Consider the following 130,313-nt stretch of genomic DNA (forward strand, 5'->3'; position numbering starts at 1 on the left):
AACATTATCTGTCACCCAGTATTAGCTTTTGATCAAATCAGCTAGGAAATATATTTTAAATGATCATTTTCTTATATGTCTTGCTACCAAAAACTGCCTGTTCTGTAAACAACCATCCTCCTGCTGAATGAGGCGACTCTTAAAGTTAATTCAGCATTTAGAAGTGTGGCCAACATGGACGGAACGACTTTGTTCACTTTCTTCACTATGATTACTAAAACTACAGCAGACAACAATTCTAAAACAGCGTAGAAATCAACGTCATCCTTCTCCTTCTGTTCACTGATTGGTCTGGTAGAAATTCTCGAGGAATTCAAGTGAATGAGAAAAAAACCAAGCTGTGCTGTGCAGTGAGATTTGAATGCAGCAGAATAGTGCAGGAAGGCAGTGGCCGAGCTAGCTTAGCACCTTAACAGGGATAATTATGCTCCCCAGTGTAGCGTTGTCGCCGAACAAAGTGGATAAAGAAAATGATGTGTCAGATGAACGGTATAAGAAGAAAACAAAACTTGTTTTAAAGAAATCCAGGTACTATTTCTCTTTTGTGAAACCTATTAAGCAGTGATTTTAATTTGGACGAGCACTTACTTAAATTACTTAAGCCTGTCTGGACATCGTCACACCTCCTGATCCTTGTTTATTACCCTTAGTGGTAATGGATAAAGTCAAGATGCACTGATTGGATCTTGTTTTTGTGAAATACCTCTCTGCTGTTTTCCCTGTGTGGATAAGTTAACTCTTTAGAACAAAAAAGATACAAACTCTAATTTAATGTATAGTGAGAAATTTCTATTCTTTCATTTTTTATTTTTTTTTACTCTTCTCTTCTGAGTAAATTGCGTCTAACCCAGTGCATTACTGCTCCCTATTAGGCTGTAGAGATCACAGTAAGCTATACATTGTGTTTATTTGGATGACCTGTTATAACTTGAGAGGATATTGGGAGTGACATTACTCCAATGAGGTGTAGTTTAAACTGAAAAAGGAGCTACAAAGGATCTGTACAGTCATCTTCTGACATGACATTATATACAAACAAGATTTATTTATTTTAAATATGTTTATGTTGCTGGCTGTTTGCGAACTCAGCATGTAAAAAAGAAAAAAACAATCATAAATTGATAGGTATTCCTGTAAAGTTTAACTGTGTGTAAAAGTTGCTATGTATGCACCCAAGCAAATGGTGGACACTTCTGGGTCAATTGTAATTTGAATCTGTTCCCTCAATGTACAATTAAAGCACTACTGAGGAGCGGTGTGCTCCAATTACATTTTCCCTAATGTTCAAGCATTTCAACAGTGTGTACTTCGCTCCCACTCAACATCTAGAGTTGGGTGACAGGCCTTCGGAATACTTCATCTGTAGAGCCTTTCAGAGTGCCCCAGATCTATCATCGCAGGGCCATTGAGGCTCATTGTGTGCATCCATTAACTGTATCTGTGGCAGACCTTTACAAAGGGCCAATCTGAAGGGGGTCACTGGTGCATGGGCCCCAGCCATCATAAATCTGGTGCAGACCAGAGATGAACCTCCCCTGTGTTCAACTGTGAGTGGTCTAATCAGTGCTACCACTTCTTGGGTGGGATGGTGGGGATTAAGTAGTTGATGGGAACTCGGGGCACAGAAGGGGACAGGGTCCATAAAGCATCACTCTTTTTTTTTTTCAAAGTTCATAGAGTAATGACTCCATACTAATCATTCAGCATGTGTGTACTGCTTGAAGGTCAATTAGATTTCAGTTCTGCTGGGCAGTCCCAGTGCCCACACAGTCTTAATGTACACATTAATACAAGAAAGGCTGTTGGGAACTATTGCAAAATTTCCATTATCTTTGCTTTCCACATATTTTAATAGAGTGTCGCAATTTGATGTACCATAAAGTAGAACATGGTACAGAATGTTTTGCACATGACAACCAGAATCTTATTTGATGCTTCCATATGCAGCCCCTTTTAATTTGATAACCCCGAATAAAATGAGATAACCTAATTCCCTTTATATGTCATCTGATAAGTAAACATATTCCCCTTGTGTGTAATTTAATCTCAATACAATTTCAGCTGTTCTGTAAAGGCTTCAGAGGGAGAGAGCATCATCAAGAAACACATCAGAAAGGTCATTGATAAAGTTGCAAAAAAGTTTAAAGCGAGGTTAGGTTAGAAAACAATATCCTGAGCTTGTTTTGTGCACTGTCCCATCAATCATCTGAAAATGGAAAAAGTACTGCACAACTGAAAACCTTCTAAAGTACGGTCCTCCACCAAAACTGACTGACTGGGTAAGGTGAACATTAATCAGAGAGGCCAAGAGGCTCTCTGTAACTCTGGAGCTTTACAGCTCAGGTGGGGAAATTGGTTGACAGGACAACTATTTCTCATGCACTCCACAAATGTGGTCTTCAATGAAGAGTGGTAAGAAGAAAAACACTTTGAAAGAAAACCAAATAAAGTACTTTTTGTAATGTCTGACAGGTCATGTATTGGATATGAATAACATGTGGGAGAATGTGCTCTGATCACAACCAAAATGTAACTTTTGGAAAAAAGCAATATGTGATAGAAAACTAACACTGCAAATGGCCTTGAATAAACCATCAGTGGTAAAACAAGATAGTGAAAGCCTGAAGCTCATGTGGGGAGAAAAGCTGGTCAGAGTTGATAGGAAGAAGAAAGTGGAGCTAAAAAGAAAAATAAAGTAGTTTGCTTTATTTTATTTCTATTATGTTTTATTAAAGCTCTGTCAAATTAAAAAGACTTGTGCCAAAAACCACAGCCACCATTTGTAAAATTGGCATACACAGTTGCCTTGCTAGATTTGCTTTCCTGCTCTTTGAATGCTAAGCAGTATTCCAGAATGCTTTGGCATGCTTATAAAAGTGTCCCACTAATTTGCATACAAGGCCCTGGGAATAGCTAATTTCTACATGCAATAGATCATTGTTTGAGTTCAGTTGTTCTAAGGAAAATCAGCAGGATGGATTTTCCTTAACACCCGCTATCTAACAGTTTGAGGCCAATAATTTACATTTTATGGCTTTGCCTTTCTTTCTGCTCTCTACCTCCAGATTTGTAGGCATCTCAGTCAGCATATCTCCCACTGGAGTCTGTGGGTGTCCTCTTAAGCGAAATGAGCTCCTATTGGTCTTCCAACTGCCTTCTACCCACACACATCAAAACGCTCCCCTCTCATCTCCAATCGGTTCCTTGTAAATCCTGGCAGTCATTACAGTGTCTGATACACAAAAGAAACGTTTCTACCTTAATACTGTCCCCGGGTGCACAGAGATGAAGAGCGGGTATTGGCAAAAAGAGGAGAGTGCCTCTGCAGAAGTCCCTGTCCTCCTCTTTTTTCACATTGTGACTGATAAAGCCTCAGAGGAAGATTCGAGTCAAGTGTTTGGAAGTCAGTGGCTTCTTTAGCTTCCAAACACTGCGGGGTTATTGATGAAGCACCCAGTGAATTTCTCACATCAGTTACACAATTCATCATGTTTGGTGGTTGATGTCAAAGAATGGTTTAAATAAAGCTCTAATGAGATCGGTGATAAACAAATGAACAAGATCAGGACTCTATAAGTATTGATGCTAAATTCAGGTTAACGGAATGTGGTCACCAAACCGAATCTCCTTCCCAACATATGTGCTCCAACAAGCATGTTTTATCACTGTTTTAAATCAGTCTTCAATTTGAAATTTGTAGATGCAGAACAAGAAGCAGTTTACCAACAGATCATTCTGGGTGACACTGTGTGTTGCATGCAATTTTATAAGACATTTTCAAAATGAGCTATTTCTTTCTTTTCTATAACCCAAGTCCTTTTGATGAGTCAGAACATGTTGCAATTTCTGCTGTGCATTGCAATGGATGAATTATGAAACAGTAAGCCTCAAGCCACAAATATGTAAAAACAAACAAGACCCCGCCTCTTGTCCCCCAATACACTTGACCAAGATGGAGGCAAACAATAACCACCATGCATGCAGAACTTTTATGTGGTATTTTCTTATTTCCAGGAGTATCTTGCAGCATTTTTTTGTTCAGATTCTTCATTCTTAAATCTTGATGTTTTTTTGGGATTTTTTTTTACATTTTGAGTCATTGTTTTGTGTCTTTTTTCCTAATTACTTTACTGAGATATTTTATGTAGTTTTTAATCCTGCCTAAAAAAATAGAGAGAAAAAAAGACACATGATAATATGTTTTGTTTCATTTGAATTACAAATCCACTGTCTGGAAACTGCAGGTATTTTTGGATGTTGTAGAAAAATCCCACATTTAGACAAGACCACAAAGATACTTTTATCTGCTGTAGTTGTCATGGTACTGTGATTTTAGCTTCTTTCTCACAAGTTTCCAATAACCCATCTCAGTCTCCAATGAAGCTCTTACGTAACACATATGTGCTAGACTGAACAGATTAAGCAGGGCACACTTCAAACCGGTGAACTGAAGTAGTTTATTTGAATGGAAGTCTATTCTAATTTTCAAAGCAGTCTACTGGTTACCATAGGGATTTTATCCAGGGTCAAATAGTGAAATAGACTAATGAAGCTCCAAATTTTATTGTCATCGCAATAAATGCCAGTGTGATAATTCTGTATTGGCCATATGTAGTGCTACACACTTAAGCATTGTTGAAGAGCACGTACGCTTTCATGGGAACTGTATTTTTTGATAACTGTCACATCTTTTAGCATGATAATCTGCCCTATGGCAAAGCTAAACTGGTTTAGGAATTATTTGAGGAGCACAAGAACAAGTTTGAGGTCCCAGCTTGGCCTCCAAATTACCTAGGAGTGAATATAATGGTGGATCTTCGGGACTTGCAGGATAAAAAGACTGACACATGGATGCCCCACTTATCAAGTAACAGGACCTAAATGATCTGCTGCTAACATCTTGGTGCCAGATATCACAGCAGTGTCCATGACCTAAAAACAAGAGTAATCAAACCACTGCTAAAAGACAAAACAATCTAGACTCATCACTACTGAAAATTGCAAGCCAGTCTGCAATATTCCATATCTTCTTAACAATGACCAACCATTTCTATGTCTTTCATCCTGGTTTTTCCAGACTGAACACAAGATGCTCAATCTTGTGTTCAGTCTTGTCAAAGAGTTAATTGACATTTGCATAAGTACAAGCTGTTACTGTGTGATTTCAGTGCAACATTTGATGCTATTGATGGCATATTATTGAAGTGACTGGAGTGCTGGATTAAACTCTATGGTAAAGTATTTTACTGTTCAAGTTTTACCTGAAGAGAGATTTATTTTGTGTTTTTGTGGAAAACATTCCATTGCAACTTACAAAAATCACAATCAGAGTATCTCAAGGTTCCATCCTAGGGTCTCACTTTTTTAATTGTAATTGCAAAGAACATTTTCTTTGCAAAAGAAAGGAAAAGCAGGAAAAGCTGGCCTGGGGTTATTCACCCCAGTTCTGGTGATGCGGAGCATACGTTGGACAAAATATGATCTGTCTGGTATAGACGACTATATTAAAGGATCAATGTCTCAACAACATCTTGAGAAACTCATCCATATATTTGTCTTTAGTTCAATTGATTAATGTAACACTGTCTTCACAGTTCTGCCTAAAATATTAATCAGTTGATCCAGAAAAATGCTGCTTGTGTCCTCACTAAAACTAGGAAATAGAGCAAATTACCCCAGTTGCAGAGTCTTCAGATTGTCTGTCACTCAGAGAATGGACCTTAAAATACCTTTTTTTTAGTCAATAAATCACTGCATGGCTGAGCTCCAAAATACATTAAACATTTGTTGTGATTGCATCAACTTTCCACCAGACCTCTCAAGTCTTCTGGCTCAAGTATTCTCTGCTTCAACCAGTGGTGGAGAAAGTACTCAAAAAATTTACTTAAGTAAAAGTAAAACTACCACATTAACATTTGTACTTAAGTAAAAGTAAAAAAAGTACTGGCTTTTAAAAATACTTAAGTATTAAAAGTAAAAGCACTTGCTGAATGGATTACCTATCATTAAGTGTACCGATCGTATTTAATTTTAATACATTAAAAATGTCCCATTTTAAAGAACAATCCCACAGATAAAGCATGTTGTGTTTACTCTCTGTAACATAGTTTAGACTTAGATATGTGATTCTATGCATCATAATTTCAGGGATGGAAACATCTGGTCTCCTGTCCAAACATAACATGAACTTCACTTTTCTTTTTTGCCACTAGTGACATTTATTTTTAAAGAAATAAAAATTGGTTGGGGGCGCTGATCTATGTTTTTGCATCCACCTGAATAATGTGTAGTTGTGCCACTGCATCTACTCAACCTGTCAGGACGGTTTGGCAGTAGAGGGATACCAGCACACTGTCAGGCAGGTGATCATATTATGTTTATTTGATCTAATGAAGCACCACTTTGATTAAACAAAAACAAAAAACAAAAAAAAGAAGCAGATACTTATGAGAAGGTCATTACCAATGTGCAAATATGAATATCGTCCTTGGTGATGCTGCTCAGTAGACTGCTTCAGTGAGTGGGGTATTCTCTGCTGCTGATGGGGAGACAACTGGGTCTGTGTTCCAAAGCCCAAGATGGAGGGGGTCCAGAACTTGACCCTCACAGTACCACATTATGGTCAAGAATATTGTTTTTAGTCATAAAGATACTGTTTTAAAACCTCAGCTATAATAGGAAGATTTGTAACTCAAATCTAAAGAAAAAAAAAACAACAAAAAAAACAATGTATACAGCAGGTAGGAGAAAGGTAAGGGAGAAAATTAATCATGTTTTTAAATGGTAAATATTAATGAATTTTCTAATCCTTCCAGAATGCTGTGGGTGTGGGGGGTCAATCTGACATTCGACCACAAAGCAGTCAGCTGGCCTAGGATTATTCATCCCAGTTCCACAGCAGCCAGATTTTACCTTCTGGTGATGCGGAGCATAAATTGGATAAAATATGATCTGTTTGTATAGACGACTATAGTTTTCCCATTATTCATTTTTTGTGTTTGTAACATTTATGACTTAATAGGAAGAGGCACAGGACATAACCTGCACAGAAATGAAGCAGACATTATGTTTCTGTGTAAATCAAAAAACATATATAAAGACAAACCTAACATGGCTTCCTGTTTGTGATTGTTTGGTATAAAATTTAGCTTCACTCATGCATAACAATGTGTTTTATTAAATGGCAGTCATATCTGGTGTAGTTTAAGGAATTTCCTTGTGTGCATTCAGTTGGCGATAAGATTATCCCTACTGATGTACAATGGCTCATTTTACAGCTAGTAGAGATATTGTCAAAAGAGATTATACATGTAATCCCTTTTCAGACTCTCTTCTGTAAGATCCACAGAATATACATTGTGCGCTGAAAAAAATTAGCAAACAGATTCAATTTTTTTTAGGCTTAGCAACTTAAATTTGAATTACACTGCTTGCTTACATGCTATTGTCAGTGATATTTGCAATCTTCATAAAAAAGCTGAAGTGATTCTCTCCCTCTCTCTCGTTCTTTGTGTATCTTCTTGGCTTTTTTTTTTTTCCAAATAAAAATGCTGAGTGACATCTTTTCCCTCAGGCTTTTACTTAAAATGGACCCGCTATGAAGCTACACTGGGCTTCAAAAGCTGTACAGTGACAGGTCTGGGTCTCCAAAATGACACCAGCTACAGCGGAGAAGCACTGTTTGCAAAAAAAAAAAAACGTAGAGTAAAACAAAGCAACTGTAAGAGTTGTAGTGCATGTCGGAAAGCAGGCAGATAAACAGCAGAGATGTCTCAAAGAGGGAGAGCCAATCATCCAGTTTTGTTTTTTTGTTGTTTTGTTCTCTGCTGTGCTGGTTCGCAATGCCGTGCCATTTGCGATGTTGGAGCTTAGATCTAGAAATCCAGCAAAACAAGGTCATTCTGCAGCACTCCCACGCGACTCTGCTCCATGACAAGTTGGGGACATACAGCGTCGAGAAGAAATATTGCCTTCTTTTCTTTTTTCCTTTTCTGTCACACTTTTAAATTTTAGTCATCAAAATAATTGTAAGAGGATAACCTGTGTAATTACGAAAGGTTGTTTTTAAATGACTATTTCATTTATTTTTAAGAGAAAACACTTTAAACTAACCCGGTGTGAAAAAGTATTTGCCCCTCAGCTTACTGCTGTGCGCTGGGTTAACCGGTATGTTCATATAAAACAATAGTCTGTTCAGGGATTTACAATTAGCTCCCTCTGGAAGGTGAGAGATCACTGGATAGCAGCCTGGGTTGAGAGCGCTGCTAAGATAGACTGACAGCCACTTTCTTTAAATGGAACTCTGGTTTCTAAATGTAGTTTCTACATAATCTATGCATCTGTGCTGACGGGTAGACACATTTAATGATGAGTAGATTTAAAACACCAATTAATTTGGTGCGAACCACTTCAACAACTCACTAAACAGAACTACAGACTTAAAAGCACAACAACATTAAGTAAGCAAATTACATATTAAGAAAACATAACACTAAATGAGCACAATTACAAATTAGGAAAACATAACATTTGCATCACCGGTAGCATTCATATTTTCAACAAACACGCTAAAGCCTTACATTTTGTTCATGTTAATGTAATTAATTTGTGGTTGTGTTAACGTGGTGGTTTTTTTTAATTTGTAATTGTGCTTAGTTAATGTTATGTTTTCAAATAAGTTGCTGTGTTTTTAAATTTGCTGCTGTGTTTAGTTAACTCTTGAAGTGGTTCACACTTCAGGCCCACTGTAAAATAATCTGAAGAGATGCTTGTTTTTGTTGTACTGTGCACAGGTGAAAACCAGGCCCCACTGCAAGAGTGCAAGACGGTGTGACTGACATCACTGTCTGTAAATATTTCTGGTTTGTATTAATATGGAGATGATTGCAATCTAAAAGGTTTCACTTGAAACCCGGGTCAAAATGCCATTGCCATGTAAATGAGAGGACAAAACATAACGAAATGTTTCTTTCTTTCACCGTCCTGGCTTTGTTGAGTAAACAGGGTCTGAGCTGTGAAGATTGTTTTACCCTACTCCATGTTGTCCGGGTCGGCTTGGATACCTTTATTCCTTTAAGAAATTTGAGCCACTTCTTGGCTTCCAATTTAATGATAATGAACTTTACTTGAACAGGGACAATGTACAACTCAAACATGAATGTCACCATTTGACACACTTTACTAGATTACAGCTAAAGCTAATTCACATCTGCAGTCTTCTGACTAGTCATGAAAACGGATACTCAGTACAGTAAAAACAAGACAGAACACACACCACTACAAAATCATTTCCAATCACAAACGCATACACGCACACACACACCCCCACACCCCCGCACACACACATTCACACACGTGCACAGTCATGCAGTTAATATTTGCACTTTCCAATTTATGCTGTTATAAAGCAGACATGCATGTTTAACTGTCACCGTACACTAAGAAATTAATTGGCATTGCTCATCCAATTATTGATTAATTTGTCCTAATGATGTCTCACAGTTTTCTACTTAAGGTACTAATGGACAGCAACAGAACCCAAACTTAGCATGTTGATTTTATCATTTCAATACCAGAGAAATTGCAGAAAAAAATAATAAATATCACTCTTAAAAAGTAGCCTAAAAATCCAAAAACAGACAAGCATTTTCAAATAATTAGGGCTAAAATTGAAATTAATTAAATCAAAATCTTTTATTCAATGTTGAGCATCTCTTGGTGTTGATAGGTGTAAAAACATGAACTAAAATTCTTGTGCACTCCATAGCTGGATGCCATATTTTCCTCCTCATCAGAATATATATGTGTTGTTTAGTCTGTATAATTGAACAAAAAAATTGTAGACATGAAGGCCTTCATGAGGCCGAGCAGCTTCTCATGACATTTGTAGTTTAGCATTAAACTGATGACTGCCTGAATAAACAGCCACCTCTTTTCATTTAACGCTTTCGCTTCCCACTCAGGAGCTGACCCAGTTGGCACGTCTGCAGTCACTGCACTTCATCACTGTGCATGTTCACACTATAGAGACAACAGGCACTGAAAATGATTGGGCACACTGCAGGCACGGTCTCTTCTTTGACGTGTTCTATTGTTCTTGTTTGTGTCCATGACCGCTTCCCGTATGCAGAGAACACCGATAATAAAGTCGCTTTGGATGTCTGAGCTCTGTGTTTGGGGCTTTGAAAGCATGAAGATGAATTATTCTTGTTGGCAGGCCTGCATTTCTGCTTGCTTATAAACTGAAGCGTTTATAGGTTTCTTAGTTTCGGCACCTCTATCCTCATCTGTCTTTTTTTGTTCTGCTTTTCTTTTCGCAGACGAAGTGATGCTTATTAGAAGGGAAACATCATAACATAACGCCAGGGTATTCAGGGGAAAATGTTTGTATGCCCTTATCTTAGAGCAGGTGAAACCAGTTTTTCTGTCTGGTCCTAACCAAGCAACATAGAGCAAGACAAAAAGAATATATGACTTTTAGGCAATGGAAAATATGCTTTCAGCTGCAAATCTCTGTGCACAGAAGCACACTAGTGTGACATAGGAGTCGTAGACAGGTCTGCAAAACAAAGCTCTCGTGACATATTTTGCTGTCATGCCTCCTGCCTCTTATGGATGTTGTTAGTTGCTCACAAGACACCATTTGCTCTGGCATCAAATGTTGCTGTAGTCAGTGAATCACAGTTTTTGCACCGAAGGACACCTTGTACATACCTCAGAGACGGTACCAGCTGTGAGAGAACAGCAGTATTTATGCCCTTGGGAATGAGAACAAGTTGGCCTTTAAATGTCTTGAAAAATATGTGAAAACAACGCCGCGGCTTTAGAAGCTTCTGACAGGCTCATCAGCATCATTTGAGTCAACCTAACTTGACCTACATAAGTCTGGTTCAACTTTGAAAACAGTTTACAAATGTCTCGGGGTACTACGTTTATCTTTGCGCGTACCACAGAACTGTCAATTTCAAACACATCTTGATGAAATATGTGAATAAATCACAAATACTATAAAGGAGTATTTGAATGGATTGTATGTCTGCTCAAACCCAAAAGCAGTTAAACAATATACTGGAGCTCTGCAGTTAAAAAAATAAAATAAAAATCTACATTTGTATACATCGTTGCCAATGATTGCAAAATAATCTAATTCACTTGTGTCAAACTCAAGGTCTGTGGGCCAAATGTGGCCCACCGTAGCTTTTAATGTTACCATTTAGACTCCAAATTACATGAATAAGTCCCTTCAGTTTTTCAACAAATCTGCAAAATTCACTCAAAGTTCACACAAAATCTACAGATTCCCACATTTTCTTTCTGATTTTTACCACAATCTTTTCTCAAAATTGGCTAAGAACATTGGGTTTACGTGACTGTTGCCTCAGCCTTCCTTGATGTCAAGTTATAGTCTGTGATTCATACAGCAATTAATAAAAAGTCACGTTTAAGATCATACAAATATAAAAATAACACAACCGGCCCTTTAAGAATATTCTGATTATTGATATGGCCCAAAAATAAAGTGAGTGTGACACCCTTGTCTAATTGTTTTGGTATTTGTCTTAGACATTTTCCTGTTAACCCTCTGATGCGTAAGTGGGTTCTTTTTGACCCGGTGAGGTCAAAAAGAACCCACCCATATCTTTGTAATGAAAAGTTTTCATCACTTCATATTCCAGGTATTCCTCAAGATACATGTTATTGATATCATGCGATTAAAATTTTTTATTTACCTTTTATACATTTTAAGAAATAGCATGTTTTATGTTACTACCCCATTCTTCCGTGGGTGGGTCCAAAATGACCCGCATTCATTTCCTATGGAATTTAATGGAAATCTTTGTTTCTTACCAATTGTTACTGTCAGGAAAACATTTTTTTGTGAACCAAACACACTAAGACCTAAGTGTCACCCTTGAATAATATTATTTTACACAGTAAGAACTCTTACATATAAGTATTATCTTTATTTTTCATCTCACAAATGTGTCTGTGTGTGTCAATCATGAGTACTGTGACAACATTATTGTCACGAATCAACATATTAGCCTTCTTCAAAGTTAGCCAACACTAGTTATCTAACCAACTAGCTAACATTACCACCTATACTTTATTGTGCTTGTGTATTATTTGTGTGTGTGTCTGTGTGTCTCTGTGTGTGTCTGACACCCTGGATGAGAAAACCAAGAGAGAGAGTGTGTTGAATGACATACAAAACCTGTTTATCAATGTGTTCAAGGTTCTTTCTTTTATCATCTCAATAAATAAAATAAAAATTCATAGCTATAAAAAAAATGCATAAATAACTGAGCCAGAAAAGTATAGAGTGCCTTCTCTGGGTCGGGGAGGATGTCCTGCTCCATGTGGATCTTGTATCTCAGGATCTTGTTCACCAATGAGGGAAAAATGGAGCAGGAGATCGACGAGCAGATTGGTGCAGCGTCTGCAGTGAAGAGGGCTCTGTACCGGTCTGTCATGGTGAAGAGAGAGCTGAGCCAAAAAGTGAAGCTCTTGATTTACCAGTTGAACAAAGTTCCTATCCTCATCTATGGTCATGAGCTTTGGGCCATGTCCGAAAGAACAAGGTCACAGATACCCTGTAGGGTGTCTGGGCTCTCCCTTAGAGATAGGGTGAGAAGGTAAGATATCCTGGAGGAACTCAGAGTAGAGCCGCTGCTCCTTCATGTCGAGAGGAGCCCGTTGAGGTGGCTCTGCATCTGGTTAGGATGCCTCCTGGACGCCTCCTTGGTGTTCCTGGCACGTCCCACCCGCAGGAGGCCCTGGGGGAAGACCCAGGACACACGTTGGAGGGACTATGTTTCCCAGCTGGTCTGGGAATGGCATGGGTTCCCCCAGAGGAGCTGGAACAAGTGGCTGGAGAGAGAGAACTCTGAGCCTCCTTACTTAGGCTGCTGACCCCACGACCCGACCCCGGATAAACGGAAGATGGATGGATGGATGGATGGATGGATGGATGGATGGATGGATGGATGGATGGATGGATGGATGGATGGATGGATGGATGGATGGATGGATGGATGGATGGATGGATGGATGGATGGATGGATGGATGGATGGATGGATGGATGGATGGATGGATCACACACATACACAAACTCACATGCGTGATACATATAGCATAATAGAATAGAGACAGTAATGTTAGCTAGCTTGGTTAGCTAGCTAGTTTCAAGAAACGTGCTCTTTTGCAGCCTCCCCCATACCCACATATTAAAATCATCTATACATATTAGTCATGTATAGGTGATTTTGTGTGAACCTTGAGTGAGTTTTGCAGATTTGTTGGAAAACACACACACCCACACACATATAATGGATGTTGACATTGACATTCCAATATTGCTGTTGTAAAATTGCTGCTGCTGTCATTTTGTTTTAAAAATGTTCTACAAATTGTCAGAAATGTTCTACAAATTGTTCCAAAAACGTTTAAAAAAGTGAAAAATGAAAGTATTTCAAACATGAAATAATTCTTGTGTGAAATAAAACACAGTAGAAAGTATTATACAAAACATTATTTTGAATCAAAATGACAAAAGTAGCATAAAAACACATTGTGTAACCCGGGTCAAAAAGGATCCACTCACGGAAGACTGTATCGTCAGTCACTCACGCATCAGAGGGTTAAAAGATGAAACACTAAATCAAATCAGTGAAATAAAATGCATTTTGTCATTGTATTTATTCAAAAGGCTAAAACAGCGTTTTGAAGACTCTCACAGAGGATGCCCAAGAGGGTAATATACATCTCAGACCTACCTGCAGAACCAGTTTGAACCAATTTCTGCAGCAACTTATACAGAAAAAAACCTGTCTGTTTTCACTTCCTCTTTCTGTGAGCACAAAGGTCTTTTTTTCCTAAGTCAAAACAGAAAATATTCACACCTCTAAGGTCAATTATTGCAGGAATAATTATTAGTTATGCATAGATGTAAGTTCTTGAGACACCACCCCACAAGTTGGCACTCATGAAAGTGGCTTTAACATACAGTATAATGACTCCTTGTACACTGTCAAAGTTGTTGCAACAAAAGCTGAAGATACCATGGTCAAGTTACTGAATGTGACATTTTAAAGCCCCGACTCCAATTCAAATTCAAATTTCTGGTTGCGCTTTGAAAAAAAGGACCTGAGACTGAAGATGTCCTGCATCCATTCTGGCTGAAAGAATTGATCCAGCAAAGATGCTGTTGGAATACTGACCCAAATGTCTCATCCACATATGGGTTAGCAAAAAATTAGCTTTTCATTCTTAGACTTTATTTTTTCCATTCTAGACATCAAGATACATAGGAACTTAATTCAGTATTTGTATTATGTCGTCATGTCACTGTTTTTATTAAATTAATAGAATTTTAATGTTCATACACCAACTTTCATAATCTAAACCCATGCAGCAAGTCTGGTTGCTTTAATTTTACAGCTAAATAGAATAAGTGAAGTATTAATACATTTATATGTATCTACTAGTTTGGACTTCTTTGAACTTGTTAAGACAATTGTGGTTCCTAATTCTCAACTGAATAGTAGACACAATAAAGTTCTGCTACATTAACTATATTATTTTCTCATTTTTTTGTGTATTTGTTTATGGGGGAGAAAGCTATAGAAACTAAAATGTTTCAGATGACCAGTAGGAAAACATTATGGTCAGGCAAAGATAGCTATAGTAAAAACAAAACAAAGTTTTCATGACATGGTTTCATTTATTGATAATAAAAGGGATCCACAACAACCTGATTTCATCTAAAAATACAATTCTTGTTAAGCCATGAATTAACTCATCACTGGAAAGCTTAGTTAAATTATACACTGCCAACTATGATTACTGATAGATATGCAGAATCAAGAAATCACTTCAATAGTACCTGCATGGCAACATGAAGCAGGCTAAAAGATTTTGGAAAGGAACACATCATGCGTTGATCTAATGAAATGCAAAAACAGATGACAACCCTGACATCTCCCAATCGGGAAAATTTCACAAACCTGTTTCTATGAGTTTGGGACTCCAGTGAACCACAGTGAAAGGTTTTATCCACAAATAGAGAAAACATGGAACAGCAGTGAACCCTCCCAGGTGAGGTCGTAAAAGATCCCAGAAAAACACCCAAAGCACTGCAGGCTTCACTTCCCTCAGTTAAGCTCAGTGTTCATGGTTGAACAACGTAAAATAAACTTTTCAAAAAGTGGCATTCATCTCAGATTTCCAAGATGAAAACCACTGCTGACCAAAGAGAACAAAGGTTTGATTCATATTTGATGAAAAAAAAGAAAGACATCTAGATGATCCTGAAAAAAAATATTCTGAGGACAAAAGTGGAAAAGTTTTGCCTCTCATTTCCCATTTTATCAGACCAACTTGGTGGTCAACATGCAGATGTCATAGAACTGGCCATTGGGTGCTTTGGTGCTTTAGGACTTGAGCAGTGTGTGGGAATGTAACAATGAATGCTGCTCTCTTCCACACAATTCTGTCAGAGAATGCCCAGTCACCAGTTTGTGACCTTAAGCTCAAGCACACTGATGCAGTGTAGTAATTTTTGGAAACACCCTCTGAATGCAATTTCATGCCATTTCAATTCAGTTACACGTACATTCCAATCTTCACAAAGAACTTTATCTATTGCAAATATGTAGTAAAACATGTTTACAATATTAAATATAGTTACGTGTTTACAGCACTCAGAAGCTCTGAAAGACTGTTTTTTTTTTAGGTTTGGTACTAATACTATTCAATGCTGAGCAGCAGTCCTGTCTCCCAGCTTTGTGAAATGGCAGCTATTTCAAATGTATTTGTGTTGTCGATGAGCAAGCAGCATCATTCCTGAAGTTCCTTCAAGGGCAGGTGTGTTGACAGTTTTAACCGCAGCTTAGCTGCAATTTTGACCTGCTGAAACTTTATTTAAATCCCCTGCTCTCTCAGCTTATGTTTCCTTAACTAATTCTGCTTTAATTGGAGAATGCTTTAATTCATAATATTCCTGAAATAAACCTGAGGTAAACTTCACCCGTTTCATTTTTATTCCATTTACAGCTACAGAAACTCCCTGGTTCAGCTAACCTTCACGATGCAATGGAGATGAATTGGAAAATAATAAGCCAGCATGTTTTTCAAGTTTTTTACCTTTTTTTCTTTTTATTGAAAGCTGAAGTTATTCTGTTGTCTGTTGTAGAGTACTTCAGAGCTGTTATTGATTTTTTTTATTTTTATGTAAAGTTTTATCTTCCAGCAAATGTATATTGGACATAGATTTGTCAAAAACCTTAAAGTCATCCAGAAACCTAAAAGTTTTGTAAACTTCAATTGGCAAATTGTTATTCACTGCTTTGTAGCATGTCCAATAAATTAAGCAGAATATTTTATTTTATTTTTTTGGACTAACTACAAGCTTGATTTGTTTAAGAAACCAAATTGCTGCAGTTAATAGAAAGGACCCAACTGTAAAATGTGTCCTGTAATTTCCATTGTCTGTGTATATTGTTTTTATTTTTTCCTATGAATAAATTTCTTTAACGTCATGCATTTTTGGGGGTTTGCATAAATTCAGCTGCAGCAACATGCAACAAACCTGCATCAGCCAGCCCTGTCGTACGGAGCACCAGCTGGTCTCTGTGTCTCCCTGTGAGTATTTGTTTGCCCATAATAACATTTTTCCATGGAATAAACAAGTTGAGCAGAGAGTCCTCTCACTGTTTCAGGAGAACATTCTCCTTTGTGCTGTAAGCCACTTTTACTCTTTGTTCTTTGGGCTAAAAATACTTGCTTGGACAAAAACGGGGAAGGAAAAAGAAAAAAAAAAAAAACAGGCATTAAAATTATTCTGGTAAAAGACATGAATGTTGTATGGAAAAGTTATTGAATATTTATTATAGCTTTAAAAAAAACAAAAAGTGTGTTTGACTTTTAACTTTAAAAGATTTTAAGTATAATAATAATAAGCTTCCAGTAACATTTCTTACAAGAAAAAAGCTGGAAATTAGCATTGTATAAGCATCTTTTAGTGGAACAACTATACTTGAAATAATATGGGTCATTAATAGAAATGTAGTCAGTTCAGCAGTCAGGGGCTACTGTGGATCTCCGTATGCTCGTGTGCTTTGATGAAGGAGTTCAAAAGGACACTAAACCAGGAGTAAAACTAGCCCCACTGTAAGCCGCCCTGCTTTTGAAGCTTGTCTCTACTAGGCACCGAGGGCAAAGAGTGAAATCAAAAAGAAGCAGGCATTTGTGAAAATGTTGATCTGAGGAGGAATTAGCCCGTACAGGGTAAAAACTAATTTAACATCATCCAGTCACGGTACAAATCTGCCTTACACCTTCTGAGAGCCTTGGAGTCAACTTCAGCAGAGGGAGAAAAAAAAACAGTTAAAGCTATTTATAAATTAAGGAATTTGTCGAATTAAATTTTAAAGTCAAGCAGACAAAAGGAATCTTTTAATTACCAGTTTATGACTGCTTACTGTTACCAGCTGACATTTGTCAGAGCTGACTGATGATTCGTAGTTGCTGCTTTACAGTAAAGAGCTGTTATTCACTCAATGACAGACATTTTACAGATGTCAAACTAATAATAGGGTGATTAATGCCCAGTAAAATTGATGCATACCCTGCAGTATTTATGACAATCTGAAAGTGAAAACTGATGTTCTTTGAACTGACTAAGCTCTAGAGTTTTGTTCCCCACTTGGCTGATGGCTCGTCACTCCGGCTCTGAGCCATCCGCATAAATGGCTGACTACAATGGAGTCAGCAGACGGGAAAGTCAGGACAACCTAGTGCCCTCTTTTCTCCTCCGTACAGACAGTTATGTCGCCAACACCCTGTGTAATCAGCTGCACATTGATCTGAGAACCATCTCCCCATCAGCGCATTTATAAACCACCGATCACGGAAGTCCTTGCACTGCAGTCGGCACAAGACACCGTAGCCAATTTGTTACCGGTTGCGAAAAATGATCCGGCTATTGTGAGAATTTGGCCAGGAGGGACTCAAAGCCATAACGACAGCAGGGTGATGGGATGTCAAGTGTTTAAAAGCATGAATAAATCTCGAGGCTCTCACTTGTTTCCCCACTGTGGCCTCCCTGCTTTGACTTGCCTTTTTGCATATTCAATTTCACAGGAGAATAGAGATATCAAAAGTATTTCTTAGGAGCGAGCAGCTGCTAAATGCGAATGCTTTGCTTAGCCGTTTTCAGCTGTGATAAAGAAAAGTTGGTGAGTTTGTGTGCGAGTAAAATTAAATGAGGAAAATAGATGGTCTGGGTGTCTTTTAATGCGTTTCCATGGTTTATGATTACACATCCTTTTGTGGAGCAGCTCAGCCATTCATGCAAGAGAAACCACAGCGAGATGAGAAATGCCTCGTGAGCACTCACAGGCGGCAGAAAATGACATTGAACATTGGCGTACAAGCTGAAAATCCCCCGCCTCGCTGATATGCATCTTTTGAGAGAAAAGGCGATCATTTTTTTCTTCTTTTCTTTTTTTTTTTTTTTGTCTCAGAGTTTCTCGCACCATCAACCTGTGCCCTCTCTGCTAGCTGTGTGACCACACCGACAGGGGCTGTGTATGCACGGAGAGTAATAGCGGGAATGGGTGGGCCCTGATAAACGAGAGCTGATGAATCAGAGAGAGAACAATATCAGCTGGAACGGAGGGTGAGCTGCTGGGGAGATACACGGCTGAAACCTACAACAAAACAAGGCGACGGGAGGCAGCACAATGCCCTGAAAAAGCATTTGTGCTCCAATGATTTATGTTTTTTTCCTTTTTTAGTTACTCTTAAATGTTCCAGGTGATCAAACAAAGATAATAGGATTAAATCCACAAAGTAGTTTTCAAATGATGATTTCATTTACACAGTAAATAAAGCTGCCCAAGCCGTCTTGGTCCGCCTAAAAAATGATTTGCCCGTATACCATATATCTGGTTATGTGATAAAATTGCTGGATGCTTTCCGGTGGAATTTTTATGCAGAGATCAGAATTCATGGTTTCATCAATTATGACATTTTGCCCAGGTTCTGACATAGAAATGCAGCCTCAAACCATCATACCACACCACCATCATATTGTGATCTATCTTATCTATCTTAGCATTGCGGCAGATGTAAAAAGAAGCATTTCTTCCACAAATGTTCAGCTTATGTTTGGACAATCCATGGATGCCACTGACTTCCTGGATGAGTTGCTGATATACAGTTGTTTGTAGACCATCCACTCATTAAAAGCTTTTCCTCTGTCCCGTGTTTTCTACATTTGTAGATAATGTCTCACGCTGTAGTTCTCTGTACTTGCAAAAAAAAAAAAACAATTATCAAGTCCAGAGGACCCCAAAGTCATCTGGACTCATCAATCCCTCATCAAAGGCATCATCAAAGAATTGTTGCTTTGATTCTTTCATGCATGTTTGAAGAATCCTTGAGTCTCCCATGTCAGACATTCAGAGGTGCCTAAGCATTTGCTCATACAAAGCACCTTTTTCTACAAGGCTCCTCCTTGGAGCTGCATCCTCCAGTCGAGCTCCCACTCCACACGACACCCCTCCCCTGATCTGCACTCAGATCCACCAGTGGCAGCAGCAATTAAGAAACACCTGGTGGAACTGTGCTTGCTGAGCTCAGCATACAAACTACTTCTCGGTCCAATGCTCCTAAAGACGGTTTAATGAGAAGCATTGTTGTGATGACACGCTGAAAGGTGGGGTGTCTCAAAGAGTTGGCACTTCTTAAAGAGATGGAGGCCCAATATCACGGCGTCAAATTTCAAGGTCAAAATTTTTTTAAGTCACTTCTGATATCATTTTATAACAACTGAAATTTAACATAGTTATTTTATTGTGCAATAAATGGCACTATCCGCATGAAAAATGTATAATAATATGGCCCCTTTAAAAATGGCCTTCTAGACTGATAATCTCAGTGACTTTGTCATCAGTTCCTGAATTTTTAGATACATTTAAGTCTTCAAAAGTGGCTTCACCTACAGACAAGCTGCTTTACATAGATTTTTTCCCCTCAATAAGTAAAATCCTCATTTGAACTCAGACAATTTTTGTGTGGTATTAATACTGAAACATTTTAGTGTGACAAAAAATATATAAATATCTTTAAGGACCAAAATGCTTATTGACAGCATAGTCGATCAAGGCTGGACGGTTAAAAGCTTGATTGAAGAATAGGCCTCCTTTCACTCCTTGTGCAGAGGAAATGCAAACACTCTGATCTAATATTACACTTGGAGGACAGCTGTGTAGAAATCAAATTGATTGATTTTACACAAGTGACTGGGTCCATGCACAAATGCATTAAAGAGTGCATGTGCCCTGGTAAGCACTCGCTGTCATCCAGACTACTTACTTATTCATTCAAAGGTAGCATGCAGGGGCTGAGAATTCATATGAAATATGTTCTCACTGCTCAGGGCCAGAAATTTCTATCGATGGCCTGGGCGGCATCCATCTTTTCAAAGTCCACCAAAGGTCACAGGCAGCATAACTCAGAAGCTGGTTTGCATTGGACTCTGGTTTGTATTCTGCATGTTTACCGACACCTCCCCCACCCCCCCTCACCCACCGAGGCTGGGTGGCTCTCTCTGTTGTACTTGCTCAGCCTTCCACGCACTCACACTTCCTCACAGACACGCAGGCCGGGGAGCCGAGGATGGCTGTCTTGTAAATCTGCTGCGGTGAGGAGTCGCCGGTGGAAGCATTGTTTCACAGTCAATAAAAGCAGCCCTGGGGTGCTTGTAAGAACAGGCAATCTGCAGCCATTTTCCCCTGGAGAACATCCCCGGAGTGCTCCGAGCATTACGAGCCCACTTTTTCCTCGCATTTGAAGTTAATATTTTGAATAAAACCTGGAAAAATAATAAAAAAGAAATATCTACCAGCACATATTGCAGCATCTAATGAAAAGATAGAGGAGTGAGCACCAGAGCCAAGTTTCACTCTAGGAGAGACAACAAAGCACAGAGAGAGAGCCAGCAGCTGATAACACATTTATTATTTATTCATCGTTTTGTATTACTGAGGTGTTCGCTTTCTTCTTCTTTTTTTTTTCCCCTTTTTTATTATTGTGCAGTTTGTATGTAGAAGGTATTCACAGATTTTGGCAGAGCAAAATGGTGTCATTCCTACCCGACTTAATTAGCTTGGCAAATAATTTTCTGCCTATTTAAACATGCTTGCCGTTTACTATTTTTATCCATTCTTCAGCGAGCTGAAATGTGCAAATGAGACACCGTTTTGTGCAATTATATCACCCGACCTCACTGCACCATCTTGCAAATACACAACGAAAACATGCCTCTCACACAATGGTCATTAATTATGGCTCAGGCTGTCAATTTCAATGATTATTATCCTCAAAACATTCCACATTGTTCCTTAATTTCCTATGTAATGCTTTCAAGCAGCACTCCTGACTGAAGCAGTTTCCACTCTTGCATTATTACAGACTCTCCCAGCACATATCTGTAAAAGGTAGAGAGCTGTATGTTTTCAGTGCGGATATCGGGGGAGGTGTGCAGTATTCGCCTTTATGTCCTGGACTCTCTTAGATTGCCAGCGTACCTTCGGGGATAATCCATGTTGTGAAATTGAAGTGGGGTGCAGGAATATCAATTCTTTTTCTTCTTTTTCTCCACCCTCAGCAGGTGGAGAAAAAGAAGAAGAAAGAAACCAGACCTGACTGCCTGGTGGATTTGAACCAGTTGGGGCAATCTCAACATCATGATGACAATACAGCAGGGCAGGAGATCTTAGAGGCGAGTTACAGCAGATGGAGTTTCAACCAAGCTGCATTTCTTTGCATTTCCACAAAAAAGTTGAGCGTTTAACACTGACATCAACAAAAAAAGATTCTCACATGCAATTTTTTTTTTTCATTAAACCATCTCATTGGTCAGCGTTTGTTTCCAGTTTTTTTTTTTTTTTTTTTAGGTGTAAACTGTTTTTTCAGCCGGTGTAACACCTTTTGTGAGATTATCTTTTCAGTTATCATGTTCTGGGCTGTAACACATTTCGCATTGAACCTATTTGGTATGGGACTGCTGGATAATAATCACAAACCTCTCTGTAACCCGAAGAAAGTGACAGCGATAGGAACAGTCACAAAGCGGACTTTGCACAAGCTCGATGCCATTTTAAAATGAGCAGCAATTTGACAAATGTTTTCTTCAGAAACCGAAGCCTATCAAATCCTATCAAATCCTTTTCAACACAGGCCTGCAATTTTTCTTGTCCTCCTCCAAGTTAGGCAGGATGGATCTCCTCGTCCTCCAAGGCAGCATGAGGAGCTGAAGGTAGCTCCCACTGTAAGCCAACAGGGAATTTAGAAGTGGTGAGTTTGGTGCCACGTTATATCCACAGACAGCAGTGTTGATGTCATTTGTGTAAACACGAACATTTGGGGCATGTGGGTGATGCAAGTAATTGGCTTGTAAAAGAGGGGCATATCTTTACCGCCATTCTGTTGTAGAAAGTCACTGAGTAATGTTCTCTGCAGGAAAAATAACGCAGGGGATGGGCTTCGTGACCAGGTGCATTATCCTTCTGCAGGTAACCATCAGAAAACGGATACACTGACACCATAAAGGTATGAAACTGGCAAGCCTCAATACCTCGGAAGGCTGTGCATTTATAGATGTTAGATCAGTACTGGGACCCAATATGTGGCAAGAAAATATCCCTACTGCACTGAAACCCCAGCTACAACCTAATAACATCCTGCATGATACAAGGCAGGATGGATCAATACTGATGGATCATTACGTTTACATCAAATTCTAACTATGCAATCTGAAAGTCACAGTGAGTGTTCGAGTCATGCCTTTGTACTCAAATATTTTGCAGTTTTGGTGAGCTTGTGTGAATCAAAGGCCCAGTTTCCAACTCTTAGCTGTACTTCAATGTTCTGTTGCTGTTGTTTATCTCCTGTTCATGAATATTGCAGAAGATCAACAGTTTCTGAAATACTCGGGAAAGCCTGTCTGGCAGCAGCAACCACTTATTGTTAAAAGTCATTGCGCCCCATGTCTGAGAGTTGCTTTAAACGTCAGCAAGTTTTCCTTTCCAGACCTGGATTTGGAAGTGCATTAGGTTGCTGCATTGGATAGGCTGATCTGCTATTTGAGTTATCAAGCAATTAAACAGGAGGCAGGTGTCTATATGTTCAAATATAATGGCATGCCTCTTCTCTGGAGGATATTAAGTATATATTGGGTGATCAACGGGGCTGCACAGTGGTGCAGTTGGTAGAGCTGTTGCCTTGCAGCAAGAAGGTTCTGGGCTCGATTCCCGGTCCCGGTCTTTCTGCATGGAGTTTGCATGTTCTCCCTGTGCATGCGTGGGTTTTCTCCGGGTACTCCGGTTTCCTCCCACAGTCCAAAAACATGACTGTCAGGTTGATTGGTCTGTCTAAATTGCCCCTAGGTGTGAGTGTGTGTGTGTGCATGGTTGTGTGTCCTGTGTGTCTCTGTGTTGCCCTGTGACAGACTGGCGACCTGTCCAGGGTCCCCCTGGACTCCACCTCTCGCCCGGCACGCTAGCTGGAGATAGGCACCAGCAACCCTCCCGACCCCACTGAGGGACAAGGGTGAAAGAAAATGGATGGATGGATGGATGGATGGATGGATGGATGGATGGATGGATGGATGGATGGATGGGGGATCAAACTACAGGTATTGACACTTTGCAATTACATCATTTAATCACTCGAGCAATCATGACTGACATTGGAAGTGAGTATTGAACAGAACAACTGAGATTGTTTTCCCCAAGTTGTTGGTAGCCTTGGTGTCTACTTGTTGAAGTCAAGCTAATTTGTCTGTGAACGTAACGCTCCTAGTTAGGGCCCATAGATGGTGGAATTTACAAAAGTTTGAGATTGCTAGCTTAGAAAAGGACTCATACCTCCTCCCTCCTGATATGTTAATCAAATTGCCAACTTTGTCTGAATTCACACCATGATTTATGTCACTATGTCATAAACAGTGCTAAGATGACACGATAACCAGTTTTTTGTTTTGTACATGAAGGGCATTTTCTCTATGGTTACTAATGGTTAGGCATGTACCTTCTCCATAATGCAGTATTTGATATCTTTGTACACTTACTTATAAAGTAGGCGAACATTAATCTTCATACATTGTAAAGTGTTCACTGCAAACCCTCGATTACACTGAGAGCTGTCAGCCATTATGATTGACTACTGCTATCTATCACCCCCATCTCTTTCCTCATTAAAAGTTATACAACAAAATGACAAGTTTGGTTTGGATCCTTATCTATTTGAGGAGCCAATGGCACAGCAAACTATGACCATTTTAAAAAGGGAAATCAACTAAATAAAAGCGACATTAGGCTACCAGATGTCTGTCTTTTGACAGGCTTTACAGGAGTGCATATGTTGTTTTGACGTATGTCATGGCGAAGTGGGCAGAGTTCTGAAGAGTGAGGCGTCACATGCAAAGGGTCAGAGAGTAGAAGTACCTGCCACTGCCTTTGATGCCCAATGAGTAGGGTGTATCGGATTAGCTATAAAATTGACTCCTTGGTCAGCATTGTCTCTATCAATCTTAGTGGTAGTGGACAGCTATGCTGGCTAGTTCATGGCGATAGGTCCTACCCCCTTACATGTTGGCTGTAAGGGGATGTAAGGAAGGATGGTAATTGCTAATACTGCCAGTATGTCCACCTGCATTCAGAAAAAGCTGCAGTGAACTCAGTCAAAAACAATGTCTATCTTGACATACTATGTGTCGGATGTGTAAGTAATCAATTTTATTGACCAAGGGACTAACATCAGCATTGAAAACTGTCTACATCCAGTGTCCTCCTGAAGTCAGCTGAGCATGATCTCAGACGTTTCTTCTTGATATCATCCTGTATCATTTTCCACATATTAGTAAAGGTCCTCCTAACCTCCACTTCAAGATAGAATAAATCCCCTTTAAAATGCAATAAATGCAACGTTTTATTTCCGGAGCAAAAGAGGCTGCTGTGAACAAGAATGTACCATGAGAAGATACTGGTAAACTAATAACTCCAGGTTAAATAATTTTAGATATGACTTCAGGGTGTTAGAAATGTGATCCACATTTATTTTCTTTTCCATTTCCACGTTTTGTGTGTTCTCCAGCTGCTGCCTATTGTTCTACAATGGACAGATGTGTGTAATTTAATAGGCCCCATCTAGGCCTCACAAAGCAAACAAGCAGATGTCTAAAAATGTCAAACTACTTCTTTAATGGTGCACAATCTACTCAAAGTATGTGCTGCTTCAGTGCACACGTTGGAAACTTCATTAAAATGTTGAATCACTAAACACATGTCTGCTGGCTCAAGATCAAAGCCAGCAAAAGAGGTTAGTCAAAAGTTAACCCCTTCCATTAAGTGAGTGGAGGCAAAAGGAAAGACGAAGGGAATTGCTTCTGTTTGAAAACCTCAAGGTAAAATGGAAGTGGCTCGATTGAGCAAATGTGAATCAGCTGCAGTTGAAACAGAACCTGCAGGTCAGACAGTTTGTTTTTTCAACATTAAATCTCGCTCTGCAGTGTAACATTTTGTGTCAACTATAGGAAATGGAGTGCAGAGCTGTGCACACTCAAGAGATAAGCTCTGCACACCACAAGGTCACTTGGAAACAAGGGTTCAGTGGCTCTCGAAGGAGTCGGATGAGGATCTTTAACAAAAAAACAGCAGCATTTGCTCAGTCTCATTTTACTTAGTCTTTCACAATTGAACATGACTAAATGTAAGAGAACCTAAAGCCCGAAAAGGAAAGAGGAAGCAGGGGATTTTCATCATCCAACTGAAACAATTTCTCCAAGTGATTGTTTTCTACCGAAAGAAAATATAAATGGAAGTCTTAAGAAGTGGCGTTGGGATTATCAGACAATCTTCATCTCGAGGTCAAGTTTAATCTGACAGTGCCCAACAGAACAAATCCCATATAGCAGATAGGTTCAGGGTGAGTTTGTTTTCCTCAAGTTTCTGCCCTTGACTGGGGGACACGCTGTTACATCTTGAATTTACCGCTTAGTTTATAGCCCCAAAGCAACAAAACTTCCATGCAAAAGTTTTATTTTTTTCAGTTTTGTATAATCTCTGCAAACAAGAAAAAAAAGGTATGATTTATCGGCGCCTTTGGCAAAATGTCTTGCGGAGAGCCATTTTTATGGAAAGGCTATTGTTCTCAGACACAACTCAAAAAGTAATTAAGCCTCTGAAAGCTGTGTACAAGAAATAAAGAAACAGGGGCTCTTGGCTCCAAAATCAGCATTTTATTTGGATGATTGGGGGTCAGAGATGTATAATTTGTGTTCCAGTACACACCACTATCCACAAGGCTCAAGTCCAAAACCTTTTCCAGTCTTAAAGCTGAATCATTAGTCAGTGCTCATTAGCATGTTACCCAGCCCACTCTCCCTTTTTTGGTACAAATTCAAATGTTGTGCTGACAAGATCACTACTTTGATTTTTTTTTTTTTTTTGTCATTTTATTTTTTTTTTATTTCTTTTTTTATACAAAAAAAAAGATACAACAAAAAACGTTAACTTCTACACATGTAATGTCACCCAGAATTGCATTTTTTTTTTCCACTTTTAAATAAATTTGGGAAACATTTTTTTTTTCTCAAATTTGTGTTGTCATGAAAAGATAAAAACATGCAAAAAACCTTAATTTGTTATCAAATTATACATTTACAAGTTTGGAACTTTTGCACCGCTTCATAATACTACATCCAAAGGAAAAAAAAAAGAAAAAAAAAGAAAGTAAAACAAAACGGTATGTACACACACACACAACTTTTTACAGTGAAGTAAATGTTGAAAATATCAGATCATGACTAAGGCAAATTAAGTGTACATTGATCAGACCAAAACAGTTTTTGTTGCATTTGTAAAGTACTACATCACCTCAAAAAGAAAAGAAAAGAAAAAAACTTGAAAAGGAAAAAAAATGCTACAAATAGTGTGATTTATAACTCCCTTTATTTGCAACCAGCTGCATGATTTAAATTTTTTAGTGAGAAACTCTAAAGGTCTAGCATACTGTACAGTGCTGCTCAATCATTTTCCTTCCAACTGAGATTTATTTAAATATTCTTCAAAACAGGAGCATTGGGTAATCAAAAAAGAAAAAAAGCACGTAGAAGCATACCAGAGTGTAACATACTTTGTCTGAAATCACTCCAAAAGTCAGTACCATTAAAGCCTTGAACATAAAACTAATCATTTAGATCCAAAAAAATGTACAAAAAGGCACATTATATCCCAGTGCTTCTGTACTGTGAAATTCAAGTTTAACTGAGCGCATTCAATACCGACAATCCGAGTGGCGACAGTCCACCGAGCGTTATCTCCTCGCATCCTTCACACTTGGAGCACAGGCTATGCCTAAGCTTTCGACAAGCATATGTATGCGTAGACTACAACAATAAGCCTAGGTTGTTTTTTTTTTGTTTGTTTTTTGTGTGTGTGTGTGTGTGTTTCGTTTTTAGAAAAAAATTCTGAATCAATGTTTATTATTTGTATCTTTTCAGTCACAGTTCTCTATCACTCATGGAAATATTAGAAGCTGTATGTGTCCTTCAATGAGAAATCTTTCCTTCTCTTCGTTAAAAAAAAAAAAAAAAATTGTAACTTTTTATCCGACAAGGTGAGCCTGCGTCTCCTAATCGTCGCTTCCGCCGTACATGTCTGCCAGTTTTCTGAAGCGAGGGCCCCAGTCGTTCAGATAATCGTAGTCCTGGTCGCCCCCGCTGCTGGAGGAGTTGAGCGAGCTTAGGGAGCCGGCCGTGGAGCCGCTGCCCTCGTAGTCGAACACTAGCAGGGAGTCGTAGGGAGGAGCAGTGGGGTCGTTGTCAGCTGCCTTCAGTCCCTTTGCGGAAAAAACAAAAAAAAAAAACCCATCAAGATTTATATTTAACATACAATGTATGAAAAAGACTTTCCTTATCACAGCCTGATATCGCAACTAAATAATTCCTGTTAACATAGCCAAAATTATTTTTATTTGCTAAATGTCAAGACAAAATCGCTGAGGCATTTTATTCCAGTACACTCACAAGCTTATGTACATTTCCGTAATATTTGATACATCTGCTTTAAAACTGTATGACTTGGGTTAAATTGTTTGGTTATGTCTCCAAAAGCAATTTCAAATGTTTCTTAAATACAGGTCCTTCTCAGAAAATTAGCATATTGTGATAAAGTTCATTATTTTCCACAATGTAATGATAAAAATTAAACTGTCATATATTTTAGATTCATTGCACACCAGCTGAAATATTTCAGGTCTTTTATTGTTTTAATACTGATGATTTTGGCAAACAGCTCATGAAAACCCAAAATCCCTGTCTCAAAAAATTAGCATATCATGAAAAGGTTCTCTGAACGAGCAGTTAACCTCATCATTTGAATCAACAAAGTAACTCTAAACACCTGCAAAAGATTCCCGAGGCTTTTAAAAACTCCCAGCCTGGTTCATTACTCAAAACCGCAATCATGGGTAAGACTGCTGACCTGACTGCTGTCCAGAAGGCCATCATTGACACCCTCAAGCAAGAGGGTGAGACACAGAAAGACATTTCTGAACGAATAGGCTGTTCGCAGAGTGCTGTATCAAGGCACCTCTGTGGGAAGAAAAAAGTGTGGCAGAAAACGCTGCACAACGAGAAGAGGTGACCGGACCCTGAGGAAGATAGTAGAGAAAAGCCGATTCCAGACCTTGGGGGACCTGTGGTAGCAGTGGACTGAGTCTGGAGTAGAAACATCCAGAGCCACCGTGCACAGGCGTGTGCAGGAAATGGGCTACAGGTGCTCCATTCCCCAGGTCAAGACACTGTTGAACCAGAAACAGCGGCAGAAGCGTCTGACCTGGGCTACAGAGAAGCAGCACTGGACTGTTGCTCAGTGGTACAAACTACTTTTTTCGGATGAAAGCAAATTTTGCATGTCATTCGGAAATCAAGGTGCCAGAGTCTGGAGGAAGACTGGGGAGCAGGAAATGCCAAAAGGCCAGAAGTCCAGTGTCAAGTACCCACAGTCAGTGATGGTCTGGGTAACCATGTCAGCTGCTGGTGTTGGTCCACTGTGTTTTATCAAGGGCACGGTCAATGCAGCAGCTATCAGGAGATTTTGGAGAACTTCATGCTTCCATCTGCTGAAAAGCTTTATGGAGATGAAGATTTTATTTTTCAGCTCAACCTGGCACCTGCTCACAGTGACAAAACCACTGGTATTACTGACCATGGTGTTACTGTGCTCAGTTGGCCTGCCAACTCTCCTGACCTGAACCCCATAGAGAATCTGTGGGATATTGTGAAGAGAAAGTTGAGAGATGCAAGACCCAAAACTCTGGATGAGCTTAAGGCCATTGAAGCATCCTGGGCCTCCATAACACCTCAGCAGTGCCACAGGCTGATTGCTTCCATGCCACGCCACATTGAAGGCTGCAAAAGGATTCCTGACCAAGTATTGAGTGCATAACTGAACATGATTATTTGAAGGTCGAGTTTTTTGGTATTAAAACACATTTCTTTTATTGGTCGGATGAAATATGCTAATTTTTTGAGACAAGGATTTTGGGTTTTCATGAGCTGTTTGCCAAAATCATCAGTATTAAAACAATAAAAGACCTGAAATATTTCAGTTGGTGTGCAATGAATCTAAAATATATGACAGTTTAATTTTTATCATTACATTATGGAAAATAATGAACTTTATCACAATATGCTGTAATTTTTTGAGAAGGACCTGTATTTCCACACATCTTTCCTGTCATATTATCACAGCACTAGTCCATCCAGCACAAACAAACACACACACACACGACATAATGTAAATACATCAACAGATCAATTATTATGCTGTTCTTAGTCTTCAACCTTGTCACATTTTTCTTCCAAATGTTATGAAAATCATTACAATTCAACACTTCCAATTTCCTTTCGTCATACCACGAGACATGTCTCATTTACTTCAATTAATGGATTCTTCCTCTTAGAGTGGCCTTGAAGCTCATATTGGTGTGGAAATCATTTCACTGTAGATGACAACAGTGTTCTTGCTGCTCAGCTTTTGATTTGTGCAACACTAAACCATTCATCCCAGCACTATAATTGCTGGAGAATTCTCCCCTGGGTTTTTATTTTTGCATAAAACTGTGCCATCTTTAGGCATCTGGAAATCAGGCATTTGTTAAATTCTGATCAGTAGGGCATTTTAACTTCTAACGTACAGTAATACAGTTTTAGAGGCAGACTAGATAGCTTGGATTTGATTTTCAAAAATGCTTATTTGAATCACATGCGCCTTAAGTTGGCCTTGTGGACATCTCCAGCTGCTGGATGTGAAGATAAGACCACAGAACCGCCTGCACCAAGGATTGAGGCCACGTAAACATTGCTCTCTCTCTCTCTCAAGTGCTACTTCTCACAAACAAGCCAATTTACCGTAAAACCTTTCAGCGGGTCTCCCTCCACTTGTTTAGGAAATGAGGTTCTTGCCAAGATTCATCAGACTTGCCTGCTCCTTTGAGAGCCCTCTGCTTTTACTCAGATCATCCTGATGTTTCTAGGATGTAGAAAAATCTGCTTCTTGATCAAAAGCATGACTGGCAGCGTCAGATGCCTGGTAGAATTTTTCTCTCTCTCAATAACCCATGTGACTGAGCCCCTTGCCCTCCTCTGCCATGTCAGTACAGCTCTGATAGGATGTCATCTGCCGTCTAGCTCAAAACATCTTTAATATTTTATAGATACCCAGCTCTATAAACCATAGACCCAAGCAGAGACGAGGGCAAGTGGGTTGTTTGCACACGCATGCGCATATCCAGTGTCATCTCGAGGCTTTCGGTGCTAGTTGGGAGTGGTCTCCGTTTTGAAGATTGTACTTGACATTCCCAGAAATCCTCATAGCAGCACCAGAGGTCCTTATGGATTGTTATTGATTTCCAGCCTCATTCACTAACAGGACTCTGGAGACTTGATGGATTGCTAATCTAGGAGTTGAGATGTGCTTTGGCCATGAATCACTTTTGGATGCAAGCCTGGTTTCTCCCTCTTACCACTGGAACCGAGGACACTCGACAAATAATATGTGAATTAAAAGAAGTACATGAACATAACAGAGAAACGAGGCCTCAGCTCATTGGGCCTTGTCAAAGATTTATGGTTTCCGCTATACAGCCACTATAGTGCTGAAATGCCCTCAAATAAAAAGATGGAGTGTATTAAAGTGCCTGGGCACTTAGCCATTATTTTCCACTTGTTAGCTTTGGTTAAGTATTTGCTCAGGGCTGCGATGCTTATCATTTTGTGAAAAAATATGACAGATGGATAGTTCATTTCAATTACAACCGTAATAGCTCTGCGGGATATAGCCCTCTCCATCTAAAAGTGGCAGTTTCATAAAGTTAGTCAATAACTGAACTCAGCATTCTAATAAAAGATTTCATTATAACAGAGTTATTCCCTGTTGTAGAAACAATCACAGCCCGTAAGTGTGAAATCATGAACTGCCCTCACATTTTGGAGCAGCTCCGTCCTGCAGATAAAGAGAAGTGCAATCAAACCCACTTCTGCCACAGAAAACCTTGTGAGGGCTGAAATGAGCCACTGTGTAAAAAAAAAAAAAGAAAAAAAAAGAAGAACAAAAAACTGAGTGCAATCACTTCAACTTCTCTGCCTGTGTACACCTGTGTACAAAGATGTGAGCAAGTTTGCGCTTAATGTTTTTAATTTTGCTCTCCTCTGTGAGACCAGGCCAAAAGTTGACTAATGGAGTACTGTTTACCGTTTGTCCAGCTAAGGAGTTAACATCCTTATGGTAAACATATGCTTTATGTTTTTCCCTGTCCTTCTAATTTAATTAAGAGGCCCGAGCTCTGAGGGAATGTGCACAATTCAGGATTGAGATGAGACACTCTCCCCTTCCCTCTCTTACTCCCTCCCTTCCTGACTCCTCTTCTTCTCCCCTTTCTCTTGGCAGGCGGCCCCATCAGTTAGGTCATTCCAGCTCAATGAGTGTACCGCAGCTACCATGACTTAGCTTTAGGAGCTGTCAATTTTGAGACTCTAAATCGACCAACGCTGGCTGGTTCAAGTGAACGCTTCGTACACCTGAATATGCTGTGATCTAAACTGGCTCATTATTGCTCTGGCTGTGTGCTTTGGGCTGCTGTCCACCCCATGAGGTAAACATTCCCCAGTCTCGGGCTTTTCCAGCATTGATATGCATTTAGTGCCATCAATCATCTTGCATCAGCTCCAATCACCTTCCCTTTCCCTGCTAAAGAACTACAACTCCACAGTATGATGATGCCACTACCATACGTTACGGTGGGCACTGTATTTTGGCATCAACAGTTTTCATAAAGGGTCACAAATAATGCTTGACCTGTAAAGAGATCATCTTTACATGAGATCTTTGCAGCTCCTCCAGAGTCAACTTGTTCTGATTAGACTTGTAGTTTTGCAGCTGTGCCATACACCTTCTATTTTCAGGTGATGAATAAAACAGTGCTCTGTGAAATACTCAAAGTGTAGGATGTCGTCTTATAATCTAAGCCTGGTTTAAAGTTATCTAAGGGTGGACTCTACAGTTTTTACTAATTGAGTGAATATAAAAAAAAATGTCATTCTGGATTTAGAGGAAATAGGGGGCAGAATATATAAGCTTTCTGCACTTCTGATTTTTATTTGTAAAAAAAAATAAAACCAACATTTACCTCTCCCTTCACAAGGATTCACAACTTTGTGTTGACCCATCACATTATACAATACCGAAAAGTTTCCTGTTGATAAATTAGATCTTTGGGCCAAGTAAAAATTGCTTTTCTCTTTATATGAGCTGTTAGGACAAGTTTATAGCTTGTTTTCATGACTCACAACCGGATTGGGGGGGAGGGCGAATGGCGCCCGGTTAAAGGGAACCGAGAGATAAATGGTTAGGCAGCAGAGCCGAAAAGAACGAGCTCTAATCTAAAAACATGGGTGCCATCCAAAAACTAGGAGCGAACTTCATTTGTAATGCAGTGAAACTCTTGTCTGTTGGAGCTTGTGAAAAATATATAACTCCTCTTTTCATTTTACATTCTCCCTTCATGCCGGAGTCAATGATGGCCTCAGGCAAACGAGGGCACTCTGAGCTGTGCACGCCGATAGAAAGCCGATGCACTGCTGCTCTCATCTTCCATTACTATGCTGATACATCTCTATCTCCACTTTTCAGAAGGAGGAAAACAATTATATCCAAGTGTGTTAGTATCATATACATTTTGGGGTTTATAAGCGGAGCAGCGGTGACAAAATTAGAAAGGTTTTTTGGTCTCTGCTGGGAAAACAAACAAAAAAAAAACCCAGCTCTAATAACTGAATTCAAAATATCTGCTTTCCAGCTAAAAGGCAGCCATTTATGCTCACTCATAAAAAAAAAAAGTCTGACTGTTTACCTAGGAAGAAATGTCATAGGAAACTCATTCAACTCGAAAATGAAATTCAAGCTTTTCGACTACATTGCCATCTTTGGTCTCTTCCTCGGATTTAATTCCACCTCAGAGAGACCAGTTAGTAACTGTATTCAGCTAATGTGTTTTTACCTCATTGATGAAGTCTCCGATGTCTCCTGGATGGGGTGCTGCTGACCTCATTGGATACTGCGGCTCGGGGTGGAGGGGTCTCTCGTCTAGACGGCGGATTCCCACCGGCTTGATGGCATCGGGCTCTAACGTGTCTGGCTGCTGGAGCTGACTCAGGTCATAATCCTGGGGAACACGCAAACAGATGGAGCTTAGCTGAGCTGTGCGACAAGACCCTGAACTGAGTGAGATTATTTAAACAGATAAACACATCCTGTGCTGCAAAGAGCGTGAAGAAGTTCAACTCGGGGGAGGAAAGATTTTAAAGTTAAATTGCAGCATGGAGAGTTGAGAGAACATGAGGGGGGACTTTAATCTTCTTTTCTGTAAAGGAACACGCCAAGGAACGACTTGACACATAAGAGCAGCCAGCACTGAAGGGGTTCAAGCTGAGGAGCACATCATACGCCGCAAACTCTCTGTACTCGTGCGCGGTGCAGCAGGAAGGATGTGCAGGCAACTATTTCGCTCTAATCAATGCCCAGACACGGGATGGTGGATATGCATAAGCCACTGCTAATCCTATTAACATTACCAAGGCAACCTGAATGGCTCGCAGTTTGTGCAAAGTCATGGGCAGCAAGACAGGATGAGAACAGAGGGAGGTGGGGGGTGGGGGGAGTTGGAGAAAGAAGCTGTGAAGGAGAGCAGAGCGACTGAGCTGAATGACGGCTGGATGGTATGAGGGTGACGGCAGATATGATAAAGATAATACCATTTGAGAGGCAGTGTGTGCCTAATAGGCGTGCATGATGGATTGTCCCTCTTTAAGAGATTTTCAGTAATCCATCCATCTCTAATATCCCACTTCAAAATGATCTTTGCTCAGTTGCAGATGTACATTCTCAGTCACTCCCAACGGAAACAGGGATGTTAAAATAAACATGAGTGCTGATAAACCTTATGCAGAGGAAACAAACATTGCGAAGTAAGTATGCACATTGACCGTTATATTCATACATGAGGTTCACTAAATTATTGGACGAAAAGCTATTCCCTTTATAAAAAAAAAGAAAAAAAAGTGATTGTTAATACTGTTTGGTTTGTCTCTTGGATGTGTTACCAGCGTGACAGATTTGTGGATTACTTAACTTGTAGACAAAGGTTAGCATATACTCAGCCAAAATAAAACTGGGATTTATGCCTGAAGCATTTTAATAGGTGTCTGTTTATTCAGAACTATCAGTTTGGTAGATAAACAGGGACAGCATCCTTCTAACCCTCTTAAGAACCTAAAGCTTATAAACGATTCTCTTTTATGAGAAATTGAGATAGAACCTGTAGCGACATATCCTCATGAGTATGATGGTAAACAAGTCAGCAATGGTACAGTTTAAGCACTTCTGCACATTTCTGCTCGGATATGTTTAAATGTTTGGCGAGTTGTCTTATTGGATGATGTAATAGTTCTGTTAAGATGGGGTTTTGCATGCCAACAACCCTGCTCTTTTAACCTGGAACATGAAATGGACACTTCTTGTGAACGAACCCTAGACCTCAGAGATTGAAATATCATGATCTTTCTTTCAAAAAGACCATTGTACCCCATAGGTTAAACGCCAACCAATAAATAACACATGATCTCAGGTGCAACATGACATACCCTCTCCGCCATCTTGTAATACATCCTTTGTTTCAGCTGCAGCTGCCATGTTGTGAGAAAACTAGGGTGGTCACATGGATATGAGACACATTTGGAAAAATCCTGTTTCACACACACCCTTATGCCCCCACAGGTTCTCACTGAGCTGATCATTTGTGTACATCTTGTAAAAGAAAATGTAGTTAGTCTTTGTTGCTCTACATTCTCTTCTGCTTTTTAAAGAAGTAGTTATAACGTGTATATCCCTGCTGTGTTGTCTATTTTTAAAAAGTCCTTGAGTTCAAACCTCAATTAATCTACCTATAGATGTCGGGTCTGTTCAGAATGTCACCCACAGGCCAATAGACATGCATTACTTTCTAATAGCTAGACTTGATCCTTTGCTGCACAGCATTAACGCTGCTCTATAAGAAGCATACATATGTTAGATCTGAAGTACCATAGCTTCAGCATTTTATTCACTCATAAAAAACTGAATTAATGCAATTGTTCTGTGACATTTAATATAGGGCAGTTGTCAAATGTGTTCAAATTATAATTCCCTGCTTGCAAAAACAACCTCAATACTATTGATGAGTGGTGAGTAATGCCCCGCAGACAGAAATTAGGCAGTTACTATGGGTGTGACGAGATCTTTTGGCACAAGATCTCACAATATGACATGGGTTTTACTGCAAAGCTCCATTTACTTGGTGTCAGCATGTAACTTCCTCTGGTGAATTAAGTAAGTAATTATCATGAGCTCAAGTTATTTCAAAGTAAGAGAGAGTAGTTACAGCTTTGCCCCCATTGTGTGGATAGATCAATGTCACACAGTCCAAGCAGACTGCAAGGAAACAGGGACTGACCAACCATTAGCTGCCAACACTAAATTTGGAATGTGGTTCAGAAATTATCATCTGAACTGAAGTGTTGATTCCTTTTTTTAAATAAGAAAACTGCTTACTGCTCTGGTTTGTAATTTTAAAAAATAGACATTCAATAAGTCTACAAGGAAAAGCAATTCCAAAAATTGGACACAACAATAAACTCTGCATCATATTTCTTACATCAATCATAAACATTTATCTATGTAATGATGATGGAAAACTGAGTAGACATACTACAAGAAACTATAACTTGTTTTAGTACAAAACAGTGACTGTCCAGTCATACTGTAATTTCATTTCATAATCATGTTTTTAATAGTTGCGTTCCAGTTTTCAAAGTCCTTATGATATTTCTATGAAACGGTAACATTATTTTAACCAACCAATTTGAATTACTGCCATCTTCTGCATCTTTCTTATGCTATTTTACAGCAACTGAAGTAAACATCATAACTGTACATTTGAAGGTGCTAATTTCTAATATCCAAGTTCCATAAAGATCTGCATCCATTACAAAATAATTCCAAATGTTATCAAAATCAATAACACATGGGATTTAGTTTTCATTGGAAAGGAAAATGGGTGAAGATAAGTTGGGAAATCCGTTTGTCTAAGCCGCAGTAAAAAGCTGGTTGTCAGCGGTGCTCAATCCACCAAACCAAAAATGACATAATGACATAGTAACTCTCTGTGGGGAAGTGGCGTCTCAAACATTTTGTTCTGCTGAAATGGTTGCCCATGGCACTCATAAACCACACAGAAACATAAGTATCTAAACATCAACATTCCATAAACATCATTTGTGGCGAGACGTATTTAAAAATGGGATCAAGTTAAGTGTTATGGGCTGTTATAGCAGCGTGAGGTTAATTTCAATAGAAGTTTACTGAAATGCAATTAAAGCAAGCTGCAGAAAGAAGTTAGCATTTGTTAGTTTAATTTCAATGTGTGCCCAAAAAAACATTTATGAGTAATTAGCCATATTGATTGCTGTCATCTTAGATTAAGTGCATACAAAAGGCTTAGTGATCATTATGAGAGGAAAACAACTTCTATACCGACAGAGGAGGCCAAACTGCACTTTCAGATCCAACATAAACCTTACAAAATAATTTTGGATGTATCCAACTTTGGATGCCATTTGTAGTGGTAATATTATAACAATTTGAGGAGAAGCAAAGCAAATTCTACCAAGAGTAGAATTTGATACATTAATGCAGCACAACCTTTTATTCATTCATTAAACATGCACTGTTTAACGCTAAAACTCAGTTATGGCATCAAAACCTCAACAAGCACCACCATTTCTACAGTTTTAAGAACCTCTAAAAAGAGGCCAAAGAAAGAACTGGTGCGACCAAAGCCATCTCCTGGTGTATGAAGCCCATACAAGACCAAAAGATTCCTTGTTACTGCCTATAGGCACTAAGCTTTGCTGAATGAACAATGCTAAACATTTTCCTTGTTTTTTAGATAAGGTACTTTGGCTGTTTGGAAAAATTTCCAATTAACACACTGAGTGTTATCCAACCCATTGTAGGCAAGCAACCTGAAAAAAAAAAAACCTCACCAACACCATTTTATTTCTCTTTAAAGAACAAATCCACCAAAAGTTATAACCACTTCAAAACTACTTAACATCATGGGTATTTTTGCCTACATTTATGTAAAATAAAATCATACATATTACTCTTGTAACATTCTTACCAAGAGTAAGAATAATTGTTCGTTGTTTTGAGATGAAATTAATTAGTTATTCCAGTGTTGGGTAGTAATATCCAAAAATAACTATCACTATATGTAAAAATAGTGATAGTACTGTTGTAAATAGCATCATTAAAATTCATTTACTGATATTTAAGGGAGTAAATAAATACATTTCACAAATGTTTTGAACATATTTTTGTCTTTTACAGGTTTATCAAAATTACTGGAGCTATACGTTGTCGTTTGCCTGGCAATAGAAAGAAGCCTGAGAGGAAACGGCTGTGAGCTTGTAGGACAATGGAGAGGCTGAACGGACACCATTATCGGTAAAACAACAAACTGCAAGGACTATCTTTCAGCAGACAACTGTGGACTCACATCCTGTTTAATCTGCCAGCCAAGTAATTTCATCACTTTACCAACGTTGCAATACATGAATACTGCTTATGCCTTCAAAAGCTGAAGAAACCCAAAAAATAAAGAAAATCATACCAGCCTCTGCCAACTATCTACATTAAACTATTTCATTATACCATTCAGAGTATTTGCATGTCTAGGTAAAATAGATTTTGGTGTTATACATTATTTGAGCATCCAGCAAGGCACACTTTTTGCGTAGAATGACAAATGGAAACATATGTGCCGGTCACCAGATAGTGTGTCTTTAGGCAAATTGCCCCCCCTTCTCATTCTGGGGTTAAGTAGCTTAAATACACAGTACCACCTTTCTCGTTTAAGTTTCAGTAATAACATTTGGATGTGGACGAGGTAATTACTTCCTTTGGTTCCGTGCTATTAGAATTAAGTCACGACGACTGCAAAAAGCAAATCTTGTGTTAAAGCAAAGTAAGCACGATTTCTTTTAAAATATTACAAATGCAATGACATGGCCTTCTTTTCCTTGAAGGGAGAAAACGCTTTCAGAGAAGATTTTGATTTGATTCACTTGTTGCAACAGAAAAGGGGAAGAGAGAAAACCCTGCCTTTTTTCACAGCATGTCTCCCACAACCCTATCAAAGGTAAATATGAATCAAATCAATCTGAGGTCATTTTAAGGAGATGAATCACCTGTTTTTTTGGTTTGTTTTTTTTTCTTCTCCTTTCTCTAAAGGGAAACTGTGCACAACCACTTCTCATTTTGCTATTATTTCTGTTTTTTATTTATTTATTCTTTTTTACCATTTCCTGGGAGCGAAAGCTGATCACCTGTCTGCCTTTGATGAAATGAGGTCTATACAAAGCCGTACAAACCGGGACGATGACAGAGGCAACTAAAATCACATTCTGTGAGAGCACCCAATGGTCTGACACTTCAATTTCCTCCCCCAGTGGGAGATAGGGAGAACAGAGGTGGGCATTATAAAGACTACATCGCTGGGAAAGTCGGACCCATTTTTTACCCAACACTGACTCCGCTTCCCATTCCACAGACAAGACCATTTTCTCCTGACGCCCTGGCCCCTCTCTGCCAAACGGGAAGCTTGTTTTCCCTCAATAAATCGCTGCACCCACTCATTTGCCTTTGAGGGGTGTTATGTGCCACAGTTTCCCTTTTCAACATGTTCTGGTCCACAGGTTTGTGCATTTTATGAGTGAGACTGAGAATGTTAATAGACAAATGGGTGTTCTCCCTCCTGCCTAATCACCGGCAGATGTGTAATGGCTTTCCAGTCATATTGTTACCTTAGACGTGGCTTCATTATTGCACCCCAGCAGATGTCTGTCTCTAAATGACATCAGCTCACCAATTACACGTCTCTGAAGCTAATTTGGCACTGCGACGGGTCAGGCTGGGGTCTCCCGCACATTTCTGTTATACCTAAGCCACCAAAGCACTTCAGCCAGCAGCAGGAAAATAGCCCATTTGGTAAAATCCTGCCTTTTTTTTTTTATGAAATGATTCCGTTAGGCTAACAAGGGGTTATTAGGACAATTGAATTCTGTGCGTGTCCGATCAGCGCAGGAGGATACAGAGATGGGACATTATTGATGCCTGTGGCACTGCATTTCTATTGTTTGTGTGTGCATTAGGGCTGTGAAGCGGGAAGCTGTTCCAGTTGACAAAACATTTCCAATACTTCCAGAACCAATTGGATCAAAATGTATTTGCCTTATTGATTCCAGCCTTTGATTCCCAGCTTCCTTTGAGAGGGAAGAAAAAAAAAAAAGTCTTCCATTTTCAATAAAGAAGTACTGTACAATAGAAAAATGTTCTTCAATGTGAGTGATTCAGAAGTGTATCTTGGAGAAAGAAAAAGGCAGAAATATTACAAGAAAAACGGTAAATGTGCTTGCAGAAAGTTTCCAAGAGGTGCTTTTTGTTCCCGTGCTGATTCAGCCTGACTGCATGTGTGTGTCAGAGATGGATCTTGAATCATTCTCCTCAACAACAAGAGAACATTTGCCTTGTATCATCTTTTCAATAGCGGTTTGAAGCTTTGCTTGGAATGGTATGTTCCAAGAAAACATTGAAATAAGACTGCTAAAATAACCTTACAAGCTTTCTAATGCCAATTTCAAATTAAAATCAATCTAGGGCTAGGACTATCATGGATATATGTTAATCTTAAGTCTTGTTTAGGAGCGACTCCAGAAAAGCTTAGTGGTACTAAAACTTTAAGTGGAAGTGTGTTTTTCTCACATAAGTGATGATGTCAAGCGTGCATGACATCATAAATTAAATTACTATGATATTTTAAATGACCTGCTGGACTCTGCCACTAAATTGAAAACGAGTCATCAATAGGTAGGAAGATAGCTGTGCAAAGTCTTTAGCCACATCAACACTGATCATCATTCTTCTGTGGCCATCTTAGTCCCCAGACCTTCATCGTAAAGGGGCATTGCTGTAAAATGGCACAATGCAAGCAACTACGTTGCCGTCAGTTGTTAAAAAAATGACATTTATACCAAAAATGACTTAAACGAGCCAATTTCAAGGTGCCAAATTTTTTTAAGAAGCTCCTGCTCTGACACCCCGCCTTCGGAGGAGTGTCAAAAGTGTTTTTCTATTAACCCTTTGACAACATTTTTACCCAATGATTTCACCAGAAACCGGCAGCAAACTTCAAACTCAAAGTATATGCATTTCTTCATTTTTTGACCGATGCAGCAATATGTAGACGTGTGTAGTCTGGAAAATACGATATTTTTATCACAATGCATTTAGTCTAAACTCCTTTAAAATCTTTAACAGTGTTGCCAATAAATGTTGCCACCTCTATTTTTGCAATACAAGTTATATACAATATGTGTTGGTGCCTTTCTGTAATTCTCAAGTGAATTATGTAGATAAAATGCATATGGAAAAGGTCATTAAAAACAAATCACAAGCTTATCAATAACCACAGCATGTTTGGCCATACATTTTATGGAGAAAAAAAAGAATAAATCAGACAATTTAATACAAGTCTCATCATAAGCAGACTCTACTTTCATTCAGTTTTTGCTAAATGTTTTTTTAAATTTTTTTTTATAACTTACCGATTGAAGACCATGCAGCAAATGTTTCTGTATCAATAATGAATTTTATTTCGTTTACTACGGAGTTGAATAAAACTGATCTAAGAATCAACTACTAAGAGACTAAGAATAAAATAGAATAGTAGTCCTTACTTGATCCTCTTCTCCACCACCTTCTTCGTCATACTTGAGTATATTGTCTCTCACATCGTCTTCGGGGTCGATGAGCAGCTGTTTGGCCTGACGCTCTTTGTCACGGCGCTTCATCCACACCACAAACATTAGCACGAGAACTGAATGATACAGCAACAGAGAGAGGTCTCATGTTACAGAAAGGAAATAAACAATTTGCAAATTATTGTAAAAATTTAAAATCAGATCCAATATTTTAGGACCTTGGACATGGGCCTGATCAACGTTATCTATTTGATAATCAACAGTAATCTAGAGATACTGTGGATATCTTCCCTCATAATCCCTGTGTTTGCTGATGTGATGTGCAGTTTGGGAGGAAGATGCAGGGATACGCACTGAGAAGGATGATGATGCAGAGGAGGATGGATATAATGGCTCCCGTGCCCAGACCAGCGGCCATGATGTGCTGCTGGTCAGTGCAGTCTCCGTTCATGTCGCACTGACACACTTTAATCCGCAGGTAGGAGGTATTAGACATGGGCAGGTTGCCTGAGTCTGTGATTATGATGGGGACCTCATAGATCCCACTTTCCAGGAAGCCAATCTTAAGGCTCATCTGAGCATAGTCACCTAAAAAAGGAGGAACAGAGAAAAAAAAAAAGACTGTTATACGATTCTAAATGTATCCTTAAAGGAAAAACATATGGAAAGGTGACATCTAAGATTAAGCAGCTCAGTGCGTTTTAATATAAACTAATATATTTGTTTCGGAGATCAGGTTTTTCACAGGGGATTTACTCCTAAACTCAGTTGTTTGTCTAGATGCTGTTCACACCATGATTACACTCCTTTTATCATAAACATGCAGCATAAATTCCTACCTGGAAGTTGCATCAGCATATCTAATCCAAAACATGGTCAGGATTTGGATTTGAAGCTTATAAATCTTCTGAATACCTTTTGATAATGCTGCTTAGGCTAAATTCCCAGCTGCGATAATCCAAATGCCATTATCCTATTAAGATTTATTCACTGCGTTTCATCTCCCACTATCTAATAGCTGAACACATAACAAATGAGTTTGCATGCTCATGGTTTTGTTTTAAATTAGCATAAATAATTAAAGCCTATTTGGTAAGATTAATAAATTACTAAATAGGTCTGACACCTCCAAGGTATGCTTTTACAAACGGTTAAACATGTTTCCCAAGTTTCGCTCAGGCTAATTGAAGATTAAAATCTTAAAGCTTTAATGACAAACTGCTGAGCGATCAACCTTGTTTTTTTTGTTTTAGACTTTTATGACACACACATGGCACTTATTGAAAAAACAGAAAGAAGAAAAACACCACATTCTTTTCTGCTTTATTGTAACGACTTCAAAGAGGAAATGAAAAAAAAAGCTGACTCATCGTGTCTGACATTCTGGGAATTGCAATTTGAAGATTAATTTAATCTCATTATCCCAGGGGGGTTTAAACTAGCACAAATGGCCACTATATGAATCTGGCCAGAATTTGAGATTGTTCCGTATCTCACCGTTTAGTCTCGTTAGGGTCCAGTTCCTCTTGACGTCCTGGGGCCTGTGGGGCAACTCGAAGGCGAAAGGGCCTGCATTGGGGTTCAGGTCTCCATCCAGCGCAGTGATGTTGATGGCGTTTGGCTCAGGTTTTTCACATACCTCTGCTTCATGGGGGTACACCTTTGGCGCATTGTCGTTGATATCCACCAAGTAGATCTGAAGGGTGCCTGTGCCGCTTGCTGGGGTTTTGCCTGGATGGACAAACACATCTTTAATCAAATACAGGAAGGATTTCTGAAAAAATACCTAAAACGTTGCCCATTTTCAGATATATTGGTAAACAAACTGGCATCTTTTGTTTCTCTATCAGCAATGGAAACTAAAGTATAGTTTCTTCATTGGCACATTAAATCACGGTTTACTCCCGTAGCCCCATACAAACTGCGACCTGATCTCGGAGTTTAATCTCAAGTGAGGAGGTGCCGAGACAGAGGTGGATATCAGAACGTTTGCTGTGTGCGTTTGTGTTCCTGAAAACGTCTTCCTGACGAAGGACTCGGATAGGAATACTAAAGCATTCAAACAGAGCCCACTGTCGCTCCTCTCAGGCTCCTCTATGTAGTCACCCAGCTAAGAGGCTTTTTTGCCATTCAGGCCACGCTCAAAGGAGCTAGTCATCCAATCCTGACCCATTAATGCTGAGAAACCTCTTTATTGGTAGAGTTTTTAAGCCTATTGGCCTAAGCTATGCCCCATAGAACAGGGTAAACCTGAACAGAGGTAAATCCTGCCAGTGCAAATAGAAGGTGAAAACATCCACATGGTGGATGATTCTGGGGATTGCTAACATATTAACCTCCAGCTAAAGCGGTCTGTGCTGCTGATACGCCAAGTGCCACGTTCATGATAGTGCTTCAAGCTTGGAGGACATATTTGGGGCTTGTAAACAAGGCAGCTGCTCCAGGTGAAAAACATTACAAAAAGCAGTCAAAGGAATGCTGGGTGGAAGACTGACCCTTGAGAGCTGGGCTACATTAGACATCCACTGGGCTTCTGTCTGAAAAAAGGAGACATTAGCTTCCCTTGAACACACTGGCAGTAATGGCCTTAAGAAAAAAAAAAAGAAAGAAAAAAAGGTCCTTGTGTAACAGTCTAAGTAAAACATCCAGACCATAAAACCTGTGCATCACATAAGCTCAACAAGGTATTTTTGGCAACTGCAGAAGCACTTGAATGCTTACATACCGTTGTCTGTGGCCAGGAATGTTGCGTTGTATAAACTGTTCTTCACATAGGGCGACTCTCTGTCCAAAATGGCAATTGTTGAAATCCGACCAGTGCTGGGGTCGATCCTCAGCCAGTTGGCCAGATCTGAGAGCTTGGAATATCTGAAGCAAGAACAGGAAAATACACAGATGTTATTTTATATATATATATATATATATATATATATATATTTTTTTTTTTTTTTTTACAAAAACATGACCAATACTAAAAAATTTAGTATTGGTCACAAATCTACTATTTTTTTTTCTTTTCCAAATTACAACTTATGAAATATATAGATCTAGTACTATTTTAAACCATGCAGTGATCTTCAAAGCAAGAAACAATATTTTTCCCCAAGCGATGTTCACAATTATTTAAAAATAGGAACGGTAGGTATGAAATGAGAGGGAAATGTAATTTAAAGCAACCATATGTTAGCAGCACTCTTAAAAGCATGTGCATATAAATCTGCGGAATGACTTTGTGGAATGGCTTAAACAAAGAAGCTAAGCAAAGTAAACATATTACACAAATCAAAAATATACATTAGGAGTAAATAAATGTTGGGCAGAAAATCAGATGACATGAAATGCATTTTATGTACGCTACAATAGCTAAAAATTTATTTCCTTTTTTTTTACTTAAAAAATTAAAAATGTCAATTTATTTTAATCATATAAATTAACTTCGCTTCAGAAGACCATATAAAGGTACATATATGGTCTGCTTCCTACATACAGACTTTTTTTTACAAAGCCTTATTCTTTGCCATCACAAAAATAAAGTGGTCTTAACACTTCATCTCAGTTTAAAATTGGGACAAAAATCATTAAATACATGATATAACAACTTTGTGCAGATTTCAACCAATTTCACTGTAACAACATTAGAAAATGATGTCAGCTCAATGTCAAGCTTGCTCAGAGCTGACATTACTCAGTGACACATAAACCTCATTTCTAAGGGAGGAATTATTAAATCATTTTAGTACATCCAACCATGCTTTTTTTCAACAAAAAAAAAAAAAAAAAAAAAAAAAAAAAAAGCTTGAATACTTGAATTAACAGTTTTAACTGAGAAAGAGAATTGTTATCAATCTAAAAAAATACGCAATATGTAATAAGCTTGTTTTCCACCAATAAACTTCTAGTTCTACATCAATTAAAGGCTAAGACTTTAATTTAACTAAACTGCTTAGCATAAAAAAGCTTAGAAAAAGACAGAACTTTAATTGCACAGCAGATTTTATAAGAAAAAAAGAAAGGATTCCAACATAAGCCAGAAAAAGCCAATATTAATTCCATTTTAATTGCATAACTGATTAATGCTTAGTACAGAACAAAAGAGTGGTTGTATTTTTAAGGTTGAATTAGGAGAAAGAACTAGATTTACTTTCTAAAGCCTCCCTTTCTCAGAAGAAAATATTAATTTATAATAAATGGTGCAAAGTTGGTTAAAGGAGACAGCATTTAAGTCAATTTAGCTCCTGAATTATACAGAAGCCCAAACACAAGAACCTTTGAGAAACCCTGTTAATAATATAAAAAGTGGTCTTAAGCATTTAAAGCTGATTTTTATTTTTTTTTTGGAATTCAACGTCTGTGGAGGCTATACTTTATCTGCATACTGCCTACCTAATGGTTTGCTGCATGTATCGATCTGGATCTTGTGCAGTGAACATGGTCAGCGTCGACTCGGGCAACATTCCCTCTTCCAGCCTGATCAGCTTGGGGTTGGGATCAAAGTAAGGACTCTCATTGACATCCGTTACTCTGATGGAGACGGTGGCAGTGGACTGCTTGGGAGGGTGAATGCCTCTGGCCAGGGAAACCTCATTTCTCGCTTCCACTGTCAGCACATACGTTCTGCTGATTTCATAGTCAATGGGCTGGAAAACAGTGAGGAGGAGAATAAAGACTTGGACTGAAGAGAAAAGTTATCACATTAGAGTTGCATTTGTGTGATGTGAAGTACAGAGCAACCTACAAAAGAACATTTTCATCAAGCCTGAAAAATATTAGGATAGCCAAGAAATGTGAAAAGAGGTGCTATATCCTGTTATAATCAGTTCAAAGAAACAAAGCTGATATGAGTTCAACCATGTCAGCTTGAAATGTGACCTGACCTTCAATGTGCTTTACATGATACATGTTTAAGGCTTTAAAACTGTAATGTTTTAATTCTTTCTTTGCCTTGAAACTGGCAATTAGAGCCGACTGAAAAATTTAAACAAAAAACAAGGATAAACCATTAAGAGTTGAATTTTATGTATTTACAGGCAAGTCTAAAACTATTCATACCCTTATAAAGGTCAGATATTTTTTTATCTTTTAATTATACCAGCATGTTTCTTCTAACTTAGCGGTTCTCAACGTGGGCGGTACCGCCCCCCAGGGGGCGTTCAGAGGACGGCAGGGGGCGCTGGTGGACATTTTTACAAAAGGGGGGCGCTGGGATGCCTTTGGGGGGCGTTTGGTCGAAAGTAAACTTTACACCTTATATGCACAACAATACCAGTTTAGACTTTGAGCAACTTGGTAAAACTGTATTGTGTAACATTAAATCATGCTTGGCTGCAACTGTATCGATGGCAGCTCTTCTTCTATTCAGTTGTTAGCTTCTGTTAGCTTCTTAGCGCAGCTCCGTTCTCCTCCTACTGGTAGCTAAAATCACGACACCCTCACTGTGTATCCCTCTGAAAGATTAACCCATTTAAATAAAGAAATCCCTCCATGGGTGATACCACGATAGAGAGCGTTCATTTTATAGCGTTAACACCGGTGCTGTAAGTGGTCCAGTATGAAACGGGGGTGATAGAACAACACAGCACTTTTAAATTTCAATACCCAGAATGCAGAAATTGTTTCCGTTGTTTTAAAAGGTTTATGCCAGTCTGCATTTTCCCCATCGATACGCTTCCCGACCGCCCTGCACCATACGCGGTAAAAAAAAACAAAACACGCGCACATTGTGCAAAACTCTGAAACAGGAGAAGCGGGACATAAAACGGAGCGACGAACTAGATGTGAATTATGGCATAAAAACAGAGAATCCGACGCTGAACAGTGAAAAATCAACACATGATGCGAAACATCATGTGTTGATTAGGCGGCGCAGCAGGTGAGGGGTGAAAGTTACTGATGGTGAGCATCAATAAACGATAAAATAAATCTAGCAACAGGAAAGAAACTAAAGTGGACATAGCAATAAACCAAGAGAGGATAATACTAATCAAATGAAACTAAATCGAAATGAATGAAGAACAAAATGCAAGAATACTGAGAATAAATATATGTTACAGACCACAACAGTAAAGAACTGATCACTTATTTATGTTTTTAATTAGATTTGATACATTTATTTCTTCAATATTATTTTTCATGTCATTGTTAATATCATGAGGCTGATGACTCCATGACACTTTCAATTTGACTCATTAGGATTTGATTAAGAACCAGATTTGTTCTTGGTAATTTCTGTCCAGTAAAACTATTAATTTATAAATAAATAGACAGGTCTATATAAAGATATAATCCATGTTTCTGTCTCATATTTGTATGGCATTAAAAGGATCAGGAACTTTTGTTTTTCCTCTGAAAGCTCTGGTTTGCACAATAAATGCCATGTGGGTGAAATTTTATGGATGATACTCTGATGTCCCATTCTCATGAAGGCAGCACAGAGCTGCACCACCAGAAACAAACACTGAAGAGAAGAAGAGCTATGATTAATGTAGTTACAGTTCTATCCATGTTTTAATGTTGCAGAGCTCAGTCGTTTGCAAATAGTTCAAAGTTTAAACTGGCATTGCTGAACATCTTTTATCTGGTCATTTTGTGCAAGATTTAACAACTAGAAAATGGCACAAAATAAGAATATTTTTTTCCACTGACTGGATGCTGTTAGGCCTACCAATTTTAACTTGAATGTTCATTGCATTTTTTGTAGACGCCTGTATTATTTTTATATTATATTATATGTATTATTTTTGATGATAAATACAGAAACAAGCATAAAAATCAAAACATCTACAATAGTGATAGTAATATTAATGATAAAATAATGGTCAGTGCAAAGTAGCCTGCAAATTCTTTGGTGGGGGGCGGTGAGGGACCTGGATAAAGGCTAGGGGGGCGCTGGCCCAAAAAAGGTCGAGAAACACTGTTCTAACTGGACAACTTTTTGGAGGGACATAGCCAAAGTTTTGACTTGAATATTATGGAGAATCTGTAGGGGGAGCTATACATTACGGTATTGGCAAGGAGATCTTTTGACAACAAAGACACAGAACCTATTTCTAAACAGAAATCCTCAAAATACCAGTGGGAACATGCAAAAATGTGATTAGCAGTGTAAGAGGGACTGGTTCCTGTAACGTCAGACTTCTCCACTGATTATAAATAATTTGACATGACATGCGTAAAACACATTTTTTTTTCTCAATTTATATTCATATTTTTACTATTCAAGCAAGTCTTAATGTCCAACCATAAGACACAACTTCTGGGTTCAATTAAATAAATTTTAAATTAAAATCTGTCAGGGGTAGGGACACTTTTAGCATTAACTGCAAATCCCTCCACATATGTAAAACACACACATGAAAAGATGCTTCACTGCAATTATTTAACCATCAACATTCTTGCAGCAAAATATTCAGTGCATCGATAGGCTGAAAGGGTAGAAATATGAAGATGTCGCTCACCTTAACAACTGTTACCAGACCCTCATTAGTAGTTGGATCGGTGGGCACAGAGAACCTGCCGGTGGGGTCGCCCCCGGTGATTTTATACACCGCATTCCAGGCAGGTGTGTTGGGCTGGTCCTTGTCAGTCACCGTCAGATTGGCCACTATAACATTCACGGCATTCTCAGGCACCTCCCCAAAAAACTGCATGAATAAACCATAAATGTAAGGAAGAGAGAGCTGTTAGCGATACTATGCTGTGCCCTGGCTCACGAAGCACAGCAGGACCAATCAAGGGTAAACAGACATCTAAGGTAACTTATCATCCGGTCACGGTGTTCTCATTCCCTGTGCTTCCCTGATAGCATAACAGCAGCATTACAAATTTCTGTGATTTGCGAGCCCAGTAAGTGCCTCTTTCACTGAGGCAGACATCCCCGCAGTTGTACGTGTCAACATTTGGAGTAGGATATAACGCTTTACACATGGCTGGCGACTTGCGTATGTGTATGGTTGCAGAAGTGCAAGGCAAGCAAAACCAGGTAAGTGAGCAGAACTGACGGCTGAGTGCATTCACCCAACGCTCGGATGAAACGGGGGACCTTAAGTCTATTCTAGTGGAATCTCAGATAAGAGCTTGTTTCTTACCGTCTCAGCAGTAAACTCTGGCGGATTGTCATTGACGTCAGTGACTCTGATGACAGCAGTGGCTGTGTTGGACAGGCCATACATGGGGTTACCCTCCATGTCAGTTGCCTGGATGATCAAAGTATACTGAGGCACTTTCTAGAAAAGAAGAAAAGGGAGAAATAAGGAAATAATTGGGCAGTTGGCACAAAACGATTTTAAATTAAACTGTATTTATAACTTTACAAAGATATAATTTCCATATTACTTCTCTATATTTTATTCTACTTCACAACTATCCCTAATAAGATAGTACTAGCAATGTACATTTGCACCGTGTTAAATTATTTCTACAAAGATGAAGCAAATGTGACTAGTCCAACATCTTAATTATGATGATAAATGACAAGTTTTTCGCACGAATTTGACTTCATCCTCTGGGGCTAATGAGCGTTTTTGTGTGCGTGCGCGTGAGACGCACAATGAACAGTACCGTAAAGGGGACAAATGACTCTCTTCACATTAAAAACCACTCAGGTGATGGACCAGTTGCTAGGTAATGAGAGCCAGGCAAATTACTTTCATGGTGGCGACTTGCGGACATAAAACGGTGGCCCCGGGGTGGGAGTGATTGAGCAGCCACCTCAGCCAGATTGCCCTCATAAGGCTGCGGCTACAAAGCTCCAGCTGTATACATCATTTTATTTATTTTCCTCAAACAGGCGTGCAATTCCAATTTATAGAGAGAGCAGTAACCTTTGCAACAGGGGTAATGGAGAGAATAAAATGCAAAAAAAAAAAAAATTTGGGGGAGAGAAAAAATAGATACAAGTAAAACAAGATAGGTGGATAGAAAAACTGTTAGTTGCTTAGTGATGCACAGTGCCTCCTTGTAAGAGTAATAAGTGTGAAACAGCCAAGCCAACTTTTACTTCTCATTTTGATGGTAATAAGCAAAATTTGCTGTGGCTCATTAGTTCCTAGGCAGTTTCAATATTAACAGCTAAACTCTAACTGCCTGTTTAAAAACACAGCCCATTCATGCAGACATATGCACACGTTTCAGTGATAAAGAGCGAGAGGCAATTGGAGAAAATACTATCCATGATCACTGTGGGCAATATAAAAGATATGGATTTTATCACTAAATGATTTAGCAACAAAAAAAGTGTTAAATACCTCTCTGTCCAGGCCTGCGGCCACTGTAATGATGCCTCCAGTTTTGTTGTTGATGGTGAACATATTTGAAGATGGACTCTCTGGATTCTGAGACAAGATCTTGTATCGAAGCATGCCATTCGCCGTTTTGGGGTCGTCTTTGTCGATAGATGTCACAGTCATAACAAATGTTCCTTTGAGACAGAAAAAAATAAAATAAATAAATAAATAAAAAAAATTATATATATATATATATATATATTCCATGTCAACTTCTAATGTATTAATTGCTAGTGAAAGCCCAGTGTTCATCTTTCAAACTTTAAAGTACCAAATGAATAATAGCTGTTCTGATAATACTACAGCAACATTAGAGCTGGAGGCACATGCACGGAGAAAAAAAAAAGAAAAAAAAAAGATGTGCAAAAGCCTTACCTGGTTTGGAGCCCTCTGGAACAGTTCCGTTCCAGATTTGGTGAGTGAACTCTGGTCGGTTGTCATTCATGTCAATTACGTTGATCACAATATCTATGGGGTTTTCCACCTGGTTGCCATTCAGGTCTACCGCATGAGCTCTCAGCTGAAGGAGAATAAAAAATAAAAAAAACATATGGATTGTAGAACGCTTTAAACAAGCATTTTCCAGGTGTAAATCTACTGATTGGGGAAAAAAAACTGCATTATATGTTGCTAAACAAAAACAATACAAGCATTTGAATCTTAACCCGCAAATCTGGATGTGTTGTAATCTCTTATTTTGTTGTCACCTACAGTGTTTGTCAAAGTAAACCTTTTTAAAACCTATACAATTTTACTGTGCACAGCTTGCAAAGTTGTAATTCAGGACATGCAGATTATTTTAATATTGTTGATAAAACAGGTTTTCCCAAACAATTCCTTTGAGAACAATTTACAGTAAAAGAGACTGAATTAGGTGTTGCAGCTCCCATTCCGTCATGTGACCCATTTTGTGTGCAGCATTCATATATCCTGGTTTCCACTGGGAGAGCCGTGGAAACACCAACATTTTACAGCAATCAACAGCATTGTGTCTTACTTAAGCTCAAGAGATTTTAAACCTTTTTTTAGATCTACATGAATTACAAAATATAATCTAAATACAACTGCTTGAGCTGTGTAAGCCACTTTGATTTTTACCTTGCCACATGTCATTTTAAGTTGCCATTTTTAGATTTTGGCAATTAAATACAAAGTTATCACACCTACATTTATCTATCTTTAATGTCTTGAAGGTCATCTGTAACAGGTTTTGGCCGACCATGAAAATTCCTAGTATAAAGCCAAACCTCACTAAATAATACACTTTCTCATAAGCTAGTAGTGAATAATGTAATGAAAAACATGAAAATTCAATACACCAGTTTACTGCAAGATGGATGAACATGCCGGCAACTATAGATTCAGTTAAATCAAAACCAAGAATCATGTCCACCACTTTGTGCTGAAGGGCAATTTTTGAACATTCTGACAACATGGAAAAAAAAATCCCAATAAAAAAAGCAGTTTGAGAATTACAGGTCATGTTCAAGTATCTGACTAACGTTTTTTTTTCTCTTCAAAATCCTTCAAATTCTCAGACGGATAAGAAAGATTTTCCTGAGAGAATCTGGTTTTTATTGAGTCTGAGGAGATTGTTTAGGCTACACATGACCCTTGAGCACATGCCAACTGGTTGGAATGTACAGCATGCTAAGGAGAGAGAGCAAGACAAAGAAAGAGCTCACATTTCTCTTGATAAAGCAGTTTGCAAAAAAACATTGGTAAATCATATTGAACTTCTCCAAGTTTTTTTCGTTTTTATTTTTAATAATGCCTTGTCTGACTTACATGAAAGCTAGGGATGTGTTCTCGATCAAGTGGCTTGTTGACAGATAGCGCTCCAGAAATGGGATCGATGGTAAAGATTCCAGTTGGGGGCTGGTCAGCACCTGGACCCGTCACACTGTATCTTAGGGGCCGGTTTTTATCATGATCTGAGCGAATCTGTTGGCACAAGGACACAGTTTGAGATTCATTACTTGAGAACCATTCAACATACATTCAAACTCTTCAACATATTGTTCTGACATTTTAAATTTCTAAATTCCAAACTATTCCAAACTCAGTATCTTTAATAAGGTTCTTGACTTTTCAGAGCAGCTTAACTTTCAGCTGACATGTTTAACATATTGTCCTTAAAAGCAAACAAAAAAATGTTATTAAAAGTAACTGGCGTTATATAACAGAGTATCCCACACCAAATACTTTTAAAGCATAGTTTAGACAACCTGAAACCGGTTCGGTACCGGTCTGCCCCAGTAAGATTCATTTTCCATTAGCAAATCCTGCCCGGCTGTTCTTGGATTTTCAGCATCGAAACAATATGATTGACAGCTGACCACATTTATTGATTGGCTCATGATTTACGTCACTGAAAACTGCAAACAGCATTTAAGAGTTTAGCTGTGAACTGGGCCATGCCGTCTGCCAACAGAGAGCTGCTCAGTACGGAGGAGTAATTATGAGCTTAATAAGGAGCAGCAGCAGGAACACATGCGCTAAGTTTTGCAGCAGAATGACCATGATGTAGCAGCGCTGCTAATAGCACTTTGCTTTGAAGAACGGATAGTGATGAAGGAGAAACAAACGGTGCAGCAGTGGGCAGCTTTCCCGCCAACAACGTGAAACACCGGAACTACATAATATTAGCTTGTGATGTTAATTTTATTTTTCATTTGGATAAAAAAAAAATTTAATAAAATAAAAAAATAAATCACAGTTCAGGCATGGCTACTGGTTTACATCTTTGACTGCATTGTGTAGATCCAAAATGTTGCACATTAAAAAAAAAAAAAAAACATCAAATAAGTACAAGAATGTGATTGTATTTATATGTGTAGCAAAATAATCTGCTGATCTGAGTCTTTATCATTATGTTTGAGCCAGCGATACATTTCTCCAATACAAAATGAAGTATCTGGTTTTATTCAAGTTCAACAGAACCACAACCTCGAGGTTCTCAATTGCTGACGCTGCTACTGCTCATGTCCCGCCCACAATAATGAGGAACAGACATTATAATGGAAAAGCTCGCTACCTGGGGTGAAACTAAAAAGCACACCAACCGGTTAGTGCACGACGTGCCAGTGGAAAAGCGCCTTTTGCCAACAGCCTTTAGGGTAACAACTGTTTTAGCGATTTGTTTGTTTGAACCAGACCCAGTTTAAAATCCCAGGTTCGTCCTTATTCACCCCAAGCTGAATAGCATAAAGCACAATAAAAACCTTGAGAAACAGTCTTCATCAGTTTTGTGTGTGTGTGTGTGTGTGTGACTGAATTTTGCCAGGGTCAAATAGTTGTGATGTATCAAATCAAGATGAACCATGGTATTTCAATATAAATCAAAATCAGCTGAATTTGTTGAGCATCAACAAATTGTATCAAGTTTTAAAATAGGAAAGAAAAAAAAAACTGAAGCTGAGATATGTTTCTACTCTTTTTTTTTCTCCCCCCATACTTTCTCAGACCTGGAAACTGATAATTACAGAAGTATCTGGGATGCATTAGAACCCTTGTTAACATTGCATTAAATCCCAAATAAAATCCCTTTTAGAGAAATAGTTTCCATACTAGGTCAGTCTAAAGCTAATTGCTGTTTGAGAACAAACATGCATGAACTGGAGAGTTCCTCCAATAACGGACTGCTGAATCCTAAGTGCACGAGAGAGTGTTACTGGAGATCCTTGTTCCCAGCAGCTGTTGGACTAACAAAAATAGTTCACCACTCCCCAAAAAAAACAAAAAACTGAAGTGTTTGCATCCCTGCTGGTATTTGCAATTTTTTTTGTCAAATGCTGTAAATAGTCTTTTTTATGCACAAATACACATTTAAAAATATAAGTGTAATTTCTTTTTTTTTTACAATTATTCTACACAGCTGTCACTTTGCTGTTCTTTCATCAGACTGTTCCCACTTTGGGACAAAGGAAATTCATATTTTTATTTCTCTGAAATGAGTTCCTACATAGTATTGAAGTTCTGTCATGATTGGACTTTCTACCCTGTTTTCCATGTAAGCTGAGACCTTGTGTGCCCACCCTCTTGAGCCAAGCTGAGCAAACCCTTTCCTCTTCCTGTTATCAGCAACTCCAGCCCAGAAACCTCCTTCACATACAGCCGGATTAAAAATAAAAACTTACATATGGCAATCTCAGGATTTTTGCACTGTGTACAAAGTACACTGCTAGAAAAAGGACTCTGCTCCTAAGCTGTCAGAGTTGTTTGTGCAACAGCTAACACGGAGGACTGAATGGTTGATAAGAAATTGGCCTGAACCTGTCCTTGAGATGTGGAAAAGAGAACTTCAAGATCACAACAGTCAGCCAACAACAATTATCATTTTGAGCTCTTCAGATTATAAATGCTTCTAAATAATGCAATACTTCACCAGTGCAGACTGCTCTGTGCACCAAAAGATGATACAAACAAAAAGATGACAAACTTCAGAAATGTCCTGTAAGAAAGAGTCTATGCAACCTGCAAAGTTGACGTATCAAAAAATTACAGCTGAGAGACTGGTGTCTGTGTGCATGCATCTGGTTGAGTCAAATACATTACCATGACAAGGTCCTGCGGGAATGGGCCTCTGGAGTTCTCAGGAACATTGATTGGAGGGATGACCCAGTCTCTCTTTATGCGTTTCAGAGTGCTGTCCGCATTTTGTGGTGGAAAAACTATTTCCTCGAAATTTTTGGACATGACTGGAGGGACGGCGAGTTCCTGGACCTGTCAAAAGGAAATGATTTAGTGATCATACATATGCAGTGGAGTGTGAGTACAGACATTTTAAACAGCCAGGAGGAAAAGCTATGAGGCTGGCAGTGCCGATCTGTGGGTTGTGGCAACAGACAAAAATAGTTCAACAACATTTTCACAGCTGACCAAGGAATTCCTAAAGACTTTGGTAATCCAGTGACTAATGCCACTTCTAATACCAATATGACATTTGTGGTCTGATAAAACATTATAAGATATACACATTCATGTTCCAATCACAACAAACAGTAATTTTTATGCTTTAGATCTGAGAAAAAGTTGGCAAAAGAAAATTAATGCAACAAGGAATCAGTTGAAAAACGGAATAGGTTTTCAGGTTTTCAGCTTAACTTTCCACATACAAACTCAAACATCCTGTATTCTTTTTGAAGAGCAGTGAACACACCTTTCAGTGTTATTGGAGAAAGTCAACCACTTTCACAATCAGTGAGGCATTTAAATAAAGTTAGAAGCAGAACAAAAAGTAAGAAGCTGATTAAGGACATTACTTTGTAGAGGACATGCCGTCTGCTCATCTGGATTGCCACTTCTGAACAGGGAGACAGACAGCAGATACTAGAAAGAACCATCTGTATTGCCTTTTTGGGGTGTAGAACATGTAGCTGCACATCTTTTGAAAGCTTAGAAGTGATTTAAGGGAGCCGTTGTTCTCAAACTAGAATTGCAATGCAATTTAAGTTCCACGTACCACCAGACTAAAAGACATTTTAAAACTGTAGCACAACAACACCATAACCTTTTCACGGTGAGGTGATGGTTGTAAAAAAAAAAAAAAAAAGAAAAAACAAGAAAAAAAAAAGGATACAAAATGTTCTTGTTCACAAGCCCTGAATGAGTGGTTGGAAGACTATGAATCTCATTTTATTTGAAAGCTGAGTTTTTACTTAAATAATGATGGTAAAATTTATAGAAATGTCCCCTGAAGTTGGAATCACCAACCATTACCTTAAAACCACAGTAAATCCAGAACATTAGCAGTCTTGATGATTGTGATCTTTTTAAATCTTTCACATGCACAATCATTTTGAATGTTGTGTTTGAACTTAAAACGCACAAAAAATCATTAGCTTATATATTCTAATAGTAGTTGGCTTAACTATTATTGGCGAACTTGTAAGCAAATCACACTTCCTTTCAAACTTGGAAAAGGATTAAGTAGGCTACAAAGCCATTCTTTAATTTGACCTTAGAGGTAAATGGATCAAATAGCCACTATCTTGGCAGCTGGTTAACTCTAGTCCACGTTCGTTTTCATTGGGAATTTTCTGTCCTTCTCTGTTTTGAGAAGTTGCAGATAAAGCTAAACTCAGTGTGCCTTAAGTCCTGGCTCTAGATATTTACTAGCTCCAAATTCTTCCAAATAAGATTGCCTTGCGAAAACCTGCACCAAAATGTGTTTTGGGTACTCTTATATGTAGCCCAATGTACCATAATTGCAAATACACATATTTGCAGTTAGAAATATAAGATGCACAACAGTTTCAAATGCATCTCTCCATACTGCTTTCTTCCACACATGGTGTTTTGGCAGCCTCCTCTCTTGACCACAAAACCCTGATTAATATAGCTAATGATGCCATTGTAACATTTATCATCCAGTTTTTTTATTGTTGTTTTTTTTGGCGTTTTAGGTTGATAGCAAAACTTAAATGCTAACTCCATACAGGTAAAAAACAACAACAAAAAATTACAGAGCAAAATGTCAACATGCCACTTGAAGATTAAAACTACAAATTCAAATTTTTCTGAAAAAAACATCTTGACCTCAAAGATATTGATCCGTTCTGGAAAAGCTAATAACTAAAGTAAGCATCTTGGCAACAAACAGGCTTGTTTTAAGAGTTATTCGGTAGTTATTATTAATCCTCATTTAATCAAATAAGACCATCTGTTCTGGTTTTCTTTGAAGTCTTAAATTAAAAACGGCACACATGTGAGGGTATACATTGAAATTGCTTCTGTAGCCTGACACTGGATTGTTAAGATCTCTTCTTATGTGCTGATAAAACACACCCACACAGATATACCAGCTTCCATAATGGATCTGCCATCCTCCCTCAGCAGTAATGAAAAAGATTTGAAACAAAGGAGGGTGGTACTTGAAAGCCAGACACTATGCACGCACATAGCTCAAATTGCCTATGCTGCTCCAGGGACTAACACTGCCAGAACAACAACAAAAAAGTTTTAATACCCTTGAATTGAATAAGATGGGACAGAAAACAAAAACAAGAAAGTTAATGTATAAAGTCTGAAAAAGAGCAATCTATTAACATTAAAAAACAAAGTCAATACATAAAGTCTGAAAAACAACATCTTATCTATTAACATTGACAAACTGTCACTCCCTTTGAGCAACCTTCCTCTGCATCATCTTAATATCTGAACACTGACAGCTTGTTAGGTAGTCAAGTATTCCAAACTCCAACGAAGCGCCTTGTGCAAACACGGAAATTAATTACCACTTTTTCACCTTATAACATGAGTCACGTCCCACACTCCCCCTCCTCTAACATCTGGGGAGATGTCACAGAGCTTCCACTAATCATGTTTGAAATCCGATTATGCTGCTTTCACACGCTGAAAATGCAGAGAAGGCATGCGGACAGATAGCGAAGGAGCATGCCTCCGAAATATCTATTACCCTATTAAAATGGCTGCAAGTGAGACCAGTAATTATTTGGAACTTGCATCTGGAATGATGAATGGCGTGGAGGATGTGTTCGGCCCAACGCACAACAGATCCATCTCTGGCGCACTGGAGGTCTGCACCCATCCACACTTAGCCCGCATTCTCCATCTTCAGATTAAAAGTCTACTTCAGACTCCCAGAGAGTGTTGGGCTGAGTGATGGCCTGAATGTTTGTGAGTGTGTAGGAAGGATTATGTGTGTGTGCGTGTGTTTTTGCCCTTTAAGAAAAGGGAGGGGAAAAAAAATTGTCTTCCATTTCCTAACCCAGCCCGTTTTCTCAGTGTGGTAGAACTAAAGTTTAAATAGCGATGAGATAGAGGGCAAGGAGGTATGCACTCATATTAATGAGGATATTGTTTGGTTGCCATTGATTAAAATGTTTCCCAAGGCTGGCACATTAATTGCGTTATTAAAAAAAATGCAATTGCCGATATGATTAAAAGATGTGATGATTTATGACAATAATAGAGTTTGGAAGTGTGTGGGGTGATTATTGAGGAGAATAACTGCTTATGACCTCAAAAATGGAATGAATGGAATGAAAAATGGGAGAGAGGGAAAAGTTAGACCCCAATTTCATTATTAATCAGGGTATATTCAAAGATATAGACTACCACAAAGTCAGTTACCACATGCAACAACAGTGACATTTTAAATTGTAGGCAAAATTCAGAACTTGTCTCTGGCATAAAACAATTAATTAATGTAGAGACGGGACTAGATGAAAATAAAGAAATGGTCAAATGTCCCTTAATTGGTCCCAGTTGCAGTCTGGTGGATGAAATAATGAAACATCAGAATTTCCTTTTCATTTATGTATTAAAAACTACGAACTCTGAAAAATTCACCAGCTAAAAGCTCATACCCATACCACCATGCCTTTGTGAGTTAAATGAATTCAGATAGAACATTTGAAATTATCTTAGAGCTCCGTAATTTCAAGTTTCACTCAAAGCTACATACAACCTCTATTAAAAGAAGATGGAGCATATTTTCCATTTCGCAGTCATTAGGGGAAAAAAAAGTGTATATACAAATCAAATCTGTCTGAAATCGGCATCAGCAGTCGGACTTCAAAGAAAACCACAAATTTGCATCAGCCAGTGATGGCTTTACTGAGGCAGAAATTCACATTTCACTAACATGACACTTACCAATAGGAATGCATAAAGTAAATCCTTTTCATAACTAATGGGATAAAATCCCAACCTGAACCAGTTTCATTTTTCATCCAGCAGACTTGTGTCTACAACACTAAAACAAACTATCAGTGTTTTCTTTAATTTTTTAAATCAATGTAAATTTGACACCCATTTTTGGAGACGATTTTATTACAGTTCAAACATACACATTTTTATAAGCAGCTTAGCTTATAGAAATGTGTATAAGTTGTTCCTTTAAGCACAACTTTTGATGTGCTTTAAGGAAAAGCATATTGGAAGTTTTAAAAGCAAGCAAGATTGTTAAGACACCACATGGCCAATAATTTAGAACCTAATTAGAGGTGCACTGATTTATTGTCCAGATGATTTATTGGCGCAGATTTTCTTAATTTTGGGAGATCAGTGATCAACTGATACTTACATGTGAAGCAGATATTAACCGCGGATCTTATCTACTTCAATAAAGGTTTAAAAATCAACCACTGTCCTCTTCTGCTCTCCCCTTAGAGGTTTGACTGACAGACCTGCCCGCTAGGTCGTGTCTGCAGGTCTGTAATTAACAATAATAACTCCACTGTTACCAACTCAGCGACTTTCTTGCTATATTTAACAACCAAAAGAAATTGGCATCAGCCAAAATCTGAATTGGCAGGTCAGGCTTTTTAAAAGATTGGTAATCGGCAGTTGGCCAGAAAATTGTAATCGGTGCAGTCTGAAATCTTACAGCAATAATTACTTCCTTATGCAACTTAATGCTAACTCTTAGGAGTACGAATACAGTAACACACAAATGAAAACATTATGGCTGTACTTTTATGTCCATCATTGCTTCTATAAGCAGCAGAGATTGTTAAATAGGCATATTCAGATATCCACCATCTTTAAGAGAGGTTAAATGTCTGGAACGGAGCCGGCCTTCAGCTGCAGCTTTCCTTCCAAGCTTCAGCGCAGACAGACATGACATGTGCTGGGCTTTTATTTTTTTTTCCTTGTCAAATTCCACTCATCCTCTGCCAAATACAATGCTGACATGCGGAACACATGGTCACAGAAACTAACAGATGAGCAGCTTTCTCCAGCTCACACAGATGCTTCCCATATTGCGCTGCTTAAAAAGAGGCGTGCCCTCCTCTGGAATACAAAGCTGTGACCTCAGAGTTAAACTTTACTTAAAGCTTTTCTGCATCTGATCTTACCCTTCACTGACCATGCTGATATAACATTTGTGCTTCTGGTAAATTGACACATTCAATTCTAATTAAGCAAGCATCTATCCTGTCTCATGGAACACCTGCTGCAATTCAGGGAAGCAGTCATCTGTGAATGTACAGGAGGCGTAAAATGCATTATTTATTTGCTGTAAGAGCAGAAATGATCGTTTTGCATTTCCAGGTCTTTAATATCAGGCACAGAAAACAAGTGACAGAGCATTACAGAGAAGCTAAGATTATTCACCTGTGTGGGAGGCATCATTTTGACTTGTGTCACCCATTGTTGCTGAGTGGTGGTGTCTACAGCCTTGATCAGCAAGGGCGAAGCAGGGGCTGGAGTGCGCTGAAGAGTCCTTGCAGCGTAAACTACTCCGTTGTCCTCTATCCGAAAGTCAGATGGATTGCTGCATTCAAACCGCACCAGACCACCTCTGCCACAGCTGACAAACTTCACTGCAAGAGAAAGCAGCACAAGGATTTTGGTTTAAAATTAGACAAACAGAGGGAGAAGCTGGGAATATAGACAAAAGGACTGAAAGAGAGTCAGTGAGACAGAAAGCCCACAAAGGTTTTCTGATTCTTCTTCTTGCTTATACATTATTCACTTCAAGCTGTTGCCCAAAGGTACAGATCCAAACAGGTGAAGTGGAGGAAAAACAGAGGAGAACAAAGTTAAGGTAAAACAGGGAGTGTGCTGTTTAAGGTCTATTAAATGTATACAAACCCCCCCTCAAAACAGTACATTTAAAACATGATGTGGACAACGCTGAAAGCCTTGCAGTCTTAAGCTTTGTAAAAAAAAACAAAAAACAAATTTGAATATTTTAACATATGAAATGCTGAAAAGGTTTCAGGTTTTCTTTTTTTTTTTCTTTTTTGCTTCAGCAAAGGCCATCGGATGCTAGTTTTGTCCCCTGTGACATACAGGGACGACTACGATCCTCAACTCTTCGAGATACAAGATTGGAGTTTGATGTTTATTTCATAAAGAGCACACAAAAATCCAAAGCTTGGGGAGCACACATCCAATAATAGAAGACAGGTGGCTCATGGGGGGCTCGTGTCCCACAGGTGCCACGGCAACAGGGGTACAACGTTGTTTCATGTTACGACTGAGTGACAGTGCAACACACGCCATGTACATACACACACAGCATCCAACACACACAAACACCTCAGCAGCAAAGAGCTTCATTTACATGTACGGAAATGTTTTGTTGCGTTGCTTAGAAAGATTATAACATGACCATATATCATTTATATCAAGACTACACTGAAGCTGTCATGAATTATTAAACAGATGTGAAACTACTTAACAAAACAAAACCAAAAAAGAAAAACAGCGGTGAATGTGGGCGCATAATCTTCTTAGGGCCAATACCTTCGGGACCCAGTGATGTCTACAGAGAATCATCTGCGCTTTGAGAGCATAAAGTTTCTCTGAGCTCCAGGAAAAGATACAGCTGACCAGTTTGGAGTCAGAAGAAAACCACAAGTACACCACATCCTGGAAGTATTACATTTTTCAATGATGTGGGTAATCTTAAAGTATTTGCTGAATAACAACCTGCAGGTTACACAAAACTGCCATTCAGCCAAAACATTGCCTTACTGCACACAGAATAAATTTAATAAAGCTAAACTTTTGACAATGGAAATGCAGGGTGGCAGCATTTTTATTTTAGTCTATAATACCGGGCGTCTCCTTACTGCCTATTTCAGTTCAATTACCCTTGACCAATTAGCTTTTTTTTCCCTCTCCCCTTTGAACTCGGCAATGCTGACATCAGATAAATGACTCTCTCTTTCCGATGGTTTGGCTTTTAAACCAGGTGCCTGAAAGCTCAAAGCCCTCAGGCAATCACCAGCCATCTCAAGTCAGCAGCAGATACTCAGACGGAAGTAGAATACAGAGTAAGGGACTGTCAAAATAACTCACAATGCAGCAGAAGGCTGTCAGAAAATTTAGAAAACTTCACAATTCTCAAAGTGGGCAGAGTCTTAGACAATTTTGACTGAGTCTTTAAGAAAAGAGTTTACTGCAAAAAAAAAAAAAAAAAGTGAGGCTGGCAATTATACATTAACATCCCCCAAAAAATAATGAAACGCATTGAAATCAAATAGTTACAAATGGCAAAAAACATTGAACTGCCTCCTTGGATTTTAATTGATTCATTTTTAATACAAGAAAATACAGAACAGAATATAACTTGTTTGTTCTAGCCTACTTGCTTTGACTGGTAATTAATTTTTTATAAGAGGAGCAAAGGAAAAAAAATCACTTTGTGTGACAGAAGTTTTTTCTAAAACAAAACAAACAGAAAGAAATCTGCATAGATAGCATTCTGAAAATGGTATTCATCCATCTTCCAATGGAAATATAGATAATTAAACTCAAAGATTTCCAACACTCCATGTTCCTTCACCGCCACCTTCCACTGAGGAGTGTTGCAGTTACTGCAAACAGTACTATTTTAAGTACTGTGCATTAACTGATTGGAAAATAAAACTCTTTAGTTTTCCGGCTTACCAGACATGGGCCGAATTAGCTAATTTCACTCATCAGTCAATATCACAATGCATTTCTATAAGGAAGAACATAAATTTTAATTTTCTGTTGCCATGGTGATCAAAAGCTAAATATTTAAACAACAACATATGTCCATCGGTCTTAAATAGGTCAACCAAAAAAAATGGCCTCATTCTGTTCTTGTAGTTTTAACTAGATTTTGACAGTGTGTTCAGTTTACTTGCTTTTAAGAGGCTGTTCTATAGCCAACATTAACAGCAAAAGCTACAATGATAATGTATAGAAATGTCCCGCATGCAATTACTCATCCCTTGGGCTCTGGTGGCTTAAAAAGCCACACCAATGCCAAATGAATGATTCAGCTGCAGGTTATCCATCTCCAGATAAATAGGCTCACTAAGGTAAAATGTGAGAAGGGATCTTGGTTGCCACACCCTGTTACACATGTCACCATGGGCAGAACGATAAAGGGTCGATTTGGGCAGAAATGCCGATGCAGCACAGAGAAGAGCTGGGGGTTGGGTGTAGAAAAAAAAAAGGGGGGGAGCAAGAGGGGGAAACGAGCACGTCAGCAGAAAGGACTGTCCAACTAATGCCCTGAACCAGAGCCCAAAATTACCTCCAACTCAATGATCCCATTCACAGCTTGGACGCACCCCCCTCCAAAGCCCTCCCTTGCTGGACAACACAAAAACCCCCTGTAACCTCTCCATGGTCCAAGAGTGCCTCTCTATTGTCCGCACATCACGTGATAACTCTAACTCAGACAGACACAAATAGTTTGCAGAGAAAAGGAGAGGGCAAGACATTTAATTTGGGGCACAGAATGTGAACTCTTCGGCTCCACAGAGGCAAAGAAAATGTTCCAGAATCTCATCTTTAATTCCTGCCTGCCAACTGCACTCGCTGGAAGCCAGCATACTGAACTTCCACTAATGTGCTGTTAATGCGACAAGACTGAAACCTCTCATGTGAGATCATCCCAGTATGCCATCATTTCATCTGAGAAGTGAGGTCACTGACAGTTGAGAAATACCCAGCCTAGGTGTTTCATCAGCAGCTGCAGATATACGTGTACCAGTGCAAATACTCCAGTGTCAATCTCCTGACCTAACCCTAGCAAATCGCTCTACACTCCTGGACCGAATGCATAATTCACAAATGAATTTGACCAGGGTTAGTAGAGCCAGTCTGAACCTGGCAGTGATACAACGAAATATGAAGCAAAGGCTCACACTGAATGACATCCAAAGAAAGCACCACTGTTTATTCAATCCTGTTGAGCCCCAATGGAGCTTGCTCTGTGCTATCTCAATTCATACTGCTGTGATATGAAATTCTAAGCTGGTCCTGAACTGGGGAGAACACAGCAAATTAAGGTCAGCATTCTCTAGCTATGCACAGACTTTTAGTGCAAACCACAAAAAAATATCCCCAACAGCATATTCTGTAATCGGCCAATTATTGCTTGAACTGCTAAAAGCACAATGTGCTAATGGAACACAAAGCAAGATTGCTGCTTGCTATGCGTAATTGCTCATGCATATGTTCTTTTTTCAGCCTGGTGTTTTTTTTGTTTTTTTTTAAAGCTATCATTATGAAACCATATTTTACAGCTTTAGGGCTGGTAAATAAGACCATTGTGTAACATAATTTTTCCTATTCCTCTTAATTAGAGACGTTTTTCTAAAAGCGCTTCAAGTATGCTTTGTTTGTAAGATCATTCCATCAGAAAAATACTGGAGTGACTGAATATGCCTCTCTTATGAAGAATTCTGGCATTAAAAGCTATGATGAAGGTATGGTCGCGTTTTCAATAAATAACATTCTTCAGAGCCAGTAAACAGTTTGTAGTCCAAGCTTTACTACGAGAAAGATGATAGTTAATTTTGCCAGTCTAAACACTTGAAGGCAGGGCCCTTCAAGTGCATGCATTCATAGAATGATATTCAATATTCAGGGGAATTTGCATGAAAAAAAAATTTTTCTTTGTGCAATGCTGCTACCAATTAAGATAGCTGAAGCAGAATAGCAGTGCTTAAAAAAATATAACAAGCAGGAAGTTCATTTTCCTAGCTTGATTGTAGTGACCAATCTTCAAGCACGTCGTTTCCCTCCTAATGCTGAAAGATCTGGTGAATTCTGGAAAGGCTTTTAGAAACATATTGGTACTATACTGCTTTATCACAAAACACATATGATTATCCAAACCAGGGAGAATAAGGCCATGAATAAGAAATGTATGTTTTATACCAAGTACAGATTTTTATGCTTTAATAGTACAACAAACTGACTCTCAGGATAAACAAACATTCCTAATTTGCTTGACTGATACTTTTTTCAAATGACATCTAAAAAAGTACACAGTTGTTCTGAGTTAAAATCGTCTAATTTTACCAAATGCTTTTTCTCAAATCGTTCCTTACATTTGCTACACATCTTTACTAGGCCATCCTAAATGCTAGAAAAAGCTATCCTTTTAAATTTGACCACTATAATCTTCCCATACAAGTAGTTTCCAAGTACATTTCATTCCTGTTGTAAAACAGGGCTCGCTTAACAGAAACTGTGATTTTTTATTTTTTTAATAAGCAGCATTTGTCATTTGAAAATTAGCAGCCTCTTTTGGTTTATAGTGTATATAAACACTAGGAGAAACAATCATTTAAGGGCTTTGTTGAGTAAACAAAATGATTCTGTGTTTTCCATCACGCAGACAGTCGGGCATTGTGTGGATTAACATGCCACTGGAGCCAAGAACTGATAAGGCTAAGCTACATCCTTCTGCAGTTATCAGTGCATAGCTACCAGGAATTTGTTCTGCGGGTTATTGAGACCAGCGACTTGATGGAGAGGCTTTAGAGAAGCATAATGATCACAATGCCAAGATGTCAACCGCTTAACAACTATGATAGTCATTTTTACTTCTTTAAGTCATGAATGCACATGCGCGTACATATTTATACCGTTACCTAACTGCACTAACTAGGTAAAAATCTATTATACAGCATACGAGTTTAGAATAGCCTTCTAATACAGTACTACACAGCATAATCAAAATTCACATGGTTCTATTTTATTTCCACAATCCGTTATGCTTTTTAATATTTCAACCTTCTTTATTCATTCAACCAAAAATAGTTCTAGTTTTTAAATTTGAATTTGTCAACATAAAATGGATGGTATAAACAAGACTTATATGAGAGGTCAACGGCCAGAGATGATTTAGGATTAAAAACTAGAACTTGGTGTGCTGTGGTGGCACAGGGGTTAAGCACAACCCACATATGAAGGCCTTAGTCCTCGACACAGTTGTCGCAGGTTCGATTCCCGGCCCTGGCGACCTTTGCTGCATGTCTTCCCCCTTCTCTCATTACCCACTTTCCTGTCAACTAACTAGCTATCAAATAAAGGCCACTAGAGCCAAAAAATCTTAAAAAAAAACAACAAAAAGAAAACAAAACTAGAACTTATTAGGTATAATAAGTGCATACATTTTAAATTGTTTCTGTATTTCAAGAGTAGTATCTGTAGACCAGTGTTTAGTCACGTCCACGGTGGGATTCAGGAAGATGTTGGCTCCTGGTCTAGTGCCCGTTAAAGTCTCCTATACTTTGAGCCCTATGAAATCTTTTATTCCGCCCCACAATTCCCTTTCTCCATTTTTATTTTTCTGAATTTCACTTCCCCCCCCATTCTAACCACATTTATTGGCATGAATTAAAACAGTGTAACAAATCAATAGGCAGAGGTCTATGTTTTCCATTATTCAAGCTGCTATGAATCAGGAGAAACTTTAAATGGTTTTACAAGTTGTTCACGATCATTTGACTGTCACTGTTTTAAAGAACTGAAAAATCATGAGCAAATCTGAAGATCAACATTTTTAAACAGTTGAACTCAAGACACAAATATATGTCATACAAAAAAAATTGTGCAAAGTGTAAACCGTGCACTTCCATATTAATCGGGACATTGTTCATTTATATTTCTTACATCGGTCAAAGATATCTCCACTGAAGTAATCACTGTCAGTCTTTCGGTGTAAAGCTCATGTTCTTTTTTCTTTTGCCATGGCTTACCGTTTTTTCTCTCTGTGTGGAGAGGAGAGCCAAGTACACCCAAATGTCCGCTAATTAAGTAACGACTGGTAGATGCTGTAAAGCTTTACCTGTTCTGAAATATCAGCAAATTCTGTGAAATTCCACTTTTTATTGTGGACTCCATCGTGCATTTTGTTTAAATTGCACCATTTCATCTGCGTTGTCTGCATCACAGAAATCATAGTGTCCTATGAACAGTCTTTAGTATGTTAAATGGGTCATTCATGCAACTAGCATCACAGTTTCAGGATGTATGTCATCTGCTGGGTGGGATAAGACTAAGAACTAAAGCAAAAATTCTTGACCCGGATTTGAACCCGGGCTCGGATCAGCAGTGCAAAAGGGCCGTTAGTTTCTAACTAGTAAGTCACAACTCTAGGCCAATCAAACTAAAAATGTAGTCGCCAGCCAATATGTGGCTACATCTCTATTTTTCCAAGACACTTAAAACGTACGTTGAACAGACTTGACTGAGTAAAAACACGTTTAGTGTTCTGTTAGTTTAGTTCTGTTAGTTTCCCTTCACTCATCTAAATTACATTACTTCAATCAACATTTATCCAAGATGTATCTACAAATTTTCTTATTCAGACAAAAATACAAAAACAAGACACGAAATGTAATGTCAACTATTCCAGGTCAGCATTATGTGACGTTTAATCTCAGGAATAAATGAAAATTGACTCCACAGCAGCTTATATAGAATAAGTAAAACATTTTAAGGCCCGTAAAACCTCGAGGCTCTGGCCAAAGTCCAACAGAGGTGATAATGCTAATTTTAGAAAATGCTCCTGTGCTCTGTACATCCATCACTGCAGTGCCATGGGGTTGTCACTGTGCCATCTCAGGCATTTTCAGCAGGACAAAAAGTTAAACCTCATTCCTGAAGTCCTGAGGGGAGGAATATGTAACCATAAATCATTCACTTTCCTCCAACAAAAACTTAGGACTGTTTAAATAAGAGGAAAAGCCTTTACTTTCAAATTATTCAGAATCTTAAAATAATCTGCAAGAGCACAGACCGTTCCATTTTGATAGGGTGAAGTGTGGAAGACATTAAAATAAATGCTTTGCCTAAATTAGATGACAAAGTAGGTGTTACATTACTTGATCTTTTATTTGGAGGTTAATACTAAAAAGGCTAAAGACAAGTCTTCAAGGAAAGCAGCCAGCAGGTTTATTAGCTTGTCACCATGAGCCCCCATGCCTGTGGTTTCAAGCTGAGCTGATGTTTTCAGAGGAGGCTGATCATGAGGGCCAGGCTCTAAAAGTGCCTCAATGCAACCTGTAATGTCACATTATTGGGCTCTTTTGATCTCCAAAGCATAGACTCAAAGCTATTTAGTGCCTCCCCTTGATCATTTGTGTCAAAATACCATCACGAAAATCAAAGAGGCAGAAAAACATTCGCTGACCAGGGATGAGATAACCTCTACTGGCATTTTCACCGTGTCTTGCAAGACTTTTTAATGGCAGTAGAAGATGTTTTTCAAGTTATTATGGAGTGGAAATGTAGGGATGGGCTGCATGTTTGCGCTTAGAACTGTACCAATTATTGCTTCTCAGAAAGCAAAAACAATAAAAGTGCATGATGTTGCATTTACTGCTTGCAACGTGTGTATATACATACACACACACACATATATATATATATATATATACACACACACACACACACACACACACACACACACACACACACACACACACACACACACACACACACAAGAAAAGTAAGCGTGTGGTCATAATGTGGTGGGTTGCAAGACAGATGTGTGTGCAAAAGCATTATGGGGTTTAGCTGAAGCTTGGAACATATTGTATCAATCAAATCCTGACCACTAACATATTGGCTGTGCATGCAGCAAAGAATTAACAAATGGCCTCATTTTGGGATTAGGCAGCATGAACAGCTGATGATAAATTATTCTACAGGAGTGGCTTAAGAGAACGTGGAAAACCTCATACCACTATTATATGTGAAGAAGAATCTTACCAAGCTGTTATAACTGTGGCTGCAAAGACGCAAAATTTCCCAAACAAAAAGTAAAGCTATTAAAATGTTTGAGGGTGGGGAGTCAATTCCATGTCTTCAAAGTAAATCAGTCTGAACCATTTGTCCATAAGAAAGAGAGAAATGGCCTAAATAAGACTGACATTGAATAACGTCAGACTGTGTTGCATCTCTGTATATGCACATATTAAATAAAATACGCCGCACACGTTCCAAGACAATTAACAGACAGACAAGACCTTTACTGGGAGACAACAAGCCACACACTTAATTAAAACTTTGATTTGCACTGGACAAAGGTTTCCACAAATGAATGTTCAAGAAGACAAAGCTATTTCCCAGGAGATTGACCACAGAGCAACCCATTTGTACGTTATCAGTTTTGATAAGATTAGCACAGTTGTTTATTAGAATGTGATTAAATTCTGACAAATTGCCTAACCTCTTGTGTCAGCACTTGACAAGGAGTTCATTTAATGCTGAAAGGAAGCGGATTTAACCAATGCGAGTAATGACCACAGGGCATGATGGGTGCCGGTGGCCTCTCTTCGAATGAGACACACCCTTCCGTACCATGTCACTCTGTCCCCACACCTTTACGCATTCATTACAACAAGAGTAACCAGCCAGAATAAACATGATGGTGGATAGGCAAAAGTCAATGCGGTGTAACAGGACAAGAATAATATTCAGTTTTATATGCACCACTTCCCGCAGCCTCTGTAATGAGTTGTGTCTACACATTCACACGTGAGTGGAAGTTAAGATGGCCTGCATAAATAGGCACAAAAAAATAAATGAATCCAGCTAGACATACGAAAACTAGAACAACGAGGCATGAGAGGAAGTTGAATTTTGTTTATATATAGAGTACAGAAGACTTTCTATTCCAAAGTCTCTATTTTCATTTGACAATTTGCAATGTTAACTTTTGATGGAGAGATTCACGCTAGAATATCTCAAGACAACAGGACACACTGGGAAGCAGTTGTTATTCACTGTTACAGACCACTTTCTAATGTACCCACAATGGCTTAAGAGCGAGTCACACAAAACTAGCCCCTTATAGATGTCCTGAAACAAGAAAGTAGCCACACATGCAACAAAATGGGTGGTTGCTGTTAAGTTTGAATTTTAATACTGACACAGTCTCCATTTTAAGATTCTATACTGTTCCACATGCAGGTTACTGAAAAAGAAGGGATTTTCTTGTTTGCCTCATTAAAAGGAAAGCAGCCACGCTTTGCTTATTATTTTAGGCTTCACTCACAGGAAACAAAAAGGAAGGGGGGGGGGGGGAAATCATATACTCAGTAATAGCAGGATTTGGGTCACACACTCTTTGAAAAACATTTGCTGTATTTAGCCAAGTTTAAATAAATAAATAAATAAAAAAACAACATAGATGCATCAAAGTTTGCTGTCGAGTAAATCCCACAAGGAACATGTGGTCCTATTTACTGTAAAATTAAAGCATGGTGATTAAAATACAAATCCTTGGTGGGCTGCCAATCAATTTGTCTGTAATAATTTAGCAATTTCAGAAAAGCCTCCATATGCATCAAACACCTGTGCTGTTGACCATATTTGTATCATTCTTAATCTCCTGTTGGCATAAAAATCTGTCCAGGGGCAGCTTATGGCCCCCAGCCACAGCACTTAATAAATAAATAAAACTGTATCTAAATGTACATTTCATCACGTGAACATGTTCATAAAAATATTTTCTAGAAATCTTAAGTCTTAGATAGAAGCTCAAAGCTATTTTTTCTGACTAGATTTTAAAAGTGTTAAAAATCTAATTCAATACCTTTTCTGGCTTTTCAACACTGTATACAGACTTTATACAGAGATCTAGTTTGCTTGATTCTCTTTTGATTCACCCCCAATAAGAATGAGCAGGTTTTTATGTACATTTCTATATTGCCAAATGTCAGGCTGGTTGTGGGGGGTCATCATTGCCGTTGAATTGTTTGTCTCAATTTTCTTGAAGTTCTCTCTATGTTTCTTTAGTTCTTAAGACGAAGGTTGCTCCACAACATAACTGAGAAGTGGTGCCCATCCATGCAACCAATTAAAAGTGGTTGACTACCTCTTGCCTGACAAAACATGTATTTGCTTACCTTGTCTAGTATTGCATCGTTTTTGTTATTTTTGACAGTTAACCTCAAAAACCATAGGACTATTTTTCAGTTGTCATTTTGGGTCTTGAAAGCAAAAGAATGATCTACTTGGTAGACAACCTACCATTTTAGATATCTTGATTGTTCATCTTCACCTGCTTACATTTCATGTTTGTTTAATCATTTTGTACTCCAAATGTGTTAATTTGTAAAATAGTTGGCTATTTTACAGTAATTATGGAGATAAACTTTTGTATAACATTTCTTGATGGAGTTCTCTTCCACCCAATTTCCATAGATTTGTATTCTAATTTCTAAAACGATAAAATGGCATACATACACGCATATATATATATATGTATATGTATTAGAGCTGTGCCGATCGATCAGCCACCAATCATAATCGGCCGATTTCCGTGAAAAAGTATATGATCGGTGATCGCCGATCACGGTCTCTTGTTGCCGATCACACAAACCGATCCCCTGCATCTCATTTCGCAGCCTGCCTGTGCAGCTGGTCTCCTCTTTCCTTCACACTGCGCAAGCGCGCAGCAACAAATCCTAAGCGATGTGGAACTATAACACACTGAGTAAATGGGGAAGTTTGCGTGTTGTGGCGGAAAATTGAAGTACGTGGGCTGAAGCACGTCAAAATGCATCAACACGGCAAATCTAACATGGCATAAAAACAATGCCATACTTGAGGAGTTTGGCTATATCGAGGCTCACTGCAGTAAAAAAAAAGACATATGGAAGATCAGACAGCAGGTAAAGCAGCACACAGCTACAAACAGTCACCCGGACGGTCAGAAATCTAAACAAATAACCTGCAAAATGATTTATGTCTTCGAACCGCGATGTAAGATGCTGGTTCTGCTCTCGCTGTTGAACCGCTGCTACGCGCTACAGACGGAGCGCCGCTTCTGCTCTGCTTAAAGCTGCAGCATCTAACTTAAAAAAATACATTTTACATACGTTTTAAAACTTTCGCTGTCCTAACATGAAACAAATAATCTCTTTAAAAAAAAAAAAAAAAAAAAAAAAAAAAAAAAAAAAATCTCTTTTGCCTCCTCCCTTTTCTGCATAATTACTCCGCTCAGTTAGAAACAGCCAATCAGAACTAGCAGTAATCAGCTAGCCGCAGTGCTATCAGGAAGTTTTCATTCAGTAACTCAGGATTGTTTATTGTAATGGATCCTGTATTTGCCTTTGAATGTTAAGTTTTATACTTGAATTTTTTGGCAATGTTGAGAGGTTTTATTTTGACTCTTTGCATTATTTAGCCTCTTCAGAGCCTTCATATGTTTTCAGTCTGTTAAAGATAGTATTACCGATAGCAATACAATTTGTACAATGCCCGTTTTTTTCTTGGAAAAAGTTATTAAAAACACATTTTTGTCTAAATTAAGGTGAATTCATGGTTCCTTTTTCCACATAATGTAATCGGTAGTGCTTTTGATTAAAAAAAATATTATGTGATCGGTATCGGTGATCGGCCCTCATGGGTGATCAGAATCGGTATCGGGAGGAAAAAACCTGATCGGCACGTCTCTAATATATATATTATATACATATTTTATCTGTGTTAAAGTTCATTATTTTCCATAATGTAATGAGAACAATTTAACTCATATTTTAGATTCATTGCACACCAACTGAAATATTTCAGGTCTTTTGTCGTTTTAATACTGATGATTTTGGCATACAGCTCTTGAAAACCCAAAATCCCCATCTCAAAAAATTTGCATGTTTCATCCGACCAATAAAACAAATGTGTTTTAATATCAAAAAAGTCAACATTCAAATAATCATGTTCAGTTATGCACTCAATACTTGGTCAGGAATCCTTTTGCAGCCTTCAATGCGGCGTGGCATGGAAGCAATCAGCCTGTGGCACTGCTGAGGTGTTATGGAGGCCCAGGATGCTTCAATGGCCTTAAGCTCATCCAGAGTTTTGGGTCTTGCATCTCTCAACTTTCGCTTCACAATATCCCACAGATTCTCTATGGGGTTCAGGTCAGCAGAGTTGGCAGGCCAACTGAGCACAGCAACACCATGGTCAGTAAACCAGTGGTTTTGTCACTGTGAGCAGGTGCCAGGTAGTGTTGAAAAATGAAATCTTCATCTCCATAAAGCTTTTCAGCAGATGGAAGCATGAAGTGCTCCAAAATCTCCTGATAGCTGCTGCATTGACCGTGCCCTTGATAAAACACAGTGGACCAACACCAGCAGCTGACATGGTTACCCAGACCATCACTGACTGTGGGTACTTGACACTGGACTTCTGGCCTTTTGGCATTTCCTGCTCCCCAGTCTTCCTCCAGACTCTGGCACCTAGATTTCCGAATGACATGCAAAATTTGCTTTCATCCGAAAAAAGTAGTTTGTACCACTGAGCAACAGTCCAGTGCTGCTTCTCTGTAGCCCAGGTCAGACGCTTCTGCCGCTGTTTCTGGTTCAACAGTGTCTTGACCTGGGGAATGCAGCACCTGTAGCCCCTTTCCTGCACACGCCTGTGCACTGTGGCTCTGGATGTTTCTACTCCAGACTCAGTCCACTGCTACCGCAGGTCCCCCAAGGTCTGGAATCGGCTTTTCTCTACAATCTTCCTCAGGCTCCGGTCACCTCTTCTCGTTGTGCAGCGTTTTCTGCCACACTTTTTCCTTCCCACAGAGGTGCCTTGATACAGCACTCTGCGAACAGCCTATTCGTTCAGAAATTTTTTTCTGCGACTCACCCTCTTGTTTGAGGGCATCAATGATGGCCTCCTGGACAGCAGTCAGGTCAGCAGTCTTATCCATGATTGCGGTTTTCAGTAATGAACCAGGCTGGGAGTTTTTAAAAGCCTCAGGAATCTTTTGCAGGTGTTTAGAGTTACTTTGTTGATTCAAATGATGAGGTTAACTGCTCGTTCAGAGAACCTTTTCATGATATGCAAATTTTTTGAGACAGGGATTTGGGGTTTTCATGAGCTGTTTGCCAAAATCATCAGTATTAAAACAATAAAATACCTGAAATATATCAGTTGGTGTGCATTGAATCTAAAATATATGACAGTTACATTTTTATCATTACATTATGGAAAATAATGAACTTTATCACAATATGTTAATTTTTTGAGAAGGACCTGTATATACACAAACACATACACACATATACATACGTATATACATATAGATATATACATATATACACATATATAAAACTTTTTGAAGACATTCTGGTCTTTAATGAGCTGTTTGATGATGCCATTATCATTTTTAGTCCATCTTGAATGGCATTCAGAAAATGTATTACGACAAATTTAGAAGTTCACTCATTCAACAGCTGAGATCTGCTACATACAAAAACTTCCGCACTTTACCATATGCATCCCGGATGAATATGATTAACATGTCCTTAGGCAAAATAAATTGCAACCATATTCCAGTCAATGATGACTCAATACTAAAGTACATGCAAGCGACTGCTGATGAAAAAGACCTGATGTATGCTCTCTGCCTTAATAGGAAAGAGAAGTCTGCCTGTTTTGCATAGCTCTGTCAATCAAGCACAAATGCAAATTACGAGCTCAGGTAAAAACTGACACAGTTCACTGCATCCAATCACAAACGTAACCACACACACACACACAAACATTTTACCATCTTTAATTTCGACTTTTTCTTGAAAATAAATATGGATTTGAACATATATTTGTAATTCATTCATGCAGCCAGCTAACATACTGCGTTACTGCATTTAGTATGGATAGCCCATGAAATCCCTTCTCTGCCTTCTCCTTTCAAGAAGTCAGAGTATGGAAAGAAAACAAAGGGGAGGAATGTGAATCCTGCTTGGCCAGGAAACAAAAACGGCAGACAAAGGAAGATGAGGCTGGCAGTCTCTGGAGAAGACTAAAATGCAAGATCTATGCTGCTTTTGTGTCTCTCAAGCTAAAGAAAAATGTTTTGAGTTGCACACAACAAAGAAAACATACTGAATTCAGTTTTTTTTTTTTCTTCCTTTACACCGAACTGAATTGTTCAGATGTATAATGATTTGGAAACTGGTTTACCTTCTACATTTTAAAGACAAAACATTAATACATCTAGGTAAATTTTTTGGAGGTGTGAACCAGTGTGACAAATGCTTACCTATATTTTTCTTTTTACTCGCATGCCCTACACTACTCATCACAAAGCACATCAATCTGTCAGAAGCACCTTTATAAAAGCAAACTATCAGCTTTTTTTTGCCCCGTTTTTGTTTTTTTGTAATTGAAAGGAGTTGCAAAAAAAGTCAAGAAAAATCTATCATCGGAACATTGATGAGAAGGAAAAACATTACACAGAAGGGTTAGGCTGCCAATATACAGAGAATCATCTGTAATTCCACTTTTGAATCAATATGTGCCAGATTCAGTTTGGCATGCAATTATCCAATACTTAAAGACAAAAATGCTGGGTCCAATACTTCAAGCAGAAGCTTTCACATCAGCACCCACATGGGTTTTCAAATATGCGACAGCTTGTTACTAAAGGAAGTAAGCAAACAGGAGTATTCAATTATTGTATATTGATACAATCATTGTCTTAATTTGTTAAGCAAGCTGATTTTTTTCTCCCATCTTTTTACTTGGTTAATTTCTGAAAAGATAAAGCCAGTATTTGATGCTTCTGACCGCCAACTCACTTTGACCTGAGTGACCCTCCCCGCACATGTAGTTTGTGCTTAAATAGATAAGCTAAGTAGACTAAAAACATGGTTTAATCTTTACCTGACTGCGAGAGTTATATTGATCTTTGGCAAAGCAAATCTGTGTTCCAAGGCTGAACATGAAACCACAAAAACGGGGGGAGAGGGGGAAACGGCTTTTAAAATGAGATCTGCCAATACTTAGGTATGGGGTTGTCTCTGTACAACATTCAGAGCTTGGCCCACAGCCCTAAATGATCAAGAATGATCATCTTCCAAGCAATCTTTAAAGGTACAGTCCTTATATAAAAGAACAACACCCCAGCTGCTCTACCACTGAACGGAGACGCATGGGAGTTATCAGTAAGTGGCTCATATTTAAACAGACAAAATTATTCTGTCTCACCCAGGGGGATTTAATACTACACTTCTGTAGAATCTGAAACTTATTTGACCTTTTGAAATTCCTCAAACAGAAGGATAGCTTCAGATGCTTCAGCAAGTTTGCAGTGCATTGCCTGACTTTTCGGCTCTCTCTCTGTAGGATAGCTTGCCTAAGGACCTGTGGATGTGTGCTGGTACTTTTCTATACATCTGCCTCAGTCAAAATACCTCGAAACCATGTTTTTGTTTTTCCATCTAGAGGGTTCTCTCCAGATGGACAGTAGTTTTAAACATGCAGCACCAGCTGATGTTTATCCACTTTTCTGATCAGCTAAGCCGCCAACCAGGGCGGAGAGAAGGATCGGCAACGCTGCAGTGCAAAGTTGTGTGCCAATTCAGGAAGGTGAAAACGGATAACTTAAAGGGTTTTGGCATAAATTACTTTACAATAGATTTTTTAAGAATCGATTAAATTGAAATAGATTTTGACATCTGTGGTGATATTTCTTAATTTAAATGTTTATATACTGTGAAATTCACCATTAGAACAAACCAGCCTATACATAGCTGCAAAGCCTCACACTCTTATAAACTGGTTTAAGCAGCATTAATATATTTAGCATTTTTAGATCCTAAAGGAAAAGAAGAAATTTTTGAGCGTTTCACATATCCATCTGAAACACAGCCTCTGTGCTGCAGTAGCACTTTCATGTGTTAAAGAACATGAAGGATTTTTGAAAATCTGTAAACAACTGATATTTGCAGTCTTTGCATCATGACGCTTCTCAGACCAAAAACATCAGATGGCAGCGATTAATCTTGGAATCAGTCCAGCACGAGAATAGTCTGTCTCGCATGCATGTTGTGTTGCATGAGCATTACCATGTGTGGAGTGAAGCTGTGCGAGTGGACTATGTGAGCTGAGAGGCCTCTTACTTCAATGTAATCAGCTGAACTGAACGGCTTTAGAGAGGGGATCTGTGCAGCTGTGCTTTATTCTAGACACAATGACTCCCAGATTAAGGAAACTGGAAGGAGAGAGGAAGAGAATAAACGATCACAGGGATGGAAGGAGTTGGTGGTGGTGAGGGGAGGGGAATCCAAGCACATCTGTCCTCAGTTTGTATGCAGCTATAACAAAACCACAAGTAGGCCCATGTACAAATCTGTCTCTGCTTGGAAAGGCCGCCTGCAGAAATGTTTCCAGACTGTGGCTTTTTAACACGAGGGCTCGTGGGAATACTCTGTCGCCTCTCAGTGATAGCACTGTTAGTCAGGGTCACACTAACATTGACAGTGGTGGCACAAAGAAGCAGGTGGCGCAACATGTGAATCAAGGGAGGCAGCTTCCCATGCTACCATGAATCAGGTTCAGTGTTGTAAGATGCAACAGAAATATGTGGTGCCATCCAGTTTTAATGGCTTAAAATGTCAAAACAACACCGTGATTCATTACAAAGCAAGAATATTCTTGTCCAAATATGCAGCTCTCTTTCAAATCTTCCCTTTTGTACGCGTTTCAGGCTGTGAATTGGGTTTTCGAACTTTCAGTGTGCAAGCGATCATGTTGCCTCCACTTGTCATCCTTACCAACCAATTCAAAGATAATAGGAGACTATCTGGAGGGAAGGGAGGTGTAAGGTTTGCTTTGTGGCGTCCCATCATTCTGCTTCAGTGAAACCTTTCAGACTAACAAACAACATGCAGGTTCACAGAGTGTTATGCAAACAGAGCAGAGATTCGCCAGGAAAACATCCCACTAATGCTGGGAGTCATTCAAAGGACTTTGTATTCCCCACAGAAAGTAAGTGATTAAACAGTGAACTACATTCAATCACCCAAATCCACCGACCAGTTCTTTGGGCAGCCTTATTTTCTCAAAAAGAATGTTCCATTTCTATGCATTCAATAATTGGTTGAGAATCCCTTAATGTATCAATGCGACGTGGCGTGGAGGCAATCAACGTGTGGTTCTGCTGAGGTATAATGGAAGCCTAGGCTGCTTTGATACTTGCCTTTAGGTCATCTTTATTGTTGGGTCTGGTGTTTCATCTTTGTCTTGATAATACCCTACAGATTCTCTGTGGTTTCAAGTGTTTCCGCCTTTTTTGAATAAGTCTGAAAAAATGTGGGATGCACATTTTTTTTCAGCCCTGTCAAGACAATTTTATGCAAAAGTTTATTTTGCTGCAATTATCGCTGCAAGAACTTTGGTAAATTGTTTCTACAAATCTGGAGATTAAAAGGTTTCCATCTACTTGTTTTGTAAAATAGATCAAACCCAATCACTAGAAGAAGCGCATTGATGATCATCAAATTTAAAGTCTTCAGGTAGATTTAACTCTGGACTTTGATTCCATCACAGAAGGTTTTAGGGTCATTAATCTGCTGGAAGATTATCTTCTGTCATAGTCTCAGCTGTCCAACAGGAATCCACATTTAGTTGAATATCTTAGCCTATATGTGTTATCAATTAACATAAAACTTTTTTGTGATGCATAAAAACTTGTACATCATATTTTTCACCTAGAGAGGTGACCTTTTTTTTTTCCTCATGTGCAATGTATGCTGGGTCAATGATGCAGGTAGGTTACAGTGGACCAACACTTTGATGTGGTAGTTGACGAGAGCATTCCATAAAATATCTGTATTGAGGCAACCACTGAAGAAGATTCCTTTGGTAGTTTTAGTGTGCAGGAGGATGATGCAATCATCAACTTTCTTGGAGGGTTATTGGATTTTTTTAAAGCACCCATGTTACAGGTGTGCATTTCAAAGTTTAAAAAATATAAAATAAAATAAAAATCTGAAAATATGTTACAGCGCTGACATCTGCAGCTTATAGACCAGCGTAGCCTGCATGTAATTTTTTTTTTTTTCTTTTTTCAAGATTAGCGAGTGCGGCTTACATTCAGGTGTGTTCAATGGTCTGGAAACTGGCAGTTTTGCCATGGTCTATTGTTGAAGGCATTTGGTAGCACTGGATTTCATGTAGGGGCGTCAGGGTAAAACAGTCAATACAAATATACAAAACTATTCCAATTTTTTAAATTTGTTTTTAAAACTGAAGTTTTTTTTCCCTTCTTTTACCCATTTCATAAGCTACATTGTGTTGGTCTTTCACACCAAATCCCAATAGAATAGAGTAAGGTTCATGGTTGGAATGTGTGATAAAGTGAAAACATTCAAGGATGTATGGATATTTTTTGCAAGGCACTCAACAAACAGGAACAATATTTTACTAGTCATTTCCAGTTCTTCGTTAGAAATAATTTAATTTTTCCAGGCGAGTTCCTGCATTCTGTAAAACTACATCGCTCGGCCTGCAGATAGAAGTATATAAATTGTCGAGACTTGAAATTGATCTTATTTTTTCCAAGAGCATGAACAGCACAAGAGGAGTGATGGTGCCCGCATCTCCTGGTCTGCAGTTTTGTTTAGTTTTTTTATTATTATGTGCATTGCTTCTTATGTGAGGCTGTTCTCTTCACTTATCCGCCTTCCTCTGACTCAGTGGAGTCGGTGCATGAATTAAGTTATCTTACCAGTCCATTCCCCATGAACTTAATCACATTATTTTCATCGGCTGAGAAAACTCTGTACAGACAGGAAGGTTGTCATCTATTGTCTTCAAAGGATGTGTGTGCGCACAGCAGATGTGTGAGCATGCTCAGATGAATCTAGCAAATTAGGAAAGCTGACCAGGGGTGATAATATAAACATTCGTTTATTCCTCCGTTTCATATCTTCAATGGTGAGGACACAGGTGCCCATGAACAGATATTATCCTAGTTTCAACTTCATTTTCTCTTGGACCAAAGAGGACTTATGTGCCAATATAAACAGACAATCAAGATGTATGACCTAATATCTCAGGTTATACGAATTCAATAGCATGTGTCTATTGGGCTGCTTTTCTGCAGATGAGGGGAGTAAAACAAACTTTAATATCCCAGTGTGTTAAAACTGTTGAGGATGAGAACGGAGAGCATTTAAGGTCGTAACTCACTGTGTCTACCTCTCTGTGGTTGTGCGCTGTAATTCACATGCTAACTTCACATGAGGGTCTAAAAATGGCTGACACAGCAACAATAAATAACATTCAGTTGACACTTTTACAGCCATGCTCATTGCCACAATGCCAGCACAGAATTTGCAAATCTCAAATCCTTCCCACAAATACGTTTTTTTTCCTTTTTTTTTTTTGAAGCAAAGCATGACTGTAACCAATTTTGAAGGTTATTCATCAGCAATAATAATTGTTAGAAGAGTTGAGGTTTTGACAAGGGTGATGAAAGCAGTAAAATATGGCAAATATGTCATGCTATGAGATCACAGGCTGCTGGCCAGCTGTGTCTGTTGATGCGGGGGGTGAACTGCTCAAGCCTATTCAGCATATGGTTTGAATCAAGCAAATCTGAGACTTTGAGTTTAGAAAACAAAAGTCTCATGTAATGCCCTGTTCATTAAAACAGTGAAAAATCCATCTTGAAATCTATTTTGACATGAAAAAAAAGGCTGATTTACTTGTGCAACCACATAGTTTTAGTTAGTGGAATAAAGAAAAGATGTCATGAAACCAAGCAACTGTTTTGACATAAAAAAAAAGCACAAAATATTACAATGAGTGCCACTAGCCGTAAAGTCCTATTAATATTGAGTTGTTTGCTTGATTTTACAACTTATGCATCATTCTTGTGGCTTAGATTGATTCCACAAGATGCCAGAAAAGTACAGCAGCAGCTTTAGGATATCCATCCATGTATAATATCTGAAACAAGTACCACAAGAACAAAGCATCTAGTTACCTTTAGATTAGTCATCCGACCCCAGTTTTTATGTGGCAAGACACCTTTAACCATATCTAGAGTACATATATTTACTGGTACAAGAACAACAGTTCAAAACTCCTTGCAGAGACTCAAAGTTAACAGGGTGCTTATACAAGAGTGAAACATTTCTCTATATATGCACACAATATTTAAACGACAGCCACAGATAAGCATAAAAAATTACTCTGTGTATAAATTTACAACATCAGCCAACAAGCTAAAACATTTACCCGGCAGCTGCCAATCATGGAGATAAAAGCTTCACTTATTGAGCATGAAGGCCATTCTTACTTTAAAGAGCATTATTCTGTTAATGCTTTGCACAGAGCAAAAAGCAACACGTGTGCAGGAAAGAGGTGTTGAACTACTCAAAAGGTGAAAGCCATTATGTTCAGCTGTCCAACCTCCATTACTGAAGTGTCACAGAGGGTTCTGTTATGTTCATTAACACTACACGTAAAAAGACAGGAGGTCAGCTGATTAAAGCAAATGAATCTCATACTTCAAAGTCTTTTTGTTGGTCTCTGAGAGGAAGGAATCCTGGTTTCCCTTACACATTTACAAATATGTTTGCTCTAAATCCTTAATATAGGCCATGTTTAAGTCAGTGTTGAACTACTTGTGCCTTTAAAATACACACAAAAAACATATAAACTCCATATATAGTAGGCAACCTGTTGTGACCATTTTCTTCATTTTTCTCCAGAGATGCCAGCAGTCAAGGTAATGCAGCTAGCGGGTTATACAAATAATGCTAACCATTCCCAGTCTTAAATGATGAATGGGAATGCAGTTAACTAAACCAATATGTAAAGTAGTGTTCATACCATTTATAACGACAGAGTAGTTGTCCGAATGTGACCATATAACATTAAAATTCTGGTGGAAAATATAAAGTATATAAAACCAGAAAATGTTAACTTATACAGTTGGATAAAATACGGGAATGGGTGTTGTCCATGAACCTCAGTGTGTTGCTTCATCTTACAACACACATCCCCCATCCTTTGTGCACAGGGACAATAACATCATCTGGGGGTTTCAAGGGGGGTGTTGCATGCCTGAATGGATGGCTCTGGTTACCTTCTCAACCTCTGCTGTAGCAACTTATAGTTGTATGCAAACAGGTTTATTTTCTTGATGTCTCAGTTACATAAATACCTCAATGTACTGCCAGCTTAGATGCAAATAGAAAAACATACAAAAAAGTCAAAGTATAAAATTCCACTTTATCATATTTGGAATAAAAAAAATAAAAAAATATGTTTAACAGAAACCAAAAAGCAAAAATCTGCAGTCTTGGTATGAAACAAAAAATTAAATCATGTCTGTTTTTTGTGCACTAATTTACATGATGTGGGCGTAAAGAGGTCAAAGATCATCCACATCACAAATCCCTTTGAGTTCAAGCTCACAATGGGCAAGAGCTGGATGCTTTTAGCCTATCGGCAAAGGGGAGAGTGGCGTTACTAGATCCCAATTCCCTGCACCTCCACAACATCCTGTTATTCACAGTGGTTACCACTTGAAAAGAATCTCACAGTGTGCACTGTAACCTGAAGCGGTCTGCCGCGTATCAGGTTTTCACCGCATAAGGAGAGATGGAGAAATCGAAAGAGGAGGGGAAAAAAAAAACGTTCTGAAACAAAGACAAAGGGATAAAAGCTGAGCTCGGCTTGTAGTCGCTTTATTGTGTTCTGGTCTATGGTGGAAACTGTGGGGTTCTTTTCAGGTGTCATACTGAAAAAGCTCATCCATTAAAAAAAAAAAAAAGAAACCATGTCCTGTTCTTGCAAAGTTGTAAAGAAGGAACATTTTGCTTTGACTTGTTTAAAGAGTATCGGCCAACACAAGCATTCGGGTTAATTGTTAGCCAAGGGGGTGTTGTATGCAAAGCATGGAAGTCAGAGGCCAGAAACTCCAGCTGTCCCTCAAATGTTCAATATGCTGGTTTGTAGTTTTTTTGTAGTTTTTTTTAAGTTGGAATAGATATGCATGGCTTATGCAGATGGAAAAGCAGCAGGATGATCTAATGGTGACGCTTCTACTTTGTGTTATGTGCAGGAAGGGGATAATATGTCAGCTGTTGAAACCATGGATACCGAGAACACCTGTGGGCAGTGTTGAGTACGGAGCAAACATAGAAAAATATATATATTTTTCCTTTTTTAGTTTTTCTTTTGAAAATGTTTCATTATATTCAATGCGAAACATGTAACAAATGTGTTATTCTCATTGTAACTTAGAAAAACTTAAAGATTCTAATTTTACCAACATTTGAATTTATTCAGCGCAACTAATTCAGTGGACTACAGTCTGCTTGGAATCTCAGTCACACAGCCATGGGGGGGAAACGATAAGGAACCAAACATAAATTGGGTGTTATAAAACTTATAAATGTGTGGCATTTCTCATGCTGGTCACAAATCAAGCTGGACAGAAGAGAAAACTTTGCACAGTATCCCACTGCTCAGGTGGAAACTGCAAAAATATTTATCCATTCATAATAAAAGGTCCCTGCAGACCACTCAAACCTCATCAGCTGGAAGCAGTGATGGAAGTGTTTGTGTGGAAAAAGCGGCATTTCTTATTAACCGTGAACTACATCAACTGCATCTCAGAGACCTTTAAGCTCAAACAAAGGTTTAATAATAACTAAATATGACAAGGGAAAAAAAAAAAAAACCTCGCCTGGGATTAATGAATGAAGCTCAACAGGAAAAACAAGAAAACTTAAAAATTATATTTATTTTGATCCAAAATAAGAAAATGTTTCACAAATCAGACAAGTGGTTCTATTGCAGAAAAATATTTCCAATTATTAGAAAATCAATATCTGTTTAAATGTTAATGCACTTTTTCTTTCTTAAAATCTGTTAGTGAAAAGATATCCACTTTATTTTTGACCAGCCTATATATTTTGGATACATTTTAATTCTGATTCATTAGAACAACTAAAACCCTTCATGTTTTATGATAGGAAGATGTAGATGCCAACTTTAGTATTAGTGAGCAGAGGAAATCCAAGTGCTTAGAAATGCAAGTTCATCTAGATTTTTTGTAAATCCACCCATCCTTCCTTTTACAAACCATAAAACTGATAGATTGAAAACACCACTCAAACATAGTGGGTTGGTTTTTTGAAGTAAGTCCACACACCAACCCACCTTTCCTAAACATGAGTTTTGGGAACAAAAAGTTGCTAGAATTTTGTGCCCACATTCAGTCTGGATGCAAAATACAGTGAAGACCAACACAAAATAATGACTTCGCTTCACCAGTTGAATCATTACCTCATGTCAGCTGCTGGAACGTTTTGCTGTCATTGCTTATGTCAAATCCAATTATGCTCATTTTCCTGTTAAAGTGGCCCAGTGAGAGCTGAATATTTTACATTAATGTAACATATGGAAAACACCAAACTGAGAAATGGCGGCGCCCAAGGTCTGGATTTAAAACAAGGACACACAGCTGGCCTCCTGAGGTGTGACAGCAGCAAACTCGTATGGAACTCAATTCCCTTTTTATGGCAGCAGAATTGTGGAAAAAATTGTCCAGCTTCTCTGGTAAGAACATTAAAGTATTTTTTATGGCTCCGCAGGCAGAGAGTAGGTCAGTTTAATGAGAGGCAATGTCCAGCCCTTGCTCCTCCTCATCTTTTACTGCATGCTGACTTAGAGCACACATTGGACCCTCTGCCACATTAGGCACATCTGGCCTCTCCATCTACAAACATGGCTCTTAATAGGCAATTACAAAGTCCAGAGGCAAGGAATATGCTTGGATTTATAGTTCCAATGTATCAGAACCTGGAATCCCCTGTCTATCAAAGGCACATTAGGTTATATGAGACAGGAGGCCACTCAGACCTAATAAGCCTTATCCTTTGAAGAGAATGGCCATTCCACTTCCTCCTTCCATGGAAGCTTAGCCATCAGCTCCCAGTCTAGGAAATTAAACAAATGACTGTCATCTTCAGTATTACAATTAAAGCTTAGAATAACATGAATACTCAAGCTCGTTAAAGCTAAACTCCCTCGGCAATGGAAAACTGAATTATAAATGATTTATAAGGCAGACAACTAATGTGTCTGTTTTGTTTCACCCTTTCAAAACGAAAGCCATAAGTACAGTCTGACGGTATGAAGGAGCTTTCTTTGTTTGACAGGGCTATTTGAGTTGCCCCAGACAACCTAAAGCTTTCGTCAAGTTGAACCCATTTTATTTAAGTTCATTTCACTCTTCCCTCTCTTTTGTTTGCAGTTGGGGGTCCTGGATTTTATTCTTTTATGTACTCCCCTCCCCCTTTGGGTTTCAAACACAACCATGTTATCTATGTCAAATCCATTGGCGACAGCCCGAGGGAGTCAATATGGAGCCATTAGATCTTCCACTTCTTCTGCAGAGTTCACAGGCGGAAATGGCTTGAACAATTGAAGAATGAAGGGGAAATATAAGAGAAAAGGCAAAAAAGGGCTGCTCATACAGATAAAATCAAATGTTTTTAGCCTGTATTAAAACTTAGTAAAAAATGTGTTTCAATGGTTCAATGTGAGATTTTTGGATTCCGAGTCGATCTTAATATAGAAAATGTTTGTTGGTACTTACGTTTTTGGATCTATCACACTTTTACTGAAGAGTCTTGGTGTTGAAAGAAATAAGAAAAAAATATATTACATAAATATAATGTATATGACACAACCCTACCCCTACCTTTAGTTGTATTCCTGTTTTTAAATTTTGATAATTGCATGATAACCTTCAGAATGGCTCTTTTATGCCAATACTAACATTATGCTACAAAGCTGCTAAATCTGTATAAGGAAACCTGAAGGGAGGTGGGGGCAGTAGTTTTTAAACAGCATCTTAAAAAGGTTCTGGGGGGGATAATGTTAACACTTGCTCAAACAATGCACCGCCTCTTCACCCAAAGCTCCGCCTTGGAGCTTCAGTTCTCAGTCAAGCTCCTGCCCCCCACAGAGCACCCAACTCAGGACACAAGTGTCCAATTTTAGATTAAAAAAAATGCATTAAAAAAATTTAAATAGGAACACGTAAACCTATTAGTAAAAAAGAAACTTAGGACTATTAGCCTTGTTTACTAACAAGAGCTGCTCCATATAATTGGATACAAGACTGAATACATTCTAATCGGAAGTTGAAACCTAACAGGCTATAAACAGTTTCCTAAATATTAATGCCTCATGACAGAAAAAGGATAATTGATGTTAGGATTACATTATGCTGTAGTATTGTTATCGATTAGATCACATTTTTCTTCCTGCTCTTTTTGTGCTTTAGAACTTGATTATTTTCATCAGGTGTAAGCTTGAAAAAAAGCCAAAGTGTGTCCAACTGGCAAAGCCCTTGAAATATTTTAACCAACTAAACTCTGCATTCAAGCTGTCCATTCCAACTGGAATATTACACAAACTGAACTTGCAAATGACTGTTATGAATGACTGTGCAGCTCTAGTTTAATAAAAACCTAAATAAACTTTTATATTCCAGTTAGCTCTCCTGCTTACTGCTCCTGTGCATTTTCCCGAGTTACTACTTTAAAAGGTTGATATAAGTGCTCCAAGTGTGCATAAAGCACAAATATTTATTTTGTGTTTTCTCATTTTCAACTCTCAGATATCTCTGAAGATGGTGATGCAGAACGGCAAAGTGCTCACTCTACAGCAGCCGACTTCACTGAGAGCAGGCTTCTGCAACAGCCTCGACACATTGTTTAAAACTTCAAGTAATCGACTAAATCTATAGAAAAAAAAATACTTAAATGTTTTTTGATTTACAATTTAGGAGATCATATGCATATATTAGTGTGCAAAGGTTTTGGGCTGACAAATCCCATATCAAATTATACATGACCTACAGTTGTCTGCACTAGTGGCATAAACATAATATGCAGATACTAGATCAGACCCCTCTAACTTTTTTTTTTTCTTTTTTTTTTACAAATTTATTCACTTCTGAACTAAAGGAGAAAATTTTAGGTAGATAGAAAAAGATGTTGCCAAGTGCACACACACCTACCTCATCTTCTCGCTTCTCCAGTCTTTTTTTATGATAGCAATTAACACTTGCCAACAACCTCTCACTCCCCTGTTCTGAGCTGCAGGTGTGAAGAGACCAACGTGTGACCTGATGAAAGACACACTGCCATTACGCTGCCTAACAGTCATTTCCCCACACTGATAGGCCTTTCTTTATTTAGCGTAGCCTAAGGAGGTATGCTCAACCACTGTGCAAACCCACACACACACACACACACACGCAGAAACCCCAAAAATAAACCAGACCACCAACACAGTCCACATTAACCACAGAAATCCAGACTTTCCCCCACCTGACTTGATAGCAAGTCTCCGAACTGAATGCAGGAAGGAAACCGGAGAAGGCAGCGCATAGCATCACAGGTAAAAAATATGAATCACCACTAGAACAGCACCGTTTCTCCCACTCTTCCGCTTTTGCGCCCAGCGGCCTAGACTCCAGAAGTGACAGTGAATACTAACAATACGAGCTTGTGTCTCCTGGGCTCTGGATCTGCCGGCGCAGTGTGGAATCATAAATGAGCGACCCTGACAGAAAACACACAGGCTTATAGAGGGGGGGGAGAAAAAAAAAAAGGGGGGGGGGGGGGGGTGACGGATGAGCGGCAGAGGAGGCAATGAATTTAGAGGTTGGGGATTTTTGATATGACAGGGGGTAGTTATTTGCTGGCAGCAGCAAGTCCTTTACCAACAAAGGGCCTTTCATATTTCCTGTGAACAGACACAGAGACTCCCATTAATCCCAGAGGGAGGCCTCATCCCAGGCTTCTCCCCCACACATAAATTACACTTCTTATGCCCTTCCTACCATTACTGCACAGTGTTTACAGCATAAAGAGAGAAGGAAAAAAAATAGGAATTAGGCAAACAACCTTAATGTGTTAGGGCAGCCATAAAACAGTTATGTGAACACTAACTCATAACACATGTGCCAACATTTGCTTTGTGCCATGCCAGTTGGTGGCTTCCACTGTCTCTTTGTCACTCCTCCGACTGTTTCGCTATGTCTCATTTGGATGCGTCATCCTCATATAGGAGGAGTGGAAAAAGTGTTGCCCAGCTGTCACATTTTTTTAAACAGATGAAACGGGCACAGGACATGCCAATCCCCACTTATCCTGCACTGAGCGGAGTTACACAGTGGCACACAGCTGCCTGTGTACACATGCTTATACCCCCTTGGTAGTTTGGTGGAAGGCATAATAAGCAACTGAGAAATCATCACTGTGGCTAAGAGGCATGTTGAAAATGGGATTGCGAGAAGTGGATGGGAGAGAGAATGAGAGGTCAAAAGTAAAAAACACACAAGCAGTGTTTATTCATGCCCCGAGTCTGAACCTCCTTATTTCAAACAGACATGAATCAATGGCGGTGGAATTGCATTTTCCGAGCACTCTGTGGACAGAACAATAAATAAAAGTCAGAGATCACAGGATACGCTGAGGAGAGGATACACACTGCAGTGTTCATGGAAAGTTTTTTTTTTTGTATAAAATTCGTTTCCAACTGTTACAACTAAACACCTGCTGCTGTACAAGTATGTAGACACACATGTCTAGAGATGCATAAAGAAACAGGCTGTTGACCAAAATAGGTGATCAGAAACATTAAAATTTGATCCACCAATAGGAACAAAACAAGCCCAAGAGCTACCAGGTTGCTCAAACCGCAACACATCCTGGTGTTGAGGTTTGAAGAATATCCCGAGTTTTGCATTTTCCGTATCATTTATACATTTCAAATCTCCACTAATAATTTTGGTTAGTTTAATTCAATGAAATATCCCTCTCTCACACACATATTTTCTCACACTACTCTTAGCAGGAGGCAAATACATTTGAACCTAAAATATGCAATGCCTTAAAGATTTGGATTAAAAAAAAAGGTATTTCAAAAAAAAAAAAAAAAAATATTATAATCCGTACATATGCAGGGCCTCACTTCTTCAATCTTTTAACAATAAAAACATACAACATCAACAATATAAATTGTGAGACAGAACTTGTTAAAGTTGTAAGAGGCACAAAATGTTGATGAATAATCCTCATAACACACTTACTTGACTTGAGGACATAGTTGACTCAGGAAATTCATTTGCATAATTCTACTTCATGGCTGCATAAGTGAATGCTATAAATAATTGGTCCAAACAGCAAAACTGTGACAGTGTTGAATGCGTGTTTGGACTGTATGCATAATCAGAACAGATCCTAAAAGAAACAAAAGTAGTTTTTATTGTTCTTCTGCTTATACCATTAAATATCCACCACTAAGAAGCCATAAATCTCTAGTGTGGATCTGCTCCACTTAGATTGCGTTTATGACTGTAAAAAAAAAAAAAAAAAAAAAACCTTCCAGATGCAGAACTGCAATATATTCTAATTACAAGGATGTGTGCAAGTGTTTTGGCAGTCAAAATTAAATAAAGCTAATACACAGCATGACAGCTCATGAATAAATGCTCTCCCTCAATCAAATCGCCAATCTCTCAACAGATGTGGAGCAGAACAATGGGTGCCACTGTTGCCCCATTACAGTCACTGTGCACAAAATAAAGCCTGGTATAGGACGAACAAAACAGTATTTGTGTCTTTTGACCTCAGATTTCCTTGACAACGCATTCTTCGTAAGACAGAGGGGAAACATTCAAACAGGCTAACCAGTTTATTTTCTTCTCTTTCCACCTATTTATCAAACAACATCAAAGACATGATGCATCCATATGTGGAGGATACAAATACTAAAACTTATACCATCAGACTTTTGGTATACAATTACTTTAAATGTTATGCAAGTGTCCCTCTTTTTAAAAAGGAATACATTAATTTCTTGAGTTAGAAAGATGAATTTTGCATAAAGAGACCAAAATCTCTTCACTTTCCTGAAATCCTAATGACTAATGGATTACGGTGGCCGACGAGAGTGCTCACTGCACATTGCTGATTGACAGTTCTATCAGCCACTGACAGACATTTTAAATTACATAGTACATCAAGCAGAGCATTTGGAGAGTGAACAGGTTAATGGAACTAATGTCTCAATCCATTACTAACACCCATAACCACCACACTGTTGGCTAGGAGAAAAAAAAGAATAGCCTGAAGCTGTGTTTTACACAAAATATTTTTTCCAAACAACCGAAATGTGAGTTTCTCCAAGTGATTTCCTGTCCTTTTTCACTTCTGACAAATGTTGGACCTTCAAGGGAAGTGCTGCCACGTGAAGTGCAGCATTTGATTTCAGATCACAAAATGACCCAGCTGTAAAGAGCACAAGAGGAAAGTTGGTGCCTGGATAGAAAATGTAAGACTTATTTTCACTGCTGCCTTTTTGACCATAGGGCAAAAAGTTAAAAAAAATTAAACACACAGCTCTGTTTGACACCCTCATGGTATGGTAACCGAGTAAAAATGCGTAATTTTCTTGGTGTCACAGAATTTAAGCTACAGACAAAAGCTAAAAATTATAAGTCAACATATTTGCAATAATTCAGAGATTATTGCAATTATGGCTAATGTATTGATACTTAATTAAAATTTGTATTTCTTTGCCAACACGTTTGTTGTATTTAGATCAACTGAAAAATTAGACACTATATTAGTTTAAGTTTAACCTTTTTACTGACCTTCAATACAGACACTCTTAAGCTCTTACAGCTTAAAGGCAGTTTTAAAACAGCACCCCTTTTTGTTCCTAATCATAAGATTCCTTGTGACTAAAAATATTTCTAAAAACTCACAAGCTTGTCTTGATTGAAAAGAGAAAAGTATAGTAGCCTGCTTTGAGACACCTGAACGGCAGTGCCCAGCACCATGTTGCTCTGTTACATACAGCTGGAAAAATCCAACCCCTCAACTTCTCTGGCATTAAAATCAAGTTAAATTGTCTTAAACGGTATAATGGAAAAAAAAATTGCATAATTTTGAAACTTAAACCTTGAAACTTTAGTTTTAGTTGATGCCTGAAGACAGGGAATTAAATAGAGTGGAGTAAATTAAAATAATGTTGCTTACAGAAATTTATTACATTTTCTAGTTGAAATTCAGACTTGTCCCTACAACTCAAGGTACTGGTAGTTTGTTTCAATGGCCAAATGTATAATGTATAAGCTTTTTCAAAATGGGGCTTTTTAGTATGCACTCCTACTCATATCCTGCCTTATTACAACAACCTCACACATATAAATATACATTTTTAATTTTGGTACAGACTTTACATTTTAATAAGAAACCCGTTTCATGGCACAAGTAAACTAACCCTGACAAATAAATGAACTCCAATAACAAATAACCCAGCCAGGAATACAATTTTTGAAAATTAGCCCACCTTACATCTTCTAGCTTTTCTTGCCACAAATGAACACTTCAAAAAAAATTCTAAAAGCTCTTTTGAAATATTACTAAAGAGCGGCTGAAGGAGTTAGTAATTATTTTTCTGCTTTCCAAAGTATTAAAAGAAACTACTTCCAATATGAGGTACATGTATTAAAAGAAAGAAAAAGAGGCAATACTCATGCTTACCTTACAACCAAAATGGAAAAGGGGCATTGCTAATTATAACATTAATTTATGTTGGAAGCCTTTAGTTCTCATCTATTGCTTATTCCCATTGAGAGGGGACAGTGATACTGTGTACAAATGTAGAACCACTTTTTTTTTTGTTCCCACTACATGAGCTAGAGATAACCTTCTCCAGAGTCAATAAAAATGGTTTTAGTTGTAACCCATAAGGGACCGGGTATGATTATAAAAAATAAGACAGCAGGAAAAATATCATCATAGTATGTTGATCCAATATAAATGCATGCCTCCCACCAGGATTTACAGGCTTGGAGCTCTGGGGGAGGACAGAGCTGAAATAACATGGTGCTCAATCTTCTCCGTCTATGACTCCGTTTCTCCGCAGTCCTCACCACATTCTTTACATGCTTTGTTTAATTCAAATGCACCCTTGCCCATTAATTTTCCTAGCTTCCAAGTAAAAGTACAAATACACCTCAAAAACCAACATTTACCCAACTACATGTGATTAAAACAAATGTTATTTCAAGGATTTTAATTGACAATTCTAAAAGTCAGACTACAGGAGATTATATATATACACATGTACATACATAAATATAAAAACACAAAATGAAATTGAGCAACTTCTGAAACTAGTCTAAAGAAACCTTGCCTATTATCCTGAGTTATGAAAACCCACTAAAGAGCCATCTGTGCCTCAGGTTACAGACCCCTTCTATGTAACAAGAACACACATTCTGGCAATCTTCTTGAAGAAAATGTTTTAAAGAGGTTTATTGGGTTTATGAAAACCAGAAGGCTAAAAGGTGTCCAACGAGAACTACATCCATTTTGTCAACATTTCAAAAACCCAATAGAAACTTTACATTACTATAAATGCTAGGAGACAGTTGCTGTAAATATTTAAATATTCACCAGAAATCACAGCAGTCACAAACTGAAGCAATGAATCAGTTTGTTGATGTGTTGAGTGTAATCGCGACAGAAGGAATTGAAAAGATTTTTATGGAGTGCTTAAGAGGAAATAAAGAGTCAACACCTTATAACACCTGCGACAATATTTACACCACAGGAGCTAAGAAAAGAGCACATCTTGGCCAACGACGACAACTGATAATTACCTCCAACTTCCATCAGCTGTAGTTCTGTAGGTGAGGAGATACACAGCAGGCAGTGCCAAGCAATATCTTTTAAATTTACGTAGACACACACTGTTGATTTTCTGACATTTCTTATTCCTTTGAGCTGAAACAACAATTGCTGATTAGTGGAAACCAACTTGTTTGCTTTGCAGAGGACTGATGGAAACAACAGTTTTAAATGTTCAAAGGATTTTGTCAGTCCATCATCAGTTAATGTCTAAAGCGGAGGTGGGCAATTCGGCTCTCAGGGACCAGAGTTATTTTTATTGCCAACATGTCAAGACATTTCAGAGGTTCATTCAGGCTGGGAAAGACCAAGTGAAAACAAGACATAAAGTGGGTAACAGGAAGGCTATACAAAAAAAAAAAAAAAAGTTTTCCGTTTTGTTTGAGTGTTGAGCTAGAAACACTGACAGTTCTAGTTCCAACACAACAGCTAAAAAAAAGACCTTACACCACAGTTCATGTATTGCAAAAACAAAAAGGATCTACCCCAACTGATATGCAATTTGTATATTAGACAAGACCTTTCATTTCCTCTGTGGTGTTGACTAGTTAAACCTTTTCTCATTCTTTATTGTCAATCCATTTGTGGACATTTTGTTTTCTTTGTACCAGATAATATTAAAAGATGTTTGAACAATAAAATTTCCAGACAGTTTTAGGTACAGTGCTTTTGAAGCTGGTACTACAGCTGAATGTTAATGAATATATGCCATCTGGATCAATAACATTAAAGTATTGAATAACTTCTCCAGGGCAGTTTCTCTATTCATTGTGGCAAAGGACAAAAATGTATTTCTGCAGTGTTCAATCATATTCCACTTCAAAGAATTTGCCCCAACAAAAAAAAAAAAAAAAAACCGGGACGTTTTCAATCGACTACGACACTTGCACTCACTTCTTAAATTAATCTCTTCGGTCACCGCTTCATTGCATCCCCCAAATCTTTTGCTCTGCTGTTAAGCTGACCGTACAAATTGAGTCTCTGTATACATTTTAAGTTGGCTTATTTCTTGAAGCATTTTGAATGAAACCTCATCTTAACATCTACATTCCTCCTTCAGGCATTCTGCAATTTGTACTATAATTTCTCCCAAAACCCTTTATGACTGAATGCAACTCTATCTTAAGAGTCTGTCTCTCGGAAAGTTGGTCAAACACTGCTAAAAAGTAATTACTTAACTAAAGAAGAGATGCCAAGAGTAAAGTTGCCCCCTGGGTTTGATTCAAAAAGTCCAGTTCCTTAATAAGCACAATTCATTTTCCTCCAGGGTCTGGCTCTCTCCATCACTAGTGGCAGGCGTGAAAGGTCAATAACCTTTCCTCATAGCCCTCATATGGTTAGCAATGCCATGAATTACTGGTTCAGGCAGTTATTCCAAAGTTTTCAAGTCAGCTGAAGGAATCTTATCGTCTCCAAAGGTCACAGTGCTTAGATCACTTAGTGTAAAAGTGAAGAGCTGACATAGGACATATACAAGATTGAGAGAAGTATTATTGTGAGTAATCAAACACAATGTGTGTGGGGGAGGATGAGGATGTTGGTAAGCAGCTACAAATTGTGGGTATAAAGCTGTGAATGGTCTAATCAAAGGAAATACAAAGATCAACTGACAGTATTGAAATTCAATGACATAAACATGTAATTTTGTAGAGCATTACATTGGAGTCAAGACAAATAAACCTAAAATATAGATAGGATAACCACTGAATTTGTTCTTGTTACAAACAGTACAAGTGAACCAGAAAACATAATGCACAGTGGGGCTGGGCAATATGAATTTAAAATGTATCACAATACAAGGGTTTCATCGGTCGATAAATTACTGCTTTTTTGTTTTAAATATCTGAAATACTACATTTCTCCTATGCTAAATTAAAAAAAAGCACAGCAAGTATTAAGTTAGACCTACATAAAATATAAGGATTATCAACATTGCTTCCTTATAAACAGTCAATGTGTTCCAATTAATTCAAGGCTTTGACTTAAGTTTCAAGGATAAATTATTGCATTTAAAGTACAACACAACAAATCACTTTTTATTAGTCCTTCATTTATTAAAATATAAAAAAAGTCACTAGAGATATTCAATTTATGAAAATCTTAATATCATAAGGAATTGAGTATTAATGTAAGCTCTTAGTAACTCGTCAGAAAGTAGAACAATTTGACTGTAGTCACAAGAGAAACTCCAGTGGAACAAACATTATGCCACCTGCCCCTATATTTTTTCACCTTACTCGTGGATGTTTTGGTGTATAAAATAAAGATGTTTTGGAAATCAGTAGATAAACAGTCTGCAGCAGGCAGATCCTTCAGTTAGAATGTCTCCCCTCCAGTCACTGTCCTCCTTAGGTAGCTTTGCTCTCGGAAATAAATTGCCGATTTGTTGCACGGCCTTTAATGTTCCACTAAATATCGACAGAAGAAGAGATAATATAAACGCAGACAATGCTGAACACAAAGCGATATGTAGCTCCCTCCCATAAAGTGTAGAGGAAAATGGAGAATTGAAACTGCTTCAGGTCAACCATAATATCTAGTGATGGCATACAACAGTGTCAGCACAACCTGGTAGCTGTACATCACTTGAGACAAGCAATCAGGAAGGCTACATAAGCTTATTTGAAGAGCTATCAGATTGAAAGGAACAAGAAATCATTGTTACCAGCAACCAATCTGCATCAAGACTGAACCTAGATTAGTTTGAAGTAAATTGAAATCAATGAAATTCTCCTTACTTGGCGTCTTAGAGCTTTCAATAATTACTAAAGAGAAAAAGCCATTTAATTTTCTTGTTTTAAAAAAGGACTACTTTGTGTTCTCTGGCAATTATAAATTTGTGGGAAAAAAAATACCATCTAATGTCGAGTTTCACAATGCTCAATTCACTTTTATTCAATATCTATATGACTATACATCTGATTATGAAGTATTACACACCCATAATAAAGCTTTATATATTTGTGCAATATCAATGATTGTTGCAAAAATGGTAAGTTCCTTTCCCCCAAAGAATGCAACGGAGATCAAACAGCTATTGTACAAAAAAAAGTCACACCAAGTCCACCTAATGTCATTCACAGAAAAAAACTGGCTACATTATTACTAGAGGTGTGCCGATCAATCGGCCACCGATCATAATCGGCCGATTTCCGTGAAAGTGTGTGATCGGTGATCGCCGATCACAGTCTCTTGTTGTCGGTTGCGTGTTGCAGCGGAAAATTGAAGCACATGGGGTGAAGCACGTCAAAATGCATCAACACAACAAATTTAACATAGCATAAAAACAATGGCATACTTGACGGAGTTTGGCTACATCGAGGCTCACTGCAGTAAAAATGTCATATGGAGGATCAGAAAGCAGGTAAAGCAGCGCACAGCTACAAACACTCACCCGGATTAGCATGACGGTCAGAAATCTAAACAACGCGCAAAATAATTTAAGTCTTCGAGCTGCGATGTAAGATGCTAGTTCTGTTCTCGCTGTTGAACTGCTGCTACGCGCTACAGGTAGTAATATTTCACAGACAGAGCGCCGCTTCTGCTCCACCTGGTAGTGACTCTCACACCAAACCTCTGCTTAAAGCTGCAGCATCTAACTTAAAAAATACATTTTACATACGCATTAAAACTTTCGGTGTCCTAACGCGAGACAGATAATCTCTGAAAAAATAATCGATCTCCTCCCTGTTCTGCATAATTACTTCGCTCAGTCAGAAACAGCCAATCAGAACTAGCAGTAATCAGCTAACTACCATGCTATCAGGAAGTTTTCATTCAGTAACTCTGGATTGTTTATTGTAATGGATCCTGTATTTGCCTTTGAATGTTAAGTTTTATACTTGAATCTTTTGGCAATGTTGAGAGGTTTTATTTTGAGTCTTTGCATTATTTAGCCTCTTCAGAGCCTTCATATGTTTTCAGTCTGTTAAAGATAGTATTATTGATAGCAGTACAATTTGTACAATGCCCGTTTTGTTTTGTTCTTGGAAAAAGCTATTTAAAAGCTTTTATCTAAATTAAGGTGAATTCATGGTTCCTTTTTCCATATAATGTAACCGGTAGTGCTTATGATTAAAAAAAATAATTATTATGTGATCGGTATCTGTGATCGGCCCTAATGGGGGATCGGAATCGGCAGGAAAAAACCTGATCAGCACATCTCTAATTATTACAATGATGTCTTTGCCCTCTCAACCCCCTCAAATAATAATACAACCATGTTCTCTAATAAAAATAAAAATCAATGATTGGGAAATCTAAGTCCCAAAGATCAGAGACATTGTCACTAAGAGTTCCCAAGACTTGAACTATGCAAGAGAGGGCAGTATTTGTTTTAGTGATCAGGTCTAGAATAGACTCCCATAAAATAGACAGTTGTGAACTCTGGGCTCCTTTAAATCAGGACTGAAAAATATATACATTTATCACAGTCTACCAATGAAGGGCAAATATTTTAGCAATTTTCTCATGCCTTAACTATTAACTTTGAATAAATGAGCATTTCACTGTTGCTCCCTTTATTTGCAATTCTTACATTTTTTTTTTATCTTTGTTCTTTACCAATAAAATACATTGGATTACGTTACATATGGAGGCTACTTTACAAATAAACTTGCTTTGCCAAGGGCCATCAAAATCCATGAGTTCTTCAAAGCCAGCCATGCATCAGAAAAATTATCCACACAAGTAAAATTTAACATTTCATGCATGACTGAAGTCATGAAGCAACCAAGGTCACTACAGGAAACAAATTCAGTTGTGGGAGAAAAGGGAAAAATGCTACAGTATTGTCCTTGAATTACCCAATTACAGCACATCAATCTTTGTATAGTGCCAAGGGGGAGCACCCCCCTCCACCACCCATCTGCAAGCCCACATGAAAAAAAGAGAGAAAAGGGACAACAAGGAAATAAGTAGAGGAGGTGATAGAGGAGTGAATCAAAGACAGGGTGGATTGAGAATGGCTAAAGATTAGTGACATCAGAGGCTACTGTCCAGAGAAAGAAAAGAGGAAAAATGCTGTAGCACTGAAATTGAAGCCTGTGCGGGAACACAATAGTTGGTGTGGCCCGCAGGAGGCAGACGTCGCTTTCCAGGCAGGATATTGGCCTTTGTGAACATGGCTACAGTATCTGGGTCAATTAACATGTCCCTGCATCAAATTTCTCTTTTATAGTCAGCAGAATAATGCCGTTCAAATTTATGCAGACTTTTGAACACAGAATAGCGTTTAGAAAATCGCGACTGTTTGTCACTTGCATACAGAAAAAGGTTAAACACACAAGGCCAGTGCTGTCTCCATTTTCTCCATTGGCACAGAAACCCTCATTAATATGTTCATTGGAGTATTAGCTTGTCTGACACAAAACACAAAGACACTGTTGTCTGCCTGCTAACTGTCGTTCACAGCTATGGAACAGGTACTGCTGTTCAATCCACAACTGTCAAGTAAAAAAAAAAAAGCTTGCTTGTCTGTTTAGATGTTAAATGCACTGCCATATGAACAAAACATGTAAATGAAAGAGAAAATCAGTGGGGCCGAAGGGATGGGAGTGGCTGACTTTTTAAAGTGGCTGCCAATTTAACTCTTGAGGATACCGCTCTCTTCACACCCATGGCTTAACATAATGAGCAAAACAAGTACCACTAAGAGAGAAAACCGTGGGCAAAAATCGAAGTGTTACTGCACCAAACAGTAAAAGACATAGGCAAAGCTTACTTGGTAGGGACAAAAATCTGAGAGAGAAAAGAGGAACCATTCACTTTGCAAGCTAAAAAAAGGTCAAAGTCAAAAGTCAAGTTATATTTATACACCCAACCTGAAACAAGAGTCTAAGGCTCGAGCAATATTTTTTGCAAGGAAGAGTATACATTTCCCTTCAATGTCAATTTTTAACTAAAGATTTTATGAATTTTACAATACTTAAAAAAATAAATTTAAATACAGATCCACTAAACTTCATATTTTAGATTTTGAACAACATCCTGCTTAGACCTTCACTTTAGGAAGTAGCACAAGCTAATATTAGCATTGTTAGATACTAAATGGTTACCCAGTAACAGTTATCTTTCAGTTAGGATTTATTTTTCTACTAAACGTCACAGCATAAACAGTTTTGGAAACTTTTTTCAGTACTGACGCAACAGGGCTTTCATTTCTTACCATCATTTCTTCATAATGGCGGAGGTGCAACTGGTTGTATAGATTTGTTTCACAACCAAGTTGAACTATGTTTACAATGTGGAAATCTAGACATTTACAACAAATGTAGCTTAAATGGACGGTTACAGTTTTCCGATGGACGGTCATCCCCCAACAAATAACTATATACATTAAGTGCAGGCATTGAGGGAAGTGAAAATCTATCCAACTGGCCAAAACGGTCTACATACAGAATCTGCATGTATACATTTAGGTCACTTCCTTGAATTTGTCAAACTATATAAAACATTACAGCAGAGCAAAAGGGGACAGAAACAGATTTCCATATATCTTTGTGGTGGTAGAAAAGGTTGGCGAACAAAATAAGTGGTCTTTCTTGTAAGTATCGGCTGACCGCTGATCTCTCAACATTAGGACCAATGATTCTGTCCACAACTATAAAACATGAAATCTACAGTCTGCATGTTGGATCAGTTAACACAGTGAACCAATATCATTTGAATTACACTGAAGCATAGTTGACTCCTGGAGACAGGCACCAGTCCCCCTCGTAACAACGCAAGAATAAGTATGTTAGATAATGGATGCAGAAGAGTTCAAACCAATTCTTTACAGAAAGAGCTTTAGCCATGTTTTGTCAAAGGTTATAATGAGTGCCATTTCCAATTCTTGCATAAAAAACGACAATAATTCAAAACCACAAAAAAATAGTTTATCATCAGAAAGCAGAAACTGGAAATCTGAATAAATATTTTACTGATAATGCATTGATTTTCTTTTAGTATTGTTACAATGGAACAAAGAACATGACTGATCAACAGCTGTGCTCTGCTGCACCGTCAACAAGCCAGAAAAGGAGCTTTCCAATCTTTATGTGATCAACAACTGCGTCCGTCCGTTTTTCAAAAGAAAATTCTTAAAAAGATCAATGCTGTCAACCTCAAAAGACACTTTTATGTCCATCTTTCACTTCCTCAGCCAAAGTCACATCCACTTAGCAACTGTCAAGAATATACAGGAGTGATATCATTTTGACCAGACACATTCTGTAATTTTAATTCATGATATCTCTAAAAACAATAAAGATTTTTTTTTCAGTTAAACCTAGAGTTAAAAGAGGTAAACAGCTGCCAAAAATCTGTTACCAAAATATTTGTCTGTAGCATCTCTTAAGCTTTCTAAATAGAGCTAATTATACGTCAAGGACAAATACACAACACACAAGGAGGAACACCTCAACTACTGTGCAATGTCAGTAGCATATGGTCAGGCACCAATGGCAAAGGTCACAGCCTAGAGGTAATAAGAGTGATAAGAGCAGAAGTGATGACAAGCTGAAATGTTAATATCTGCCCACCACAAAATACTTTATTATTGACACTTTGGCATTCTACCAAAACTTGCCTGCCTCCAAATATGATGTGATAATTGCTAGACCAAGGAACAGGCTGCCAAATGTCAGATAATTACAGTATACAGGTTAAGCTCCTGAATGGGTTTACAAAGGATACACACTCTAGCCAAAGATCAATGCATTTATTATGCAAACATGCTTGCATTATGGGAAAGCAATGGTAACGACCAAAAAAAAAAAAAAAAAAAGGAAATTTAACCTGTGAAGCATCTCTGCTTCCTTGGGATACTGTAGGCGACGCATATAAGGTTACTTTCTGAGTTTGAGTTTGTACAGTGCCAAGATTCAATTTGTCATCACAATATGTGCTATTTATCCAGGCCACTGTGTTCCAAAGGAAAGCAAAAAGGCTGAGTGACGGCGAGATAAAAATCTAATTTATGTAATCTGGTTACAGTAAAATATAAAACAAATTTTACCCCACCATGCAGTGATGCCTTAGCTGGGAATTGGTTCACAGCATTCATTACAACATATTGATCTGAGCAAACAAAGACCCTGGATTCATTGATCCCCTTTCAAGGAAAAAAAAGGGGGGGTGGGGAGAAGGATGAGGGTGCTGGGCTGGTCTTGGAAACAAAATTTTGCTCAAAGTGCTGCCTAGAAAAACAATAAGAGCTTTAGTATGAAGTACAACAAAACAAAAAAAATAAGAATGACCACAGGGGTTGCTCAAAATGTCCCATGGTGACAAAGGAAATATGTGAGACATGCAGCAGCTGCGTGAGTCTCACAGTGACTCACATCCCCCGTAAATCTTTTTCATGTGTAGCACCAGTGATCCAAGGATATCCTCTAAAAGGGAATGCGAACATTACAAAGGTCAGCTTGAAATTAAATTATTTAACTCTGGTGCACCAGTGCAATTCCAAAACAAGGTATTGAAAGCAAGACATGTTTTTCCTCAAATCTGCTACAAACTCCCCCCCCCAAAAAATCTTAAGGTCCAAATGAGAATAAACTTGCTACGCCACATCTAAAGCCTTCTCTGCTCTCCCTTTATTTTTGGCCTCCCCTTCTTTCTGTAGGTGATATATGGTCGAGCCTGTAGGTCACAATAACTTTAGGTGACATAAGGTCATGCTTATGTGGCCTGTCTGTTCATATGTCAGAACCTCCATTACTGGCCTCTCGTTCAACCATACTTCACCAGAACTTGTCTCAGTTTACAAGATTGGGTCAAACCAGGTCATGTCTCACCAAATACTGGGGCCTCTTAAAAAAATGAATAAATAAAACGTGAGGAGGGCCCCAGTTTTGGACAGGATCACTGAAATCTTGACAGAACAGATAAAAAAAATTAAAAAAAACTGGAAAAAGTGAAAAATATTAATTAACTTAACCATGTTTATGAATCACCAATGATTGTCTTATAAAAGAGAAATTTTGATTATTGAAAATGTTTACACAACGAAAATATATTCCAAATGAGGACAAATTGCTGGATACATTTACCTGTACAGAAATCTCCATTATTGAACTGGTCAACTGTACATTCCCCTCCCCCAGCACCGCCCCAAATAACACCAATTTTAGGAGCTACATAACTGGACTCTCTTGCCACTGTCATTTTTAAAACACTTGAATCAAGGCCAAAGCTGACTACAAGCATACTTCCGTCATGGTAAGAGCTTGTGTAATTGTCAGTGATACAAGTAAAAGCCAGGTTATGAGGGGTGGAGGGAGGGAAAAATGAAATCATAATAGAAGATTGGGGGTAGAGATGGCAGAACGGCAGAATAAGAGGGCATATTAGGCTCAATTAAGCTTTTGGGCTTTTCATTAACCTAGATTTAGGGAGGGGGAAACCCCCGCTGAATAATGTGCGACTCTGACTTGCTCTGCTTTGTGAGCTTCATCAAGACCGAGAAAAAAAAAAAAAAAAAGAAAGAGGCACATTGTGTGTCAGCTCTCTAAAGCCACCAAGAATTTCATTAGACACCCAGGGGCAAACCACCCGCAGCTACAGCATACCTTAAATTAAATGAAATCTAGTAAAACAAGTCACTTTCATCAAACAGCTAAACTCAATAAAAGAAAATGTGCTGATGTGTGAACAGTTAAGCTTCTTTTAATGCAGCTACAAAATACTGATATTTGGTCAGATCTCGTCACTCATTAGGAGAGTGGTCAAATAAAAAACTGTTTTTCTTTTTTTTTATAAAAAGAAAAACAAAGGAGATTCTTACTATGGATGGGCAACGTAAATTTTAATTCACTATTCAGTGGTAGAAATTGTTTTTAAGGCAGAATTGCTGCAGTATTTGGGTTTTTCTTAGTCTAAAAACTTTCAAACTACTAAATAAAAACCAGGAAGGCCACCATGTACCCAGCCAAAAGTAAAAACTTAGTTTCCAACCACCATAATTTGATTACCTCCACTAACTGGCTGCCCACAATTACCATTATCTAATCTACAGGATGTCTTCAATTTAGCACATACAATGTCTTCTGTTTACATGCTAACTGCAACAATTTCCAGGCCTCGCAGGCCACAGGATGTGTATTCCCTTAATCAGCTGGGGAAAGAATGGCTACAATTAGATGTAGGGAAGATTTCTAACATTTTACCACTACCATGTCTACCATATACTTGGGATGAAATGCAATATAATAATATGAGCCAGGAATCATGTTTCTGACATCTTACACAACCTTGTGATAGTATTACACAGCTGCGCGGGCGGATCCCATTTCAAAAGAAGCCAACTGAACCAGCAGGCAATTGATGACTTCTCATCAATAACTCAAGAAGACATGTATGCATGCTGAAATTAGCTGGGAGTGTTATTTATAGCATGATAAAAGCTCAACGCTTTACTCAGATATATTTAGACTTGAAGACGTCTTTTATTTTGTAGTTGACTCATCGTTTACTATTTAAGAAATGGCAAAGCTAATGAAAAACGGACCATATGCGGCTGTGTGTTGCTAAAGAAGCTGTGTTTTTAAAAAAAATTAAATAATCAATTTAAAAAAAGCCTCCAGCAACTCGTCAAAAACAATACCAGAAAACAGCGTGGTGGAATCAAAGTGGGGAAACTTTAAGAATACTCCGCACACTGTGGGGGCTTTTGTCTTTCAAAACATGCTACAGGAGATCCTCATTAGAGAATAGAGTTTCATTAACATCAGCCCACGCTGCTTTGCCCTGCTGCATTACAAAGATACAGGAGTGCCCCTCACTGTCAAGGAAATCTCCTCACAGCAACAACTCGCTGGGGGAAGGGCAGGGAGAGAAAACGAGCGAAGGGGTGGCAAACAAAAGGGAACCTGATTACCTCTGGTCACGGCTCATCCACGAGCCAACACAGGGAAATCCATCACCTGAAGGATCAAACACAAACTTATGCACTAGGTAGAGCTCAGTGAAAGCAGTATCCACCCATTCAAACCACAATCTATCCTCTCTCTCCTTTATTCTCTAGTCTGTGTCACATCCACCCCCCACCTCTCTGACTCACAATGACGGCAGCGTGCAAGTTTTAGGCTCACACTGTGAAATCCAACGCAAGCGGGAATGCTTTCTGGTCCAAATGACCTCAAGGCCCTAACCACTCTAATAGCACACGGGTGATATATTCTAGTTTTTATTACCGTCCAGAGACCTGCATGCCATTTTACCCAGCTGCATCCCTATATGGCAAATATTAGGCCAAGAAGAATAAGAAGGTCATATCTGCTTTGTTGCATTTCATTTATCCAAACGCTTCTAACAACAGAAAAAAAAAAAGGTAATGATTTTGCTGTTTAGCTAACAGTTTTATTGTAACATACATCCGGAGCACAATTTTAATGTTAGGCTTAGCAGTGTAAAATGCAATTGGGCACCAAATGATTCAAACAAACCCTTAAGGCAAAACAGTGTCAACATTTGGAAGAAAAAAGAACAGAAAATGATGCTTGATATTTAAAATCTGCAAAAAGACTACGTTTAATTAGGACAAGAAAATTGCTAAGCAATTGCATAAGTTGATAAAAGTAAACCAATGTGCCAGCATCTGCTACAAAAAGCTTAAGAGTATTTGCTTAATTAAAATTGCAGAAATTGTTTATTTCCATCCTTTGGAAAAAGGTAAATCTCCCCAAAGCAATCAGGAAAGTTTTCTCCTTTTAATCAAAGCCAGAGGTTAATACCACAATGCTCACAATGGTGGAAAAAAAAAAAAGGAGCAACCATAAAGTTTAGCCGAGCACTTAACAGTCTGCATATGTTTCACCCCACTGTGAAGCAAAAGGAAGCAAGCAAAAAGGGCCGGCGTGTTGTGAAGTTCAGCCCCAATCGAGCTGCTTTACAAGGCAAACAACATGACTTGCAGTGCCACACAACTACACTGAGGCTAATTGTTTAAATATGTCAGCCTTGTTCAGATCCTCCCCCTGAAATGTAACACATAGAGGCAGGCACTGTTGACGCGAATGCCAAGACAAATACACGCTCAAGCGCAAACGTAATAGGCATCCAGCGTGAAACAAAACTAGGAATATTTCACCACTCACCGTTGAAAAGAGGCCATCCTTTCTCTGTGATATCTGGCACCACAACCGTGTACAGATCTTCAGAGAAGCCCGGACTGCATGGTGGGACACCCCTGGCCTCTGCTGCAATCTGCAATGTGGGAAAAGACAGAGGGGTAAAGTGGGTGCAAAAATGAGTCATAAATCAACCTTTACGAACAAAAAAAAAAATGCACTCTCTCTGGAAAAAAAACAAAAAAAACTCCTAGTCACATTCTGAACTTCTCATGCTTGTACAAAAGCATCTGTTGTTTTTATAGCGGGGGCCGCAATTAGGATAATGAGGCCAAAAGGGTTAAGCATTAGCCAAAGAGCATGGCTAGGCAAGAACAAGCCCCATTTGTCCCATAATGCAGGGGCCCAGGAACAGGGTAGTGGTCCGTCAGCCCCTGTGATCAACACACTACCTCTGGACAAACACTCTTTGCTTTGAAGTACAGGAACGGAGGAATAAAAGCAAACAGCAGCAATACACAGAGTAGGGGAATAAACATCTATGTGCAAATGTCTGAGCAAGCACAAGAAAATCACAGTATTTTTCATTTCAAAGAAACTACCAGATAATGACTGATCAATACACTCCTTTGTGTTTTACTTTTTTCTTTTTTTAACTTTGTCTTCACATCGTTTTAACAAAATATTTAGAACTGCAGCTGGAAATGAAAGCACAGAAATAGTCAAAGTACATATTTTGTGAAGCAAAAACTCAGCGCAAGCTAACAGAGCATGACTGAGGAACATGCTTTGATGTTTACGTAACTTCAACATTAGAGAAGGAATGATCAGGGTTTTTTTTTTTTTTTTGGCCGTTACCCTTTTACGATTTTATTTTTGAATCAAACTGTGGATCCTTATATTTTTTCCCCAGCAAATAGAACATGTGAAAAATGGTAAAAGTGGTTGCAGGTTTTTAATTAGAGTTAGCAGTATCAAATCCAAGAAAATGAAGGATGCATTTATGCATAAAAGCAAATATCACAAACCTTATCTGACTGTTACAAAACTTCAATTAATGAAGTTGGTTTGATATGTTCACTGGCCAAAATACTGGGAGTTCTTAATTTTGATGCATGAGGAAAAGAAAGTCAAAATTGTTCAGAATTTGATTAGCCAATAAATGACAATAAAAGGAAAATTTGGTCTACTCTCACCAATTGGAAAGCACATTTGCTGTGTAAAAATGAATACATTGGAAAACCAGTGTAGATGTTCTTCTAATACTCAAAGTAAAATTTCACCAAAACTGTAATGCAAAGATTTCAACAACAAAAAATAGAGATTTAGACAAATTAAATGCATTAGAGAGCAATGGGCTTTATGTTGTTACCCATTTGATTCATTAGCGTCATCAGGGGAAAATTAGCCAATTCCGATCTCTGGCCTTAAGATCAGTGCATCCATAGTAAGCATTAATTCCAGGTCGTTGACACACAGGTCTTGCCATTTTCCTCTTGTTTTGAAATGTACTTTCAAAAGAATGTGACATGAAAAGAGAATTGAAAGATTTTTTTTTAAAAGGGGCATTGTGCCACTTGCCATTCTTAATCAGAGGAATTTAAATGGAAAAAAAAAGCCTAAAGAAAGGGAGGGGGAGCAGAGCCTGGCTCCCTATCTAACAGCCATGGCAGCAGGTTGCATATTTCTGGATCTAAATGTTAATACAATAGTCAGACCTTTGAGAGAAGGCAATTTAGGTTACAAGGATGGCAGAAATTAACAGAGCTGTTCTCGTTTTATTCAAGGTACATAAATGCTTAACCCAATTGGGAGTCGAAAATCAGTCATTTTCACAAACCATACTGTGGGGTCATTAAGTTGCCAGGTTGTACATCCGCTGAATTGTTCAGTTTAACATTGTTAATGATAAGGACTTCCACACCAGAGGGAGAGCGTGCTCACAATGTATCAAGCTAAGCGGAAATCAAATCTAAACCAAATATAATCGAACGGTATCTAGGTTATCGTGGGTCTGTGTCAACGTAAAAGGCAAGATTCAACCAGAGAAACTCCGAAATTAGGCTGTAATTTTTAAGTCGTTTAGCAGAAATAATTAATTCAAACGTACTCCTCGTTTCGGCTTCTTGCAAGCAATCAATAAAGCCGGAGCCGCTAGCGAGTAATTGCCGCCCAAGCTAAGACTCCGGCGACTTTATTGTCAATTTCGGTATCCGACCCCGCGGTGCTTTCCAACTACACGCAATATAAAGTGGCTTCCGAGGAGCTACAAACCCGTCCCGGTTCGTATAACTCAAGAAGCAGCAATGGAAAGGTACAGAGGGGGAAATAAAAGCGACTAAACTGTCCGGTGTATAACTCCGCTCGAAAACCACTCTGCAATTACATTACCTGCAGTCCTGCTAAGAGCAAGAGCAGAAGCAGCCCGCTACCCTCGTGTAACGAGAACATTTGTACGCCCGTCACTCCTTTTATTTCCCCGCTTCGGAATCCGTGGGAAATATTGGGGGAGGGAGGGGGGAAGATGTGGATAAATAAAAATAAATAAAAAATAAAAGAATATCCTTTTGGTTCAAGAGTGGCCTCGGAAACGCTCCCTGTGAAAGAAAGGCAGCAGCAGGAGGAGAAACGGTGTCGGCAGCATGTAGGAGCCTCCTCCTCTATCTGTCTACCCGGTCCGTACTGAGGCAGAGCACTGCCTGGTACTGAAGCTGCTGCTGATCCCTCCCTCCCATCCAGCTCGACCGACACAAAAACAAAACGAGTCCCGGCCACTAGGCTTTTAAGACGTCCATCTCACTGTCTCTCCCTGCTGGTGACACAGCCAATTTCTATGGAGAGGCGAATTGTATGGGATAGATTGAGAGGGGAGTCTTCTCAACAATTATTTTGTTTTGTTTTGTTTCTGTTGTTTCATTTAACTTGTTTTTTTTCCCTGAGCTTTGGGCATTCTTTGGTAAATAAGTCAAAATAAAGGGTAAATAAGAGCAAACCTGCTAAGAATTTAGCGCCCCTATTCCATCTATTGAAATCAAGTATGATACCATCTGTGAGGTAGAAATTAAATGTCTGCAGCTGACTCGCATAGAACATCACGTAATCAACATGCAGTCTTTATTTTAGTGTCAGTCTGAGGGCTGGCCTCTTTTTGCATATTTTATTTAGCTTCCCTAACATGCATTATTTTTTAATAAGAGTGCCAGACTCATGTAGGAATACAAAGAGAAGAGCAAAACAAACAAAAAAGCCCAAATCTCTTTACAACGCTTATATGTGATTCGTTTTTTTTTCTCTCTCTCTCTCTTTCTCCTGTATTTGGATATATTCACATTTTAAACACATCATTTTGAAATTATTGCTTCCAATTGTGCTACATTTTAGCCTGTATTGTTTTTCATTAAGATTCCATCCATCAGCTCCTGGCTCCTCTGAGGAAAAATGTGTTTTGAATGTCACAAGCATCAGTAATTCAGGATTCAGTCAGTTGTCTGCCAGCCCGCATAAAGAGCAGCTCAGACCCTATTGATCATCAAGTATACGATTCTGATCACAACCTCCCTTAGGTAATTGCTGTTTACCGCATGTTTGATCTCAAGGATTATTAATTATCAATGATTTGGAGCTTAATCGTTTGTATGCTAACCCTCCTTTTTTGTCTGTGTCCTACTACAGGCACAGTGTTCTGCCTGGCAAGCTGTCTGTTTAAGAAACAAATCCATCACTGGAGTTTTAAAATTTGCATTGTATTAATTTCTGCTTACTTAAGCTCAGAATTTGTAAGTAAGCCCTCCTTTGTCATGTTTAGCTAAAATATTTAATGAATAGTTTCCTAATATTGTCTTTTAATGTGATACAGCTTAATGAAGGTTAAATTACCAGGCCTGTACTTCTGACACCTACCCATTATGAGATGACTCTATGGGATAAATTGCATCTGTGACACACACAAAAAAATTCTGTTACGCAAATAAGACAAACACAACCAAAAGCTCATGTTCGCATTGAATTCTGGGTAAATCCATTGTTTTCAGTTATTGGCATTTTGAGGTGCAAGCAAGTGTGATGAGAGCAGTTCTGCCCCACTCCTACAACAAATCAAACTTTCCGCCCCTGAAACCCTCTTACAACCCCAAGCATACTGTAAGGCATCCCTCTTAAATTTGCAGTAACCATCCACATGTATACTCACTGAGCCAGCCCAAGATTTTATGGGACCCCTAAGCAGAAATTCATTTGGTGGCCCCCATATCCAGTTAATTCTGCCAGGCACCACAGTGCTACTGACCCCTTTTATATTTTCCATGCAAGACCTTGTATTTATTAGCATTTTTTGTATTTTACACTTTGCACTTAACAGCCTAAGTAGAGTTATGGAAGGGGAACCATGTTTAATTTTGAATTCACAAGCAACCATGGGAAACAGCTATTACTCTGATCTCTTAACAATCCAAGCTGCACTTATCTTTAAATGTGTTTTAGGTTATCACTCTGGTAACATAACTTCCAGACTGTGAAGGTCTTTCTTGGTATATCTACTGCAAGGTGAACATTTTTCATTGAAAATGTAAGCATAAAAGAAACAGGCTTAATGTGCTGAGCTCAAACTCAGAATCTCTGACTTACCACAACATTGTTGGGTAATCAGATGAGCTACACGGCCGTACGTGTGCAAATAATGTACAAGTCCAGGACAAGTTATGCATTCTTGTCAAGGTTTTAGTGTCTTTGCGAAATAATTGCTGACTTTTGCCAGTATTCTCTTATGTTTGAGATGTATATTAAATACAAATCCAGAATTTCAACAAAAACGCTGACATTTGTTGAAACGCTGACATTTGTTGATTTATTCTGAATTAAATTAAGTTGTCTTTAAATGTAAGATTTCTGTGCATCATTTACAGATTTTTTTGTCTTCTTTATGGAATTAATTGTTAAATTGTTATTGATCTAATTTATAATGATTAAACTGCTGTGTCTACATGCGGTCTAAAATCCAGTGACTTCTATAAGGTCTGAGATTGACTAATCTCTAACCTGGGTCTGCATGTAGTGTTGAAATTATGTCTACTACCCAAGGTAGTCCCCCTAAATACAAAGTTTGCTTAAGGCTCAGGCTGCCACTGCATGCATGCAAAGGAGTGACTAATTTCCCATTCGAGTAGAAACTTTTCCCTCATTTTATATTTTAGTGTACCTAAATTTTTATATGAAAATGAATGCAAATGAAAAAAGAAAGAAAAAAACAAATTACTTAAATCAAGGCATAATTCTCAGGCTGATGTTGTTTCCATTGCATATTGAAACTTGACAAAATCCTGCTTTTTTTTCCATTTTTCTTTTTTCTCTATCCTAAGGCAGTCATATTCAGTGTACACCTCTTTTGTTTGCTGACACAGATTTGGGCAAGAGATCAAGATGACTGACCTGATGATAATTGATATAGCATTTTGTACAAATTGTTAAATTAATTTAATCTAATCTAATTGAGAGTGGGATCAAAATGCTCTATCTCTTTGATTAATGCAGAGGCGGTTATCTTTCATCAGTACTTGTCTAGGCGGGGTGGGATGGAGGCGTTTGTGGGAATCCAATTTGGACTGGGTGCATTCAGTCAAACAATATCATGCTGCATGATTCATAATACCAATCAGAGACCCCTGTACAACCTTGCATACAGCATGTACCTTAATTTGGCATTGTGCAATCAGAGGGGAATTTACCATCAAGGTCGCTATGCAGACTGATGATAATATATTCTCTGGGCTGTCTGTGCACAGACAGATAATGTTGTTCTGCAGGCATGTGTGAGGCCACCGCATGATGCATGCCGGTTGGCATGCTGACACTGCACTTGACTCTCATAAGCACAGGTGTCCGAAAGCTTGTGGCCTGCACGGGAGCCCTCGATTGCAAACCTTTTAGTCTGCACAATTGGATGTGGTGTGAAGCGCTGCGGCACGGTGGCCTTGATGGCACTGGAAGAAAAATGAACGAGGTCAGCAGCACTTTCACATCTGCTGACTTCGTGTTGATACAGGAATATGACACAGAACACCCTTGGCTCCCACACACTTCTCCAAAGTAGTGCTCAGTCATTTCTTTTCAAAGCTAGACAATATGCAGTGAAATTCCTGCATGAGCCTTCTTTTTTTTTTTTTTTGTGAGTCTATTGAGACCTAGATGCTGTGTTTTGAAATGGCTCTCAAAAATAGGAAGAATATGTTTTTTCTTTTTATTTAATTACAAAAATTTTGACCCTCTTCGAAAGCTGGCTAATTACCTTGTCACAGACAATTCCATCCAAGTCAAAGGTCGCTTTGGAACAAATTAGTGCGTGGAAAGGAGCAACCCAGTCTTCAAAGCCTTTATCAATTTCAATCAAGCTTCATTGTTATGCATTCAATAAAAGATCTCAGAGGACCACTGTGTTGCTCTGATTATTCTCCTCTCAAGCCAAATCGGCTCATTCTGCCTTCTGCGCCATCTAAACAAGAAGGCCAAACAGAGTTGTAATGTGTATGAGGGAGCAGGTATGGGTAAATCCATGTTTCCTTATTACCTTTCATCTTTCATAAGAATTTAAAAGGTTACCTCATGCCGTCTTACACACACCGAGTACAGTCCATGCCATGTAGGGGGGGGGGGGTGGGAATTGGATTCTTGCTAGAAATCTCTGGGAATTTGTGATTGTATTGTTCTAAAAATGAAGTGACAAACAATGTCGGTGAACGCTAAAAAAAAACTGAAAAGAGAAAACATTTCTGCTGAGTGTTTCTCTGTAATTTCTTGTGAAAAGACATGTCAGTAAACCAGCTTGGTGCCGCCCCTTTGTCGACAAATGAAGGCAAAATGCTGCTTCGCAAGCAGCTTTGGCAACATCTACTAAGTCACGGGGCTTTAACATGTGTGTGTCTGCCCCAATTTGTAGACTGTAGCTTTTGCTGGGGGCCACATCTGCCTGCTGTGCACTGGTGTGACTCACAGATCTAATAGTGATTGATTGCCTGATTAAAGGAAATTGTGTTGAACTCCCAAGCAACTCAAGAAGAGAAGAAAATATATTTAATTATTGCCCCAATAAAAGTGTGGTTATTGATTTGTAGAGATGCTTGTGTGAAAACAGACAGTTGTCTCCACTGTGGTATCTATTCCAATCCCTTGTTTGTAGCTCTCGCTGAAAATTCTTTCCGAGAAGTATTCTCTTTCACAGCTACTTATTTTTCCTTTGGTAATCTTAACTGACCTAAAACCGTACATGTTCAGTCTGAATCAATTTGTCATAAAGTTAAAGGAAAAAAAAAGAAAAGAAAATGCTTGAGGTAGATGTTGAGTAAAATGTTTTAGCTCTAACTAATATTTAAATAGGGACCATGGTAATGGCCTGGACAATCAGAAGGCTGCACGGAGCCATGTCATTTTGCCCACCAGGAAGTATTTCCAATTTAGATTTCTACCGGGAACCTTTCTCTGACTGGAAATACTTTGCATGAGAATTAGCAGATGGAAATGTACTAAGTCCCATGATCTTCATTGCAATGATTAATGGTGACTCCTTGAATGGAAAATCTTGTTAATAAATTCCAGCTGTGATAATTCCGGTGAGAACATCAAGTGGTGTTCTACCATGCACTCTCCACCAGTTCATATATGGATTAAACCTCTTCACACCACCAAAAATGAACTAATCTAAAAGGAAATAACTATTTTTGTGTTCAAATTGTATAACAAACTGAATAATTGTTGCTCTGTCAATAAAATGTAGACTATACATTATTTGTTTGCATGTAGATTTGAGAACAAATTTTAGCACTTTGAGGATGAAGAAATGGTCTTCATCCTCACAGTCCACATGCGTCCCGTGACTGGAGAATGCTATCTCCATCTGGCACAAGTTCTTCATGAGCAGACTAGGCTAAAAGGTTGGAAAGCACCATAGTCAGAGGCTTATAAAATCATACTTGGCCACAGCTGCTCAGAGTGCCCAGAGGCTCTCTGCACTCTTGGATTGTGCACTCTAGCAGAGAGACGCGCTCAGCTGTGTCTTAACTTTGCCAGAAAGCTGCTAAAGTCCAGTTTCAGTGTCTGGTTAACTCTATCTCGGGGGAGTTCACAGGTCGTCAGACAAGAAACTCAAAACTAACTGGCTATGCAAAGTTGCTGACGTAAGAAATAGAAGATATCACAACCCATGTTACCTATGGAAGATTTGCAAATGCAGGAGTATGTTAATTTTATACTTTCACAATAACTCCCTTCTTTTAAAACCCTTTTCGGACTAGATTATAAGGGTTCGCATGAGCTTATTTTTTACATTTTTGGATGCTGCACAGCCATTATTTGGAGCATTTCAATAACCAATACATCAATACAATCCTTATATCCAGGTCTTTCACAATGTATATGTTATTAATCCATACCAACTAAATAAAGTGCTAAAAACTGCAAAGAAAAATCCCCAAAACGTAATTTGGTTCATATTTTTTTTCCAATATATTGCAAATATAACAATCTCCTAATCTTATTTACCAAACTTGTCAATACAAAAAAGCTGCACAGAGGCCTTCTGAACCATAGAACTTGTATTTAGATTTTTTGCAGAAGTTAGTTTTTCACATACTGCCAAGTTTTTAACATCTATCCAAAGCCAGAATAGAAATGTGCGTGTCATATAGACTTTGTATATTGTGTCGGACATTTGACGACAATGTATGCTATTTATGTCCTGTTTGTACCGTTACTGTTTCTCAATAAAGATCTATATATAAAAAAAAAGGTGTCCAGCACACGTGGCTTAGTTTTGTACACCACTGCCTCAGAGGTGGTGCACGTACGCTGTATACGTGGCACAATGTGTATGGTACAGCCTTTTGTACCCGAAAATAAAGTTCGACGGGAAATGAAGTCCTGTGAAAATAGGACTTCATTATCTTATGCTGTCGACGTGAGAATGGGAGATCCAAACCAGGAAGTGATTGCGCAGATCTAAAAACCATATACATAGATATCGCGAATGGATATGCCTCGTGTGTGTCTGGTTCATCCGTTTACTATAAATCTGTGAAGTCGTAAATGCGGCCATGCAGCGCTTCTGGGACATGAGGATTATCGGAAAAGTAAGTAAAATTCTTACGGTTTTATATGCAAAAATAAAAAATAAAAAATTGCTCTACCTTATGTGGTTCGAATTCTACCGGCATTTGAAAAATATTTACATGCAACTCAGATAGCCGGCGATCCGGCAGTCCCTTAAAGCACATACTTTCTGTAAAATTTCCTGTACAACTACGCTTACCATAGAATCATTTTGCCACCTATTACACATGACTTGGACAACATTTATAGTGTGTTTCTCTTGTGCTGTTCAATGTGTCCATTTATATTTTCTGGGTGGTTCCTTGTCATATTTTGTCATGTTTTTACGATGCACGTTTTTAGCCATCTGAGGCTACTATGTAAAGTTAAAGGGCTTGGTTTTAAAGGAATTCACGATTAGTTAAAAATGTTGGCCTAAATATGTTGTACTTTTCCTGTTAACTAAAAAAAAATTGTGATATGTGAAAGCCCATAATTTCTTCAAAAAATCTATATCTTTTGTTACATTTTTCATCAATGAAGGTCGCCATTTTTTCACCTGCACAATAGATGCTGGGTTGATGATGCAGTTGGGTCTGTTCTTCACTGGAATATACAGAGTAAATGCAGTGAGATTAACTTTACTTTAGTTGTTTATATTGCATTTGACTGGTGTAAATTTAGACAATGCCACGCTACATCATTGTTTGCTGTAATAAAAAAAAGTGAGGTGAGTCTGGATCATTTTCCACATAACAATAAAAAGAGAGCAGGAGAGAGTCAAACACAATTCCCAAAGGACAGACATTTGTGCCATCAACATTTCTCTCCAGAAGACTTTGAGTCATTTGTCTGAGCTGATAAAGGCTCTAAAAGGTGATCGTTACCTTCAAAAGCTAAAACCAAATTCCGTGCAGACAGTTTTTATCTACAAATCGCCTAAGACCCACCACCAGCGGCTAGTGAGTGAAAGATGCGGGGAGGGACATTAGACAGGCAGTGCTGGAAGCTCTTTTAAATGATAACGGAGCTATTGCTGCTGCTGCCGTTATGGAATGTGAAATGTGACTCAACACCAGACTGAAGATCAGACTCTAAACAGGTGTAACTGGACTGGACATAGAGCTACTCACAGAACTACTCACTGGATCACACCGTCCAACCAGAGATAAGTACCATTCATTGTTTTATTTATGAAGCTGAAGGTAGCAGCAGCAGCAGCACAAACACCAGTTTCTTCAGCCAACTCTTTCATCTTCCTCTGTTTGGTCCTCAGCTTCATTACCTCTTGTGATTCTACATTCCCATCAATTTCAACTCGCTGCGGTTCAAATAGAAAAAGGCTTAACATAACTCATCACTGTTTTGTCTGGACTGATTTTAAGCAATCAGACCAAGCATATGTAATTTTCCCCAGAATGCATTGTAGCGTAAATAACATGGAGATGTCAATACTTTATTAAAATATTGTCAATACTAAGTGTATTATTACTGTATTATTTTTACATCTAAAATAAATATTTCTCAAATAAAGTCCCTTTAAAAGGATGGCGTTATTCTGTACAGATTAGTCTTTTAAGTGAATGCAAAACATTACAGACTGTGCAGCCTTGACGTGAAAATGTATTGTTTAATTATTCAGAATGACAATTTTGCCATCAGTGATGTGTTTTGTGTAAGCATTCGCTTGTATCAAACATAACAGCATGCAAGTACATGCATATGAGTGTGCATAGCAAAACATCACCTTAGTGACAACCTCATGGTGAGTGATCATTATTTTCAAAGTGATACATCACACTGTATTTCCTGCTGGGAAAATATTTTACAGCACAGATCACTCCAAACACACCAGATTTTAGTGTGATGCATCCCTACAGTACAGTATTCGAGGCTCTTTGAAATTTGAGCATCTCAATTGGAGTCATCAACATTTTCACTCTATCATTAGTAATTTACAGGAGAAAGAAGAACTATGATTTTTGATAGAACTGTTTGTCAGATTTTAGAGCTGAAAGACCAAACAGCTCCCTGTAGCTGAGAGCTTGGAAGCGTCTCTATGTGGGCTGATTTTGCTGGTGATAAAACTTAAGGTCACTTTTTAATAACATCAGTCATTCGTATAAAAGGTTTCATTTTGCAAGCAGTCAGGGAATGCAGCATAGTTTGTAATGACAAGAGTGAGGAGATTGGAGGTTACCTTAGCATATTAGTTATTTTTTTCTCATGATCTTATTGTTTGTAGTTGAGAAAATTTAGTTTTCACATTTGCCACATTGTTTTAATGCCATTGGCGAAGTAGCCTGATTGCGAGAATGTGTCAGTAATTGCTGTGGGCTTAAGAGGGTGGCAAAAGGCTCACCAGGTCTCCAAGTATGCCAGACTGTTTAAAGAGATACAGTCTGCTCATAAAAATGATTAAGCTTGTGATGAAAAGCATGGTAAGAAAACCATGACTGTACAATGATCCAGGAGCAAATGACACATTGAAGATTAGGATCCCTTATAATGTGAAAGAAAGCACATGCAAGAAATCTAAATAATGCTGATAGTAAGAATGCAGACTTTAGCTGTGACATAAGCTAACTGAGGGTCATTATGAATTTTACAATTGATAGTATTATTGATTAGACATGCAATACAGCCTTTTAATGAGACGTAAAATAGACGATTGTAAATTCTGGAAATTAATAATACTTTTTCCCACACTCCTATCGGTACAGTATGCCTTCTATATTATATCCTAGTGTGAAAGAGATTATCATCTGGTATGTTAAGCTATCTACACAAAACATTAGATATTTTTTTCTTATATTAACTTAGAAAAAAAAAATATTTTCATGAGTCTAAAAAAGGATGAAAAATGGAAACTCATGAATACCAACTACACAGACACCATACATTGCCCTTGCTCCTGTCTGCCAGCACCATCATCTCTGCTGTTGCTTTTATGTGCCATAAACTAAGATCATACCTTTTGAGTACAAATGAATGAAATGCTAAAAACAACCCTATTATTTGAAAGTAACATTCATTGCTCTTTAGTTTTCATGGACTGAAAGGCAAGAGTTCAAAGCAACAAGAAAATGGTGATGTATAAAAAGTGTCATTTGTGGCCAAAGCAGCAGATGTTAGTGGCAGGTTGCTCAGAGCAAAGAGAGCTTCATTTGGCTCACTCAGGAGGTGATCATGAGACATATTGCCTTTATTCCTGCCCTCAATACAGACATGTGACTGCTCTCCTCACCAACATAGGAAATGGACATGGGTGAGTTCGATGCTGAGGCCTGCACAGACAGTGCTACTTTGTGAAAAATGTACTGTCAAAACGGTTTTCTCAGTCAGAGCAGAGGAATGATTGAGTAGTGTGACTCAGTTAAAGATTTCTATATATGTTTCTTTTTTTAAGCTAAATTTGGGATATATCAAACATACAGCATGATTTTTGGACACTCATATTCAATAAATCAGCATATGTATTCCAATGAGGCTCATTTGTCAGATTAAAAGTACCTTTTTAAAATAACAGCCTTCAAGTAGGTATCCAAAATACTTTTCGTTTGTCTTTATTGTTCTGATGTATTATTCTAATCAAAAACATTGTTTTCATTAGCTGATTAGAAAACCGCCATAATTAAGAGGAAATAAATGCTTGAAAACATCACTCTGAAATGTATTTTTTTTTAATGTTTGACCTAGTGGAATTGAGTTTCTGAATTTAATGAAATTCTCGATAATAGTGTTATTTATTGAATATGACTGCATATCTAATAAGCAAAGATAAACGGCGCACCCTTAAAAAGCAATTTAAGTCATATCTTAGAGCCTTGCGATCAATTTATATTTAATTAAATTTAGCAGATAAGTAATATAACAAGTCATGAGTAGCTTGGATAATGACATGACACATGGATTCACAAAGAGAATTAACTATTAACTGGACAGATATTTTTTTTTCCGTAAAAAAAGTATATATATTTTTTGTGGGAGTACATTGAATGTTGGGGCTGCACAGTGGAGCAGTTGGTAGAGCTGTTGCCTTGCAGCAAGAAGGTTCTGGGTTCAATTCCCAGTCTCGGTCTTTCTGCATGGAGTTTGCATGTTCTCCTTGTGCATGCGTGGGTTTTCTCTGGGTACTCCAGTTTCCTCCTACAGTCCAAAAACATGACTGTCAGGTTGATTGGCCTCTCCAAATTGCCCCTAGGTGTGAGTGGGTGTGTGCATGGTTGTTTGTCCCGTGTGTCTCTGTGTTGCCCTGCGACAGACTGGCGACCTGTCCAGGGTGTAGCCCGCCTCTCGCCCGGCACGCTAGCTGGAGATAGGCACCAGCACCCCTCCCAACCACACCGAGGGACAAGGGTGTAAGAAAATGGATGGACATTGAATGTTGCCACTTGTTGTGAACAAAAAAGAAAAGAACATCCAGACTAACAATGGGACCACAATCATTGTTTGTGAGCAAAAAGTATATCAGGTGAACTTTATATGTCCTATGTCAATAGAAATACTTTGCTTTTGTCTGGAGATTTTTATTTTTATTTTGAGCAGCACAAAAGACTAAGTCCTTAAAATAACATTGTGACAGTGACATAAGCACACTAGAATAAAACACGGACTGCTTACATGGAAAAGCTGGAGACTTGCATAATCACTGAATGGCTGACTAGAATATAATAGACAATGTGGTTCAAACAGTTGATGGGATTTCTCCTCACTGGATAAACAACCTTAAATCCTCACGTCATGAACTTATATTTGATTTGAAGCATTGTCATAGCTATTTTTTTGTTGTCAGTTTTTGGCTTCCTCAACTTTTTTCTTTTACACTTTATTTGTACATATTTTCATTTATTCATGAAAAACAGTAATTAGAACTATTGTGAGCTACAAACCTGCACACCAAAGAAAATGAAAAGCAGTTCATGTTAGCATGCATACCCTTTAAGTATTTACATAAAAAATATTAAAATAATAATATTTTGTATAATGTGTATTATTTTTCAGCAACACAGTTCCTCTCCCACATTCCATGGTGTCTAATTGGGCTTCATTGATTTATTTCCCCATGATGCTAGCTTGGCCATGTCTCTGCTGATCCTGCAGAAAAATGTCAGCCAGGCTGACTAACAGGCACTGTTCCGGCTATACACACATACGCACGCACACACACACACACACGCATGCCCGCGCACACGCACTCATGCACGCACGCACACACACACACACACACACACACACAGAACTCCCAGTACAAGCAATGAATGATTATGTCAGTGAGCTGGGAGTCAGTCAATCTGCTGCTGTGGCCCTCACAGCAGAACTGTAGATTAGTGCCACACTGAAACAACATACAGGCTGTGAAGGAGGTACAAGAGAGTGTTTGTACCCATTACACAGGGGCTCAAGTGAGATCGTAAAAAAATAAATAAATAAATAAAAAGACGGGATCCACTTCCAGTTGACACAGGTCCAGGGATGCAGGAGATCTTCTGAGCCCGAGTAGCCATGTGTCACCTTGGGCACTCTAGCGGAGGTGTCCGGACGCAAACCTGCTGGGCCAGACGGAGTGTGAAAAAGGAGACAGGTTGAAGGGTTTAGAGGCAGAAACTCAGCATCCAGTTTTCTGCATGCGACATCTGGGTTTGAAAAAGCAAAGCAGTAATAAAGAGAGTTTAAATAGAGAGGAAAAATTAAATAGAAAGAATTTGCCTACTCAATTCTGTATGTGGCAATGGAAGGCTTAGGAAGAAAAGGATATAATACAGATAGAGCTTTGAAACCAACGATGTCCTCATTTCCTCTCTTGAAGTCCTGTCCTCCTTTTGCCATGCATTATAAACGGCTGATTATGACCATGACAGCTCCTCAGGTGTGCAGTATGCTAGATTTGTTATTCAGCTCACAGGCATTCCTATCCCCCTCTCTCTTACCACCTGCACAGGCACACAAACACACACAAACACCCGAGAACAACGTATTGCTCACAGCTGCTGTGTCAGCGGGATTCTGGAACCAGAGATAGGGGATATTACATGAATCAGTCGTACACAACTTACATCCACGATGCTTTGATCCAAACTCACAATTTAAACCGAGCTTGTATTATTTACTTGTTTTCGAAAAATCTCATAGCCTTGGATTGAGCTTGGACTGGTTTCATTTTGGAAGTGTTACTTGGAGACCGCCTACTACACATTATCTGGGCATTTGCTGACGATAGATATAGATGGGCTTAAGTCCAACACTGCACAGACAGAACACTGGGGAACTGAAGCACTAAAAATCTCATCATGTGCAGTGATAGAGACATTTGCATTCTCTTTTTCAGCCCTTCTATATGTAGCCTAGATATGTTTGGGGGAACAACTGTGAATGAACAAAAGATAAAATGAAAGGTTTTCTTACACATTGCTGGGGCAGAGGCTGAATCACAAATTGTGAACCAGTTTTTTGGGTGGGCATTTGCAATGAGAGCAGTCAGGTCTAGAATGTCCTAACCATTTTCTTTTAGTTTTGTAGAGTTCATATTTGTGTCCTATTTTGTGGTAGCCTTAACATTTATGTTACAAACAAAACACAGCACACTCATTTCCATCAATAAGCCAGTCTTTTGTGGTAAACTCCAGCACTGGAGTGGTCTATGTGCAACCCAGGACAATAAGCAAAGTAATACAAATCGGGTTGCTTTTAGCAACAATGATTGCAATTATGCTTGAAGGAACCTTTTTTTTTGTTGAGATGTGCAGAGGGAGACAGGATGTCAGGGTGATGGTTGCAGCATATTACTTATTTTCAATTGAATAAATAACTTTTTTTTTTTTTTCCACATAGCCCAACCTTCGCTGGGCTCAGACTGTACAATGCTTTTCTAGGTCTGTTGCCTGGTGATGTATTATTGCTACCAAATTGCTACCAAATGGCCCAGCTATAAACTATGTGAAGTGAAGTCACCTTGAGATTTTTTTTTTTTTTCAGATCTGCCAGTGGTGGAAATCTACAGCTGAAGAGCCCCTTCACTGAAAACATCAGATACTTAACAGTTATAAACACTTTTAAATCTTCAAGCAAGGACGTGTTCTTTTAAAGCCTAACTGCTTTGATGACCAAGTTATAATTGGCTGGCTGGTCATTTGACTGAAATTAACAAGCTCTTTTGAGATACTGTAAACAGTTTAATTTTGGTTTAGTTTATTTATATTTTTAGAAGTGATGCATATGGATCCGCGGAATGCCCCTTTAAGTCAAATGTGACAATAATGACCATCAGCTGCCTTATTCAGATACAATTATAATGGTTTGGCTTTTTTCTCAGCTTTGTTTTTTTTTTCTTTTAAAATACAATTGTGTACAAATGAACGAATCAAACGAGAGGCCATCTGAGAGACACTGAATGAAATAAGCAAGCAAAGAAATTTTAATAAATGTGTAGAAAAACTGTCATTCCTGAAGCGTTCATTTTCCACATGGTATTTTTTATAGAGCGCTTATTATTTCAGTATAGCTCATGGCTGAGCTCACTAATTTGCTCCAGCTTTGGTGTCACTCTTGCATATAACTGCAATCAAGTTGCTGACAAAGTATTTCTTTTGGCAGAGCTGCTTTCTGACTGTTATATATATTTAAAAAAATCGAGAATATAAATAAGTTGAGAAACTTTCTAAAAATTAAAAGTATTGTAAATTGTCTTGCAGTGAAAAGTGTAACTTACACAGGGGGATTTTTTTGGGCTTCACTTTTTAACTAATATTGATTTCAATGAGTTGGTGTCCCCATACTTGTCCCAGATATAATTTCCCAAATCCAAGTTGACAAGGTTAATTTAGCAAGGTCCAAAGTACACTCATACAGACTGCTGGCCTTTCAACATGCAGAGTCCCACAGTCAACTTTAAATTAAGGTTCATGTTCGTTTCATTACTTTGCCTTGAAGTGCCGCTAAATTGCAAACAGTAGATATAGCAGTATTAAATGTGATGCAATCTGAGTAGATTAACTTAGCATTACACCCCCATAGATTAAGACTGATTGCCAGGTCTTGCACATGAAAAGGTTACATCAACCTTCAGTTTAAACTCTCTCGGTTTTTCTTTTTTAATTATACAGTGAACAAGTTGTGTAAATGTTTGCACCAAAGCTACAAGGTCAAAATCTGAACTGGGCATGTCACCATATTCAATTTACACCAGCTTCTTAAGGGTCAGAAATTATCTCCCAGAAACACATCATTATGCCTGTTTTTCACTTTTGCCTTTAGTGACAAACAGAACCAGGCATCTCATTAAGTGGTGGTTTCTGTTTAAAATTTTAGTTCTCATAGTTCAGCTATAAATTACATCAATATTTAATTTTTATTTTGCTTACGATTATACTTTTCACTTTAGTAGTGAAAACAAAAATTGCAGTACAATGTAGACGTTATGTAAATAAGCTCTAAGACAGAGCAATACGGAGTTTTGGCTTACATTGATAATGAACCTTAGGGATACTATTTAAGCATCTGTTAGTGAGAATGCCAGGGCTCAGACCCCTTAAAGTAAGACTGAAATTGATACTGACAGAGAGGCTCTCATGAATGTCATGGGCCCCTGAATGCGATGACAAATTGTATTGTGGGTAGAGTTTAGGATTCTGGTGACAAAGTGTCATCTTGCATTAGTTTGCTGAAGATTGGCGGATCAGGCTAAACAAGGTGGCAGTGAGGTGGAGAGAGGCAGTGAGCAGATGAGTCGCTTCACTCCTGACAAGCTTACGCTGCTCACGCTCTGGAAGAGCCTGTGGAGCCGAGATATTTTTTTTTTTTTCTTTTTAAGTTTTTGCCTGTTTCGCTTCTGACTCTGAACTACAAGATTCAACAGTGCCATTTTTAGTTGTTCGATCTCTTTTAGTTGTGGAGACGAAAACGCAGAGAAAGGTATATGGTTTTGAAAAAAAGAAAAAAAAAAAAAAGGAGAAATACGAAATATGTCATGGAGTGACAGTGAGATGAAATTTAAAAGTTCTTGTATTTATCAAACCTCCTATTCAAAGTCAAAAAGTTCGAACATGTATAACATCTCTTCTGTGCGTTGTCATATTTGAATATTAAAGTATGTTACAAGAGTGAAGAAGGTTTCCAGCTGAGATTTACATTTTTCTGTCACATGCGCTTTACTGTTGGCAATTCTAGATTTGGCTTTTATGTCATTTACCACACTGCAGCTTTATAATCTAACCTGCGTAGAGTTCCTTTGAGGTTTGAACTTCTCCACCTGTCTGTGGACACTGCCGTGTCGCAATTATTAGACTTCTGTCATGGCCATTCAAACGTGTACATGTGTTTCAATTTAAACAATTAAATTTTTGCTTGCAATGTAGATTTAAAGCCAAGTTTCTGATGGAAGTGAACCTCAAGTCCAATCTCAAATATTTTGGTGTACCTCGGCCTCGCCATTTACCCATCAACTTAGGAAAAGCATAGCCACTGCATGGTTTGAGTGTTAACTTTCCTTCACACATAGTCGAATGTGCCTACATAGCAAATGGCTAATTTGGGTCTCTAACCAGATCACTTTGTTTCACATGTTTTCCATCTCCTCTACACTACTAGTAAAATGCAAGCAGGACTTTGTGTGAATTTCTTCCAACAAGAGTTTTCCCACAGAGATCTTTTGCTCTCCTTGTTCAGTTTAGTAGTTAATCACTTTAGTAGATGGGAATGTTGTTGTAGGTTTCCATACAGTATAATTTCCAAAATATTATTGCTGTCCTGTTCACAGCATTACTTGGTCATCAATAGGCTATTGCTGTTTGTTCATGATTTTCTAACGAACCTTGGAGGTCTTCACAAAACAGATGTATTTGCACTAAGATTAAATTAAACATGAGTGCTCTTTGTTTACTAAATAGAAGCTTCTAAACACACTGGTTTTAGAAGCTGGTTTTTGTTTAGAGGTATCCGAGTTAAGGGAACTACACACTTTTGATTAAACAGTTTCCAGATAATAAATAGTTGAAAACTATGTACATATCAGTACAATGCAGAGCAGTGGCGCAAAAAGTGGGTATGCAGGGTATGCAACGCATAGGGGCGCAGCACCAGAGGGGGCGCCAAAACCCCGTCTGGAGGGGACGGCGCGCCGATGATGTTTTCCCTTACACTTCAGCGTGCCTTACGCTCCTTCACCTCGCGCCCATAACGAGGTAAATGTAGCGAGTTTTACCGTTCACATGTCGTCGCCTCGGGGAGGGGGGGAGTAGCGTTGCTCCTTTACCCTGACGTTCCTTCCCTGGGGGGGGGGGGATCTATGTTTTTGCATCCACTTGAATAATGTGTAGTTGCGCCACTGATGCAGAGTAATGCAGTGCTTTGGCTTGGTCTGTCACAAAAGCTATTAATATCTTTGCAAAGCAATTATCAAAAACCTTAAAACTAATGACATTTCTCTATCAAGGTGCCTTTAGCTTCCTTACTCACAACAAAATTGAAACATTTTTGATCTCATGCAATTCTCCTACAATCAATTAGATTTTGTTAGTAGCACATTTTCAGTAGCCTATAATCAGAAAGTCACCTTTTTGCAATCACTAAGTACTAATAGGATTAGAATGATTGATCTTTGGGATGTGTTATTTCTAAAGTTTAATCAGAGATTACAAATTCCGAGAGCTCTATTTGGTTATGACTCAGATAATGATGGCAGTTTGTCAGACCACCACAGAAACACACCTCTCATTTATTTTTACCTGACTTCTTATGAAAACCATGTGTTAAAAACCTAAACACCTTATTACAGCGTTTCCTGCAAAAAAAAAAGGGGGGGAAGGGAGACAAAACGGTAACTTCAGATTTGTTAAATCTGTTGTAAAAACCGACTCTGTGCCAAGTCACGCCTCGGCATCTCTATTTCCTGTATCGCAGACACAAAAGACGACTGAGATCTGCTCATCCTTGCTGCTGATGCTGCTGGTAACGAATGCTATGAATGGAATGCTGAAAATTGCCCTTGCAATATTATCATGATAATTTAATTTGTATTCACAATTTACAGTTGGAAAGGACAATGAGGCGTCTCCTTGAATGCCAAGTAGGGAAAAAAAATGTGCTATCTTATATGAGCTAATTAGATTTCTTATGCGAACACTGACATCTCAAACAGGCTTCCTCTACCAGTGTCCTTCATGGGACAAACTAATGTTTATGATTACCATTAATCCTGCTAGCAGAGTGGAAACAACGTGATGTTTGTGTATTGTAATAGACCGCCACAGAAAAATGATTTGCTGTGTTAACCTTTTGACGCTGACTTCACTTTGAGCAAGGAAAAAAAATCTTGCTTAAGCCTAATTGACAAGATTATAAAAGAACATATTTTGTATCAAATGTCAGACACTCACTAACAAGAATTTTTGAAATCAAATGTATTTTACTGTATTAAAATGGAATATAACTTTGTTAGAGAAGTTTTTTTTAAAGAACAAATAAAGTTCTTTAAAAAACCTTATTTGTTTGCTGTGGGGTGGGGTGTAGTGTCTTTTCTTTCTTCTTTACCTGTAATTAAACAACTTTCTTCATTAAAGATGGAAAACAAAAACAGAAATAAATACTGTATTATTGTTGTAAAGTAACAAGGATGTCACCAAAACAATAAACCCACAACTTCAGCAGTGGCACATTGGCCACAGGATGATGGGAAGTGCTTGATGAGAAGTTGAAAAATTAGCTGTCAGCAGTATTGATTTGTCAACAACTTTGAAGTCATCGACCCATGCCCAACTCTGGAATGCGTTTCCTCTTAATTTACAACTGGAATGTTCTGAAGCAAGATACAGCTAGAATAACTGAGCTTCCACACTCTTATAAACAAATCAATGTGTCCATGTTAGCTGAAATCTAGCTGGAATGTGATCAACATCTTGCTGGCCCGATTAATGACTTCATCAATTTGACCATTTGGTGGTTTGTAATTTATTTGAGTAATTGTTTGTATGCATGCTTTTTTATGTCAGTGGGCCTTACAGGGGACATTTCATGCTAAATCAACCTTTTTAGTCATCGAATATATATTTTTGGTGTACTTTGAGCATCTAGGAGTGGAAAAAAGAAATGTTCTCTTCTGGTGCTTTCAATTCTTTTAGGGTTAGAATTTTCAGTCTGCTAATTTTTCTCTTTTCCCAAATGCATTTGCTGTGGAAGTGCATTTCCACAGCAAATGCTGTGGAACTGCTAAACAAGGTCATAGATTTCTGACTAATCCGTTTTGTAAATCCGCCATTTTCTTTTCTTGCAGTGATTTTGTAGTCCAAGTTCTGTTTTGCCGAAGTTTCAAGCAGACAAGTCAAAAATGTTCAGTGCTAGGGTGTATTAAACCACAGGGTTCCTTTCATCGTTCCTCCGGCATCAGAGCCTCCGAAGTGTGGTTAAATTAAATTTTTCTCAGAAATGTTCCCACATCAGTGGGGAAAGTCTGTTTGCGGAGCACTTATGGATGAGTGCTTCAGCAACCTCCGCCAGTATCAAGGGATTTTCCGAAATACTTTGTATGATTAAGGAGTCAGTTCTTTGTCTCTAATGGAAACGAGAGACTCAGCAAAGTGGTAAGTTCCATATACCCCTAAAATGACAACAAAGCTTATTTTCAACATTAATTTTGTTTGTTGATAATGAGGTCCTGGCCATTGGTTTGGTCAGCTCCTTCCCACTGTATTCTTGTGTTTTTTTTGTGTTTTTTTTCATGTGTCAACATAATAAACAACAACGTGGATAAAGTTAGCCTTCCTGTGTTTACTCTGTAGATTCCAGTACAGAATGGACCTTACCGTGTCATCAACACAGCATCCATTGACTAAGTGAAAAAATGGTGAGCTCCATGGGCGAAAACTATAATGAAAAACATAAGATTTTTGAAGTAATTACGAGTTTTTACATATCACAAATAGCAATTTTTAGTTAATAGTAAAACTGCAACATATTTAATGTGCTCAACATATCCAACTAATCATGGATCCCTTATAAGGGGGCATGCACCTTTTTCACACCTGCGTATATATGCTGTGACAATTTTGTAGCTTTGAGTTAATCACAGTTATCAGAAGATTAGCTACACTGTATCTTTCTATAGTTCTTCAAATGTGTTTGATCTCAGTGGGGTGAAGCTGGGCATGCTGAGTAGTTTCTGGAAACTCTCAGTAGAATATATCTGAAAGAGAAAGAAAAAGGCTAATGCTGGTCTTGTTTTAGCCCATATGACTGCCCCAAGATAAAGCACTGCTATTAACTGCACAGCTACCCTCCAGGTTATTATTTCAGAGCTTTAGAATAATAACTGCTAGAGTCAGACTACAGGCCGATTAAATCAAAGACTTCAACACTGAATCAATAGAGTGTGTTTCTGCATTCACTATTACTTTTCTTAATGGAAAACATCAACGATTATTGGCACTGCAAAGGAGTAGGAGTAGGGGAATTTAGAAACAGAAACTGTAAGCACATTTCTTTGTATCAAAAAAATGCACTGAAAAAGTATTTTCCACCTTATAGATTTCTACTATTCTTTATTACTTTTTTTACACTTAAATGTTTTAGGTCTTCAAATAAATGTTAAGACCTGACCAAAATAACTAGAATCAATAGAAAAAGTGATTTTCAAATGATTCATTATCAAATTAATGAAAAAAATCTACCAACTTTCAGCATAGCTTCCAAAAAGTCCCCCTTTTGTCTTTTTCCAGTCCACAGAATATTTTTCTAAATACTTGGTAATCATCATAATGTTTTTTTGGGGGAAATACAAGGCCGATCTTTATGTTTTTTTTTTTTTTTCTTTGAGACAGCTATCATTTTGGTCATAGAACTCTTCCATGGATGCTATTCATGTCCAATTTATTTCCTGTAGTAAAATGAACACTGATCTTAAATGGTCCAAGTGAACACTGCAGAGCTTTAGATGCAATGCTTACTTCAAATTATCAGACAAGTTCAAATTAATTGATTTCTTAATTCTACAGGTTTGCCAGTATAATTAATCTGGGCTAGGTGTACCAAGTGAAATTCAACCTAGAAATCAGGTTAAACACAATGCATTCAGGGTTTGACCAGGGGAGCAAGTGAATTTTCCACACAGGTTTCACAGAGCCAAGTTGGTTTGCGTAATATGTTTTTCTAAATTTTTAAATCTTCTAGTTTCGACAACTAACAAGCTGAAATGTTGCTAGTTTTAGTTATGTTTTTCCTAAAAGCATTGTACTTTTCAGACACAGGTAGTGCAGTCAACAAGGAATGTGTAAATCCTTCAGTTTCAGTCATGAGTATCTCTTACAGGCCTTCACTGAAATCTTCTTTAAGAAGCTACTTCTCTGTCTTACATTCTGTTATCACAACAACATTTTTCACCTAAAGCATTTACAGATGTTCTCTGGAGCATTGGACTGAGAAATATTTCATTTAATAAGCTCCACAGATGTGCAGTTCCACCAGGTGTTTGCTAATTTCTGCTGCCATTAATTGGGAATAGCTGAGTGGACGGCTGCGTTTAGGCAACTCGAATGGCTGCCGAGTGGTTGTCCAAGAGGAATGCAGCATTTCTTTTGAGCTTGAATGCATTAGTTTGACCCTATATAAATTCTGGTTTTCAAAATCAACAAAATGGTAGCTTGGGTCATCATTTCACCCTTAGGAAAAATATCAAATAAGCCATTAAAAGCCCAAGTTTGTATGACATTCATGCATATGAACATTTGAATATTGTATTTTAAATGTAGAATTGTAAGTATTATAAACTGTCAATAAAACAATTGTAAAACATTACTATCATGAAAAAAAGACTTAACATATGAGAATACCTTAAACTATAAGGTCTACAGAAACGTATTCCTTATATAGGTCTAAAATCTGGCAAACATTAGTCACTCAAAGTGCAAAACAAATCATCCAAAATAATTGGGACTTTTGGTTAATATTTGATGTCATGTTGAGGCTTTAATTTTAGCTGAAAATGGCAGTTATTCTGGAAGGATGCAGGCCTGCCAGTGCTCCACACGCCTCCACCTTGTTAACGAACACTGTCTTTGTTGTGCTGTTTGTGAAGTTTCTGTGACACACTGTTGTTTCTTGGAGAGAGGTGATTCTTCGTTTCTTCTGACAACAACAGAAACAAAAGAAACAAAGAAAACTAACTGTGTAAATTGCTGCCCGCTCCAGGTCTTTTCATGCAGGAGAACTGTACAAAAAGATACAGCACTGCAATGCTGTCACTTTTTGCAGACCTAATTTGAACACGTACACATCTGGACATAACTGACAATAAGAGCTACAGAGAAGAAAAAGCACACACACACGCGCACGCACACACAACATGCTGCCAGTTACAGCTTTCTTTTCAGGAGAGATGCACATTTTCTTACGCTAAAACTCAGCTCCAGAATATCAGGTTTATGGGACACTGCTGTTGAAATGTATTTAGTGAAATGTGTATTTACATAAAACAAGACTTTTGCAATGAGAATTTTACAAAATTAAATCAACAAGCCTTCGTTTTATTTAGATCATGTAGCATAGTATTAACAAAGATCTGCGCACATTTGTAACGGAGCTACTGCAAGATGAATGTTCTTTTTGCATTGGTTTAGGTCACATTTGGATGTGCATATTTTCTGCATAATACCTGTTATATGCAAAGTGCCCCTTTGCTAGAACAAGACATTTGATTTTAAGATTTTATTATATGTACATGTGTATTAATGACTCAGCCATTGTCTATATCTATTCATTCCTGTTCAGGGTTATGGAGCAAGAAGAGTCTCCCAGTCTTGGCCACTCCAGTAACAATCCTCCGGCTACTCCACTGTGCATTTTTGACAGTCTTCAATGTTTACATTCTTCACTGACATTTATTTTCAGAGGTGGACAAAGTGTTCGTTTGTTTGCTACCAAATGTCTTAATGTAAGAAAGGGCTTGATAAAATTAATAATTTATTTTTATTTAGTAACTGCTTCACCATGATTTTAGCAACTACACTAGCAGATTTTAACTAACGCCTAGTCCACACATTGCTAGGTCTTTTTATTCATTTCAATAAAATAATACTATCCTCACCTGATCAGACGATCCAGCTGAGCTGACATTTTAAACATGTCAAACCTATACAGGCTAGTGGAGAGCAAAGACAAAGCCCATGTCAGCCAATCACAATCCTTCAAAGCAACTACCAC

At 38.3% G+C, this 130,313-nt stretch overlaps 1 protein-coding gene across 1 annotated transcript; it reads right to left on the reverse strand.

The window, feature by feature from the left end:
- Positions 1 to 26,291: 26,291 nt before the first annotated feature.
- cdh2 (cadherin 2, type 1, N-cadherin (neuronal)) lies at positions 26,292 to 107,809 on the reverse strand. The gene is made up of 16 exons (XM_081598047.1): positions 107,448 to 107,809; positions 105,084 to 105,192; positions 60,854 to 61,062; positions 55,325 to 55,492; positions 52,556 to 52,711; positions 51,143 to 51,287; positions 50,729 to 50,901; positions 49,571 to 49,708; positions 48,941 to 49,126; positions 45,870 to 46,123; positions 44,212 to 44,354; positions 42,984 to 43,217; positions 41,841 to 42,074; positions 41,463 to 41,602; positions 33,629 to 33,793; positions 26,292 to 27,907 (listed from the first exon to the last, which is right to left on the reverse strand). The coding sequence occupies exons 1-16, from the start codon at positions 107,505 to 107,507 to the stop codon at positions 27,701 to 27,703; spliced, it is 2,721 nt and encodes a 906-aa protein (XP_081454173.1). The 5' UTR covers positions 107,508 to 107,809; the 3' UTR covers positions 26,292 to 27,700.
- Between the last annotated feature and the right edge of the window lie 22,504 nt (positions 107,810 to 130,313).

Source organism: Poecilia reticulata, chromosome 17, assembly GCF_904066995.2.
Source record: "Poecilia reticulata chromosome 17, P_reticulata-male-v2, whole genome shotgun sequence".
NCBI classification, from domain to species: domain Eukaryota; kingdom Metazoa; phylum Chordata; class Actinopteri; order Cyprinodontiformes; family Poeciliidae; genus Poecilia; species Poecilia reticulata.

Coding starts and splice junctions, on each gene's coding strand:
- cdh2 (XM_081598047.1), bottom strand. CDS start 107,507: ATGTTCTCGTTACACGAGGGTAGCGGGCTGCTTCTGCTCTTGCTCTTA. Junction 52,712..55,324: donor TCCCGCAGGACCTTGTCATG/GTAATGTATTTG, acceptor TTGTGCCAACAG/ATTCGCTCAGATCATGATAA. Junction 42,075..42,983: donor GACCCTAACGAGACTAAACG/GTGAGATACGGA, acceptor CTCCTTTTTTAG/GTGACTATGCTCAGATGAGC.